This window comes from Lontra canadensis, unplaced genomic scaffold, assembly GCF_010015895.1.
Source record: "Lontra canadensis isolate GAN:19392208 unplaced genomic scaffold, GSC_riverotter_1.0 scaffold7, whole genome shotgun sequence".
Lineage (NCBI taxonomy): Eukaryota > Metazoa > Chordata > Mammalia > Carnivora > Mustelidae > Lontra > Lontra canadensis.
The window spans coordinates 33,669,880-33,814,058 of NW_022631001.1; the positions used below are offsets into that span (position 1 = coordinate 33,669,880).

At 43.1% G+C, this 144,179-nt stretch overlaps 1 protein-coding gene and 1 pseudogene across 1 annotated transcript; one reads left to right on the forward strand and one right to left on the reverse strand.

The window, feature by feature from the left end:
• Positions 1-336: 336 nt before the first annotated feature.
• On the reverse strand, positions 337-119,858 carry IRAG1 (inositol 1,4,5-triphosphate receptor associated 1). Its single transcript, XM_032853472.1, has 22 exons — positions 119,652-119,858; positions 76,960-77,116; positions 63,596-63,731; positions 59,406-59,506; positions 58,244-58,314; positions 55,699-55,872; positions 55,066-55,143; positions 54,234-54,286; positions 53,996-54,043; positions 52,215-52,832; positions 50,328-50,406; positions 37,883-38,006; positions 31,365-31,395; positions 28,643-28,783; positions 28,035-28,166; positions 26,611-26,752; positions 20,055-20,104; positions 19,410-19,517; positions 17,145-17,209; positions 8,320-8,439; positions 6,823-6,957; positions 337-1,766 (listed from the first exon to the last, which is right to left on the reverse strand). The coding sequence occupies exons 1-22, from the start codon at positions 119,716-119,718 to the stop codon at positions 1,523-1,525; spliced, it is 2,874 nt and encodes a 957-aa protein (XP_032709363.1). The 5' UTR covers positions 119,719-119,858; the 3' UTR covers positions 337-1,522.
• On the forward strand, positions 86,202-86,363 carry LOC116865454 (annotated as a pseudogene).
• Positions 119,859-144,179: the final 24,321 nt, after the last annotated feature.

A 144,179-nucleotide genomic window follows, 5' to 3' on the forward strand; every position in this document is an offset into this window, starting at 1 on the left:
TAAGTGGGACTGAAATGTAAGGCATGCAGTTAGGAGACCACTGGAAAAGGCAATTTTGTGCAAGCGCCAGTCTGCTTAGATTTGAATTCCAGGTCCATAATTTACTAACTGAATGTACTTGGCAAGTTGTGTTTTTGTGCTTCAATTTCCTTATCTGAAAATGGGAGATTAGTACCCACCTTATACTTTTTTCCTTTTTTTTTTTTTTGAGGATTAAATGAATTAACACCTATATAATACCTAGAACAGTGCTTGACTCACAGTAAGTTCTATGTGAGTGTTAGCAACAAAACAACAACAACAAAAAAACAAGATCAGAACAACCACAATAAAAACCCACAAGAAACCAACACCACCCCCCTACACACACAACAGATGAGGGATGAATGAAAAAAATGGCTGTAAAGGTGGAGCAAGAAGTCAAATTGGAGATGGGATGTGCTCCTTCAGTTTTATGCTAAACAGTTGGGAATGCTCTGAAATATACTTGGGTTGGAAATCCCGTTTAAACTAAAGCACTTAGGTGAGACTGCACATTTGCATGTGGGCACACAGGAGCTGAAAGCATACCATGTCTCCTCCTTCACTTGAGAGGGTGGGTTAACTGCTCTCAATAGGAGAGGACAAATAGGGAATAGACTGTGTTATACAACAATTTAGAATTAGCACTTGAAATGGAGACCAGCAAGTTCACTGTTGAAATCATGAGTTTTCAGTGTTTTTCAAACATCTTAAATCCATGTGGAGAGCTCATTGAACAGGTGCCTAGTGACTGCCCCACACCTAGTGAAAATTCTGTGGGTTGGCTTTATACAGAACACACACTGAGAGCACATATTTGGAGGGTTGTTGACTTCATGCACATGCATGCTGTGTGTATGTATGTATGTGTTGTGTGTGTATACAGATGTATATATATTAACTCATATCTTCCCATTTCATTTTAAGCACTGGTCTAAATTCAGCCTAACTATTTTTCTGAGAAACCTTTCCTACTTCTGTAAAGAGAAACTCTGGTTCCAAAGGGGAGAAGGGGAGGCTGGAGGAGAGTCAGTGAGGATGAGATAGGAAATGGGATGATATTCATGTTGTGACTCCAAATTCTAGGGCTGATCATCAGGGTGAGTGTTAGCCTGTGGGCATAATTAATTCTTCTTGATTTCTGACTGCAGAGAGGAAAAAAGGGGAGGGAGAGGGAGCTTCTTACTATCCTCTGCAGTGAAGGTGTTTTATTTTCCCTAGCCATCTGAGCTAGGGGCACATGACTTTCCCTTCTGTTTGAGTTCCTTGGTAAAGGTGACTTAATCCACAAGATGCTTTACGAGGGCAGTTTGGTTGATCTTCTGAGAACATCAGTTTTTGTGTATGCATAGCTCCCACATGGGTGCTGAGTGTGAAAGAACCCTGCTCATTTCCTGATGGGTTAGTGGCAGCATACCCACACCCGACCTGAAACTCTATGCTTGGGGAAAGGGTAGTCAGCTGTGTGCTGGAGCAGGGCACCGACTGGGTGTCAGGTTTCCTACTGCTCTGCAGGTTGCTCATGCTGGAGTCCTGAGCTCCACCATGAGTCCCTCTGGGCTGCTGAGCAAGTGGATCTCCCAAGAGGCCCATCAGCCTGTTCCACACAAGAGTTATAGGAACTGTAGAGTCCCAGTACAACAGTCAAGACCAGCATCACTGTGGCCATCATCCAGATGACTTGCCAGTGCTGACACAGTTTGGGATACATGACTTGTAAGAAATGAACCAATTCTTCAAGTTTGCTGTCAAATGAAAAAATAGGAGAAGGGTTTAGTATATTAGGAACATTAAAATTTTTCCCCAGGTGATTTTAATGCCACTAGTCCATAGCCTTGATATTGGGAGCTACTGTGCTAGAACCCTCCTTTTTCTTGTTTGATCATTCATTCAGTCATTCATACATGCCCTCATGCATTCATGAGATGTTCATTGATATCTGAACTCTCTCTCAATCCCCAGGATACAAGGTTGGCTGACCCACACTCCCACGCATGCAGATGGGACCAACATCTTTTCTGTACTTAGTGGTATTTAGTGATCAGTTCCAAGTTATAATCTGTCCTCTGCTTTCATGTTCTGATGCATATTTTATTGTCTTCAGTTCCATATCTGACTGCGTTCAGAGTAGAAGAACTGTGCTAAACCCCCAGAAGACTCTCCATGTTCAGTGGTAAATGACAAGGAGCCAGATCAACCTCAGGAGCTCACCTCAAACCATCCTAGGGGCAACCAGAGAACTAGTAGCCTCCAGGAACCTCTCAGTGGCTTAGTCTGATGTTTTCTCAACCCCAGTAATCTTCACTCCCTATTTTCCCTTCTTCCTTTTTCTTCCCTTTTCACTCTCCCTTTTTTCTCTTTTTCCCTTTCCTCCGTCACCATTTTTCGGCTGCTTCATTCCCCTTTTCCCTCTTCCTCTCTTCCTAACTGCCTTTCAACTTTCCCCTCTCTCTTTGTGGCCTAGTGAAAAGACATTTGGTCATATGACCTTCTTTGCAGAGTCCATTCTTCTAGCTTTCTAGTGAAATCCTGGACACATTCACTAGGCTGGAATTTTTTCCTATTTCTAATCCCTGATCTATTTTTTAAAATAATATAAGAAGTAAGGATACTGAGGATCACCAAATCGAGGAGGTGAGAAAAATAACAGGAGGGCTTTATGAAGATCTGGAGGCACACATAAACACTGTAATATGCAGGACATTTGCTGAGAAGTAGACAGCTCTAATTTAGTTAGTAGAAAAAAGATTCCTTATGACTGATGGAAAGACTCAACAATACCTTCCTTGGAAAGGGACCAGAGGCTAAGAGTGCCTGCCTCAGATGCTAAGGTTCGGATTGGTTTCTCGTTCTCATGGGAACCATTTGATGGTTGTTTCAGGAACAGTTAGGCAAAGCAAAAAAGTGAGCACATTAGCTGAGGTGCAAATCTAATTATTTTCACAACAGTTGGGAAGGGACATCTTGGAAATGGAAGCTTATCTTCTTTCAGCCTTGTTTAGATTCGTTAGTTCTATTTAGATATAATTGGATGCTAAAATGCAGTCTTTCTTTGGGGCTGTATCTCCATGCTCCAAAATAAGCTTCTAGAGTGGGGAGAATCCCACTGTCATCCCACTCTGAAGTGGGACTTAAGAGGAGGAGGTCAACATCTGGCTCTGTGACTCTTAGCTGGTCCCCCATTTATAGCCTATGAAGGAGTTAGAAATAGAATTAGATTAGAAATAGAATCTCTGTATGTTGCATCTCCAAAAAAAAAAAAAAAAAAAAAGAACTAGAATCTCTGTAGAAATCAGCTTTTGATTTTTGACCTTCCATAGGGGAGAATGAGGTGGCTTCCCTCTCACCTGGGCCTAGGGAAGAGGGGCTTCAGAGATGCTGCTTGGAGAGTTTGATATGTTGAGGCTTGGGGGACATAGTAGACTGGTGTGTGCCTCACACATGAGCAGTTAGAAGAGCAAGAATCTTGCTGACATGTTTGATAGCATCAGAGTAGTGGGCCATGATATGGAAAGCTGTCCTTCTACCAATAGTGAGCCAAAGGTACACATTTCACCTCAATTGGATATAGTCAGGAGAAGGAGAGCTGACATGGGGTGTCACAGATCCTGCCCAGAAATGCTACTTAGAAGCTGAACAGTTAGGGTATACTTCCAGCTGCCCAAGGACTGAGAGGGATTTTGAGCGACTAGTTATGAGACATGCATTTGACCTCATAAAGGTTCCAGCAGCTGAGAGGACCTGGGCAATGGTGTGTATGGTGGGAGATGGGAGGAGTGGTTTTCTCTAGAGGTCCCATAAAGCAACACACTAACCAAAGTCAGCAAGTCAACTTCAACCCCCTGCCAAGCCCTGCAGATTGCTCATAATCCTGTTCAAGTAATACCTTCCCAACCCCTTCATCTCAATTCCCTTTCTTACTGTTGATCCTAGAGATCACTGGCAAAACTGGAGATGCTACACTGGCAAAACTGGAGAGGTAGAAGTGCAAGTAGGATAGAGGGAAAGAAGCCATGCTCCCCACACCTACTATAGGCTTCTTTCCTGAAGCAGATGACCTGCAGGATAAAAGAAGGGTAAATTTTAAAAGTTCAGGTTTTTTACTATTTTAGAGAACTGGCCATTTTAATTAATGAAATGAGATTATTCTTGGGACTTAAACATGACCAGAGGACTTCTGCTTTCTGAGAATTACTAGAAAAGTAAAGGAATCTGCCTAATATTGTCTAAACTCCATAGAGCAGATTTGAACAGGCAGAAAGGGCTAAAGTTTTCTGTTGCATTTTGTGAGTCTCTCTTGTTTAATGTATTACTTAATGTATTACTTAAAACATGTTGGGTTGATTCACCCAAAATTCATTTTAAAAAATAAGCTGATCCTCCAGAAAGTAATATTTACAAGGGATTACATTTTTATAAAATTGACCCTTGAACAGCACGAGTTTGAACGTGCAGATCCACTTTAATGCAATTTTTTTCAGGAAATATAATATAGTAGTGTAAATGTATTTTCCTTATAATTTTCTTAATAACATTTTCTTTTCTCTAGCTTACTGTATTGTAAAAATACAGTATGCAATTATATATAACATACAAAATATGTGTAACTGTTTATGTTATTGGTAAGGTTTCAGGTTACCAGTATACAATTAGTAGGTAAGTTTTTGAGGAGTCAAAAGTTATACTTAGATTTCTGACTGTGGTGGGTGGGTGCCCCTAATCCCCACATTGTTCAAGGGTCGACTGTACATTATTATAACAGAGGAGAGATTCAGACAAAAAGACTGGTGTTTGATGTGGAATCTCTTAAATAAGGAGTCAGCTGCAGCAATGCCAAAATTTAATGGGGGAAAATCATGTTTGAGTGCAGGTGCCTGTAGGCAACTGTGTGTCTATAGAACTCAGGAATGGATGAGGGGATTGCCTGAAATTAAAGACAATAGGCTCTTAGGACCAGCCTGGCTTTGGTGACAGAGGAGGGGACCCTGTAACTGTGAGCGAGCAGTTCATATGTTAGCAGTGTCACTTGTTATTGAGAAGATGATGCCTCACTACTGGGCCTGAGAAGGGAGAGTTACACCCCTATAATAAAGGACAAGCACCCTTCTAAGGGCTGTGCTGATGTCTGGTATTCACTACCTGAGGTACAGGCATGTTCTCAAAATCAAAAAGTAAATCTGAGAGGATGCAAAGTTTAGGAGAGAGAATGAGGCTTCTCAGGATCCACAGGACCAGGAGGATACTTTTGGACAATGGGTGTGAAAGGCAGCCATTGCTATGTGCTGCTGACCAGGAGCTGGACAGGGCGCGACCCAGGCATAGCCTTACTTTCCCTGCGGTTTCACAAAATAGGAGGGAGCTGTGGTTAGCAGATCAAATTTGAGATCCAATTAGCTGGATAAGGATTCCTGTCTTGTGCTTTGTAAACCAGACTGTTTATATTCCATGTACTCTGTTTAGTTCTCTTTTGTTCTTTCTCAGTATGTGGAAGTTTTAGAAGTTCTAGCCTGTTTGGCTATATGAAAAGAAGCCAAAGAAAAAGCTGTTGTCCAGGTCTGGGCTTGACTGCATTAAAGGGGAGGAAGACAGTATAGTGACCTCTAAAATATAAGAGCAGAGGACCCCCAAGAGGGAGAGAAGATGTAAGAATAGGATTCAGCTGCTTGGAGTAGGGACTGTACTTTCATTGTTAAAACTTGGGGATTCTTTCATTAAAGGAGGCAGTACATCCTAGCATAGGTTTGCTTTCAACAGTGAAGCATTTTCTCCAGCTCTCCTAGACCCTTCTTCCCTTGAACACTAGGGTTGACCCACGCAGGTTCAGACCTCTCTGGCTGAATCTTCCTCCAGCTGGACTCTACTGGCTGTTCCTATGTGCTTTGAAGCATATCCATCTCATTTCTAATCTTCATTTTATTACTTTATTCACTGCATGCATGTGATTTTGAGTCTGCTAGCAATGAAGGACGGACACATACCCTGTTTCAAGTTTAACAGCTGATTAGAAAATTGTTTTGGCTGGGGTCACACTGGACTCCAAGATAGCCTAGGGTCTGAAAACAAAGACTTTGGTGGTGTTCCAAGTTTTTTATAACCACATTTTAAAAAATCAAAATTAAAAACGAATAAGAGACAATAAGGCAGAATGTATGGAATTGAGGGTATGGTTAAAATCCGAGACACTCATGAGGGCACAGATACAACAAAATTCAGAACGTATACTACCTTTATCTACATGTTATATATTTCCTTCTATTGAGGGAAAAATACACTTGAAATATAAAGTACATTAAAAAAGAAAAGCCCAGATATTTCTAATCCAAACTTATCTGGTCAGCATGGAACCTGGTGGAGATTCTCCTTTGCCAACAAGTTGAGTTCTCCCCTACTTTCATATGTTCTTTCTGCCCCTGTTCTTGTAATAAACCCCCTCTAGGGCTTTAGGCCAGCTCCCTTGACCTTGGCTCTTGGCTCATGGGGATAGCTGGGAAATGAGCTAACTGTGGCTGGGCTGGGGGTACTCCAGTAAGGGTCCTTATAGTTTCTCAGTTCCTATGAGCTCTTGATTGCTGTTGGCCTCACTCTTGACCCACCTCTGACCTCCCAGATCTTGCAAACATCCCCTCGTTAACTATTTTGGCTTCTTCCTCTGCCTCCTCCCTCAACATGAGTGCCCTCCTTAGTTGCTGTTAGATGTTCACTTGGGCCCCAGACCCACTGCTGCCCTGGAGTGGGCACCTCTAGGGATGTTGTGCAATTAAATGAATTGTGACCCATTTCAGCAATGGCAAGGGCTCCAACCTGCTTCTTTGGTCCTTTTCCTCTTCCTCAGTTTCTTCTGCCTCTTCAGCTTCTTCAGGGCTTTCACCCTTCTGTTCTTCCCCCTCCTCCTTCAGGTCTTGAAGCTCTTGGGTCTTCTTTAGACCTTCCTGGTATCTGCAGGGCAAAAAGGAACAATTGAGTCTAGAAAGGCCAGGCACAGAGCATCCTTTCCTGAGTTCCTAGAGGTGGGGACTTGAGCACCTCCAATAATTATACACTTCCTGTGGTTCTACACAACAGGAAAAAGCTGGGAGGCTCTACTGAATCCCAAGGTAGCTCATGTCAGTGCAATTTCCCCTCACTCCTCAGTCATCCTTCCTGTTTATATGTGAATGTGTGACAAAACTGACAGGGAAAAAATGTGGGTACAGAGTCCTGACTGGGTTCTTATCCTACAAAATGTTCAGCAGAGAGAAAAATCTGCTTTCTGTGTAACCTGGGTGCTTCAGCTTCTCACCTATAAAGTGGAAAGGGTGGCATTTTGAAATACCCTATTTCACAGGGTATGTGAATGTTCTGAGGAAGCGTCAGGCATGTAGCTTGACCTAGGAAGGGTGACACCCATCACATTGGCTTGTTGGGAAGTTTTATGGAAGTGGCTGTCACATACTAGGCTTAGTAAAGTACTCAGTAAATGTTTACAAAGCCAATGGAGGTGTTTACTTCTGTGCATGTTTAGTATCAAAGATAATTGTGAAAGAAAAGATAGGTGTCCCAAGAGATAACCTTCTGATGTCCTTTGCCCAGGATCAGTACTCTTTTTGCTTGTCCTATAGCTGAATGTTTAAGACAAGCACAGTTTGGCTAGGACAACCTCACCGTAGTATATACGGCTGCTACACAGAAGCCCACAGGTTCTATAATGGGAAGCTGTGTCTCTCTTAGGAGCTGTGGAGAAAGGAGAAGCTCAGGATGCTATGCCTGGTCAGAAATACTTTTCTACCAGTCTAGGCTTGGGCCCTGCTCAGTACTCTGTCCCCTTAGTGACTGACAATGAGCCAAAGGTGTTATTGAATCTCAATCAGAAAAGGGGACAGTTGGAAGTTGAGGGGGCTCCAGTTTACATAAGGAAGGGATGGCAGGGGCAGTTCTAAGAAACAGGGTTACAGCTACTCCTGGGCATTGTTGATAGCAACATCACTCCTCTGAGCATGTGTCAGCAAGCCTTAGGTACCACCAAGAGGAACCCACCCAGGGGCTTTATTTCCAGACCATTCTGGGCAGTGGCAATCTGGTGGCTTTCTGCTTAAAAAGAGGGCAGTCTAATTATTGCCTAACCACACCCTCTCACCCTGCTTCCTCTTGTCCTTCCTGTGGAACAGTACTGTTCTTTCTTATGTAGTTCTTTACTGAGGTGAGGCGGTCCTAGGGCCACTGGTTGCTTCCTTAAATCCTCTTAAGAAACAGGAAAGGCCCGTGGGAAGGTATCTTCTGAGATTTACCAGGTGACCTCAGGGTGGACGAAGTCTGACTCACCCCTTGTTGTATGCTTCTTCCTCCATCCTGGCCTTGGTCTCCTGGCTAATCTCTTCCAGGCAACTCAAAGTCGGCATGGGAGCAGAGGCTTCACAATCTGGGTCCCCATTTGTCTTTCCACTAGTGAGAAGAGGGAAGTACAGGGTGTCCTTTCAGCCAGATTGGGTGTCTGAAAACCGAACCATGTCTTTGGCCTGATTCCTTTTCGGAAGTGAGGAAACTCATTCTAGGCTGTGTTCATTTCAATCCTTCTACCCTGAGACAAGATTTTTCAAAGGCCCTGGTCCAAGAATCCTCCTCAGACCTCTAAACATCAAATAATATGCTAGCTCTCTTTTTCTTCATGTACCTAAATCCATATTTATTCTTATTCCAGGAGATCTATGAGTGGACAGGCAGCTGTTGGGAGCTCCATAGCACTAAGATGAGGAAGATGGAGGTGGGCCAAATGTTCAGTCAAAGTCATTCCATTCCAGTAGTCCATATTTTGCTTCATTCATTTAAGTATCTACTGAGTACTGACTAAGTCACAGGCACCTTATAACGTACTGGGAATACATTAGATGATGAAAGAAACAGTCTTTGCCAACATGGAGCTTAGCAGGAGAGAATGCCCAAAAAGAGGAAAGAAAATAATATGTATTTAATTATAAATTGTGATAACTTTATTGAAAGAGATAAACTCTGTGCAGTGCAGAAAGTAACAAAGGGAGAATCTACTTTGATTGAGTGGTTAGAAAAGACCTCTCTGAGGTGGTTTAACTGGAGCAAAGATCTGAAAGATGAAAAGTCAGCCATATCTGTTGCAGAGGGAAGATCATCCTACGGGGAGGATGTGGATGTGTGAAGACCCTGAGACACAAAAGATGCAGATATATTTGAGGAACTGAAAGAGGCAATGAAGCAGGAGTTAACTTTTGGAAAAAATAAATTTTCAATGCCAGTGAAATATCCAGATGGAGATGTCAAGTAGGTAGTTGGATACACCAAAGTGAGTTGGAGAAAAGCTCTAGAGGCTAGAGATAACATTTGGCATCATCAGAATATATATGACATTTAAAGCCAGGGGGATGGCTAAGATTGTCTAGGGAGACAGTATGAGGAAATAGGAAAAGAAGACCCAAGACCAAGCCCTGGACATCTCTGCCCTTAGCTCAGGTGGAGAAGAAACCTACAGAGGAGTAGAAGCCAGAAAGGTAGGAGGAAAACCAGGAGAATATGGACTCCTGGAACCCAAGAGAGGAGAGCATGTCAAGGAGGAGTTAATTGTGTCACAGTTTCACTTCTGAGAGTCCAAGTCAGATGAGTACAGAGATCTATAGATTATTAGATTTGATAATACGGAGGTCAAGAGGAGCTTTGATGAAATGGTGGGAGCCAAAGACAGATTAGAATGGATTTAGTAGAGAATGAGAGGCAAGAAAAAGAAGATCTAGACACAGTAATCTGACTGGAAAGGGAAGTAGAATAGTGTGTTCTGGGATACATAGCTGAAGTGGAGGGATGAAAGCACATTTGAATATGGATAGAAATGATCCAGTAGAGGGGATGAGAGAAAGGGGTGACCAAAGAAACAAATTCTTTGAAAAGAGAAGTAAGGATAAACCTTAGAAAGGTGGAGAAACTTCTCAGTGAGAACAAAGGGGGATGGAGGTGATCTGGTGAAGGAAGAGGAGGGCTCCTATCTAATAGTGTAAATTTTCTCTTTAAAACGGAAGACAAGATCATATGCTGAGAGTGAGAGGTAGATAAACCTAGGAAGGTTTGAGAAGAGAGGAGAAGGTGTGCATGAGTCAGGTGAGAAGTGGGGAAACAAAAATGCTAGAAAATCATAGTAGGATAGCTAGGCATTTCTGGGAATCCATTTGAAGCATGCAAGCATGAGTTTAAAGGAAGGATCCTGATGGCCATGCCTTCCCTGTAAATCCTGCAGCCCACCTAAGATGTCTGAAATCCCACTGGGAGTCATGCCATGGAGGAGCCCTTGAACAAGGCAAAACAGTGAGAGAAGCTTTTCACCCAGGACTCTGAAAGACTGCAGCTGCTACCCTCTACAACCTCTCAGATAGGCTCTATCAGTGAGCCCTATATTTTCTCTTTCTTGGCATCAGCTTCTCATCCCTTAGTTTTCCTCAGACCTTGTAAAATTTACATTTCATCAGGCTGGAAACCAAAACCCATTGTGAACAAGAAAGATAACACTCTAAAAATATCAGCTATTCATAACATTTCTCCTTTTGCAAATTATATTATCCACTCCCTTCCATGTGACCTTTGCCTAATGTGCAGTTTCCTATTTGTCCAAATGATTGGAACAGAGCAGAAAAACATAGCTACAGCCAAGGGTAGGGAAGCAATTCTTTTATGAAATACATTTATATGTTAGAAATGAAATATTGGTATCAGGCTTTTAGTTTCTTTTATCTATAGCTGATAACCTAAGAGGTTAGTGACAAATAGTATGGAGGATGACAGTAGAGTATAGAGGAAATGAACCTGCCTGAGGCAAACTAGGTTTCAAATTCCAGCTGCAGTACATGCAAATTCTTAACCCTTCCTGAACTTTAGATTCCTCAACTGTAAAATGAGGGTAATAATATGTACCTGATGATGGTAGTGTAGGAATTAATGAAAAATATAAGTAAATGTTTTGGAAGATAATACACAACAAATGATGTTTATCACTATTAGTTATGTTGGGGAACAATCTGAAGTTCTTTCAAACCTGATCCATAAAAAAAAATCCAAGCTAATAAATTACCAGGTGATTATTTATATCTTTAAAGGAGAACTTGATTTATATTATTCTGACACTTCAGAATCAGAAGAATCCAAACTTTCACTATCCTCAAGGTCACCGCTCTCTAGAGACTAAAACATTTCCCTTGTAGAGCTATTTCAGTGGCCCTTTAACATAAGGATCTTCTGTCCAGGGTCCAACTGTCCCAGGTTGTGCTGATCACCTTGTCCAACCGACTCACCAATGGGGCTTCAGTTCTTAAAGTGCTTTTACATACATTGCCTCACTTGATCCTCCCAATGATAAGAAGAGCTAATATTTATCTTATGTATCAGACTCTGTGGTAAGATTTCACTTAACACTCATGAATGACCCATGAGATAGGCAATACTATTGTGGTCAAGTTAACAGGTGAGGAAACCAAGACCCAGAGAGGTTAAATAACCAGCCCAAGATTACACAATCTATGTGTGATAGAGTTTGGATTTGACCCTGTGCGGTCTGACACTTGCCCATGCTCTTGACTGCACTAATTGCCACCCAGGCAAGGTGTTACCCCATCTGTGAGACGAGAAACCCAAGCTCAGATTGATTAGGTGACTTGTCTAAGTTCACATTATTGATGCGTAGTGGGCCTGGCTGGGATTCTCACCTTGGTCTTCTAAATTCATGTCAAGATGCATTTTTCACATTTCCTTGAGCCCTCTCTTTCAATAGAAGTCTTTTTCTGGGGCTCTGAGTGGTATGGGGCTCCAGGGTATTTGCTGAGTGAAGCCATTCTGGCTGCTAGGCTGGGCCATGGCTTATGATGCTGCCTTCTTTTAAAGGGTACTTGTTTAGAATGTACGGTAGGCTGGGACAGCCTTTGGTTTAATACTAGAAGTAGGGTGGGGAAGTAGGGGAAACACAATCTGTAAAATATTTGCTGTTATCTCCTGATCCCTAGACTGAGCTAATAGTTCCTTATATATCATCTCTAACTACCTGGAAGCTTCTTGTTGTGTATCTTTAAGACTCAGCTCAAATACCTTCTCCTCTGTGGAATATTTGCTAGTGTTCTTCCCATTCCCTCATCTTCTGGTTAAAGTTGATCACTCCTTCCCATCATGTCCTCATTGCACTCCTCATTTCAGCATAACTCAGAGAGAGGGCATTTTTATGTTTTATATACCTATCCGTCCTTCCATGACTGCGATCATAGAGAGAGACTGCTTAAGTTATGATGATGCTTAGCATACAGTAAGTGCTTTAAGTGTTTGCTGAGTTACACTGACTTCACTATGGCTTATCCAGTCTGCTTATTAATTTTGTGAAGTGGGCAGGTCCTTTCTGTAAATGGCTATTTCCTGAGGACCCAGTGTTTGGGTTGAGCTGCAGGAATCTCTATTCATGGATATAAACATGGAGCTGAGCACAGCCTGTGCCCACCCTAGAAACTTCTGGGCCAAACACAGATGGATCTTGGCATCTATTCCCAGCCTGAAATCTTGCATGCTTTCTTTCTGGGATGATTCATGAAAATGAAGTTCATTGTTTTCTCATGTCCACCAGGTCAAAATTGTTTGTCATTGTGATTAGTTCTAACTAATGTGAGGGGTCCTTCAGTCAAAATGTATTGTTTAATTGGGAGTTATGTTAGAGTCTATTTTTCCATGTGGTAAACAATATTTGAAAGTGACTGCAATTCTTTCTAGTGGACAGATCTTACCTTTTTGGGTTCAGTGATGTCTCTAAATCACTCCCATTGCCTTGAACCCCTCAGAGAAGTCCAGTCCAGGGGAACTGAGCTAGAAGACCTTCCTTACTCGTGTTACTCAGTCTCAGATGCCTGGGATACACTACTAGTTGATGGAGGGCTAATTAATTCTAGAATATCAGCAAAGAGGAGTTATTTGCTATAAATATTTGAAGTCATACAAAGCCTTTAAGTAGTTTACCCTGGCTGCTTCAAAAATGTAGGAAAATCGTGGATGGAACTAGAGGGTATTATGCTTAGCAAAATAAGTCAATCGGAGAAATATGATCTCCCTGATATGAGGAAGTGGAGATGCAACATGGGGGGTTTGGAGGGTAGGAAAAGAATTAATGAAACAAGATGGGATTCGGAGGGGGACAAACCATAAGTGACTCTTAATCTCACAAAACAAACTGAGGGTTGCTGGGGGGGAGGGTGTTAGGAGAGGGGGGGTGGGGTTATGTACATTGGGGAGGGTATGTGCTATGGTGAGTGCTGTGAAGTGTGTAAACCAGGCGATTCACAGACCTGTACCCCTAGGGATAAAAATACATTATATGTTTATAAAAAAAATTTTAAAAAGTAGGAAAATGGTTATTTTAGAGATTATAGTGAAAATTTCTCAGTGATATATCATTAAATTGCCCCTTTTATGAAACCAATACTGTGCATCATTCACATCCATGGCTTTGCTAATTCCTCAGTGCACTGCTCTGTGTACACACGCTGCTTCCATCCCACACTCTGCTTCATGGCGAGCCATGAAGGTCAACAGGTCATTCAAAATAGTTCATAAAACTTCATATAAAAATAGTGCTTAAATGCATCCTCTTGTTTTCAGTCATACTGCACTTTCCTTTCTTCTAGTTGGAGTGTCTATTAAGAGGTTAAGAGCATAAGTTCTGTTACCCACTACTGTGTAACCTCAGGCAAGTCATTTCTCTGAGTTGCAGTTTCTACATCTATAAAATAGCGATGTTAATAGTTAATATTGATATTAATACCTACCTCATGGGTATGTTGTAAGGATTAAATGAGATTGTTAATGTAAAGCAATTAGAACAGGACTTGGTATGAAGCAAACATACTGTAAATAATAATAGTAAGTATCACTATCATCTTATTATTATTTCTTGACCACTCCATACTTTCTTGCTTCAGAGCCTGGAATGTTGTTAACCTCCAGTTCACCTGGTTAAACTATATAACTTTCAGGTTTCATTTTATTTTTATTTATTTATTTTTAAATATTTTATTTATTTATTTGTCAGAGAGAGAGAGAGAAAGAAAGAGAGCACAAGCAGGGGGAGGAACAGGCAGAGGGAGAAGCAGGCTCCTCACTGAGCAAGGAACCAAATGCAAGACTCGATCCCAGAACCCTGGGATCATGACCTAAGCCAAAATCAGATGCTTAACTGACTGAGCCACCCAGGTGTCTCTCAGGTTTCACTTTAAAAGTAAATTCCTAGAGGAAACATTTTCTGAGACTTCCCTCCCTCACATACACCCAGTCTGGGTTAAGGTACTCATTTTCTTCTCTCCTATTGCTTTAGCAACCTATACTTCGTTATGCTATCATCCATCACATTGTATTATAATGGGCTGTTTCCCATCTCTCTTTTCCATTACACTGTGAACTCCTGAGTATATTCTAGATACCTTGGTGATTCTAGATACCTTGGTGATTAATTGTTGAAGGAACGAATGAATAAGTCTATAAATAGTTTTTCCTACTTATGGAACTCATCATGAGCTTTATTCTTTTTTAATCCTTAAGATAAACTTCAAATATTACTCTGCATATTTTTCTATAATTCTAAATATCCCTAGACCTAGATCTAAATATTCCTTGAGTGAAGAACAATTTACTCTGAAGTGACCTACAACAGCAACACTCAGAATTCTCTTAAATCACATTGGGCAATCAGCTCTCAGGTATTTGCTTGAGAACTAGCCATAGGTAATTTGATCTTCTGATAATCTTTCACATGCTTAGCCAGTTCCCTTCCTGCCTAGTCATCATATGTTTAGGGAAATGTGAAATCACTTTAAATCTAGCTAAATATAACAATCTAGAAAGCAATGTATACTAACTTATAATGCATTTTTTTCTCCTTAATAGTATGGAGAAGGTAGCTAGAATTTATTGTACTTGCATTAAAACAAGATATGAATTTATTTTAATTCACAGATTGTCTCATTGTTGCCCTCTTGGCAATCTATTAATATTTCCAGTTTCATGAATTCAGATGAAAGTCACTTAGCGCCTTTCATAAATCCAGGAGGGGGAAGCTACTGTTAGTGTTAGAATCCTCCTCTTTTGAATATGTCCTCCCCTTTTTGCAGCCATTTTTATAGGCTGGGTGCATTCCCAATAGGCAAGTCAGCCACAGCATGGGTAATATATCATGGTGGTCCCTCCAGGTAGAAAAAAATGAGCTACAGATACCTTCCTTGAGCTTATTCCTTGACTTGTCTCAATCCTTGCTCTGTCCCTGTCTCTCCTGGTTCTAAACTCTTGGAATGGTGACGCCATTATTGATCCTCATTCATTGTCACTTCTGATTTGGGGCCAATGCTTGCTGTCCTTAATTTTGTAGCTCACTCTCTCCTACCAGGGATAACTCGGGTTCTTGATAATCTCCACTGCCTCGGAGGAAAGCTCTCAGCTGGCATGAGCAATAGTTCTATAGAGTCCAGGCCTGGCTCCACCATGATTAGTCTTTTTCAAAGAGTGAGGACATAGATCTTTGTCCTTGATTTGTTCTGTAGGCCAAGAATAGAGGAAGGGGCCTTGTTGGGGGCCTTTTTGAAGAAGGGGTTTGAGCATCCAAAGGCAGAATTAGAAGGGAGAATTTTAGCATGATTTTCACTCAGGGCATCAAGCAATCATCACTGGAGAGATTCAGAGATCATGGAGTAGACATTATGGCTCTAAGGACTTGATTTATATGTCTTTGTAATCTTGGTTACTTCCACATGGTTTTTAGTTTGTACCCTTTACAATTTCTTTGTAATGCTTGAAAAAAATAAGGAAACAAAGATAGAAACAAAAATGCCTTACACAACATGAAGGACCTTTAAGCTTACACAGAGTGAGATGTCAAAGTAAGGAGTTCTGGACAAACTTCAAGACTAAAGTGGGTGAGTCAGTGAGCGATAGGTGGGTGGTTGGATATACTAACAGGTGAGTTAAACAGGCTGAATCGGGGGGGGGGGGCAGGGTGGTGGGGATGGAGAGCTTGGGAGATTGTCTCTACTGAAAAGGGACCCACATAGAGTTTCCTGGTCAGGTCAAGCAAAACTATTCTAACAACAATGAAAAATGGAGGGCTAAAGCTGTCTTAAGGCAAAGAAGAAGGAAGAATAAAGGTGTATGTTTTACCAAGTGAGAAAAGACACAAGGTGAAAGTTCTGAGAGGTGACAGCTGTGATCCAGATGTTTCCCAGCAAGCAAATGAAAGAATTTGAAAAGCAAGTTATAAACTCTTCTGAGTATAAAAACAGCCTGCCTTGCTCTGGCTGAGGATGAAAAGACCTACAAATTGCACAGATGCCTAGAAAAATTAGGCATGGCAGACACTATTTATTGCCACTCCAGTATTTAATCTCCTGCCTGTTTCTTTACAGGATTGTAATTTTGCTCAGGAATTTTCTCTTCTTCAGTGTATCACTTTGCTTCATGGGAAGCTGACTGCCTGTCCCCATCTCCAGGGCACAGTTTAAGCCCATGATGACAATCCCATTTCCAAAGTCTGTGTTTGATTTAGAAAAGAATTATGTTCCAAATTTACTAACAAGATAAGGAAGTAAAAAAACAAAAGTTTCTGGGTTTGTTCATAAAAAAAGAAGCATGGGAAGAGATAGTCCTCTTCTAAATACTTCATGTCTGGATAGAATACTTGAAAATAGTAGCCATTTTCCACAAGCTGCTGATAAAGTCAACACACAAAGTGAGCAGAAGCAAGCAAGGAAATCGTGGAGGCCAAGCTGGGGCCTTGATATACTATACCTGGGAAAGCCCTACCTCTGGACTTACTATTTAAGACCCTTCGAGTTGGGGCTTTCTTGTATCTGTAGCCCAAAGAATCCTAACCAACAGAGAAGGTGTCTGTCTCCTCTGGGCTCTTCTGAGATTGAGGTATACTTGGACTTAGCCACAGCATCTTCCTGGTCCAGACAGCAAACTGACTCTGAAATCTTTGTGGGTCTCAGAGTCCCTCTTATTTCCTTACCTTAGAACTTAATTTGCTTTCCATCACATTTTGGGAGTGAGGATGGGAGGAAAAGTGACCTAGGAAAAATTTTCTCAGAGATCCCCAAAGTTAAGAGGAAGATAAACCAACTTACTTTTCCAAAAGTACAGGCAGTGCTGAGGTGACCGGTAGGTTGCCTTTCCCATTGGGTGATTCTGACTAGATGAAAAACAGGAGACAGACAATTGAAGATTAGCTAGGAAGGAAGAAGCCAGAGCTGCTATGTCTCTGATGATACGGGGGGCGGGGGGGGCTCTGCTATCTCAGCTCTTCCCCCACCACCATGGTTTCTGACCTGCTTCTGAACCCAGGCGTGGGGCCTTCCCTGTCCTCCATTCCTTAGTGCCCCTTGAGGCCCATACAACCTGCACCTTTTCCTTCCCCTCTTAAGTTTTCTTGAGTGAAGAATTTATATTTTGATGCCCTATTCTCAAGCAGAGCCTCAGTTTTTCCTCAGTCCCAGGTTTACTGACTTGGAGTAAATGCCCCAGGCCTCCTAGCAAACATAGGCCCATCAGTGCCTTCGAGCTGTAGCTCCAAGCATAATCCTCAGGAGAAGCCTGTCATTACTAAAACCCTAAGCCATAAGAAATGTCTTTATAATAAATTATATAAATATAACATATAATATTATATTTATAAATATAATATGTAAATATAAAAAATAAACAATGAGGTACTTTTTTTACAACAGATTTGGTTTAAAAAATGGATCTCAATTCTGGCTGTACCTTAGAATCACTGTGGTGGGGGATTTTAAGTACTGATCCAATTCAGAATCTTGAGGTGAAGCCTGAGCAATGTTTTAGAAGTATCTTGTGTGATTTTAATGTATATTCCTGGTTGCCAACTTTTAGTCTAAAAGAATATACAGTTGACCCTTGAGCAACACAGGTTTGAACTATGTAGGTCTACTTATATATGGATTTTAAATATAGTACAATATTATAAATATATTTTCTCTTCCTTATGATTTTCTTAACATTTTCTTTTCTCTAGCTTGCTTTATCATAAGAATACAGTATATAATACATATAACATGCAAAATATGTATTAATTGACATGTTATTGGTACATTTTCCGATCATCAGAAGTTTTGGGGGAGTCAAAAGTTATATGCAGATTTTCAACTGCCTGGGGGTGGGTGCCCCCAACCCTTGCATTGTTCAAGGGCAACTGCATATTTGAAAATAATATTCTTATATGTAGCATAATATTGGAGATAGGTCTATCAAACATACTAGCTAGCCCTTCCTAAGCTCCTTTAAAAAAATTTTTTTTAAGCTGGTTTGTTTTAGTGAGTGATTTGGGAATTTAGGATAATTTCATAGATGATTGAAAAAGAGGTGAAAGAAGCTATTGCTACCTACTGGAACAATAGAGCTTGAATCTACTTTACCTATTGTTTACACAATCAGATTGGCTTATAGAGTAGTGCTGCTCATGGACACAGAATAGAGAAGTAACTGAAGAAAGAATTAGAAAAGTTTTAAATAATATTAACCAGATCCACAAAAGCCTGAGATGTAGAAAATATTCTGCTATATAGGAACTGTGTATGTTTAAAATAATTGAAATGAATTTTTTTTTATTATTGGCAATAGATTCTTATTATAGAAATATAAAAAGGCATCAGGAAGAAAATAAAAATCACCCGTGGCTTTACCATTGCCCAGAGATAACTATTAATAGTTTTACATATATTCTTCCAGAATTTTCTATGTCTACACATAGAAAAAAATACTCTTTAAGAAAACCCTACAAAACAATTCTACTGTATATGCTGTTTTTAATTCCTTTTTATTAATAATAAATTATGGACATTTTTCATGTTATTTTTAACAATGCACAGAAAGCCCTTTTTAGGGCTGTCTATATTTAACCAAGCTCTTATTAATGGGCAGTCTAGTAGTTTCATTTCTAAATGCTGCAATGAATTGATGCAGGGTAACAGTGGGTTTAAGAACTTAGGCCCTGGGATCAGAAACCCTAAGGTTAAAAGCTCAGCCCTATCACTTATTATATACAATGCAACCTTCAGATATTTAAATCCATTTCAGAGTGGGAAAAAAAACCACTAAACCCACCTTGGAGGATTTTGGTTTACGCGTGGAAGGAGATAACATTTTCAAAGAACAGTCTTTGAGATGTCAGCACCTTTCTCAAGGATATTGAGTCTTCTCAGGGCAATGGAAGACATGGGGCCTCGTCTATATTGAGCTTTTTTGAGCCCATATTCCAAAATCTGTGCTGGGATTTTCATCTCCTTGTTGACCCTGCCCCCACCTGGGTCACCCCATAGTAGTGAGCCTGAGGGAGAGGTTGATAAGGGCTGGGAGGTAGGCATCATCATACTCACCATGGCTGGTAAAGAGTGGATGGGTGATGAGCTGGGAGTTTGGCTGGCAATGTTCAGGGCATTGAACTTGGGAACCACTGCAACACTGACCCTCCGGCGGGGCATGTTCTGTGGGAAGAGAAGTGACCAGGCTCACTGTCAGGGAGGGAGCAGCAGCCACAGTTCAGAAAGGTCTGGAAAATGCCTACTAGTTTCTGATGCTATAATTACATTCACTGGATATTTTGGTTTTGGGTTAGTGATGGTGTTGAGGGTTTTTGTGAAAAAATTGGCCAGAGTTGACCCAAGTTTTCTGTTAGTAGTGAGTGATTTCTCAAAATGTTCTTATTTTAGCTTATATCTGAAAGAAATGGAACAGAAATGACCCCCAGTCTCTGGGTAACACCCTAGAAAGTATATGAAAAGAATAGGACTACACCAAGATTTATGCATCATTCCATGTTCATTTTGGGGATGGTATGATCAGGGAAACCATGAATGAGGGAAGGCTGAAGGACGAACTAGCAAGTGTGGTAAGCTAAATTAGAGAATCTGTCTACAAGTTCTCTTGACACCTGTGGATTCAAGGATGAATGACTTTCTGGTGACCATGGAAACTTCTGTTGGAATCCCAGGGGAGCCATGGTATTCCTTGAATATGCATACCTTTCCCAGTGTGAGGGACATGGATCGTGCTGTTCGAGGCACCCCGTCTTCTGCAGCAAGAAGGAACAGAGAAGAGAACTCAGGTTAAGTTTTCAGAGTAGGCTCCAACAGAAAACAGATATCCCAAAACTAAGCTGAGATAGTAATTCATCAGAACTGGCCCTCAAGTGTTAGTCCAAGAGCCTAGGTGTTGGGAACACTAAATTTCCCACTATCCCCTGAGACAATTATCTGCAAAGTGGGCTTTCTGTACAGAACTTTTATCTTAAATCTTCTATGCACTATGAGAAGCCCATCTTGGACCTCATATCCACCTGACACCACTGCACAGTCTCTGGTAATACCCTGGAGAGTGTGCAAAAAACTACTTGTAGCAATACCAAGGCTTATTGGGTCATTTCTTGCTCATTTAAGAGATGTACAGTCAAGGAAATTATGAGCAGGGAAGGTACAGTATAAGTAGAGAATGGAAACTTGTTGACAGAGTGGTTTCAATAAGTCATCTATAAGACAATTTGGAACAAAGGAAACCAGCACCCTGGGATTTTAATCTCCTTTATGCATACATTAAGTGATACAATTTATATAAAATGTTTTGCAACAAAGAATACATTATATATTAATAAAGAAATTTTGCACCACACCTGGAGAATACTGCCACCAGAAAACACCAATATGTACAAAGAAAGGTTTTTAAAAGCTCACTTTCAGTTTGACGAATATCATTTGGCTTATATATCTATTTATCCTTCTTATCCATGTATATTAGATGTGTCTCTTAAGAAACCCATAGCTAGGGGTGTCTGGGTGGCTCAGTTGTTAAGCATCTGCCTTCGGCTCACGTCATGATCCCAGGGTCCTGGGATAGAGCCTCGCATCGGGCTCTCTGTCCAACGGGAGGCCTGCTTCTCCCTCTCATACTCCTCCTGCTTGTGTTCCCTCTCTTGCTGTGTCTTCTATCAAATAAATAAATAAAATCTTTAAAAAGAAAGGAAGAAAGATACACATAGCTAATTTTTCCCTTTTTATTTACTTCACTTCATTGATTTTTTTTCCTTCACACCCTGCACATTGGTTTAGAAGTTGCACATTTTAGTTCTAATCTTCAATTTTTTACACTAAACTACAAATTTTGTATTTGCTTTGCTTAAAACCATACAGTAATCACCAATATTTTATTTACTTTTTAAAATTTATTTAATTTTATTTATTTTTTATTATGTTCAGCTAGCCACTGTATAGTGTATAATTAGTTTTTGATGCAGTGTTCAGTGATTCATTAATTAAGTATAACACTCAGTGCTCATCACAGCATGTGCCCTCCTTAATACCCAACACCCTGTTACCCCCTTCCCCCATCCGCCTCCCCTCTGAAACCCCCAGATTGTTTCTCAGGGTTCATAGTCTCTCATGGTTCATCTCCTTCTCTGATTTCCCCCCCTTTGGATTTCCTTCCCTTCCCCTATGGTTCTCCATGCTCTTGCTTATGTTCCACATATGAGTGAAACCATATGATAATTGTCTTTCTCTGCTTAACTTATTTCACTTAACATAATCCCCTCCAGTTCCATCCATGTCAGTACAAATGGTGGGTATTTGTCCTTTCTGATGGCTGAGTAGTATTTCATTGTTATTATTTAGTTCTAATCTTTAATGTGTCCACTTAAATTTGTACTATGTTATGTGACTTTAAATTTTAAATTAATCAATAACTCCCTTGAATCTCAAATTATATTGCTTTTCAGTATTTTTGTTTCACTTTGTTTTGGTAATCCCATGTTATTATGACTGTTGTTTTATATAGTAAGTGCTTGTTTAGATTTACCCACATTTACAAATGTCTGATCATTCCTTCTTGCATCCTACTCTTTTTTTTTTTTAATCTTAATTTTTACCCCCCTAAGTCCATCCTTACTTGTTCTTTTGGTAAGGATTTTTGAGAGGTAAATTTTCTCAGTTGTTCTCAAAATATCTTTACCTAGATTTCAAGCTTGTGTCATAGTTTAGCTGGTTATATTTTCTCTAGGTTGACAGTTATTTTTTTCACAGCTGCTTGAAGACTTTAACTTCATTCTTTTTTTAATTCAGTTAATTAACATATAGTGTATTGTTAGTTTCAGAAGTAAGCAGAGTTCAGTGGTTTATCAGTCTTATTATAATACCTGGTGCTTATTACATCATGTGTCCCCCTTAATGTCCATCATCCAGTTATCCCATTCCCCTACCCCACTTCATTGTCTTTTGGTACTACTATTACTGTTGAGAATTATCAGTCCTTTGTAAATCCTCTCTCCTCTCTCTCTGGTTACTTTTAAAGTTTTCACTTTGCTTCGATGTGTTTTTATTTCTTCTTGGAATTCACTGTTCTTTCTGAATCCAATGATTCATGTCTGTCTTTAGTTTTGGGAAATTCTCAGATTTTGGAAAATCTTTTTGAGTATTTTCTCTCTCCCTCCTCTTGTAGATCTGCTAATAGATGCATTTGGAACTTTCTCATTTTATATTCTGTATCCCATATCTTATAATACAATATTTTCTTTCATATTTTTAATCAGTTTATCCCTCTGAACTGCATTTTAGGCAACTTCTGAAAATCTATCTTCAATTAAATAAATTTTCCCCTCAATTGTGCCCAATCCGATTTAAATGTTATACCAATAAGCTAGGTTATGCTTATTAATAAACAACCCCATAAAAAACAACCCCAAAGTTTTAGTCACTTATAACAATAAAGATTTAGTTCTTCCTTATGTTACATGTCCATTCTGGAGCAGTGATGATTGTCATCTGAAGAGGAAGAAACATGCGGTAATTCACATACTAGTTCCTTCCTTCCTTCCTTCCTTCCTTCCTTCCTTCCTTCCTTCCTTCCTGAGATTTTATTTATTTGAGAGAGAGAGAAAGAGAGAGGGCACAAGCAGGGGGGCAGCAGAGGGAGAGGGAGAAGCAGACTCACTGCTGAGCAGGGAGCCCAAAGATGGGGTTGATCCCAGGACCCTGGGATCATGACCTGAGCTGAAGCAGAGTCTTAACCAACTGAACCACCCAGGTGTCACTGCACACTAGTTTTTTAAAGGCCTCAACTCAAAGGTGACACATGTCCTTCTGCTCACATTTTATTTGCCAAATCACATGGCATCACCTAACTTCAAGGGAATAGAGAACTGTGCCTGAAAGGAGAAATTTGGAATCTCCACTAGAGTAATTACCACCACTATAGTACCTACCACACCTAAACTACTGAGTTTTATTTTCCATGATTTTGTTCCTCATTTCTAGTTCTATTTTATTCTTTTTCGATAACTGTATTTTATTCTCATGTTTTGACTCATTGTTTGATGTCTTTAATAATTTTTAAACATACCTTTAAAAAATGATCAGATTGTTTTATTTTCTGCAGTCCTTAGGATATAACCCTATTGTTTAGTGTGTCTGATGATTCTTGTTCAAGGTGGATTGTTTTCTTGTGTATTTTTTAATTCTATACTGTAAAATCACCTTTAGTGTGGTTTCAGTTAGAGGAATCTTGTGGGCCCCAGGTGAGGGGTGTGCCTCCTCAGAGTGACTTTATGTTTGTTTCTGACAGTGTTCCTACAGACATCATTGTGATGTTCTTTATAGAGTCTCTGCATATTGCACCACAACTTCTGTCATGGCACACATTTTTCCTACGAGAAAGCAGAAAGTATTTTTCCTACGACAGGGTGAAACGGACTTCCTTGATTTGTGTCTCTGCTGTTTGGCAACTGTTTTTTTCTTGTTTAAGTTCTGTCTAAAGATGCAGTCCTTGGAAAATCTTAACTTTCTGTGGGAGTCTCAAGTCAACTCTCTGTCATAGGTGTCCGAGATATCTCAGACTGCATGCAAGTGCAGAAGCTCAGCGCCCAGATAACTGAAGCTGACTCGTGTCCCCAAGGAAGCTGCAGGTTTCAGTTCTCTTTTCTTTTCTTGTATCTGAGTATTTCAATTTCTTTTCCTGTAGATTCAGCTATTCTTTTAGACTAAAGTTTGCTTTATTTTATCCAGCAGAAATGTCTAAGTACTTGTGGTCAAGGAGTTTCAAGTTTTCCAGTCAGCCAAAATAGCAGAACCAGAAAATGTTGTTTATATATTGTAGCATTCATACAAATGAATAAAATGCCAATTTTATAAGTGGGCAAAAGATATAACTAGAGAATTTATAAAAGTGGAACTACAAATGTCCAGGAAATAATTGAAAAGGTAAAAAAAATACAAATTAAAATGATGAGATAGAATCTTGGCCCATCAAAGTAAAAAATATTTTTAAAGGAAAGGACAAGAATCTCAATGGCACAATGAACTGAGTGCTACTGTTACCCATTAAATGGAAGTATCAATGAGTTATTTGAAAATGTTTGCTTTAAGAGCCTTATAAAAATTTCTTTCCCCTAGGCCAGTATTTACACGTCTAGAAATCCATCTTAAGGAAATAATTCAAAGTGTAAACAATCAGTGTTTCATATTCAGGGAAAAAAATGGATATTTTTAAATGTGTATAACCTTTCTTTAAATCAGAGGTATTTTTATTTCACTGTAGTCTTCAGAGTCTCAGGCATAGACAAAGGTTACTAGACGTCATGTAAAGGTTTAAAAACTAACATTGTTTGGGAATGGTCACAGGATATCCAATGGACACACCTGTTAGGTTGGTGCTGGCCCCTTTCCACCAGACCAGGCTGAGAAAGAGTGGTATGGGAACAAATGTCTGAAAAACATTTAGTCACCATTTAAGACTCAGCTACCATCTCCCTATGTATTGTAAGCACTTTCTCATGTCCCCAGACTGAATGTGGGACTCTGTGGTATGCTCCCTATAAAAATCTGCTTACTTTTGTCACTGGGCTGGTTATACTCCTCTGCCTTCTGCACCGGCTGGGAGTTCCTTTGGATCTCAGTGACCATGTGCCCTTTACTTCTATATTTAGTATCATGTGGGGGACAGCAAAGGAGTTCAATAAATGTCTTTAGAATGAATGAATGAAACTCATGGGTAACTGTTCCTTTCATAAATCTTGGATAGGGCAGTTCACAGCAGACCTTGTACCTTCCAGAACAATAAAGCAAGAGCCCACATATTAGGATTTCTTTGGTGGCAACTTCCCCAACTCCCAGCACTGACAGAATCTAGTTTGCTGTAGGCCCAGATGCATGTGGGTCAGGAGTCTTGCTGCCAAGATCAAAAGCAGACAGTTGGGAGCATATGTACACTGCCTTTGGACTCTGGAAACTGTCACTGATATTCCCCAGGAAACTTGTGAAACCTCCTGTTTATAAAGGTTCCTCCATCTGTTATACTTTCCCTCCTCCTGCTCTTGGTAACACGGATGTTTGCATTCCACAGGGATTCCTGTCACTAAAAGGTCTGTTTTCTCCTGCTAACACCATCCTCATCAGCCAGAGCCTAGACCCTGGCTCTCAAGGAGAGATCCTAGTCCAAGGCACCATCCTCCTCATGCTGGACTGCAGCAAGTGCCTCCTGACCTGTCTCTCCAGACCTCAGTGTCTACGCTCTCCCAATGTATTGTCTCTCTGAAGTCAGACAAATCTTCTGAAAATAGAATCTGACCATGTTAGATGGTATAAACTCACCAGTGCTTCCTCATAACCTCGAGGACAAAGGCCCAAATTATTAGAATGACCTGGCATGTGGCCCTGGCTTACCAAGGCTTACCTTCAAACTGTCATCTTCACACTCCCAACACTGTAACCACATCAAATTCTTTGTTCCATACCCTTTCCATTCCAACCCTACTTCCTTGTACACACTGTTTCCTCTGCTTAGGGTCTATTTCCCCCCTTGCCTGGAGAATGCCTTTTTTTACTTTGAAAAACTGCCCAGATGCTATCCCTCTGTAAAACCTTCCTTGACTCCTTCAGGCAGAATCACCTCTGTGCTCCTATAGCAATTGTATAGAACACTTTTTTAAAGAGTATTTCTTTAAAACATTTGTCTTGCCCAAGAGTCTGCTATTTATTTCAGGAATATCTCTTTTAGCCAGGATCTCATGCCATCCCCACTGCCCAGGTTCATCTCTCACCTGGACTATTGTAATAGCAGCTTTGTGGGTTTCCCTGTCTCTGGCTCTATCCCACTAATGTAACTGCCACACTGTAATGAGGGAACATTCTAAACTCCATATGTGAACTTAAATCTTTGGTTGGATCCCTAATACTTTCTAGGATAAGGCCTAAATTCCTTAGTATGTATCCCAAAGCACAAAGACTCTAAGGTCTGGTGCCTGTCCTTCTCATAAAGTAGAGAGAGCTCTTGTAGCCTATGGCTTCATATCAATGGTCAGCTGTTGTGGTTTATTGTGTCAGGAGTTGCTTTGGGACTATTCTTGTTTCCTGGTTCTTGGTCCCTAGTCTCACCTGAACAGCTGCTGTGAGGCCCCTATGGGCAGCACTGGACAAGGACAATGAGCCTTGCTCAACTAGAACTCCTCAGGTTGCATTGATGGATGTGATCCTGGCCTAGAGCCATCAGGGACCCACACTGTGGGGCCAAGATGGGGGCGGGAGCCCAGTTCCTTACCAGAGGAGCCACAGCTGCGGCTTGGGTTCTGATTTGCAAGTTTTTTAAACTCCATGAGCTCTGCATGGTCTTTCTCATACGTTCTCTTCAGATTCTCCACATACTGCATCATTACCTCTGTTGCCTTTGACATGCGCTTTTCCTGCAGGAAAGGAGAGCATGAGCACACAGGGCAATTGGAGGAAAGGCTTGTTGGCACTTGTTTGCTCTGAGCTAACCTGTGGGCTGGAAGAATTAAAAGGACACAATTAAAAGATGCAGCTCTGCCCTCTAAGGGTTTGCTGTCTGTGATGTGAGCTGAGAGGGGCATTCAGGCACTTGCACTCACGGAAGACAAGAATAAGCACAGCCACAATGCCTCAGGAGATGAGAGGCAGAAAAGTCCTCTATGCTGAAAGAATGGGTCAAGGAAGCTTCCTGGAGGTAGCCACTTCCCTTGAGCTCTCCCTTTGTTGCTTCTCCCGGCCAGAGTGACTTCCTGGGTGTGCTGCTGAGTCAGGTGCCCTTTCCCCAGAAGAACACAGGGGTGGGACCGCCCAGTGGCTTGTTCTTCCTTCATTCTACAAGAACTGCTCTAGGCTCTGACCCAGGAACACCCTGCTGATGTAACCAGTGCAGTATAACAGGTGAGTACCGTCCTAGCAGCAGTGATAATAACATCTAGGCGCTTTGCAAATATTATGGTAAGCCAATTTGACAGACGCTATCATCATCCGCATTGGCTGGAGAAGTTGGAACACAGAGAGCTCAATAAATGGCCTGAGGTCACACAGTGAATCCTGATGGAGCCAAGATTGGGCTTAGGCAGTCTGATCTCATGACACCATTCTGGATCAGGGTGGTGCCCTGTGTGTTTTAGGACATCAAAATGGCTAAGAGGGAGCCAAACCTGGGTCTGCATCCCAGCTGTGCCACACACTAGTGCTATTACCTTTCTGAAGCTTTGTGTCTTTATGGGGAAAAGATATTTATAGAGTTGTTGGGAGGACTAAATGAAACAAAGCAGTTTTTCCTAAAAGCATATTTTCCAAATACTAGTTCCATGGGAGTTGAATAGGTATTTTGTGGTTCTTCAGTCAGATACATTTAGGAAACATACAGGTAGTTTTAAATAGGCTTCTTCACTATAGGTGTTCTCAAAGCCTTGATGGTGCCAATATGTGTCAGAAATCTCCAAGAAAAGAAGGTAGTACACAGCAGTTCACAAACTTACATGTTCACAGAAAGCTTTTCTCAAGGAACACCTCAAGGGTTTAGAGGTCCACCAGAAATACCTTAATAAAACACAATAATGTACACAGGATGTCTGGCACAGAGGAAGCTGTCAGTAAGTGGGATCTGTAGTTGTCATTGCTTACATTCATGCTCTAGTTACTGTGGGCAGAGCTGAGCTAGTCAGATGGCTGGGAGCTGAAGAGGCTCACCTGGCGGACAGCCCCCACCATCTCAGCTCGGCTGGAGAGGCGTGCAGCCAAGCGGTGCAAGACAGCAATATCCTCCAGCAGCTTCTGGTAGGTCTCTCGGTGCTCACAGTGGTGCCATAGTGAAGCTGAGGACTGGGAAGTGAGAAGGAACATCAGCTGGGGTCCATACCAAGACTTGACTTGAGCTGTCACAAGACAAGCCCTGGTCCTCATCCTGGCTGAAAAGAGTAGCCTATACAGGGTCTGGGCTATACCTTCTGGGGATTGAAAAGCCCAGTGTGGATACTCTATACCTGAATGACATGAAAGAAGGGAATCACATCCAGGTCTCTAGTTCCTAAGGAGCTCCTTTTGCCATCCCAGGTCACCCAGCTTACTCTTGAGAAGCTTCCAAGGAATCAGAGGCCTTATTCACAGCCCCCAAGGTAACCAGGCCTTCAGGTCTGTGCCTTAGTTCCTCCAAGCTCTCTGAGGAAGACTCTCTCTGTCTCAGAGCCTTGGCCTGATTTCTCATGTCAGGATACTCCACTTGTTGACTGAGAAAATCAGGACACCTGGCATAGCCCTGGGAGACAGTCAAGGATTCCCCCATCAGGATCCACAATTACCGTAATGGAAGCTTTGAAGTTTTCCAGTTCCTTCTCTGTGTTCTCCTCTGTTAGGTTGCGTTCCCTTTCAGCCTGGTTAATTCTAGATTCCAGAGTGTAGCTGTCATTTCTAAAGGCCAAGGAGAGTTGTACAAACACATTCTGTTGGGAACAAGAATGTAGGAGAGATGCTAGGAGGAGTTATTATAGGGAACAAGGTCACAGGTGTGTTTCTTGCATGAGCGTTTTACATCAGCTCCTGGAGCCAGTCACCGAAACAGCTGCATACAAGTGAAATTCTCCTTTCACAGTAAACTGCACAAAAGATGATGAAATAGTAACCTGAGGTCCATGCTAGGTCCTTTCCAGAACCAGAAGACCAAATGCATTTTACTGAAAAACAATAAAAGAATAACACTTTGCTTTTTCCTGAATTTCAAGAAAACAACATCCTGTATTTAGGTTTAGGTAAACTCAGCCCAACATAGCTGATTGTGAAGCAGTTTCGATTCATGCTAGGATTTATTACACATGCGTTTTGAAGGTTTTGCATGGAACTTGTTGACTTAAAGCAAATTTCAACCAGCATCTTGTCTGAGTATTATAAATCCTGCACAGAAAGCAGCTTTAAGAAGCTGCCAGGAGATTAAATACCTCCAGGTATGATTCTGTTAGAAGTTTTCTGGAACAAATATTCCATGCCAAAAATACGGGATGCGGGGCGCCTGGGTGGCTCAATGGGTTAAAGCCTCTGCCTTCAGCTAGGGTCATGATCCCAGGTTGTGGGATGGAGCCCCACATCGGGCTCTCTGCTCAGCAGGGAGCCTGCTTCCTCCTCTCTCTCTCTGCCTGCCTCTCTGCCTACTTGTGATCTCTGTCTGTCAAATAAATAAATAAAATCTTTTTAAAAAAGTTAAAAAAATACGCGATGCATGAATGAAACTTTGCAAAGTGGACTGAGCAAACATGAAACTCCTGGCATGATAGGAAACCACTAGGGAGGAGAAATAGACAGATGGACTCTACACAGGAAGAAGCAATGGCTTTCATTTTTACACCATTCGTTTGCCCTGAGTCAAGTGGTAGCAGATTTACACCCTTGGGGTGAGCTAACACCGTCTGATCTTCTGAGTTCCTGTGATATGGCCCACAGTGGGTAGACATCTTCAGACAGAACTAAAGGCCTTGAACTGACCCAATAACAACAATGATGGCAACCCTGGAAGCTACTCCTCATTAAGCATGTACGATATGCTAGCACTACTGTGAGTTCTGTGCACCTTGACTCATTTACCCCCACAAAAAGCATCTGCAGTAGGAACTGTTGTGGCCACTTTGTGGGTAAAGAGACTGAGACCAGAGAGGTCATTAACTTGTTCAAGGTGACATGAAGTAATAGAACCAGGATTCCACCTTACACTATTTGATTTCAAAGCCTGTGCTATTGTCACCATGCTGAACACTGATTGTGTCAGTATACTTCTGCAGATAGAAGGTGGCCATTAAACAAACCGCCCATAGCCCATCTTCACCAGTGTCGGTGGGTGGGGATTTTCTGTCCTACCCAAGCCTCAGTCCAGTCAAGTTTATCAATAATGTTCAATGTTTATTTTTCTATACCTGAGTTGTCCCCTTCATGGCAGTGTGATATAGAGAGTCCTGTATTTAGTTAGAATATTTGGGTCTAAACATTGGTTCTACTAAGCACTGGGTCTGGGACCTTGGGTAAATTAGTTCATCACTTGGTTTCCTCCTTTGTTCTAATTCCTGCTCTACCAACTTCACTGAGCTGATTGGAGGATCCGTTGAAAGGATGGATGTGAGTGTGTGATGAACTAAGTGCAATATCTGTGTACAAGGTAATTGTTACTGTCTCTGGGAGACATTTCACATTGTGTGTCTTCCTCTGCTTGTCCAGTCCACTGGGTCTCAGGAAGGGAATATTCATCTTCTTATTGTCAGTGGCAAACCATGCTACAAAGACTTTTAAAACCTTTTAACCTCCCAACCTGGAGTAAAAGATTCTGGACTCATCCAGGTTCTTACCCTCTTCCTTCTATCAACTCCAACCTAATTGTCTTAGAAACAAACTAGGTGCTGGCATCAGAGGTCATCACTACCTTACCACCTCACCTGGGATGCACTGTCTTTGTCCATCTACCCTACCCCTTCACCAGAATGAAATGCAGACAAGTTCCTCTCAGCTCACCCACCAACCCCATTGGGATAGCATCTCTACAGAGACAATGAGGCCCCAAGGGGAGTAAAGGAGGAATCAGGGAAGGCTGATGAGCTGACAGCACAGCTTCCCACCTTGGCTGAGCTACCTTCCTTATGTCTGGAACCCTCAGAAGGGAAGTATCTTCTTCCTCTGGACCAAAGTTTAAAACTTGAAATCTGACCATCTGTTATTAATTTTGAAATAAATTTGGTTCAATTCTGCAGCCTCTCAGTAACTTTGCATTTCTAAGTCATACTTTTAAAGAGCATAAACCATTCTTGAAGAAATGTAGAATTTCCAGCTACCTTCTCATCTCTGACCAAATTTGCCAGAATCTTCCATCACCTGGGGTGGGAGTCTCAGCATTTCAGTAGGGCTGATCGCAATATCCATATTATCCCACAATCACACATTCTCATTTTTGTACAAAATTGTCAGGGGCAGAGGCTAGAAAATGGAATGTTTTCAATAAACCCAGTCGAGCTCAGGCACTAAATTTCATAAAGCACTGGAATCACTTACCTCAACTTCCTTTTCGGTGAGTGGAGGGGCACTGTGAAAAAGAAAAGACATGCAAATGAACTATATCCAACCTATGAAATAAACCAAAAAGTGACTTTGAACAATCAGCAGACCATGTCTTTCCAGGAATGTAGTAAGAAGAATTGGTGAGTTGGAAAAGATGCAGGGTACCCTTTGTGTGAGCTCTGTAATCATAAGACATTTGCCCAGATATTGACTCCTACAGAGGAAGGGTGGTAGAAAATATTAGATCTTGGCATCAGTCCTCCATCAGCACCCACTACTATCTGTGACTTCAGATAAGTTATTTAAATTTGCTCTTCTGTAAAATGGGAATAATATCTACCTTGCAGGAGCATTATAAATATGCATACATATGTATATATAGATATATATGTGTATATTCACACATATATGACACACACATGTGTTTATGTATGCATACATGTGTAAATGTGTGTGTGTATACATGACATCCACACTGAATAGGCATTCAGGAGATGCTAGCTGCTGTTATGACTAACTCACAGGCTTATTGTGAGGACTTAGTAAGAGAATGCATGTGCTACATACTTTATAAACTGTACACATCTGAGTAGTCTTTATAATTTTTTCAGGCCTTGCCCTGGTCTGTAAAGCCTGACCCTTCTCCTGTCTCTGAGAGTTATGACAAGAGTGCATGTGGGCCAGAGAATACAAGGTAGGAAAGGGTGCCCAGAGTTCTTCTCTACAGTGAGAACCTCCTCTGATGGTTGGAATTAGAGACCAGCCAAGAAAGTCCCAGCCCCTACACAGGTATCATTCTGAGAGGTTCCTCTTCATGTGCGATGCGCACATTTAGCAGTCCTCTTTTCTGCATGCTCACTCTGCCTCTGCTGCTCTTGCTGTTGACTAAAGCTAGTCCTGTTCTGAAACCCAGACAATGTAAATAATGCGCAGGCCCTTTCCTGTGCTGGGGTGGGAGGACTGGGAGGGGTCCTACCAGCGTCATAGGACTTGGCAACAGAGCACGCCATCGATAAGATTCTCAGGAAACACAGCTTCCTCCTTTTGACGGGTGTGAAGGGACCCCAAGAGCAAAGGTAGGGGTCAGTTATCTCTGCAAGGGGCTGGTTCTCACCCCTGACAAAGGACTGTGAGAGCCTTCCTGTGAGGATGAGGCAACAAGACCCCATGGTCATCAAGTCAGCAGAGTACAGAGCGTGGAACAAACAACTGCAAAGATGTTTGATGCTGTATTACAATGCTTGTCACAACCCCACCCATCAGGCCCTTTCCTCTGTGGGCCAGCCAACATAATCTTGATTGTCATATAGAGCACATACTGCTTAAACGAATTTATCAGACGTTGCTCAGCTTGCCTTTGACTCCTGGCTTTATTTGGATAGTACATGAAATATACATATTTTCATTATTAACCAAACTTACTATTTTGATAATTCAGTTTCTGCCTTTCTTCTATAGAACACATTTTTTTTTTTTTCAAAATGTGCAAAGACAGCCCTAGGACTCAAGGAGGTGTGATTTAAGTTAAAAAAAAAAAAAGCCACATAACATGGTCAGCTCCTGATACAGAGAGCTCTATCTTATGAACTGGTATAGACAGCTAGGGGTGGGTAGCTGTAGTAGCATATATCAATACTTCATTTTTATGGCTGAATAATATTCCATTATATGGATATATCACAATTTACTTATCTAGTCATTGGACATTTGGGCCATGGGCCTTCAAAAAAGATGGAAGCCCAGCAGGTTATGTAAAATGAGATTATTTGGGATGGCAATGCCTGCCTCAGAATTTAAACTCCCTTAAGTAGACCTTAGAATAAAATCAGGATCTTTTGTGAACCAGCCTCTACCAGACTCTCCTTTTCCTATTCTCCATTGACCATTCTGCTTCTCACACTCACTTCAATGTGGTCCCAGAGGCTTTGCATTTACTGTTCTTTCCTTTTTTTTAATCCCCACTTTCTTTCATAATAGCTTTATTTGAAATATAATCCACATACCACAAAATTTACCCTTTTATAATTTATAATTCAATAACTTTTAATATATTCACAGAATTATACAACCATCAATCACTATGGTTAATTTTGGAACTTTTCATCATCCTCAAAAGAAACCCTGTACCCATTAGTGATCCATCTCCCCCAGCCCCATTCCCAGCCAAGGCAATCACTAATCTCCTTTCTCACTCCATGGATGTCCCTATTCTGGAAATTTCATAAAAATGGAATCATACAACATGTTGCTTTTTGTGGCTGGCTTCTTTCACTTAGCATAATATTTTCAAGATTCATCCATGTAGTAGCATATATCAATACTTCATTTTTATGGCTGAATAATATTCCATTATATGGATATATCACAATTTACTTATCTAGTCATTGGACATTTGGGCTATTTCCACTTTCTGACCAATATGAAAAACACTGTGACTGAACATTTGTGTATAAGTTTTTGTGTAGACACATATTTTCATTTCTCTTTGTTATACACCAAGGAGTAGAATTGCTGGGCCATATGGTAACTCCATATTCAACTTTTTGAAGAATTGCCACACTGTTATTCCAAAGTGGCTGCACCATTTTACCAAGAACTCTGGTTTCTTCACATCCTCACCAATACTTAGTTATTATCCACCTTTTTTATTATAGCCATTCTAGAAGATGTGAAATGGTATCTTGTTAACATTTTGATTTGTATTTCCCTAAAGATTGATGTTGCACATCCTTTCAATGCTTACTGACCCCTCATATATATCCTTTGAAGAAGTGTCTACTTAAATCCTTTATCCTTAAAAAATTAGTTATCTTTTCATTGAATTAGAGAGTTCCAGATATATTCTGGAAATAAATCCCTTATCAAATGCATGATTTGCAAATATTTTCTCACATTCTGTGGGTTTTCTTTTAACTTTCTTAGTGGTATTGTTTGCATCATAAAACTTTTGTTTTGATGAAATACTATTCATCTATTTTTTTTTGTCTAATTGCTTGTGCTTTTAGTGTCATATCTAAGAAACTATGGACTAACCCAAAGTTTTGAAGATTTGTTTTTATGTTGTCTTCTAAGAGTTTGATAGCACTAGCTCTACATTTTGCTCTATGGTCAATTTTGAGTTAATTTTTATGTATTGTGTGAGGTTAAAGTTATTCCAACTTTACTCTTTTGCATCAAGTCATCCGCACCATTTGTTGAAATTACTGTGCTTTTTGTCTGGAAATGTCTTCACCAAAATCTTTGCATGAATGACTTCATTTTGTCATTTGCATGTCTCATATTAATTACTACTTTATCATAGAGGCCTTCTTTGACCCTCTACCCAATGTTCTATCCCTATGTTATTCTCTGTATTTGACTATCTCATGGTCTTCTTCGCAGTTTTGCTGTCTGCAATCGTACATTTAGTTACTTGAATATTATTGGTCTCTCTGCCTAGAATGTAAGTGCCCTAATAACAGGGACTGTGTCCATTTGTCCTCCATTCTAATGTCTGGCACATAATAGGCACTCCAATGACTACTTATTGATTAAGTGCCTATTTATTGCTCCTATTGGTTTTTGATCCAGTGATATGTCCTTTTTGCACTCTTGTTAATCAACCACTGACCATATCCCTAATTTGGGCTCCAGACCTTACCTTTCTCTCTTTCTTTCTTCCTTCCTTCCTTCCTTCCTTCCTTCCTTCCTTTCTAGATTTTGTTTATTGATTTGTCAGAGAGAGAAAGAGCGTGAGTGAGTGAGCACAAGCAGGGGAGGGGCAGAGGGAGAGGAAGAAGCAGGCTCCTCGCTGAGCAAGGAACCCAGTGTGGGACTTGATCCCAGGGCCCTGGGATCATGATCTGAGTTGAAGGCAGATACCTAACTGACTGAGCCACCCAGGCATCACCAGACTTGATTTTTCTACTGAATTCATTCAATTTGCTGACTCTCTGAGCTCCTTCTTGGTATGGTCCAGTCCCAATTCACATAGCCCACATAGATCATGAAACCAACTCCTTCATATTAAAACTCAAGTATAATTTCCCCATATTTTTTCTAAGTGAAGGATTCTTAAAATTCTGGCTTCCCCTTTTGCTGGGCAACTCTTTGCCCATCTATCCCAAGCCCCAAAACATGGGTAGAGAGTTCTGGGCCCAGCCACGAGCCTAAGCTGCAAATAGCCTTTACTGAGGCCAGGAGGAGGGAGCCTGGTTTAGTGGTTGGAGCAGGGAGTTTGGGGATGGGCAATGTAGCTATTGACACAATGCATGAGAGCCACTGACTATAATCTGAGAGCCTGGACCACAGGTTCAGAAGCTGATCTTAATTCATTGACCATGCAGGCCCATGCAGGCCCATGCAGGTCCAGTGTGGCCTCAAGGTTTGTAGCTAGTAGCTATTAACTTATAGAAGATAGAACCACTCAGTTTCCCTCACCCGGGTAAGCTGGGGGAATTTAATTAGCTGGAGATGAGCTCTAATGACACTAATTATCTTCAGCTTTACTGAGGAAAAAGAAGTCAATAACACTATTCACCAGCCTTGTTCCTTACAGACAAGAGTACCAGTGCTGGCTTGGGTACTTGTAACAGGCCCCTAGTATAATGGAAAAGCACTGAGTCTGCAACCAGCCCACCCTGAGTTCAATTCCTGACTCTGTCACTTACTAGCATATTGTTTTGCCTCTTTTCTCTCACTGAAGATAACAAAATCTTCCTTGTCTGCCTCACTAGGTTGTTACAAACACCAAAAGGCACAGCATGTAAACATGCTCTGTAACCTGCAGTGCGCTGCCATGTTTCTCCTTTGGTTTCCTGCCTCTGGACAGCCTCTCTCTGCCTTCCCTGAGATGAACTGGCCCCACCCATGCCCTCCTTCAGCTGTGGATGCAACCTGTTTCTTTTTTTTTAATTTGCCTATAATGTATTATAGGGGTACAGGACTGTGATTCATCAGTCTTACAGAATTCACAGCACTCAACATAGCACATACCTTCCCCAATGTCTATTACCCAGATACCCCATCCCTACCATCTCCTCCCCTCCAGCAACCCTCAGTTTGTTTCCTGAGATTAAGAATCTCCTATGTTTTGTCTCCCTCTCTGATTTTATCTTGTTTGATTTTCCCTCCTTTCCCCTATGATCCTGTCTTGTTTCTCAAATTCCTCATATCCATGAGCTCAAATGGTATTGTCTTTCTCTGATTGACTTACTTTGCTCAGCATAATACCCTGGAGTTCCATCCATGTCATTGCAAATGACAAGATTTCATTTTTTGATGGCTGCATAGTATTCCATTGTGTGTGTGTGTATGTATGTATAAATATCTATATATATATATATATAGATATATAGATATATATATACACATCACATCTTCTTTATCCATTCATCTGTTGATGGACATCTATGTTTTTTCCATAGTTTGGCTATTGTGGACGTTGCTGCTATAAACATTCGGGTGCACGTGCCCCTTTGGGTCACTACATTTGTACCTTTAGGGTGAATATCCAGTAGTGCAATTTCTGGGTCATAGGGTAGCTCTGTTTTCAACTTTTTGAGGAACCTCCATACTGTTTTCCAGAGTGGCTGCACCAGCTTGCATTCCCAGCAACAATGTAGGAGGGATCCCCTTTCTCCAGAATGCAACCTGCTTCTGACCTGTTCCTGGCACTTTTCCTGATGCTGGCTTAGTTTCTAGGCCCCTCTGAGCATTGCCCTGATGACTGTTTTAGGTGATGATAGTGTGCAGTTTGAACATCGCCATCGCCTGGACAAAATTTGTTTTCCTTTCCCCCAAATCAGGGAGTTCTGTTACATCTGATTTCTCCTCCTAATGGCCTTTCTCAGGCCCCCAACAATTTAGTCTCCAGGTTACTTGAGCCTGGCAGGATGCCTCAATTGCAGGCACCCACTCAATTCCTAGTCCTTAGTGATATCCTCTCTTATCTCCTCCACTCATTTTTCAATCCAGTTATCAAAGGTGTACCATGTGCTGACATGCCTGCTTACACACTGTCTCTTTTAGCTAGTGCAGCATCCTACCAATGACAGCTCAGTATGACCTTTGTTGTATAGGTGAGGAGGCTGATACTTGGCAAGTGAAGTCACTTTCTCCGTGTGTGGAAGAGCCTGGTAGATTTTCCAAGCAATCCTTCTTCATGTGGTTCCAAATGTTCTACATCTCTGTTAATGCATAAATCAGACCTAGAATCTCTCAATTATGGGTAAATGATAGATCTCAGACTGAAACCATTTCTCCTGGGCCAAAGTCCACCACACTCTGCTGCCATGAGCCTCTGGTGATACCTCATGCCCACCTGTGAAACCCATCTGCTGTTTGAGTTAGAACCACCTTATGTGGCTCTTTATTATTCTTTTTATTTTTTGCTGCATTAGCCCTGTCTGGACCATTAGACTTTGAACTTTCTGGGGTCAAAAATCAAGGCCCATGCTGTCCTATGTCCCATCTAGAATCTGACACAGGGCTACCCAATACAGTGTCTTATGCAACCCATGCCTTCATTTTACCTTCCAGGAAGAGACCTGTGGACCCGCAGTTTGCGCAGCAGCATGTCAGAAATATTAGGCATGACATCCAAGCCAGACTTTGGTTCTTCTTCCTCAATAGCTGAGGAGAGTTCAGAAGGGAGCCCTGAAAAAAACCAAAGTGCTTAACTTATAAAATGTCTGAAACCACAGTAGCACTGTTGGTACCTTGCTTTAGTTTATAAGAACCTAATTATATGCTAGGGGCTTTATAATTTTTATTTTATCTTCACAATGATCCAATGAGCTAGAACTTAATCATCCTATTTTACAGGTAGGTAAGTCAAGACTCTGCAAGGTTAATAACTTAAAGTCACAAAACTAGTAACTCATAGTCAGATTTCAAACCAATTTCGTCCGCTTTAAATTCTAGTTCTTCCCATTGCTCCCCACAGTACCAAGCAGGCTCCTGTGTCTGGGGTTCAGGGTTGGTTTCTGGCAACTGAAAGCTGGTTGCTCTTTAGCTGTAATATTTGGAAAAGTCCCCTCTCTTTGGCAGGCTTCTCAGGAGGCCTGTTGCCCAATTATTCTTTCTCAAATGAACTCAGTGATTCAATCACTGATGTCCTACCTAGAAATCTGGTTCCACATCCCCATAGATAGAGATAGAAACAGTGTTTTTCCAGGGTAAAGTTAGGGTCATTAGATCTTTTACAGATCCCAGAAATAGATGCCTCTTAGCCAAAAGAACCAATGAACAGCCTTTTGTTATCTCATAAAACTATCCTGGGTGTGTGCTCTGAGAGCAGAAAGAACCAACCAAGTATTCTCCTTCACATAAATCTTTCTCCTGTTTGAAGACAGCTCTTGTAGCTCTCTAAAGCTTCCCTTCTCCAGGCTTTACCCTTGTTTTTCCATCTGTTAATTATCACCCACTATGGCCTATGCCCTCTAGATATCATTCCCTTCCTGCACACGTTCTGACTATTGCTGTCCCAGATATGCTCTAACAAGCGCTGAACTCAGGAAGACATGGGCAAATGTCCCTGGCATTGACATTTGTTATTCATGCAACATAGACTCACTGCACCTTACTATGGGCTTACGGTACCTTTAGGATTAAAAGCCTCAAATCTCTTTTACTTGGGTCAAATCAGGTATCTTCATCCCATACAATGGTTACTTTCCATTCTCATGCAGGACTTCTAGTCATCCATGTTCTACCATCTCTCATGGGCAGGTTTCCAGCCAGCTCTTTTTCCAGAATTGTACACCAGGCCAGAGATTGGGACTAGAGGTATACTTGTGGTAGCCATCTAAGTGCAGCTAAGATTGGGAGTCATGTGAATTAGAAGTTTCTCCAAAGGAGAACATGCAGAGAGAAGAGGAGTTATATAGTTTGGTTCAAGATAAAGATTATTTAAATATTTTGAGCTTTCCAATAACAGAACAGTGTTCAGGAGTTTGCTGGTACTTAAGGTATCCCAGCAAAGTCTGGAGAGCCATCTGCCAGAAATGGGGGTAGTCAGTGACCATTCTTTGAATATAAGATTGAACTAGATGTTCTCTTATCTACCAGTCATCTCTTGGGTTCTGTCCTGGCACTTACTGCTCTCTGACTTTTCAGTGTGATAGATGATAAACCTTGTGTTCCCTCTGGTTTTGCTATACTTTTATGTATCCACACTGCACCCAGCACAGAGATAATTAAGCAGTGGACTCCTGAGAAATCTATATGATTAATTGAACCATAGAAGAACTAATAATCAAATGAAAGCCATACCAGGGGCTTTTGCCAAGACAAGTTGCCTAGGTTGAACCTCCCCTGCCCCACCAAAAAAATAACTAGTGAGGCTGTCTAGCTTGATAAGATGGCTGTCTGAAGGGTGATCCTAGAACTTGTAGATCCTAGAACCAGTTATCCTCCTCATGAAGTCAACAATTACAAAAATTTTTAAACCATAAATATACCAGCAATTCTCAAATATAAGAAAAAGCAATCATCTTTAAAAATAATGGCTAGACAACGATGTGGATAGAACTAGAGGGTATTATGCTAAGCAAAATAAGTCAATCAGAGAAAAACAATTATCATATGATCTCTTTGATATGAGGAATTTGAGAGGTGGGGCAGGGCGTCGTGGTGGGTAGGGAGGGAAAAAAAATGAAACAAGATGGGACCAGGGAGGGAGACAAACCATAAGAGACTCTTAATCTCAAGAAACAAACCGAGGGTTGCTGGGGGGGTAGGGGGGAGGGATAGGGTGTCTGGGTTATGGACATTGGAGAGGGTATGTGCTATGGTGAGAGCTGTGAATTGGGTAAGACAGATGATTCACAGATCTGTATCCCCAAAGCAAATAATACATTATATGATATGTTAATTTTTAATAAAAATTTATATGCAGAAAAAAATAATGGCTAGAGAAAGACAGAACTTGCTAGGAATAAATGTAGAGCTCCCACCCTTGATAGCCCTTTTTTCTTCCCTCAAAGAATCATTACTGAGGGGAAGATGTTAAGAGGAAGAATTCTGGCAAGAGTGTAATACCACAGAATGAGAAGGGAAGTAGACTGAGGGGGTGAACAGGCAGCCTCCACAGGAGATTCAGAAAGTTTCTTCAGAAAGGAAGGATCTCCATGCCACTACAACAATACTCCCAACAAGAGAAAAAACTTCCTGTGCTGCTATTTGCTTTTCTTACTGAGTAAGAGGGGAGAGGAAAAGCAGAATGATTGCACAGCATTCTACCAGAGCTGATTATCTCAGACAATATGGAGGGATTTACCAGAATGTAAGACAAAAGAAAAAAAAATAAAACAAGCCCATCCAATAAAGTGTGGGCAGGAGACACATGGAAAGCCCCAGTTGAAGCTGCTCCCTACCCCTGACCACCACTTTTTGTAAAATAGCATAGTGGCCAAACTCCTTGGATTTTGTCTATTTTTCCTTTCCTCTATCTGACAGGGGAGTGAGAATGGCTGCTGGGAATAGTTGAGCCAAGTCTGGAAAATAAACACCTGGGCTGATTGTCTCTACAATTCTACCCTAAATTGGGGAAATAATCTATAATCCACTACTACTCACCTAAAAGCACAAGATATGCCCATACTGCAGTGTAATAAATTCATATGTTGGACTATGAACAAAGTTATAGAAAAAGAGCAGAAACCAATCCTACAAACACCACTGCACACAGCTCCATCTGAACTTCCCCTTTTCCCTACCACCAAAGCAGTAATAAAACAAACATAAAATATCCAGTCTTCAGCTAAGCACTGCAGGGAGGACAGGGATCTCAGATAAGGTTGGAAAGAGTCAATGAAAATTGACCTTCATAATATATTTAGGTAAAGAGAAAATCCAGGTGAAAATGTCCATATCAAAAAGAAATAAAATGAGAACAATGGCATGGCAACTACATGGCAACTAAGAAAGAAAGACTGAAGTATTTAGAGATTAAATAATGGACCTGTAGTTGAGATACTGGTGAGAAATTTACCGATTGTGGTGTCTTTGAACTTTGAACTAGTGAACAAAAGGAACAATTCATATATACATTTATACATATATACACATACACACGCACACACACACACACACACACACACACACATATATGTATAAAGAAGTGCTTCTCCAACTGCCCTTGTGGAAAGAGTAAGCCGTCTACAGGGAGAGGTGGAGGTTGAGGGGAGCTGGAAATCAGCTGATCTCAGACTTCTCTACAACATTAAATACACTGTAGCATCTACCAAGTTCTGAGGAAAAGAATCACCCAAAATTTAAAACTATGCAAGCTGTCCTTCAAGAATAAAGATAACATTTTTAAACATACTAAAATTCAGGAAACACACCTTTGAGCCCTTCTAGAAAAACTATTGGATAATAAAATCTAGCTAAACAAAACAAATCAAAATCACAAACTAGGTAATAGTGAGCCATCGTAAAGGGAATGATGGTCAACGTTAAATCCTTTTACATATAAGTTTAGGGCTAACTAACTATAGAAACTATATTTACAGAATGGAACGTAGATGGTAAAGCCTTGACAGCATAAAAAGTATAATTTATCATTTGTATTTGTGGAGATGGAAGGATAGGAAGAAATATGAAGGTGGGAAGAAATGTGGTCACTTTCATCTTTTTCAATAGGAAGTCAATAATCCAAATTTAAAACATGGAATGTAAAAAAAGTACCTCAATGACTCCAAACTCTTAATGCATTTCATAATGTGTATTTTAAACTTTAAAAAACTAATCTCTGTTTTCTAGAGGAAGAAAATGCCAAAATTCAGCAATTCCTACAGTTTCACTCTACTTTAATTCAAGTTCAATTAAATTTTCATACTTTTTATCTAAAATAAGTACATCTAGCAATCTAGCATAATCTTCCTCCTTCTTCCTTTCCTCTTCCTGTATTTGTGGGTAGAGGGCATTTGTTAGAAGCTATATTTACTTTCTTTGCATTTTTCACTATTATTTAAATATTTTGATAATATGCAAGAGGCATTTTAACAGTAGAATTATTTTAAACATATCTGCCTGTATTAGCTCATTCCAATGAAAGCATTTATTTCTGGCAATCTCCAAGACTTAGAAAAATAACTTCTGGGGCTCCTGATTTAAGATGCTCTGAGACTCAGTATGACCCCCAAAAGGCCAAAGCTATTGGTTGGGGATAAACTTTTCTCAGATTGATCTTCTCAAGGAGGACTTTTCCCTATCTGAAATCTGAGGGCTCTGAGCTCAGACTGGGGGTAGCTAGAGGGACTCCCCATATCTCTCTCAACCTCCATGTCCAGATATCCAACTACTTCCTAGATGTTGTCACTTGGATCAAGATGATGAAAACAATTTCAGCAGCCACTATTATCAAACATCAACTTGTGTTAGGTGTAGTTTCTGATTCATTCCTTACAATAGCCTTGCAAGATAAATATTGCTAAGCTAATTTTCTGCATTCTAGGAAACTTAGGCTCAGCTAAGTTAAGTAGATTTCCCAGTGTTCCAGCTAATTTGTAGTAGAACTGGGATGCAAAACTAGGTCTGTCAGACTGTGGCATCCAAGCTGCTCTCGGTGAGCATTCAGCATATCCAAATCCAAACTTGATGTCTTTCTCCTCAGGTGAGCTCTTCCTCCTGTTCTCCCCATCCTCATTTATGATGCCATCCCTGTTTCCTCACCAAGTCCTGGCAAGCTGACCTTCAGAGAGCTCTCAAACCTGTCCTTCACATGTCCCCTCCTGTCCATCTCAATCTACAGTCTTATCACCTCTCACCATGCTGTTTCCATACCCTTTTTACCAGTCTCCCTGCCTCCAGCCTCTCCCATTCCAGGCCAGCTTTCATAATTTGTCAAGAAGAATTATTCTCAAATTCAGCTCTGATCCTGATGCTTCCTTATCTGCAGGTTTCTCTGGCTTTCCCAGGGGTCCTGAATGAGTTCAAACTCATTAATTGTCCCTCAAAGCCTTCACTCTCCCTACTCCCTACTCATACTATACCCTTCGTATCCATCTCTCTAGAACACATGATACACTCTTGGTTCACGTAGGATTACTTCTGTTCCTGAAGCATGCCGAGAACTGGAAGATGCATGTGTGTCTTTCCTCCTGCTGTTGCTTCTGCCTCTAGTGCCTTTCTTTTCCTCAGCTCAAAGCAGCTGCTCCTGGAATCCTGCCCTCACTCACCCCTACAGAGCTGGCTGCTGCTTTCCCTGTGTTCCTAGGTACTTTGTATTGTAAGGTCTTGACACAATATATTATAGTGACGTTTTCTATCCTTGTGTTTCCTCTCCTAGAAGGTGAAGGTGAACTCACTCATTTATCCAGTATTTATTGAGTGCTTACTATGATTCAGACAATGGGCTTAGAACTAGGGATATAATGCTGAGCAAAATAGACAAGTTGCTGTCCTCTGGGAGCTTGTTACCTCATGGGACAGAGATTAATTACATTACATTTAGATCAAACATTTCATTTCATACAGTGATAGATTTTATAAGACAGAAGGATCTGGAGGTACTGGAAAAGTGTTCCCTAGAAAAGTGACATTTGAGCAGAAAAGACTGAATGAGAGTTCATTAGACAAAGAGGATGAGAGGAAGAACATTCCAGGTTCTACACCTGTGCCGAGCCAAGGAGGAGGAGGGAGTTGCCGAAGGAAGGCCAAGATATTGAGAGTGAGGAGAGTGGCCCTTGAAAATGTGGGAAAGGGGAGGAGGGTTAATTACACAGGGCCTTGTACATCCTACTAAGGATTCTAGTGCTCATCTTAAGAGCTGAATAAAGGGCCCTGAAGATGCTGAACCAGATTTGTATTTCAGAGATTTCCTCTGGCTGAGTATAGGCAGTGAATTGAGCTGGGTGAAGAGGTTAGGAGTGCTGAGAGATGGGATGGACGTTGTTGAGGTAACTGAAGGAACCAATAATGACAGCCAAGACAAGGCCCTCTTCTTGAAGGCAGAGCCTGAGTCTTTTTCACCTCTGCATTCCCAGCATGCAGTCTGGGAACTAGCCCACAATCAGCCTCACATCTTTGACATGAAATGACATGCAAATGATTAGGACTCAAACATCCTACAAATGGTCTGTGAAGAGAACTTGTTGGATTGTTGGAAAGACCAGATGCAGCAGGAAAGAGCCTCCCAATCCTCAGAAACTGAAGGAGAGCCAAAGTTCTTAAGATTCCAGAATGTTCTGATAAGGATCTTTCCCATTTCCCAAAGGGACAGCCAACAGTTATCATAAGAGACTCGAGTTTTTCCTATGAACTCATATACATTGTTGTATTTAGAGCTCCCAAAAAGAGCTGGCCTCTTTAACTTTCACGGAGACTCCCAGAGTCTTTCATGCTAGATATGAGAGGGGAAGAAGCTCTTTGATTCAGAATGTTCAGAATGTAAGAAAAAGAAGTCCCAAATCTGCAGATATCAATCAAACACATGTGGCTGCTTACCACATCTCCAGCACCATCCTACATATACTGTGGAGCACACAGGACAACATCCCACATATGATAGAGTTCCACAACCTTGATTATAGGAATTAAAAATGTATGCCAGGGGGCACCTGGGTGGCTCAGTGGGTTAAGCCTCTGCCTTCGGCTCAGGTCATGATCTCAGGGTCCTGGGATCGAGCCCCGCATCGGGCTCTGTGCTCAGCATGGAACCTGCTTCCTCCTCTCTCTCTGCCTGCCTCTCTGCCTACTTGTGATCTCTGTCTGTCAAATAAATAAATAAATAAAAATTAAAAAAAAATGTATGCCAGTTTTCTGCTGGAATAAAGACCAGTATCACATAAAAACATTACATCAGTCCAACGAAATAGGTACTATAGAACTATTATTATACCTATAATATAGATGAGCAAACTGAGCCATCTAGAGACTAAGAAACTTGCCCAAGGCTATGCAGCTAATCAGTGTTGAAGCTTAAACTCTTAACCACCCAGATCCCAGAAATGACAGAAAAATGGGAGGGAGGGCACGTAGTGGATATCTAAATTGGCATATATTTTTTAAAGATTTTATTTATTTAATTGACAGAGAGACAGACAGTGAGAGAGAAACACAAATGAGGGGAGTGGGAGAGGGAGAAGCAGGCTTCCTGCTGAGCAGGGAGCCCGATGGGGAGCTCAATCCCTGGAATCATGACCTGAGCCAAAGGCAGATGCTTAATGACTGAGCCACCCAAGAGCCCCCAAATTGGTATACATTTTATAAGTTAATTTGGCAGTATGTATATGTATTTAAATATAAATGCCTTTTGATCAAGCAGTTCCACTTCTAAGATACTATCCCATGGCAAAACTTATGTATTTCTATAAAGATACATCTAGGAGAATGTAGAGAAATGCAGAGAAGAAACTAAGGTCCCTGAATGATTATGTGAAGCAGAGCCACCTGCTAACCTGCCAGCTTGCCTTAGAATCATTACTCGAGGCTGACACATTCTTCTCTACCCTGCAGGTTAGCATACTTCTGGGCCTCTATGTTAAAGCAACGTAGATTTTATCTTAACTAATGCCGAATGTTACAGAATACTTTAAAAGAAATACTTATGGAGAAAATTTGGTAGTACACATAAAAGAAAATACAACATGACCAAATGAATTTTATTCCAGGACCACAAGGGTTTATTTCTAAATTTGGAAAATTATTACTATATTAAATGACTGAATTTATGTAATTCTTCAATAGATAACCAAAGCAAATTGATAAAATTCAACATAAATCTTGAAGCTTTAAAGACCAGAATATTTCCTTAAAATAATAAGAATGTAAAATAATACACTATATATAAAACTATATATAAAAATATATAAACATATAATATATATAAAATAACATAAAATATGTAAAATGGTATACTATATGATGAAATAATGTATTTTTATATTTTACATATTTTATTACATATCTTTTTCTATTTAGGAATATAAAATATTTAATAATTAAAATAATATGGTAAATTAAAATAGTACATCTATTTAAGAATCAGACACAACATGATCCTTCAAAGAAAAACACAAAAACAATTCAATTAAAAACAGAAACAAGGCAAGTATTCTCCTTATCACCATTATTGTATTAGAGAATGTAGCCAAAGTAGAAAACACGGACAGATACACAAGTACACACACACATATGCACAAATACACAACCAAGACAAACAGTGAATTCAATAAAATAAAAATAACAGATTGTGAATGTGAAAAAAGCATTGTGCAAAGTGGTCAAGAGCCTTTGGATTTGGTCACATCTGGATTCTGATCCTGGCTTCCGCAATTAATAACCATGTGAACTTAACCTCCCCAGGCTTCAATTTCCTCATCTGTAAAAGGGATATAGTAAGGCCTGCCTCCTAGGTTTGCTATGAGCATTAAGTGAAATATTATCAGATGCTTAATCCAGTACCTGGCATGCAGTAATCACTCTAGTTATAGTAATTGTGCTAGTTAGTCACTGTAGTAATCCATGTATCATTTCTTCATATAAAAGAAACACATATAATACCAAGCAGTATTCATCTATGCCACTGATTGTCAACTAGGAAAATCTAATGAAAAAAAGAGTCTTCTTCATTAATGGGTAAGAATGTACAGAATGTACCCTAATAAGAGATAAGGAGACCTGTACAAAGAACTTCAAATCTTTTAGAGGAAAAAGAAAGGAAAATCCAGATTTATAGAGGGACACACCATGTGGAATGAGAACTAAATTTTTTCAAAGTAAGTAATTTTAAAAAGTCTATAAACTATAAAACAAACAACACTAGGACAGTTCTTCTGAATCCAGTGTGTAGCTTTAGAGCAATCACAATTAAAATGTTGTATAGAATGGTATAAATCTCACTTAAAGAAATAGGTAGTTAAGAGGCAAAACCAAAAAAGAACTATAATCCTTGAATCTTACTTTAGAGCTAAGAGCCTTCTGAGGTCAGCTAGTATAAGAGGGAACAGAGGTTGAAGAACGCATTTAAAGACTCAGTCAGGGGCACCTGGGTGGCTCAGTGGGTTAAAGCCTCTGCCTTCAGCTCAGGTCATGATTCCAGGGTCCTGGGATCAAGCCCCCCATTGGGCTCTCTGCTCAGCGGGGAGCCTGCTTCCTCCTCTCTCTCTCTCTCTGCCTGCCTCCCTGCCTACTTGTGATCTCTGTCAAATAAATGAAATCTTTAAAAAAAAAAAAAGACTCAGTCAGTTGGTTCCTGGGCTGAGACAGGAACTCAGATCTCCTGACTTTTTGTGCAGTTGTTCTTTCCATTATTTTGCACTGAATCTTTATATCTAGAACATAATGAATATTCTGAAAAAGATGAATAGTGAAAGAGAAGTAGTCTTACATAATACAATATATTTTAAGGCAGCAGTAATTAAAATGGGTCAGTATTGATTAGAATAAAAGAAAATCAGGCACTCAGAACTAGTGTTTGGTATATATAAAAAAGAATGTAGTATATGATTGTCTAAGCCACAAAATAATAAGAATATACATACTAATAAAAAAATTATTGAGGTAACAGGATCTTAAATTTCCAAATACCTATGTCTTAAAATAAATTTCACAGGTATTAGCAAAATAAATATAAATAGATCAAACTATTAGAAAATAGATTTGCTATCCCAATTAGGGAGAAGTAATGTTTTTATAACAATTTAAATAATGGAAGACTTCTCAAAAGAAAAGATAGGCAAAGATTATTATAAAAACTTTACAATTTCTCGGGGCACCTGGGTGGCTCAGTGGGTTAAAGTCTCTGCCTTCAGCTCAGGTCATGATCCAGGGTCCTGGGATGGAGCCCTGCATCGGGCTCTCTGCTCAGCAGGCAGCCTGCTTCCTTCTCTTTCTGCCTGCCTCTCTGCCTACTTGTGATCTTTGTCTGTCAAATAAATAAATAAAATCTTTAAAAAAAATTCACAATTTCTCTAAAGTAAAACTTGTTAAAAAGCAAAAAATGATGGGATGAAAAAGTACTAAGAAAAATACAAACCCAACAAGAGGATGTAACATTTGCAAATATTTATGCACCCAATATAGGAGTACCTAAATATAAAACAAATATTAACAAACTGAAAGGGAGAAATTTTCAGCAATGCAATAATTGTAAGGGACTTTAATAACCCCACTATCATCAATGAAGAGATTATCCAGACAGAAAATCAATGAGGAAGCATTGGCCTTACATGACGTATCAGACCAGATGGACCTAATAAACATATATAGAACATTCCACCCAAAAGTGAAAGAATACATATTTTTCTCAAGTGCACATGAAACATTCTCTAGAATAGATAATATGTTAGGAACAAAACAAGTCTCAATAAATTTAAGACTGAAATTACATCAAGCATCTTTTCCAAGCATAATGGTATGAAACTAGAAATAAATTTCAAGAGAAGAATACAGTAAAAGGTTAATGTCTGTAGAGTTTACATGTATTACCAACAAAAAATAAACCAACAAAAAAACCCTAAGACCCATATGGACACTTGGGTAGAGCAATGCAGAGCTAATCTGCCCACTAAGAAAAAACAGAGTAAATAAACATTTAAAATATTTAAATTTGAACTTGCTTGCTAGCAAATTAGTTGAAGTAATAACAAAGTGGCATTTATTGATTATCTGATTCTTACTATATTCTGGCCCGTAAGGAGTGAAAGCAAAGCAAAGTCCAGTGCTGGCAGTTCTTAGGAGGAAGACTCCTCAGTCTTTGCCGGTAGCAGTCTACACTGGAGGCAACTTGGTATGCAAGTGTTTCTACACTTTGACCCAGTGAATCTCAAGCCTGAGAATTTGTTCAAGGGAATAACTTGAAGGAAGAAAGAAAAAAACTATGAGTACAGAGTTGTTTAGAGCAGGGTGGTTAATCATAGCTAAGAGAACTATAAACATTTGGAATACCCAGCAGTCAATGCATCAGTGGAAATGTACACCCATTCAATGATAAACAACAGGACAGGTCAAAATATATGGAATCAGTTATGAAATAAGTTTAAAAAGTAGAAACAAGAAGATATAGCTATACAAATCAATTGTGAAAAAAATTATAAATGCAGGTAAATAGTGGAAAGAATAAAAATTGTGGGGTTTTTTTTCAGAATTTAGGGGATTGTGGGGCAAATTTTAAGATGAATCTTTTCCTAGTGTTTTGAAGCTGCTTTAATAAGCACATTAAAAATTAAAAGTGGAAAAGTATATCATATTTTTCCCTGAAGTTTTTCTCTAAAGATAGTTAATTTTCTTTAATTAGTACTTTAAAAAGTTGTTGGAAATTTTACTTCTGGGAATCTTGTTAATGTTGAATAGGTAGCTGTTAGTTAACTATATTTCAGATCAGGGCTTCCAACAAAGTTGGTGGCACCCCGGTCCTGCCCATACAACAATCTTTAAGCAGAAGGCTTCTGTGCTATGACTGACCACAGGTAACATGACCCAGAGAAGAGGTGAGCCAGGAGATGGGGGGCAGGAGGGAGGCAGGAGATCCAAAGTCTTATTTTCCAGATGAGTCTGGCAGGGTGGGTGGGTGGGGACTTGCAGGGCCAGGGAGGAAAGGGCTGGTGTCTGGACTTTGTGGTGACAGCAGATTAGAAAGCAAGAGATGACTCTGATGTCTTGAAAAGAGGAACTGTTCTATTTGAGTGACTTCCTGGGTGTGAGAGGAAAAGGAAGTGTCAAAAGTTGAGGCTTGGGTCACCCTTCCAAGCCTTCTAGGTGCTAACAAGGCTCAGGGAGGGCTGGCAGGGTCCGGAAGGGGGTGCTGGTTGGGAGGAGACAAGTTTAGAGGTTCTCTGGGCAGGAAACATGATCTGATTCATTCATTTATCTGCAAATATTTACTGAGTGCCTCCTCTGTGTTTGGCACACACTCGCCACTGAGACCAAAGCCCTGACAGAATTCTCCAGTTTACACATTCACCTTCTTTTATCTGGTAAAAATGAATCCAGCCCTGGCCTGAGGAGAGCATCTGCCCGGACCCCACCTACCTTTTTCCTGCTCAGCTGCTTCACTAAGTTCTGGAAGCTTGAGCCCCACTAAGTTCTGATTTCTTATCAGGATGTGCTCCTTTTTAGGGGAAGAAGAAAACAACATTTCAGACAATAACATCAGGCGGAGCTCTTCTCTTTGTTCTGTTTATGCCTCTGTGACCACCCAGCCTTATGTGGGAGGTACTAGGGACAGCCTCAAAGGTGGGTGGACAGTCATGACATGGTGCCATATGAAGGGCACCTGGAAGACTGTTCCTCTCCCGGCCCATAAAAGTGTCCCAAACCCCACCATTAGCACCACATTTCTTGGGTTAAGAATTGTCCTTGGCATGGTCTGTCTTTTAAGTAAGCCTGGGGGCCTCAGGGCAAATGAGCTCCAGCCACACTGTGGCTGAGAGTTATACGACAAACAGAAGCAGAGCCCAGGGCTCTGGGGACAGGATGGTCACCTGGATGTGTATGGAGCTTCTGCTGGAAATTTTGTTGAGCCCATGACTGTGCTTCAAGCTGGCTAGAGCTTCCTGCCCTGTTGTTCAAGGCAGTGAATGCCCATTTCTAGGTGTTGTGACCTCTCCTACCCCCAGTTTCCTCATGGGCTGGTTATGGCACCCCTAGAGTTGTTAAACTCTCCAGACAAACGAGGCCAGAGAATTGCTGCCCAACTATGCTGCTTGGGGCCTTGGCAGTCAAAGCCCAGGAGAGATGGGGTTGCTGACCACAAGTCAGTCAGCACCAGACCAGCACTTCCAACATTTGAGAGATCTCCTCACGCCTTGTGACTTGAGCTTATGAGGGGATTTTCAGTCTCCCGTGTAGCAGGGGCCACTTGAATGGTTTGTCCCCTGGGTAAAGAAGAAAAAGGGAGGGACCAGCAGAGGGTGCTCCTGGACCAAATGGAAGCAATTGGCCATGGCCCTTTACCTGTTTCCTTAGCAGGTCCCTGGAGCCTCCAATTCAGAGCATCGCGGAAAGTTTCTGAATAGGAATGAAGGTTTCTGAATATGACACATTGCAATGTGTCCCTGCTAGCACAGAAACCTCCTCACTTGTGCTTGACTGCTATCAGATGCCTCTTTTCCTTCCCCAGCTCACACACCTTCTGTAGGGGAGCCTGGGGAACCTTGTCCAGTTCTAGCCGTGAGGGTGCCAGGTCCCACCCCATGAAGTCCCAGTTGCCTTGGCCTGTGGCCTGGGTTGGTCCTCCGGGGAAACGGGACTGGATAACAATTCCTTGTCCTGTTCATCTCTTTTCACCCTCACATCCTATCTCGGTCCCCTACATTGCTGGATATTCCCAATCACCCCTTGCGTAGGGTGGCCGCCCCATGAGAGACTACCGTGCCTGGTTTGATGGCCAGTGAAAGATGGGGCCATCATGGACAGCGGAAGAAATTCACCACAGGGGGAGCAGCCCCTCATGGCATCATTGTACTTGAAGATGGACTTGAGGCCCTTGGTTAACAGGCATCAGGAAGGAAAGTTCAGGGGCCTCACAGAGGGAAAAGCTATTCCATCCTTGGCATGACAAGGCACTCTATCAAGGGCTTCCTGTTTATGAGCTGCCAGCTCTGGCTGGAGGGGAAAACACAGCCTGGTACTGAGGGCCCACGTGCCCATCCATCCACCTGCCTTCCCCTTAAAATGTGACTTTGTGTGGCAACTACATCCCACTGATCTCACCCTAGGAAGTGAGGTAAAATCACCTGAAACATATATGAAGAAGATGCTGCACAGCGGGCCTGATTTATCAGGTGGAGAAGTTTTGGGACCCATAAGGCCCAAGTCCAGGCCACAGCTACACTGCCTAGCAGATCAGCCCAGAGGTCTCCAGCCCAGGGGGTACCTGGAGTGCACACCCTGCCCAGCTGGCCCCCAGGAACTTACCTCACGGAGCTTAGACAGTTTTTGCATCCGTACTGGCTGCACTTGTATCTGGAAGTCTTTGAGTCCGGGTGCCTTGGCCAACTTGCTGCCAGCTTTGCCTGAAAAACGCTTCTCTTCCTCTGCCAAAGGCAGCTTGGCAAGCACTTTCTGCAGCCGGGGGCCAGGTTCTTCAGGACCGCTGTCCCAGGAGACCCCCCGCTGTAGGGGTGGCCGGGAAGCAGGGGGCCGCAACTCTGCTTTGGAGCCAAATTTTGACCCTGTCGGCTCTCCAGCTGTACCTTTTCCCTGGGGGCTCAGAGGAGCCACGCCTCCAGAGCCCTGGGCTGGACCTCTAGGCAGAGGGTTGCCTTCCTTGGCTGTCTTCAGAAGTGCCTTTCCCAGCTCATTTTCACCAGGGCCAGGCTGAGGGCTATTCAGGGCCATTTTCCCACCACTGCCTATGCCAGAAGCTGGGCCTTTGGGTGTGGCCTCAGGGCATTGGAGGGGATCGCAGTTTTCCTTCTGGTCAATTGCAGTCTCTTTGGATTTCTCAACTGTGGGAGAACGAGGAGTCAGCCTGCCCTGAGACACTTTCCTCTGGTCATTCTGCTTCCGGTCAGCTAACCCTTTGGAGACATTCTGAAAGAGACAAGGTAGAGCTGGGACTCTGGAGGCAGGCTGGAGAGGAAAGAGGTGGGCCACTTCCACTGTGGGGCCTCTGTCTCCACAGACCCTGCTAAGGTGGCTGTGTGTATGCGTGTGCACTGAGTGGAAGGGGAGGGCTTCTCAGTCAAATATAAACCAGTAAAGGGGGATGCACAGACAAGCCTGAGGTCTATAAAACAGATAGGACAAGGCCACCTGTCATTCACAATCTTCCAAGGACTTCCCAAGGGCTAGGGGCTGTGGAAGACCGTGGAATAGTAGACTGGTTGGGGGCAGTCACAAATTTCAGCCTTGACTCACTTGCCCCAGTTTCTAGTCTTGACTCTTCCTGGCAAGGCCCTTAACTCTTTAGGGACTCAGATTTCTCATCAGATTTGTGAACCCTCTGAAACTATTGCAAATGTATATGTGTGTTTATGTGTGCATGTTGTATGTATTTTTCTGGGAAGAGAAACCATGGCTTTCAGCAATATCGCAGAGAATTCCATGATCCAAAAATGGTTACGGATCTCTGAATCAGGTGATTCTTGCAAAGGTGATTATCTTACCGCTCAGAAGTTCTAAGATTCTGCACTCTTATTTCATTTCTCAAGGGAAACCTGCTTTGTGAGGAGGATTTGTATGGCTATCTTGTGTGAGTGGCGAAACTCTGCCAGAGGACTCTATCCTAGCCCCAGTTCTAGATGAGACTGTATTTCATGCTGCCCTCAACATCACCTTGAGCACTTTGCTCTGAGCAGAGGTGGGAGCCGTCTAGTGCTCATCAGCAAAGATGAGATTTTCCAGACTGCCCCCAAGAGGAATCCCAATCAGGAACTGGAACTTTACTGTAATTTTTACTAGAGTGACAAAAGCAGCTGTCTTGTCTGACTGTTCCTGGGCCCAGCAGTCCCCCTAGTCTATGGCCAGTGGCCCTAGTGAAGGTGCCAGGTTATAGGGTTAAAGTGAAGGTGAATCCTGCCTCCTTACCCCCCCATACTTTAGACTTCCAGTCATCATAGAACAGAGGAAACTTCTAGTCTCCCCAGCCATGACACTCCACTCACACTCACTTGCAGGCTGCCCAGGGCTAGCCTAGACTTTTGGAACAGTGTCTCCCACCCAAATCACCCAAATTGGACAGAGTTCACACTCACAGGTTCGCCAAAGTGAGGTGAAGAGACTTCGGCCTCATCCCCCTTCTGCTGGAGAAAGTGAACACAAGTCAGACAGCAATGCAAAGAGACCATATCTCCTCTTAAATACCCTCGAAGTGGTATAGATGCTTTCCCCTCGCAGCACCACCATCTCAGTGGGTCATGAGGGCCTCTCAGGGGTTAAGGGATAAGGGGAGAGACCAGTTGGCATAGAAACCCCGATCAGGACCCCTGTTACCTGTGGTGGTGCTCCAGGCAAAGGGGACTGTGGGTCACTGCATGCATCCAAACCTGGAATAGCCCAGACACTGGTGAGTGATGTCTAGTCCCTCAGACCATCAGCTAGCTGTTCCTTTAGCAAAAACATATCTACCTCCCCAGAATGCCCTCCCTTTGTTCCCCAGGTCTGGTTGCCAGTAATGCCTGACATGTTAAGTACATTTCACATGTCACGTTCTATGGAGAGCGCTCATTTAATCAGCACAGAAACCACATGAGGAAACTGAGGCAGAGGGAAATCAAGGCCATACAGCCAGGAAGTCTCAGCACTGGGAATTGAACCCAGGATGCCTAGTTAGAGCCTGAGTTTGCCCAACATCTCTGACAAGGGCAGGCTGTTCTCCCTGGCACCATGCCCCTTTCCGAGCTGGTTTAAGGGTGTGGCCCTGTACACAGTCTAATGAAAGGGAAGAAACCAAAAAGAAAAGAGTGGCTCAAATAGAGACCTTTTAAAATATGCTCTGGGGTAGCCCCTCTCTGAGTCCTCTCTTAGCAAGAAAGCACCAGTTGTAGCCCCTTTCCCACAACCTTGCCTCTGTCCTCACCTACCTAGACTCATCCGGGGCAAGGCCTATCTCCCCACACTAGCTCAAAACCCCAACAGAAAGTACATCTACCTCCTCAGACGCAGCCCGACCAGGCCTAGCTGGGAGTCCTCTGGGGAGGAGGCCAAACAGGGGTCCTGACTAGAAACCCTGCAAGATGGGATGCATCCTGGTCGGACCAGGGGTTGGACTCAGATGTCACCCAAAGGGAGAAGCCAGGACAGGAAACCTGGTACTGAACCTCACCAGGTGGCGTGGAGACAGTAAGCGAGTTGCTTTGAGAGGAGTTCAGAGAAGCTCCGGGGCTGACGTTCGGGGAAACAGCTGTGGAGACAGACACAAACTGGCCAGCATTCATGAAGGTTTACGACTTCAGCCTAACAAAGATATCCTTTCAGGTATTTCTGACCCCTGGGAACTGGGACTGCTTTGTCAGGTTAGGGGCTGATTCTGGACTGCCATGTGACTACCACAGGAGGACTCCATCCATGCAGGGAGGTCCAAGAGCCTGTGCACGTGGGCCTCACGCAGAGATTTCTCTCTATGTAGGATTAAGGGATGGGGAATCCATGTTAAATTCATGGGTATCATAAGGGTAGACATTTCTTGGTGAAACAGAAAGCCACAATAGGTCCCAAAAATTAAAAGCGGAGTTTTCTGGGCTAGAGTTGGATCAGTATTTTAGAGCTTCTAAAATAGAGTAAGATGTCCTCTCTTAACAAGATCTTCACAAGGATCAGTCCTCCTGGCACCTAGCCCGGGGGCAGGCAAATCAAAGGCCACCCTTGGAAGCAGGCCTCCCACTACAACTGGATCCTGGCCCTCCCTATCCCCTACCCCACCTCGGAGGGGCTCAGGGCAGCCACCTGTATATCCTACCTGACAGGGAGTCTCCGGGGCCGCTCCTGGACTTCCTCCCACGGCGGGTCAGGAATCGTTCACTCACCAACTTGGCTTCTTCCAGCAGCGCCAGGTTTTTCTTCTTGTCCTCTTCTGAGATGCTGATATCTGGCAGCTGGTCATTGACCAGGTCAATAACGTGCCCTGTGGGGTCTGCAGCGGGAGGGTGAACTCAGGGCAAGAACCACAGAATCCTTGGACCCTCACACCTTAGCCCAGGGAAACTGCCCAGAGCGAACTCAGCTCACTGAGGGCTGCCTCAGCAGGTCTGTCATCTGTGGCTGTGGCAGGTCCTCTGTAACAAAGGTCATGAAGCCACCTAGGTTCCCAGTACTGTCCTAAACTCTGCCATCAGGAAGGCCATCAGGAGCTCCTCCTCCATGCGATCTTTCCCTAGAGTGTTGTTCTTTCTGGTCTCTATTTCAACAAGCTAGAGAGCTTAAGGTGTGTGGATAAAGAGCACTCAAAAGATCACGGCCACCTTCCCTCCCTTCTTTCCTCTACTCACACTATCTACCCACACCTTTCTCCAGAACTGACTCTTCTCCAGCAGCGCTTCTCTGGGTGAATGACACCACTTTCCCCAGCTGCTCAGAACCATGGGAATCACTCCACACTCCTTCCTCGGTCTCTTCACATCCCACCAACTGATCAAGTCCTGATCATGATTTGCCTCAGAAATATCTCTGGAACTTGTGCCTCCTCTCCACTCTTGTTCCTTAGATCTTACCCGCACAATTACAACAGCTTCTTCATAGGTCCTCTACCTTCACACTATCCCCTTCCTCCCACCTCCCACTGCCACAGAGTGACCTTCTTAAGAGCCATATCTGACCTTAACACTTCTCTGCCTCACATCATCAGGATTCCTCATGGTCCCTAGTCATGTGCCAATGCCAGACTGGGCCCAGCATCTTTACCTATTCCACATACTTCTCCAAAGGCCCTTCCCCTCCCCCCTGATGGTGAACAACTTTCATTGTGCCTCTCTAGCCCCCTTTCCCCCTTCTTCCAGTCGTTTGCATTGGGTGAGGTCTCAGTTTGCATTGGGTGAAACCCCGCTGAGTCTCAATTATGTTAGTTAAGAAGGATCTAAACCCTATCCCCCAACCTCACCCAAGCCTTGGCCAATAGATGAGTTCAATCCCCCTGTCCACAGTGATTGATTCAGGGATCACCATGGAAGGCCAAGGAGAGGCAAGTCTGGGAATTGTGTTGAGTACACAGAAGAAGCACTCTCTTTCCACTGATGGGATATAAGCCTGGAGTTGCTGGTAGCCATTTGCCAAAAAGAAAGCTAACATATGGGTGGAAATTTGAGAGATGGGATGAGCCGATTGCTAATGACCCAACTAGAGCACCTGGATTCAGCACTCTTTGAAAACACAAACTCTGGCTTTATTTGTATGTATGTATGTGTGTATGTATTTTTTCTTTTTTAAAATTAACATACAATTTATCTTTTGGTCTGTAATTCATCAGTCTTACACAATTCACAGCGCTCCCCATAGCACATACCCTCCCCAATGTCCATCACTCAGCCACCCCATCCCTCTCACCCCTCTCCACTCCAGCAACCCTCAGTTTGTTTCCTGAGATTAGTCTCTTATGGTTTGTCTCCCTCTCTGGCTTCATCCTGTTTCATTTTCCCCTCTCTTCCCCCATGATCCTCTGCCTTGTTTCTCAAATTCTGTATGTATGTACTTTTAGTGTAAGATAGTTTGAGTTAGGTTTCTATCATTTGAAAGACTCCTGACTAATTCACGGAGCAGAGCATTCAATTACTCTGTTATGGTTCCTGCTCCCCTACCATGTTGTTTCTTCCACCCAGAATGATTTTTCTTTCTCTTTCTATCTGTCCAACTTCCTAAGGCACAACTCAAATATGCTGTCTTCTGGACAGCCTCCCCCCTCCCCAGACAGAATTGATCCCCTTCTTGCCTCAGTTTCCCTAACACTTCTTTAAAGGGCCTTATAATATGGTGTCCTGATTATATCTGTTTACTTCTCAGTCTTTTCATAGACTATGAGCAACATGAAGGCAGAGACCAAATCCATTATATATATATATATATATATGTTCCAATGGTCCAGAACAGACCCAGAACATTACCCAATCATTTGGGTAATGAGCTGGTGATTGGGGTAGTGACCTGTGCATTCAAACACATGCCTACCTGGATTTGGGCCTTTCTAGCAGGAGGTAGACGACTCTGCACCCTATGGCCCAGAATTGAGCTTCACCCTGCTGTTTTGTCTCTTTGACTTCCTCATCTTTCTCTTTACCCTCTTGCCTTGTCTTTTTTACCAAAATAAATTAAAATTAGATATCATACTTCTTCTGGGCCCAAACACAGAGGGGCAGACTGACTTTGCTTTCTTGGGCTTGTAGGTATAGACCTGACTGAGAATTAGGAGAGGGGAAGGGGCTGAGCTGCCAGATCTCGGTCTTCCTGCTCAAACATACATTCATCTGGACCCCTATGTCTGGTTGCAGAAATAAGATAATTAGGCTAGCCCTTACCCACAGAAGTCAGTGAAGCAGTGGAAACCTTCAGGTGTCGGTGAGAAAGCCTCCTGTGGGGACTGTGAGCTCTGAAAGACAGAACAGAGTCATCTTGTTAAGAAAATTTGTCCATAGCTTGTAAATAGGTAAATAGATACCTGTATATCCTTTCAAAGTCATTCTAGAGCATCATCTTATAAGCCTAAGCTTGAGAACTTGTTAGAAATGCAAATTCTCAGTTTCCACCCCAGACCAAATGGATCAGAAACTCTGGGACATGGGGCCCAGCCATCTGTGATTGAACATGCCCCCCCCCCCCGCTTGCTAAAGTTTTTGAAAAACTGCTCTAAGGAAATGTAACTTTGGTTATTTACTTTTCATTAGGGCCCCCACTTTGAATGAACATCTAACTGTAGAAAACTCATAAAATATGAATAATTGTCTGGTAGAGATGTAGATGATTTATTTCTGTTGGGGAAGAAAGATAAAAAACAAGTTTTCATTGTCTTACGGAACATTAACCTATTTTATATCAAACTTAGTCGTCTTATTCCAGCATTCTTTTCCTCCCCACAGATTATATCTGTATTTCCATTTCTTATATCCTCTTTTGAACTGACTTTGTCATCCTGATGGTTTCCTCTCAATGAATTAAATAAATATTTGACACATTCTCACTATATTTTTGTGTAAGAATGATCTTTGTAGCTTTTTGAAAATGACACTCAGTCTTACTCCAGCCAGACCAATGCATATGTTAGTGCTGGGTCAAACTGAGGCAGGGACATCACTGTGTACATGAGCCAGTGTCCTTCCCAAGGGATCATCTTCCTCCCAGGACCCACTTTGCCCAGAGGCAGGATTCTTTGGTCAAAGACTCTTCTCTCTCAGGTCTGTTTGCAACTATCTGGGCAGTTATTATGGGAAACTACCCTGCTAGGATTTGTGGTTAAGGCTAGCAATGTACAAGAACCAAATTCAGGAAAAGAAAAATAATTTGGGGGCGGGAAGGGAAAGATAATGGACAAATCTCACCCTCTTGCTCTCATTTGGAAAAACTGCTTGATTCTGTTTCATCAATAAAATGATCAAGAAAGAAGATTTATAAAAAGCCAACTAATCCTCACATGCTAGGAAATATTATTCTTCACAATGCAAAGATTAGGCACATGAGATTTACCTGTTGACCAAGTTTTTGTCAGTTTCTCCTTCCGGTGAACTGGCATCCCCAGTCAGGATGATGGGAGGTGGACTGCAAGATATTCCTGCAGTGTGAGGGCCCTGGTGGTTCAGAACAAAACACAGATTGAGTTAGGCTTAGGATGGTGGAAGCTTCCAGGAGCTAGAGTTGGAGCATTTACTCCAGTATTATGACACTCAAAACCATATTTATAAGGGTTGAATACAGTTTATTTGGATTATTCAGGGGAAAAGAAAGAAAGAAAGAAAGAAAGAAAGAAAGAAAGAAAGAGAGAGAAGGAGAAAGAAAGAGAAAGAGAAAGAAAGATGGCAGTTTCTCCTTCATTCCCCACCAGACACTCACTGAGCTTAATGTGGTCTACTTTTTATGAACGAAGATTCGGGAACCTCTAACCCATCCCTGGTTAGTCCTCACTAATTATCTAGAAAAAGAATGGTGCAGAGGCCACAGGCTGCAGCCAGCCAGGTTGGGGAAGGAGGAAGACCAGGAGAACAGGTGGTAGCACCCACACACTGGGTAGGTATACAGTGAGATCCCACACTTGGGTAATCGTGACATTTGGATAAAGGTGATGTGTTCAATGGGTCGTGGAATATGCAGTTTGATTGTATAACCTTGAAAAATGTTTATCTGAAGAAATACACATTTCTGAAATTAGAACAAATATTATTAGCCAGTCCTTAGATTTTTGAGGTATTTCAAAACCACTAAACAAAACAAAACTACTAATAGCTAACATGAGTCATTCCATTCTAGGTTAGTAAGGTTGTAGTGAAATTGGTGTACTATTACACTGTGATGGCTGTGTGAATGGTAAAACCATATCTGGACTGTAATAAATATTGATTGAATGAGTGAGTGAAAGAATAAAATGAAAACAATATAGGATATACAGCAAGGTCCATAAAGATGTACATCAGCCTGCATTTCCCCACAACTCTGTACGGAGGATAAAAATAGGACTAGGTAACAGTAATACAGTCTCTCTGGTTCTTTTGCCACCTACTGTTATAGTATGTACATTTAAAAATCGTTCCCAGTGTTATGGACGTTGGGGAGGGTATGTGATATGGTGAGTGCAGTGAAATGTGTAAGCCTGATGATTCAGAGACCTGTACCCCTGGAGCAAATAATACATTATATGTTAATTTAAAAAATCGTTCCCAGTTATGCCTGGAGTCTCTCTAGGGGTTTACTTATATGTCCTCTCATCATTTTCCTTCTGTTCTTCCTTGACCTCCTTACTGGTGTGTGTTGTCAGGGATCTCTGTGAACACCCTAACATCCCTGCCAGGGCCTATCTCCCAGCACTCTCAAGCATGTCACACCAACTCCCACAGTTGGAGTGGCTTCCTGGAGCTTCAGGGCAGTAGGTCCTCATTGCCACTTTCTCTGGTGGTGGACTATGTCTTCCTGGAGCCTCTGGGGAAAGTGTTTTCAATTCTACTGGCCCTGCTAAAGCTGTCACCTGGGAGCTGCCCTTGCCCAGGGTTGAGCTGTGTTCTTGAGCATTTACTGTGCAAGGTGGGAAAGAGGTCCTCTCTCCTTTTCACATTATTACTTGTTGTTAAGTGGGTCCCATACAGTGATATCTGGGCTTCTTAAATCCCACAATTTTTAGTGAAACCAACCCTTCCTGTTTTCATTTGTATCTCCTCCCTTGCTTGGCCTCAAACATAAGGCTGGGTAAGCCAGAGAATTGTCTCTGAGTCCCACCAGGGAATGCCAGATCCCTGTGGTCTAGGACCTCTTCAGCTGGAGGGAGGTACAGGGATTGGAGGAGGAGGAAGCATTCAGAATCCCTGGACACATGGAAAGAAAGTTGAAACAGGGACTTTGGCTGGTTAGGAAGCAATAGGAAGCAGCATTGCCTCTTATAAGAATATACAGAACTGTTCTCAGATTTCTGCTCATCATCCACTAGCTGTGTGTTCTTGAGCAAGTTATTTAACCTCTCTGGGCCCCATGATCATAAAATTCAATGCACAAGATTGATGTGAGGATTAAAAATAGTATTGAGAAAGCACCTAGCACATGACTTGCAGTTTTCAATAGTTATATTACTGTGAGATTACTTTTCCCTCTAATTCAACAGAGACACTTTAGTTATTCATCATGTGTCCGGCGCAGCTTGAAAAACGAAGACCCTCAAGACCTCACAGCCAAGCAAGGGATATAGAGAAGTAATGAAGTATAACAAATTTAAGGTGATAAGCTATGGACCACATTCTGTGAAAGCTCAAAGGAAAGGGAAAAAACTTCCTCAGGGGAATTGGGAAAGACACTCCAGGAAGACATCTCAGCTAGGTTTTGAGGGATGAATGGGAGCTTGTAAGACAAAGATATTCCGGGAGAGGTTTTGGGCAAAAGGAACAGTATTAGCAAAAGGCATAACTGGGCATTGGGGATTTATCAGTGTAATTGGAGCATGGACTCTGGGGTATGTAAGATAGGAAAGTTCAAGGATGGGTGCTGCAGTATTGTGGGTTATAAGAAAATATATGTATTTGGTCATTCAGATGACCAAAATGTGTTTTTCATAGACATTTGGTCTTCATCCACAGTTCCTGGCTCATAGCTTCCAAGAGCCTTGGAATTTCCTGAATGATAAAAGCAATGGGAAGATTTTTTTGTTATAACACTTGGTCTCTTGTCCTTAGTTCTTAAACTCCCTTCAGAGCCATAAAGGTGAAATGGGTGACTTGTTATCTATAACAAACCCTTTCCACCACAACTGGGTTTACGCTAATGAAGGTGATTTTTGCAAAGCACCTAAGTATGGAAGCTGGTTGCCAGGGGTAACAGCCATGAATAGACGGTTGGAACTTTCATTCCCACCCCTTGATTTCCCAGGAGGTGAGAGGGGCTAGAGGTTGAATCAATCACCAATGGCCAATGAGTTAATTAATCATACCTAAATAATGAAGCCTCTATAAAAACCCAAGAGGAGGAGGTTCAGAGTGCTTCCATGTTGGGGAACCAAGACACTTCCACATGCCACTGTGCCACATCCCAAGCTCCACAAGGACAGAAGCTCCTTTATTCAGGACCTCATCCTACATATCTCTTCATCTGACTGTTGATGCATATTTTTTAATATCCTTTGTAATAAATCATTAATCTAGTGAATAAATGGGTTTTCCTGAGTTCTATGAGTCACTCTAGCAAATTATCACACCTGACGAGGAGATTATGGGAACCTCTAAATTATAGCCAATCCATCAGAAGCACAGGTGATAACCTGGGCTTGTGACTGGTGCCTGAAGTGGGGGCAGTAGGACGGAACCCTTTACCTACGGATCCATCTCCAGGTAGATAGTGTCAGAATTGAATGAGTTCTTGGACACCCTGCTGGTATCAAATAATTGTTTGTTGATGGGGGAAGCCTACAACACATACAAACACACCTATGTTGGACTTAGGTCCGGGAAGCTAATTTAGGGGCAAATAATGGAAGTAGAATAAAAGGTTGAGCCAGCTTCTGTTAACATTGGGCATTACTCCAGTGAGTTTGATTTTTGTGGTTTTGGAGATGGAGAACACTGAAGGTCGGGTTTGGGATTAATCTGACCAACAAAAGAGAGAACATAGAAATGTTGACAGATGTTCCATTCATGGATCATCATGGCACACAATGGTTGAGATGAGGAAAATTTCCAGTTATTACAGCATCCATCATCCTTCTGGGAATTTTGAGGAACTTTCAATAAATTGGAGCTGTATTAGTCTCCATCTGGACACCCACAGTTGGCCAGGGTAGAGTGACAGAGAGTCAGCATGATGCTTATGGTTGGAACCAGAACTGGCCAGACTGTCCTTTATAACTCCAGAGCTCCAGTCCCTCCAAGGACACAGATATCCATCCTTCTGTTAAGGACTCCTCTTGTAAGAGATCCTCAGAAAGTTTCCCAAAGAAGCAGCAGCTCCTTCGATGGATAGTAGTGATGATCATTCTTGATGGTCACTTGCTTTGTCCTTCTGTTACCTTATCTCTTAGTCCCCATAACTATAAAATGGTCAAAAGGCCTGCTCTGTCTCAGAAGAAGTTTGTGTGAATAAAATGAAATGATGAATGTGTATACGCTTTGATAAGTCTCATATAATATACAAATACCCATTAATCACAATTATCATTAAAATGAACAATGGCTCTACTCAGTTCTCCCCACCTTTTGTCCCCTGGTAGGAGGCCAGCAAGCAGCAGAGAGGCTGGGGCCTTCCAAGGGGCCAGGAGGGAAGCAGGAGAATCTTGGGTCATGATGTGGGTCTTGATGACACACAGTGGAACAGTATCCAGAAGAGCTGCTGGGGTCAAAAAGGGGAATCAGGGTGTCAAAACGGCAGGTCATGGGCTGGAGCTGGGGCAGGCAGGGCCAGGGGCAGGTGCCTCCTTACTGGGAAAACTGATAAAGAGGGAGGAATGGGGAGGTTTTCTACTGTGTGGATTCTCCAGTGAGCAGAAAGAAGGGCTGAAGTTTATCCAGAGGCTTCTCTTCATGTCACTACAAGGGCTGGTTATTGATGTGGTTTTTCAGATCTCAACTAGGGAGTAAGCCTTTTCTCTGAGCTACAAATTCTCTGTGGTACAAATCAGAGACCTAGAGGGCTGTTTGATGTGAGTAGTGTTTATAAGTTTCTATATTAGTTGCTAACATTCTATAATTGGAATTCCCTAAGTTCTGGATTTCCTGCTTTTCCTGAAAAAACCAAGAGACCAAGAAATCTTGGGTCTACATTTCTGCAGAGTAAATTTTGGTCTGCTTCTGCTGGCTTGCTTCAATCATTTGTGCTCCCTTCCTGGCCCTGAAGGCATCCAAGTTACTGTCCCTGTGTGCACAGTTCTTAACCTATCTTGGTTTTTATGCTTAAAGCCTCCTCCACTCATGACACCTTTTCTTTTCTAAACCACTTAATTAAGGCATGATTGACATATGAAAAGCTATACATATTTTATGTATACCACTTGACGGGTTTAGAGCTAAGTATACACTTGTGAAACCCTCATCATAATTTATGCCATAAACCTATCCATCACTTCCCAAAGTTTCTTCCTGCCTTCTTATTTATGTACTACTATTATTATTGTTGCTGTTGTTGTGATAAGAACACTTAAAAGATCGGCCCTCTTAGCAAACTTTTAGGTATACAATACAATATTGTTAACTTTAGGCACTAAGCTGTACAATAGATCTCTAGGACTTAATCATCTTGTATAATTCCGACATCATCTTGATGAGGTTTCTTTCCATACAGCCTCATGGGGGAATTCCATTTGAAACACTGACTGTGATTACAGTATGTTTGAAGTTCCTTCCCTGGGTGGAGTTTATTTTGACCATGACTGTTTGATCTCTAGAAATTACCTTATTTGTGGCTTTCATATTTAGAGAATTTCTATCTTGTATGAATCCACGAGCAAACAGGAAAAAATGTACTTTGGCTAACATATCATTTTCATTTTATTATATCATATGGTTTTTGCCATCCCTTGGGGTAGGCTTTTTTTAATTCCCAGCAGGCATTAATGCAGATGGGGTAGGTCTGCATAAAAGGGGCAGGAGAAACAAACATCAGTTTCTTCATGTTGCATTCTGAAAGAAAATTTGTGCTAGTGCTGAGGGGATTATAATATATACCTCCAAGAATTTTATATATTCAGGCTGCTAAGTAAGTAGAATATAATTAATTTATTGATTAAATTTTCTTGACACACTGCCTATTTCCCAAAGCAATTTGAAGTAACCAGCAATGAGATCAAAGATTTTTAAAAAGGAGGCTTTTTGGGGAGAAAATTTGATAATTATAAACATCCCTAGGGGATAAAGAGAAATGCATGCTTCTAACTATCCATGGTTTGACTCTGAAGTTAAACTGTTTGACCTGAAACCTAATGAATCTGTGATCCATGTGGTCCAGGTTCTGAGAAAAATTGCTTTAAAGAATTATTCAGCAAATACAAAAAGGCAATAGAAGAAGAACTCCATTCTTCACTCACGCCTGCCCTTTGACTTTTCACTTCCTTACCCTCCCCACCTGAAGCCTTTCTTCTTCTCCCTCCCTCCTCAACTTAAACCCTTCCAGCTCCATCCATCTACTTATTGTACAGATTGTCTAAACTTTCTCCTTATGATTGACTTAGTTTTCAAAAGTCTTAGGGTCTAAGAGAGGTCATTGTGTACGCTTTCGCACATTATTACGCTTTGTTCTCCCCGTTCATCCAGCAAACTTCTGAATGTTTATTATGTGCTATGATCTATGCTAGGGCCTGGGAAGAGAAAAGTGAATTAGGGAGGTCTCTGAAATGCTTCTCAGTTAGCACAGTGGGATGGGGAATGAGGAAAGTACCCCCCACACCCATCCCAGGTAGCGCCCAGGGCCTGGTGCCATTAGTTTTGACTGTGACATAAATGGTCTGCAATACACTGGAGGAGCAGCTTTCTGGTGGAAGTTTTCTCTGCCTCCTGACTAAAGGCCACTTTGAGCAAAGCTCTCCTGAGGTGGCTGTCATGTATGGGGCTGTAGGCACCCTCACTCAGAAAAGGGCAGAGGTGCTCACACAGAAAGGCTGAAACAAGCCACGGGAGGCAAGTGCCAAGCATGTAACCAGAAACACACACAATTCAAAGCTGCTTAAAAACCAGGAGGCATAAAGCAATCAGGGAGAAATCCTCTAATCCCCTGACGGAATGTCCTGGAATGCTCCTTACTCTCTCCTTCCAATGTGTGCAGAATATGCAATAATAAAATCAAAGTGTTCTTTCCCTAATCGGTACAAAGAATGAACAAGCTCTGGGCAAAACTTTTTGTGGGGAACACTCAGTCTTCTGTGGGCTGTTTCAGTTCAGCAGGCTCTAGGGAGACAGGAATCCAGGAGAGTGTGGGAGATTCCAGGGACCCTCTGGAGTGAATTCTGCCAGAGTTTAGTGTGTGTGATGCATGTAAATACTCCTCCCTGCTCCCACTCTGAGCTGACGAACAGAAGATAGGGCCTCAAGGAAGCTTGCCGTGCAGCATGTCCAAACACAGTCTTCCAGTGAAGTTACGCACTTTAAGACTTCAAGGGCCTTGGGCTTGAGAGCCACAGTAATTCACGCATGATACAGCTACTCACTTACTAGCTGTGTGACCTTGGGCAAGTTACCTTACCTCTTTGTGCCTTGGTTACCTCTTCTGTAAAAAAAACTATCTCACAGGGTAGTTACAGTAATTAAATGAATTAATACAGAAATAAGATTGCTAGTTAAAATACAAGATGTCCAGTTATATTTGCATTTTAAATAAACAACAAATAATTTTTTAGTGTTGTGTGTGTCTCAAATATTGCATGGACATAACTGTATTTTCATTTCATTAAATCTATAGCTCGAAGTAGAAAGCTCATAGAAGCACTAGGCACTTAGTAAATTGCTCATTAAGTGTCAGATGTTATATTCTGTTATTGTTACCTTTGTGGCTGAATTAATTACTTTGGAGTTTGGTTCTGAGAAGATTGTTGTTTTTAGTTTTGAGTCTGATCAACCACTTGGAGTTAAGTTAGGAGGGCCTTACTCTCTGGTCATGAAGCCACAGAGCATCTCCCAGGGCATCTGACCACACAAGCTCCAGTGGTCTTGTAATCAATGACTCCCAGAGTGGTCTTGTAATCATTGACTCTCAGAGAAGCCCTTCTCCAAGACCACCTTCACCTGGCTCCACTTCTTCTCTTACCATCTGCCCCTCAGATGAAATAGAGCTTCCCTGTGTGGGTTAAAGACACAAGAAGCAAAGGAACAAATGTGGGTAGAGGGCAGTGACACTTTCTTAGACCTACTGTGTGTGGGGCCCTGTCCCAGACACTTCTGATATGCTTCCTTATTTCATCCTCTCCAGCAATTCTGCAAATGAACAAGATACCCATCCACAAATTGGGGGTGATAATGCCTCCTGATGTCATCAAATCATGAAGAGGAAAGTGAAGTCCCTAAGCATGGAATAGGCTATGGATACATTTCTTTTCTCTCCCCCTTTTCTCTCCTTCAATCCCCACTTTATCAATGAAAAAACAGACTTGCCCAAGGTTGTACAGCTGGTAAATAGTGGGAAAGAAGGACTACAGACCAGGCCTGTTGGCCTTCCCCCTCCACCATGCTACTCTTACAGTTGTTCCCCTGGTCTTTGGTCTTACCTCCCCTGTTTCCTGGTATGGGCAGGATACTCTGACACTCTTCTGTTATTCTTCCAAGCTGCTCCCTCCCTTACAAACCCCTTCCTCTAGGAAGCCCTCCAGCCAGCATAAGTTTGAACACACAGCTGGAAGAGAGATGGCAGGGTCATCCTCTTACCTTTCCATGGGCCCAGTCTCCCCAGGGATCCATTTCCCTTCCCTGGAGTCAGCCAAGCACTAGGCGCCTAGGCCATCTCCCACAAGTTCACCCTATAATAAGCCAGCAGGTCACATTTTGTTCTCCTTAAATAAACCTTATAGAAACATTTAAATGTTTATTTCACTCATAAATTCCCAGGAATGTGCAACAGTTTCCTAACCGCCTGGGTGCAGGGATAAATATAGGCCAGTGTCATAGACGGGAATATTATCTTCCTTTCCCCAATGTCACATGACTAGGCCTGGACTAAGAAGCTCTAAGCAACAGCTCCAGCCCCAGCCCTGGCAGGACTGGGGAGTTTAATTCCTATACTTGGGCCCTGGCAGACAGCCTGAGAGAGAAGGACCCTACTAGAAGCCAGTATGGGGAAATGAAGTTGGAGAAACCTAGCCAGAATCCCACTTAGATGACCTTGGGCACTTCACTTAACTTTTCTGAGTTACATATTCTTAAACATTATGTGGAGCTAATAATTCCTATTTTCCAGACTTATTTTAAGGATTAGCCAAGATAAAGCAATAATAGTGATGATGATGATGGTGATGATGATGATGATGAAGATAGTGAGGGTGGTGGTAGAGGTTGGGCCTTGTGGTGGTTTATATCCCCAGGTCCCTCTCTTATAGCCTGGAAGGCAAATAGGGACTGCCTCTGTAGAAAGGGCCCTGGCCACAGAGAGAAGTTGATCCTCTTGTGATAGGATAAAAGGACTCTGGGGACTCTTGAGAAAATGATTATTCCAGCAGCAAGTCCTAAGACCATGGGAGAGAGCAGAAATTCCTCTGCTGAAGTCTGCTGGACATGGGGCTCTTCCCTGCCAAGCACTGAGAACTAGTTCCTAGCTTCCCTAAGTTCCTTAGTGCCCACCCTGTGGATCCCCCTGTGCACCCAAGGCCTGCCTTGCCTCTGGTGAACGCTCTTTTCTGCCATTGTCCACTCTATCCCTAGAAGCCTGGGATCAACAACCACTGGATTATCTTGCCTTCTTCATCACTGTTTTCACTCTCATGCCAACAGACACGAGGAGTGTGGAAATACATGCATTGTCTATTAGTCCTACTTAGTGGAGAATGTATCACCCAATAAGCCATTCATTCATCACCATCTTCTATCCTCTCCTCCTCCCTTCTTTTCCTTTTGTTCCTCAATTTTTTCCTCTCTCCAATCCAGGCATTTAATCATGCCAGTTACCCACTCAACCTACCCACCCAGCCTACCACACATCCATCCATCCACCCAATTATTATCCTCCCAACCTATCACACATCCATCCATCCATCCATCCATCCATCTGTCCATCCATCCATCCTTCCTTGAGCTCCCACCACTTACTAGAGCCTATGCGGAGAACTGGAGATATACACATAAAAGACACAGCCCTGACCTAAGTAGCTTATGTGCAGCATAAGATAGGAGACAGGAGAATCAGAAAAACAAAAAACAGTAAGCTACTTCTTTGATCACTATAGGAACTAAAGACAAGTAGTTTTAATATACATTCCTGACCTTCTGTAACAATCAAAATTCCCCAAACACTTTCTCTGCTTTTTCTTTGGTGCTTCCACAGCTACAGTCTCACATTGTTACTCTGTGACCAGAACCACTAGAAGCCATCCTGGTGGAACTGTCCTCTTGGCCCTTTCCAAGCTTCTTTTCCATAAAGGATGGGATATCAAGCAACTGCCCCCCATGTGTGGGGCCTTTGATATTTAGGACACTGGCTTTATTGTCGGGTGGGGACAAGAAAGGAGATAAAGCCAACAGAAACACTTTAGCAGGAAACTCGGGTTTTAATCTCTACACAACCACGACACAACTATGTGGCCTTTGACAATTACTTACCTTCACAGAGACACAGTTTCTTCTTCTATAAAATAAAGATAATAATATCTACCTTAAGGAAATGAGACCACATGGCAGGTGCCCAATAGATGGTTTCAATATCTCATACATTAGCTCCTAATGTTTTACTGATAATTCATTTGAAGATATTTCATTGAAGATTGTAATTGAGGCTGTTCTTGCAAAAGGTAATGATAAATGAAGATAAGCTCAGAGAGGATGAATTCAAAACCCTCAATTGGACATTCAAGGTACTGGCCAGTTTCTAGTGTTTGGAGTGTACTTCCTTACCTGCCTCAGTTTTCTCATCTGTAAAATGGAATAATGATCATACCTACTTCCTAGAATTGTTGTGAGGTTACTGCTCATAAAGTGCTTAGAGCAGTGCCTATCAAAAAGGAAGCCTGGCATGAGGGTTCTCATCAAGTGAGGTGAGGGCATGTCCCCACTCCACACAGCTGTCACCAAGTTCCCAGGGTTTTATGTGCACTGTCTATTTTGTCTTAATCCCATTTCTTACAGACCATTGATTCTTTGGGTCCCAAACCTTTTTCTCACACATTTCCCAAGGGGTCTATGGGGAGGTGTAGACAGAACCCCAGTCTCCTGGCCAGTGAACACGGGGCCTGGACAGCCAAGGGGATAAAATGAAGGGAAAAGCTGGCAATCTACCTTATATGGTAAAGCATGTTGGTAAGCTCTAGATATTTCTGGGGATAGCAAGATCAAGGATCTTCATACTCCTCATCAGAGAAGAGAATGCAAAGCAAATTAGATCAGAAAGTAGTTGTCATTAGACTGTAAATCCACAGGGAGGTAAACTCTTTGAGAGTGGGGCCTTAGGTAGTGCTTAATAAACATTTGTTGAATGAATTCAATAAATGTTTATAATTAACTCTGAATGTGGGTTAGAAATTATATGTGGGGTTTTTTAAGAGTATGGTACTCTAAACATATTCTCTCTTCTTTATAATTTTCTTAATAACATTTTCCTTTCTCTAGCTAACTTATTATAAGAATGTAGTGTATAATATGTATAATACAACAAAATATGTGTTCATGATTGTTTATGTTATCAGAAAGTCTTCCAATCAACAGTTTTCTATTAGTAGTTAAGTTTTTCAAGAGTCAAAAGTTATACATGGATTTTCAACTATGCAGTAGAGTTAGCGTCCCTAACTCCCATGTTGTTCAAGGGCCAACTGTATTAAGTAAATTCAACTCAATTCCATATTTATTGGGTGCCCATCATGTATGAGTGAATAGTTGTCCCTTTCCTGTGTGCTTAAATTCTTTTATGCTCTAATGGGGTGTTTTCTGGACTAGAAAGAAAAATATAATAATTCTAGCCCTGTTTCCTCAGCATACAGCCACGAAGCAATAGAATCCAGGCATTGCCACTTCCTTGCTATGTCCTTTGGACAACTGACTTAACCTCCCAAGCCTGTTTTCCTAATCCATAAACTAGGTATAGCCATAGCTAACTTATAGGACATCATGAAGGTTATCTGAGATAATGAATATAAAGAGTTTAGTTTAGAACATGGTAGGTGCCCTGTGTTTAGCTTCTTTCCCTGCATCTGGATATGATACCTAACTGCTCCAAACTTCCAGTTCCCTGGGGGTGATAATTGCTGTTCTCACAGTGGGGTTAGGGCATTGATTACAGTAATATATATAAAATCTTTTTAAAAACTGTTTTGTGCTGTATTAGGGACTGAGAGCCTATTATGAGATGAGAACCTTGCTTGGCACTTTATATATATTATTCTGGTAATTAAAGTCAAGCTGCCTGGGATTTGACTCTAGGCTCAGTGACTTAGCTGTATTAGCTAGTACACATTACTTTGCTTTACTGGGCTTCAAATCTTCATCCCTAAATGGGGATAACAACAGTACATATCCCACAGAGATTTTCTGAAAATCAAATGAGATAAAGTGTCCCACAAACCTAGCACAGTGTCTGGAACATAGGAAAGTTTCCTTAAAGGTTCACTGTTGTTAGCAGCTATTACTGTAAGTCTCAGGTTACAGATGAGGAAACAGGCAAAATGCGTAACTTACTCCAGGTCCCACTCAGGGATGGGAAGCCCAGCTCTTTCCACACTACCATAATACCTATACCTTGCATTCCTATGAAATGGAAACATTTCCTGTCCCTTCTAGAACTCCCTGGCTGCTTGGGGAAGCCTACTTGGTATTTTTCTCTTCTAAAAGGACAGCTGAGCATGCTCAGCTCTGGGTCTGTCCCACTGACAAATGTTGGTAAGTGAGGATGGGTCTCTTACTACACTGACACAAACAGGGAGAGAATTCCAGATTCATCCTGGCAGCAGCTACCATGATCCCCAATTCTGAGCCAAAAGAGGAGGCCCAGCAGCTTTGTGGTCAGAGGTTCTAGGAGCTCCACAACCAATCCCTTGCTGTTAGGGCCACACACAGAGGGCTGATTCTCCAGAGCACATGCCAACCTAATTTTCAGTTAATTAAAAATTGGAGGTGGGGATAGCGGTGGGAGCAGGGATGCTACTGGTTAGTTGAGTGCTGCAGTAATCTTAAGTCAAAAAGATGCTGCCGTATAACATGGGTAAGCATCAAGTTGTCTAGAGGATCAGAAAATGCAGTACAAAGTAGGCATATAGGGAGATGTACAGAGGGAGTAACTCGTGTGTGGCCAGAACCAGGAATTGCATAGTGATCTGTGTTTTTAGGAGTCAGTGTGCATCAAGTTGGGCTGTTTTATTGTCTGATGGCTGAGAAAGAATGATGAAGGCATAGGCAGCACAGTTTCTCAGCAGGATGTGTGACACTGAGCTGTATTTTCTGGCCCCATGGGCTCAGGCATTGGAGAGGATGGCAAGCAGAAGTAAGACCCTATAGTGCTTTGGAGTGTGCATGGCAGTGCATTTGAAGGGCCCAGGTTGGCTATCTCAGACAAGGACTTCAAAAGAACAGGACAGTGCCTGTCCTCAGGCACCCAGGGCTCCCATAGAGGGCCCCAGAGGCAGAGCCCCAGCTGCCAGGCTGTCTGGTTTCAAATCCTGGGCCTGCTGCTTATGAGCTATACAACCTTGAAGGAAGCTACTTAACTTCTCTGTGCTTCAGCTTCCTCAGCTACGAAATGGGGATGATGATACTTACCTCATAAGGTTGATTGAAAGTTTAAAAAGTTAATACAGTAGAATAGTGCCTGACATTATTATTAAGTGTTGTGGACAATGGAGATGGGGGTGGGAGTTCGTCAGGGGATGGTGGAAGGGGAGCTACTGAAACAGACATGAAAGGTGGAGGTCTGCTTATGAGTTCACATTGACGTGCACCTGGGGACTTCCAGAAAGCCCTGAAAGAGGATGGGGATTGTCTGGGTGGAAACTAGAGCCAGCTGTTAGAGCTAACCTGAAAGTCTTTGCACATTCAGGTTTACAAGGCACTTCTGAGGAAGCCATGCTGTTCCAACAAGTCAGCTTTCTGACATGGCTGCTGGTCACAGGCCAGGAAATGGTTGATGTCCTGGTCTTGTTGCTTCTCAGGCCCAGGGCCAGGTCTAGTGCCCCATGATTAGGGGAGACAGGTAGGTATGTGCCCAAAGGAGAGATCTGGGAGCAATGCCTGGAGGAAGAGAGGAAAAGGGACTCTGGAAGGATGCATAAACTGCCTTCCTCCATCGGTAGGTTTTCACCCCACTATAGGCAGTTGTGGAGGGCAGAACTGAGGGGCAGTCATAGGGAGGAAGTACCAGCTTGACCAGCAAGCCAAACTGGCCAACCACAGCACAGATTTCCTTGAGAGGTGGGGAGTTCCTCTGTACAGAGCTACTTCTACAAACTCCCAAGATCCAACCCAGAAGACACTGATTTTATAGGCCTAGGTTGGCGGAGGAATCCAGGTTTAACAAGCTTCTAGGTAACTTTCTGGGGGGGTCACACTATGCAGAACTCTGCCTTCCTGGGAGGGAAGGGTCTCAGATGAGATCTAGTATTCCTTCTAGCTCTTAGCTCTGATGATCTGTCATTCTGTGGTCCCTTAAGGTCCCAGGCTTGTATCCTGACAGCTTTTATTGCTGCCAAAACCTCTTGGCTATAAGCTTATTCATTTGAGCCCCTCCCTGTTCTAGGGCCAACCCAGAAAACACACTCAGGACATAACCTCACTGAGTGCATTGTCCAGAAGCTTTATTTCTTTGTGGGTCTTGATTACAGCTTCTGATTAGGGACCTCAAGGATGTGTGTGTGTGTGTGTGTGTGTGTGTGTGTACGCATGCATGTAGAGAGAAAAACAGGATCTAGGTCTGCAGCTTTTGTGTTTTTGTGTGAGAAGTTCTCAGCTAGTGTTCATGTCAGTGATGGGAAATGGGGTCTGGGGTTTGAGGAGCTAGAAGTAGGACTGGACCCGGGGGAGCTGTAAACTCAGAAGGATGTTCTGGTTCTTTGCCTGCTTCACAGAGAAGGAGTTCACACGGTGCTAGGAATTTCAGCCAAATCCTCCTTGCCAACCCGGCTTTCCTGGCTGCCTGATTTCCGCTGCTCCCAGGAACTTGCACTCCAGCCCCTGGAGACTCCAGCCCTATTCACAAGGCCTGACCTTCCCCTGAGGCTGTGGCTGCCTGAGAAGCCCAATGTAGATGTCTGATGGGTCAAAGAGGGAAGTGTTCTTCACTGACAATGCCCATGGACTTCTGGAGCACTCAGGGAGGCCTAGTGCCTATCAGTAAGGGCAGAGAATATAAAGATACTACATCTGATGTCATCTTCAGTCTAGGGTTTAATCTGCCCCAGCCCCATGGTCCTGCAAGTCAAAAAGGTGCTACAGGGCTGGGCTGATCAGAGTCTAGGAGGCAGCCACTGACACTTGCCCAGAGGAAGAGATGAGGAAGCAGAGGCACAAAAAAGTTAACAGGCTCACAGGAGGTCTTTTGACCAGGATGTCAGGGAGCCCAGCTTGGTCTGACTCTAGAGTCCACATTCTTAAATCCTGTGTTAATGGTCCTCCCTTAAGGACCTGGGCATTAGCTCACCTGAAGTCCTCATGGGTCCTTCTCCTGCTGGGCTCCAGCAATGTAGAGGCTACGGGTATCACAAACACTTCCTTTATTGTCTTGACTTCCCAAAGGCACAGAGATAGAATCATGGCATTTGAAGGCCCTTCAGAAATCATGGGAGTCCATGCCCTCATGTTACAGAAGTCTGGTTCTGGTTCAAGGTCACAAGGAGAATGAGCCTGTGGAAAGCTGGAATCTGGAGCTCCTGCTATTCAGTTAGGGCTCTCTGACCCTCAAGTGTGTGATTAGCTCATGGGTTCCCTTCCCTGGCTTGGCTGTGCCTGGAAATTCATGCTCACCTCTGACCCATTGGAGCTGCACCTAGGTGTGATTTGAAGTCGTAATGGTCAAGAGGGCTATCAGGCTTTTGTGCTATCTTGTCTTAGTCTCCTGAGAAGGCTTAAACGTTATTTAGAGAGATGAGATGATGAACTAAAGGTAAACTAAACTCAGTGTAAAAAGATCTCTTCACTAACAGTGGAGTTGCAGCTTTGCCAATTAATTATGCTTTCTTTCTTTCTTTCTTTCTTTCTTTCTTTCAGAGCACTTGTATTCTTGGGGAGCATGGCATGACAGCTGTTTGGGGGAGCTGGCTAGTGATTTTACATCAGAATCTGGCTTCAGCACACTGTTGTTTTTAGTGAGGTGGAAGGGGTCAGGAAGGGCCATGGTAAGAAGGAACCCAGGGCTAGGGAGTAAGGATGCTAAGGCGACAGAACCTGGGAAAGTCATGACTGAGAAGGGGGAGCAGTCACATTTGAATCCAGACGCGATCTCTTGCTTTATGCTGTCATAACCTTCTTTCATCTTCAAACTTTCAGTGTATTAAATTTTTTGTTGGCTAATACTTATAGCCCACTATTACTAGTGTTTTAAGGGAATTGTCCATGCTTGGTTAGGAGCAATGGTAGAAAAGTGGCAGCAACAGAGTACCCAGTTTGGGGAAGACCAGACATCACCCATAGGAGAGCAAACTGCCACTGAGACCAACTGACATGCAGCATCCACCAGCCCCATGACATTCCTGGAAGAGGTTCAATGAAACACTGAGCTGACTCTGGTGGCCAAATGCATGGGGGCTTGGCTTACCGCCATTTAGAAATTCAAGGGCGCCCCAAGTGTACCAAGTTCTGCAACATCTCAATCCAAGTTTGGGAGAGGGAGATACAAGAAGCCATTCTTTTCTAAGTATTTACTATCTGAGTTCCCACAATTATGACATGCAAGAAAAGAAATGTCATCCGAACATGAAAATGTTCACTGAGAGTCTGCCCGCTTACCAAATTAATGCTCACTCATACATCCTTCCCTCCCTTAACAAGTCCCTTCAGGCTGAGGTCAGTTCGGACATCTGTCAGATATGATGGGGTAGTACAAGTGCAAACCAACAGCAAAGTTCATAAAATCAAAGAAAACAGAGTTGGAAAACTTCACATGCAATGTCTTGGACCAGTAAAGAGCAAATGGAGCTGGAGTAGATAACAAAGAAAAAATTACAAGGATGATGAGACAAGATAGGTTCTTTATGAGAAAATGATTTGCATATTGAAGGATCCATAGAGGTCCTTGGGAAAATGAATGAAGCCCTTAAATATTAAACACATAGTCTCTTAACTGAGGTGCTGTAAAGTAAAATTGTGAGGGATGTGGTTCATGTGAACAAATTACCATGTTGGCATAAAGAATACACCAATGGCAAAATCAACACAATTCTTTTTTCCTTCTAAAAAAAGTAGCACATAATCAATTTTTTGTTTTATGTACAGCTAAAATAATTTGTTTTCATAATTTCATTTGTACAATGCAATCACAATGAGACCCTTTAAGTTTATTTCTTTTCATCTTTTTTTTGCAATACAATTTTACTGAAAATCTTTTCCACTATCTACTATAAAATTTTGATCTTCATTTTAAGTAGACTCAGTTTAAATGGCCTTTTGCTGGTGACCATAATCCTGACATGACAAGGCCCTCTGTGCTGACAGTTCTCCTCCAAGTCTTTCTCCATTCTAGGAGGGTGCCTTCAGGGTTAGGGTGGTTGGACCTCCCAGGAAACTTCAGTCAGACATGGAGGTTCCACTCTCAGGATATACAGGGGGGCTTGGCCAATTCAAATGGACTCTGGGTATTTATTCCTCAGCGTGGCAGCCACATACCTTCCCCAGGTGCCCACTGCAGCTTGCACAGGCTGTCAGAAAACTCTCTAGCCAGGCTGAGTGATGTGGCACCAGCCCAGGGTACTTGGCTTGGCCCCTGCCAGACTAACTGCAGGCAAGGAGGGGGCACTTACTTGGCCGGTGGGGCTCTGGGGTGCCTGTGGCTCTCCAGGGGGCTCCTCGTCCTCGGGAATGTGGGGCATGGCAGCCTCCTGGCGGGAGTGGCCACGTGTGCCCGGAACCTCCACGGCGTCAGCCCCAAGATGCTCCAAGAGGCCTGGGCTCCGCAGGCTGAGGAGACGCCAAAAGGACAAGTCAAATCCACTCCCATCCCTGACCCAGGCTGGATTCCATTTCCAGGAGCCATGAGCTGCAGAAAAAGCCTGCTTGAGTTTGCATCAACACCAGAGGTTGGACTAGGCTAGGAGAGGGCATTTGGAATTGCATTTCCTCCTGTTCATTTGCTCTGTTTACAAAGTCAGAGATGACCTTAGAGATTTTCCATCTAATTTGGTCCTTAGAGTAAACACAGCTATCCCAGAAGGGAGAAAATTGCTTCAAACTCCTCAAAGCCATAGCTAATGGAGGACATTCCATTGGGATCAGATTTGTACTTATGTATCATTTATTAAGCACCTACTACATACCAGGCACTATCCTAAGAGCATTTCCAACATCACCTAATTTAATCCTCATAATGATCTCTGATGTAGGTATTAGTATTCACATTTTATAGAAGAGAGAATGGCTTCAGAGAGTGGTAGCCATTTGCCAAAATAATATAAAGAACCAAGCATTTGAATTCCAATCTTCCAATTTTGCGGCCAAGGCTCTTTTCACTCTACCACATAGCCTTCCTTCCCTGGGTTGAGTAAGAGGAGGTTGTTTCTTGACTTTGTACCCCATGGCTGGCCTCATGTCCATCAGCATCTTTTCTGACCCTCGGTATGGGGCTCTCTCACTTGAGGGCAACCTCAATTCTGGAGGCTCCGCCAGGGTGGATCTTGTGTACCTTCTGCAGTGTCCACCTGGAGCAGCCTTTCTTTGCTTCCCCAGAAACCAGGCTTATCCTGTCTCATGGTGTAGCAAACTTGAGGCCCAGCTGGTATTGACCCAGTCAGCATAATCTCACTTATCTCACCATAGTGATTGGCTCAGGGATAGAAAATAGGTCCACTGTAAACCAGTGAGCACACTGCAGTGTTCTGGGACCCAGGTGCTTTATCTTGCTTTGGGTGGTAGAACACACAAATGTAAAACCTGATGTTACTGATGCCATTTTGTTTCCATTTGGAAGTCCAGACTAAGGATAAAACTGACACACATAGAGAAGGCAGTAGGGCCAAGACACTTGCAGAAAAAAAGAAGGTTCATCTCTGACCAAAGTTCACCTGAAGCCTGAATTCTTTCTGTACTCACCAGTTATACAAACAATTAAATGTCTTAGTGTTTAAGTAAATTTGGGTTGGTTTTACTTATACCTAGTAATTTATAACTACTTGTCCTAACTTGTAACTACTAACTACTGTTACTTATAACTACTAACTATTTTTTCATGTTTCTCACCAATCAAGAGGTCTAGGATCATGATCTCTCCAACAGACCTGAAACAGTGGGCCTGGCTCCTCTGCTTCTTCTTAGAAAAGGCCAGTAATGTGAGGTTTCAGTCTGGAGACAAAGGATAGCAAGGTATAAAGAACACAGGCCTTGGAACCTTATACCTGGATTTGAGTTCCCACTCTGCCACTCATAGGCTGTGTGGCTTTGAACATTGGCTTTACCTCTGAGCCTCACTTTCCTTGTCAGAGGAACAGAGATAAGAATGTCTCCCATGCAGGAATGTTCTAAGGATGAAATGATATAGAGCACTGAGCACAGAGTAGGTGCTCACAGAGGCCACCTGATTGGAGATCTTCAGCCCAGAAGCTCAGCCAGAGTCCATAGGCCTTTACCTAGCCTCTTCCCCTACTAAACACCTCCAGGTCCTCTTTCCCTAATGGGGTGGGAAAAGCCTTCAGGGACCTGCAGAACAAGCAACCAGGCTAGTTCTATAACTTCAGAGATTTCCTGAAGTCGCTGATCTGCTAGTCAGCAGATGAAAGCCACCAGATGCAGACCCTGCCCTCAGACACAGTCAGGGGCTACTGGGACGCACACAGGAAAAATAAAGAACACTGTCATTTACTGAGTACCTACTATGTCCTAGGTCCTATGTAAGGGTGCTGGCTGCAGGAAACTATAGGTGGAAGTCAGAAAGCCCTACCACCTCCCATGATACTAGATATTCTTCTGGTCCCACAGGGAAGGCCCAAGGGCCTAGAGCCAGAGGGTTGTGGGCAGGCTCAGATCTGACATCAGCCACAACTCTGACAGATGCCCCTATCCAACATACACAACGTTGACTGAGCTTCCTGAGGAAGGCAGGGATTTGATTCATCATTGATAACTAGAAGAGAAATTGCTTGTTGACTGGTATTTAAAGAACTAGAGAACTTTAGCCATGGGGTTGGTCAATGTGACCACCATCTTGACTTCTATCAGTCTCGGCAGTGGAATGGTAGCCCCATTCAGCTCTCAAACAATTGGGGTGACCTCTGCTGGTCAACTCAAGAAGTCTCATCTCAAGTAGGAAATCCATGAACTAAATCATTTGTTCATTCACCACACTGACTTTACACAGGCCCTACCAGGCCCTGTGCCAGGTGCTGGTGACTAAAAGATGATGAAGATGTGGTACTCCTTGGGGAGCAGAGTCCAGTGGTTGCAGGCAGTATGAAACAATGGAACTGTTAAGACTTTGAAAGTAAGATAAGTGGCAGGATCTCAGAAAAGGATCCCCAACTCTGAAAATTGGGACAGGTGAGATAAAGTTTTAGACTAGATCCATGTTAGAAATGGTGTTTGAACTGAACCTTGAATACTGAAATGCCGAGTGAAATTTCTCTGAACAGAATAGCTAGAGGAGAAGGTGAGACAGGAAGGGAGAAGCCCTACTGAACAGATTCAACCTGTCTCTTGGGAATGAGACTGTAAGACCAGGGCATACTATGTGACTTATCCCAACCAGCCACTGTATGGATGAAATAAGCAACAGATCTACCCAAAGGTTGGCTCTGTGATTAATTTCTATTACCTTTACTTGGATTTCAGCAGCAGTGATATCAGTGGTGCTGGACAAAGTATATGGTCACAGGGGTTGACATTAGCAAAAGACTATTCACAAACCCCAATTATTCTGGGAAAGTTGGTGCACTTCCCTAGAAACCTCTTAAGCAATGATGGGTTTATGTGAAGGTTCAGCCTGTCTTAATAGTAATATGGTTCCCAAAACATGGGAGGTGACAGTTCTACTTTCTTTTCCACCTTAATCTATACGAAGTATATTGCACTCTGAGTGGTAAGAAGGATTCAGACAAATTGGAGTATGTTCCAAAAAGGGGAAGTAATATGCAGGAAGCAAGAATTTGTCTTTAAAGAACTAAAGATCTTTAGCCTGGAAAATAGATGGTGCAGGGAAAAAATAAAAGTGCTTCTCAGACACTTGAAGTTCATTCCTGTAATTCTGTTGTCCCCAAAGGATAAGTGCATGACCATTGAATGAAAGGTCAGATCAAGGCAAGGGAATCCTCTCTAGTGGTTGGAACTATTTGAGATGAAACAGGCTACTTTTTAAGGTAATAAATTCCCCACTCCTGGGAGAGTTCCAACAAAGTCCAGGGTAATGGTCATAGGATTCCTAACACACTCCAGGGGCCATTTTCAACCCTAGATATCACTGAATTCTTTGACTCTTCCTAGGGACAAGAAACCACGAATGTAATGGTCCCATTTCATACGATTCTCGGATCATGGTATCCTAAAGTCACATAAAAAAATATCTCATTTTCTGTCCCTCCTCCCCTCCTGCTCTTCAAGAAAGACCTTAATTTAAGTCAGTCCCTCAGTCAGAAAGCAAAGCAAAACAGAAACGAATTAAGTGAGACAAGCACTAAGAGATGTAAGTTGCTGCAGGACAAAGCAGAGTGGAGGCTGGCTGTGGCCCCACGTTTGACAAACCAGAACCCCGAACCCCTCAGGGGGAGCCCCAGCAGCCCTGCCTGCCAAGACCATTCCCACGCTGTTCCTGCCCTGTTTGCTTGCTCTCCCGTCCATTATTATAAACTCTCTGCTTAAAATAGCAAGGTAGCAGCAGAGTCCTTCCCCCAGGGTGACATCTGGATTCTGCTGGAGCTTGTGGGCACATGGACCTTGCATCCATCACAGCAAAGTTAGGAATATAATCTGCAGGAAGTGGTGATCTAGAGCACTGACCCATAAAAGGAAAAAATATTTAGTAATGTTTGGTCTCTGAGCTGCTCCTTCTTTAACCCATTTTCGGGGCCCTTCTAACTACCTCTTTAGCCTGGTGGGTAAAGGGTTAGACAGGTCATTGTCAAGAGCCAGTCAGCTTTTTGGATTCTACTCATTCTGTCCCCAGCCAGTGCTTAATAATATAGTTTGGTCCATTTTACAGGAAGGAAAACTGAGGTGCAAAGGAGGGAAACAACTTAACTGGGTCCAGTAACCTTTGTACCTAGTGCAAATTACCTAAGCCTCTGCTGGGATAACACTCCAGTCATTTGTGTAACTGATAAAGCCAAACGTCTCTAATCCATCTTTAAATATTTTATCTGCCCCCAACCATGCTCATGAAAGAAAGCAAACTACTAGACTTTTCTTCATTCTCTCATTCATTAGATATTTCTAGTTTGCCTACTGAGTGTCACATACCATGCTAGGTGCTTTCAAGTGCTATCTTGCTTAACCCCTGTGAGATGGGTTTTATTATTTCCATTTTACATATGAAAGAAGTAAGGATCAGAGAGGTTCAGTAACTTGCTTGAGCTCCCACAGCAAATAAGCGCCAGGCCAAGGATTATAATGCAGGCTAGTCTGACCCCAAACCCATCATCTCCCCCTCCTCTCCTCTATCTCCTCCACCTGGAGTTCTGCTAAAGTACAGTAGAACCCAACAGAGGAACCTGCCACACAGAGAACTGGAATGTACATTCCCAGTGGAGCCATGGGTGGTGGTGGGGAGGCAGGGCAGAGGAAGCAGCAGCTTGTCAGGCAGGGGTCTTATGAGGGCAAAAGTGTGGGCCTACAGTTTGAGGTTGCAGGACTCCCACTGTAGGGTAACAAATGCACCCATTTACTTATCCATCTATCTGTCAGGCTACCCATTCACCCACATGCCTTCTGACTTCTCCATTCATACAACTGTCCATTTGTTTGCCTTTGAAACTTTCACCCCAGAAAGTCCCACACATGTTAGATCAGCTGCACAGGCTCTGCCCCCTGGAAAAGCCACTGTAGGGCCCTGTGGGCTGTGGGGAGAATGCAGGAGGGCAGGAGAGGACTGCTCTGATGGAGTAGCCATTCAAACACAGGCATGCCCATCCACAGCTGGCACCTGCACCCTGCACCTCCATCCTGCACCCCTAAGCCTGTGGGAGGAACACTGGCTTCCTGTGGTGGTTGCCCGTGTCCCTGCAAGCACGATCACAGCTCATGATTTAGCAAGGGCCTTTACAGAAACCTCATAAGTACTATTTTTTATAAAGATTGTATTTATTTATTTCAGAGGGAGAGAGAAGGAGAGCACTAGCAAGGGAGAGGAGCAGAGAGAAAAGCAGTCTCCTGGTTGAGCAGGGAACCCAACACCGGTCTCTATCCCAGGACCCTGGGATCATGACCCAAGCCGAAGGCAGATGCTTAACTTACTGAGCCACCCAGGTGCCCCATTACTATTATTATGAACATTATTAATCCCATTTTACAAGTGAGGAAACAGAGCCCTGAAGACTTTCTCAAAGTCACAAAACCCATGAGGTCTGTCTGACTCCCCAGTCCCCAACTGGTCAAGCGCACTAGCTCATGGGTAGTGGTCTTGGCAAGCAGTGGCCTTTATAATGGCCTCAAGAATGCCTCTCCCAGAGCCTTGCCATCAGCCCAGGGGAAACCAAACCGCTCTCTGAATCACAGTGACCCAAGAGCACAGTCTACAAGCTGAGTGGCTCTCACATTTTCTTTGTTAATCTTTGGGTGTCCGGGGAAGAACCAAAGGCCCTTCTGGAGAAAAAAACGGGTTAACCCAGACTCCACTGACCTTTCTGGAGTGACTCAGAATTCTCAGAAGGGAGGTTTTTTGTTCTTCCAGCTTTGAAATTTTGCTTTCATTTTAGCAACACAAAGAATTTGAAAGAGATTAGGTTGCTATTAATACCACTGGTCTATCTCTAGATGAAGAATTTGATGAAGGAAATTGTTTGGGGTGAGTGCACACACATCTCTCTCAGTCCCTCTGCAAATTCAGAGGATGACGGAGAGGGCCACTGGAGACCAGCCAGTCCTGCCTCCTGCTCCCATCTTACAGGTTCAGACAAGGGCAAAGACTTAATCAAAACCATACTTGTGAGCGAGGGGCCATCAGAGAAGGTCCCAGAACCCCTATTCCCCAGGACTTGCTACAGACATCAGCTTTCTGCCTCTGATTTTGAAGGGCTTGCTTTTGGTATATGATAAACAAATGTGTCCATGCTGTGAAAGCAGGCGTCTTCAGGCAGTGCCTCCCAATCTTCCTCCTCCTGTGGTTACTCTCATGGGAGAGAGAGGGTGCTCCCTGGTTCCCGATCTCACCCCAGGGCAGTCCCCCCACACACTTGGAAAATCTGGGGCATCAGAGATCAAGTCAAAGTGCTGAGAGAGGGTCCTGTGGGTCCTGGGCCTGGCTAACTGCAGAACTGGGTCCTAGATCCCACAAGCAAGCCTGAGCAGGGTTCAGCTCAGGAAAACACCATCCTGCTTCCTAACCTTGGGATGCTGCAAGAGGGCTTTGGAACCTGGAAGATTGGATTCTAATTCTCTTCTGCCTCTTCCCTGCTGGATTAGTCTCCCCTGGCCTCTGTTTCTTCATCTGTAAAATGGAGACTCTATTAGGGTTATTATAAGAATTAACTTAGAGAATACAGGCAAGATGCTGGTGCATCGTATGTACTCAACGAGTTCCTTTCCCACTCTCTGAATAGGGAAGTTGAATTCTCTGAGTCATGGCATCAAAATCGAAGCAGATCCAGAGAGTCTGCCATTAATCCTGAATAGCAGAGTTCAAGCTTCGTCTCTTGTAGGTAAAAGAGATGTATTCTTGACCTTGCCAGGACTTCTCTGTACAAACTTGTAGATAAAAGGCAGTTAGATGTGATTGGAATTAAACCCATCAGGGGCTTTACACACTGGCATTTACTCTTGTTGACAAACATACTCTGCTGTTGGGCAACCAGTGGGGTTAGAGAGAGAGAGGGTAAGTACTGTGGTAATCCCAGGGCTATGCTGTAGTCAGTTGCAGGTCTGCATTGTGGTCAGCCATTGATCTGTGCTGCGGTCATCTCAAACCTGTTCTGTGGTCATCTCAGGTCTATGCTGTGGTCAGCTCTAGATCTGTGCTGTGGTCAGTCCCAGGGAAGCAAGGGTAGAGTATAGAAGGGCAGAAGAAAGATGCAACAGAGAGGGAAAGATGAGGGGCTGGAAGGGACTTCCCAATGACTTCTTGCCCTCAACACAATCTCTCTGGTCCACGGAGGCAGGGGGGACGACAGGGGCTGCAGTCTGTCAGTGCTTCAGGGAGGCTGGTCCCGAGCACTTCCCAACACACCATGGTGTCTCCACCCTCTAGCCATGCTCTCCAGGCCTGAGGATCTCTTATAGGTTCTGTTGGCTGGGGGTACCTTCCTCCCCCAATTCAGACCCATTCTAGCCCTGGAGTGAACCAGCTTCTGCTCAGACCAGTGTCATGACTATGTCCAGGAGGAGATGCTGAGCCAGCCCCAATAGGAAGAGTGCAAAATTTGGCAGCCACTGTGCTCAGCAGGGGGTTGGAGTAGGGGACACCTGAGATCCCAAAAATAGTAACTGACCCCTCCCTTCCCCTCACATTGCCTTTCCCCTCACACAAACATGGAGGCCATTCTGTGCTCATTGCCTTGGGGAGAGGTGTAGCAGCAAGGGGTATGGAAAAGGGAGTCTGTCTCTGCCTCATATGTAGTGAGGGGCTAGCCCTTAGGGAAATGAAGAGGGCTCAGGGTGCAGAAAAGAGATTTGGGAAAAGCACCCTAAGTAAGCATAATTCTCCCCTCACCCCCAGGACTAGTAAGATTATGGGGCAAGGGGCAGACAGGAGAGGCCATGTAAAAGCAATGAGAGTATGGACTCTGGTGAGGTACTGGAAAAGAGCCAATGCCCTGCTTCCCTGGAGAGATGGGGGAAAGTCCCGAACCCTAAGAGCAGAGAGATCTTGGGTCCCGTTTCCCAGACGGAACCCTGAGGAAAAGACCCCAAAGAGAAGTAATGGTTGTTTGGAATGACTTGATAGACAAGGCCTTCGGACAGCCTCACAAGACTCCTCTCATCCCAGGGGATGGGTGGGTGAGGGCAGAGGGCACACGACACAATCATTTCTATGTAGCCAGGAGCAAAGTTGCCAGACTTGAAGGTGCCTTGAGAAGGCTGATTCAGGGGTCATCTACTGACCAACGACTCACAGAAAGCATGGTGGATACCTTGTCAAGTAGGCCAGGACAGATGATGTCGGGTAAAAGCGCGCTCTTCTCACCCTAACTCCCTGGCACTCAGGAAGCTCCTTGGACCTTGGGTACCATTTTGGAGGAAGTGGGTTGGTGAAACCCTCAAACTCCTGGGATCGGGTTCTAGGTAACCTGAAAAATGGTCAAGCCAGGGCCAGATCTCTCTCCAGCCGAGCCCAACCCCCAGCCATGACAGGAAGTCAGCCAAAACATTTCCCCAGGTTTCCTCCCCAGCTTGTTCACTTCAGCAATTCTTTTTTAAAAATAAGTCCACTTGAAAAAATTTTCTCTTCTTGGAAATATGTGCAATTGCTCAATCGGAGGCAGTTCAAAGGCACTGGAAACAGCAAAAAAGTATCTGAGCCTCCCATTTAGCTCCCAGCAGAAATAAATCTTGCCCAGTTCTCTTTGTTCCAGGCCGCCCAGCAGCCTCTTCCCTGAGTCACTCACTCCAGGGTGACATGAATCATCACCCTAGGGTCAAGGACCACACGGTTTTCCCTGGATCTGTGTGATTGACCAGGGCACTGAGGGGCCATCAGGAAGCATGGAGGACCAAGAGCCTCCTCCTAGGTCCTGGGCCTGAATCTGCCCTCCCAGATGTGTGACCCGGGGGAGTCCCTCAGCCTGTGTGACAAGGAGGTAGATTTATAGCTCTTCCAGCTTGTCCTTTCTTGGAGCTTCTCCAGTGGTGTACTAATTGTCAAGAATTTTGTGAGCTGGTTGTTAAACACAGACATCATTAAAAATTGAATTATAGCTTTGTGCTGTGGAAGTATTGTAGCCAATGAGGTTTATCCAAGGCGTGATTATTGCTAATTAAGAATTAAGTTACAATAAATGACACTAAAAACAAAATAAACACCCACAATGATCCTAATTATTTTGCTACATCTTATTGTTAAATCATCTCTTGAGAAGATTTAGTTTTATTTTATCTGTGGGGGGAAACACTATATAATGATGTGCTACTGTGCATTGCTTTCCAACTTCACATTCAGTGAATGTGGAGTTAGTAGCTGAAACTGGTGATGGTGTCACAGAAATCAGCAAATCAGCAAATGCTCCATGTCAAGGCTTTTTGTCTTAAACATTTACCAGCTCACCAATGAGCCTCTCTGCCCTGGGCTCAGCTCCTTGTCCCTGCCAGGGTGTAGAAGGAATGCAGATGACTTTAATATCACCCCATGATAGCAAAATTACAGAGATCTGATGGCCAGTTACCTTTGCACAATGCTGCTTATGTGTACCATGTCCCGAATAAGATGCATCATTTCTTCCCCTCCCCAACCCCGCCTTCTCCCAAGCCCACTCTTCCTGTACCCTAGTGAATGGTACTCAGACTAAAAACCCAGAAGTCATCATAACTCCCCCCTCTCCATCACCCTACAATCAGTTGGACTCCGAGTCCTGTCAGTCTTAGTTAAGACATGTCTTTGATTGCTTCCCTGCCATGGATCTGGGTGAACCGTGTCACCGCAAAAACCTTCTTTTTCTCTTTCCCTCTGGTCTGGCCCTTTCCAACCACACTCTACATGATGCCGGAGAAGTCCCTCCAACATATAAGTTGGACTGTCCTGCCCCTTCTTAAGGAAGACAGAGTGTGGTAGGCCAGGGAATACTGGTGCCATCTAATGAGAGCAGTTACTATTCAGTTCTGAGGTCATGAAAAATTATGTGGGAGGCCAAGCCCTCTCCACACAGAAGCATCCCGCCAGTCCAGTGGCCATGCCTCTGACAATGTCATCAATTCAAACTCAGCACAACATTTGGTAGCAAGGAAGAGATATGGTACAGTGAAAATAACAGGGTTTTGGAAGTGAAATAGACCAGGTTCCAAGATAGCTCTGGCCCTTACAGCTCCGTGATCCTTGACAAAGCAATGAATGTTCTCTGGGATCAGGCTATCATTTGGAAGATGGAGCTAAGATACTTCTCTAAAAGGATTGTTAGGAGACTTAAACAAAATAAAGCATGTGTCCAGCACATAGTAGATACCTAGGAAATGTTCTTTTACTCGCCTCTGAGAAAGAGAATATTGATTAACAAAAGTCACTTTGCTTCATGCCACACAGGGCTTACAATGTAGGTATACTCCTTCCCATGCACTCGAAAGCTCAGTTTTCTGCTTTGCCAGCCCTTAAAAGCAGTGAGAAGGGACTGCAGGAAGGAAGCAGCTACATTCTGAAGAGAAGATATAAGCTCTCAGCTTGGCACACACTCTCTGACGCCTTCCTTGTCAGCTGAGTTCAGCCCCAGTTTATAGCCCAGCCGGAAGCTGGCAGGCATGAATGAAGCCAAGCTCTGATGTTGGCTCCCTGGAAAAGACAGGAGAGCAAGTTCCATTTCAGAACAGTTCTATCCAAGATGGTTAAAATGCATAGTTTGACACTTTAGACATAATCATTTTTGTTCACAATATATTGACTGAGGGGAAAAATAGGTAGTATGATTGTACTTTCATTTTAAATATTCAATATTTTAAATATTTTTATGTGAAATAGATATAGATAGATTATGGCTACATATTAGGGAGAGAAGTCTGGAAAGTTAAAACCCAATTGTTAAAAATGGTCATCTTCAAATGGAATTATGACTAAAATCAATTTAACACCTTTTAAATATTAGTATCTGTATTTTTTTTCATTTTTTTCCCACAATGAGTATGACTTACTTGCATAATAAATGAAGGATTGTTGAAGGTGTTCTGAAAAATTACTTAGGACAGTTTGTGCCTGATCATGGACTACTTAGGCATTAATAGTCCTTGTTTCAGTATGTGCTAGTTGAGGCTCTGAACCTTCTTGTGGACTCTCCCATCTGGGAATTCCCTGGCCAACTCTTGTTCATCCTTTAATACTCTGTTCAAATGTCACTTCTGCCACAAAGCCTCCTAGACTCCGTCTTCTGATGCCACTCTCCTGGCACATGTTCTCCCTTGCCTCATGGCTCTTTTTCTTGTCTTATTTATTTACTGCACAGGTGGTTCTCAACCTTCCTGCTACCCAGTCCCCCTAAAGCACACGGCAAGTATCTATTAACTATTAACTGAACTTCAGGGTACAGAAGCATGAATTGTCCTCCAGTGAACTCTAATGAGGGCCCCCCACCGCCTGCATTGGGCACACTATCCCCTCCACCCCCTACCTATCTTCCCCCTTCTCAGCCACACTTCATTAAGAATCACGTTCTAAAGAGTGGGCAGCATATAATTCATCTGCCAGGATTTCTTGAATAGATGAATAAATGAATGAGTAGGTGAGACAGTAGAAGGAAATATGTTACAGACTGATACCGAGTTGTTAAGAGTCCAAACCCTGGTTTTTGAGGAACCCTTGGGAAGTCAAATGACCCCTCCAGGGCTGATTTCGCTTGTGGCCCCATCATGGCCTTGGAGTTCCTCATGTGAGAAGTGGGGAAAACAAGGCCCCGTTTTCCTCTTATTTAAGTGATATGAGCGTACCTCACCTAGGCGGCTACATCTGCAGGTAGACGGCCTTACGTGCACCGTTCCTACTGAGCTTGCCCAGGTTAACAGCTCAGTTTTCTGTCTTGATGATGTAAGTGGGTTTCCTGTCTTCTCTGACACACAGGTGTGCAAATTTTCCCCTTAGGATTCTACCAACTGAAACATCACAGAGAGCAGGGCCTCTTCCTCTGCCACCTACATGCCTCTGTTTGACCACCTGGGAGTACATTGCAAAGCCACTTTTAGGATTTACTTATCAACAGGACTTGCAGCTTTCGCTTAAATCCTGCAGGAAGCCACAGAGCAGCCCCGCTGGCTCTTCCAGCTCCACTTCGAAAAATGGCTAATGCGGTCCCCAAAGTGCTGCCAGTGGCATGTGCTCAAATATGCCATTACCCCGTGTCTGCTGCCCTGCTGTTCCTGAAACTAGCTCCCCCTGCAAAAGAGTTGAGCCATGAGGGTTGGCAAAATGGTCATAGCCTTGAAGCCAAACCTGCACACGTGGCCCAACTCCTGCTCTGATGAGGGGACAGACGCTGATGTTGGGGGTTCTGGGAATCCAGAACCCGAATCTCCCACTTCTGTGTGCCAGGCCTCTGGGAACTGTGGTCTCATTTCAGGGAGAAGGCCAGAGGAATTGGGCCAGTTTGATGGGACCGTCGCAACAGCTAGTCCTGCCCACACTGCACATGTGGACTCTCAGAAGCCAAAAGTGGGGCCAGATCTCAGCTGACAACCTTTTCCTTGGAGCTTCTGGCTTCTGTGTCTGAAGACATGCATTCCTCAGGATGAGGACAAGGATGGAGAGAGACAAGTGGTGTTTTGTCTAAGACATGAGATGTGTCAAGGGCCACCCAGGAGCAGCCTGTCTGAAAAAGCCAGGATCAGAACCCTATTACCTTGGAAACTGTTCCAAATAAAAATAAAACTTCTTTCTTAATTCAGCAAGACCCTTAACCCCAACATAAATGAATGAATTTACCTATTTATTTAGTAAATAGATACTAAATAAATAGATAGATAAATAGATAAATAAATATCTATATAAATAAATAAATAGATAAATAATAATAGATAAATAAATTTATTTATTTATAAATAATAGATATATATAAATAAATAGATAAATAAATAGATAATAGATAAATAAATAGATAGATAAATAAATAAATAAATAGATAGATAAATAACTATCCCAGTATGCCAGTCCTCTCTTTGTCAGTCCCTCCTTCCCTCTCTCCGTCTTCTCCCCATCCCTTCCTAGCTTTGTTCTGGAAGTGACCATAGAAGTCTGAATGTGGGAACTGGTTTCAGAAAGTCCAAAGAATAAGATGGCCTACATAGTGCCTGCCTAACTCATTCATTCATTCCACAAATGCTTAGTGGGTACCTCCTTAGTGTCAGGTATTAGGCTAGGTCCTGGGCTCTGAGGACCTGAGTCCTTCAGGCTGCCTTTCCAGGAAGCCTTCCCTGACCTCTCCAGGATACTGTGTGCTCTCTGGTCTATGATAGCATGATGCAGCTGCCCCCTATCTGCCACACGGTGGTCTCTGTTTCCTGCACATTAATTGCCTCTGCCAAGCCTGATGGCACAAAGCTTTCTTTTGTGCCCCAAGCTCTGGAAACATAACATAGGTCCAGAGCAATTGCTCAGTGTCTGGTGAATCTCTCCTTTGAAAGCAAAGACTCTAGAAATCAAACCTCACTTTTCATATGGCCTACTACACTCCAAGCACATTAAACCCTCTCCATTCTGTGAGGAAGGTATATCTCCATTTTACAGATGAGGTGAACCAAACCTCAGAGGGGTAAAATGACTTGCTCTAGATCACACAGTCAGGAAACAGGGTCAGTACTAAAACCCAAGTTTCCTATGCCCAAAATGTCCTTGACCCTGCTTGAGTGAGAAACCATTCTTGTTCTTCTCCAACCTCAGCAGAGACAGAATGAGAATATTGGGAGAGCTCTCCTTATGGAGGTTCTTGATTGTTCAGATCACAGCCCTACCTCAGGGGAAGCAAGGACTGTGGCTGAGGCACAGAACTGAAAGTCTTTCTCACAGCATCCCCTGGAGTCCATAGGAAGCAGCTGCATCCTCTAAGACAAACAGAAGAGATAGCTCTTCCCTGCTGGGATGGAGTGCCCCAACTCAATTCTTTGGCCCCTATTTACTTTCTGAATCCCAGCTCTCAGAAGCTATAGAAAGAGGCCCAAACCCTGGTGCTGGGCATCAGGGCACAGCATGGCCTAATATGTGCTTCAGGAGGCCAGAGGAAGGATTACAGAGGCTCAGTGACAGGGGCCTTCTGGGGGAGGGAAGAGCAAACTGTGAATCCATCCACCCGTGTCACAATGTGTTCCTTTACCACTTAGGCCTCAGTCTTCCCATATCCACAGTAGTGGGTTGGGCTAATTTTCCAGCCTGAGCCCTACTTTCTACCCTATGAGTTTGGGGCCCATGTTGCCTATGGAGAGCAATCATCAATCAGAGTGAGGGGGTCTAACTGGCAACCCCCAGGGCTGGAGGCTGCCTTTGAACATCTTTGCATCACATTCCCCCAGTTACAGTGATTGGTGAGCATTTGACCTACCCAGAGCCAATGAGACACAATGTGATTTTGCTGGGAAAGAGAGTCTTAACTGAGATCTTAAACGTAAGATGGTGAAAACAGAATCCTTATTGTCTAAGAATGAAATCAATGTGAAAGAGAAGATAGCAAGGAGCTAGAAACTAGGCCCTGAGGCTGTCATCTGATGCCTTGATCAAGCTATGCCTGATATCCCTAGCCTTTTATGTTTCAAGAACCAACAAATATCCCTTTTTGCTTAAACTGGTTTGTGTTGGCTTTTTTGACACTTGCAGTAAAGAATTCCTACAGCTACAAAGCTTAGCCTTTGTAAAATAGGCTGTACAGGGTCTTTCTGGACACCAGAGCCTTCTCTCACCTTGCTACTCTGCTGCCAACATAAGAGTCTGAGCTGGAATACTCAGATCTAGAGAAAATGAGCTTGCCCTAAGTTATTCCCTAACTAAATGTATCACCCTGTGCCTTTCTCAGAACCTGCTTCTCCTTCTGCATTCCCAGCCCATATTGATGGAATCATTGTCCTCCCTGAAACCCCAACCCAAACCTCTGAATCTCCCACCCCTCCAATGCCTGCCCCCCACCCTACCTTCCACTATACATATATACTTTTAAACATCTACTCAGGCTCCAAATGAGGAACTAGCTTTGACCATCCTCCTTGTTCCTGCCTAAAAGATACCTGGTGAATATAAAGACATGTTAATTGAGTTCAATTCCAACCTTCAAATGATTTTCCAACATTGGTGCTTCCTTCCAGATAACTACCAGGAGCTCACTCCACCTATTCCTCAGCTCAGCATTGGATGGGATGGGATCTGACTGCTAACTGTTCCCTGGGAAATCAGGCCCCAGACCAATGGGGGACTTTGTGAACAGGTTTGCTGCCTGGAACCCCAGCGCCACACTTCGGAGTGAGGATTCCAGTTTGCAGGACCAGGAAGAAGATTACACCTTGCACACTGAGACCAGTGGAGGGAATGGGAACAGTTGTGGATCTTGGCCAGGGTCATCAAGGGAATCTGAACTGAAATGCATTTGCAGTTTGGTCAACTCAGAACTTGGACAGAGGCTGTGGCCACAAGAAGCCGCATGCCAACGTAAAGTGGACCAGTTCCCTTGGCAACCAAATCTATGCAGATAGCCTCAGGATTTGGGTCTTCAGACACCACTTGAGAGCAGGCTATGATAAACAGTGTTGCCAAATGGTGGTGAGGAAGAGGAAGGCAGGAGCTTGGGAATGGCTCTCAACAGCAAACTCTGGTGGCCTGAGGCACATGAATTTCAGTGTGTTCTTCATAAACAGGCTTGTGTAACAGTGGCTACTTGATAATATGAGACAGGAAATAACCACAGAGGATTTCTCTCCAGGGAGTTGTCATCTTTCCACTATGGAAAGATGAGAAATGCATCAATTTTGAGTATTAGTAACAATTTTGAGGCATCAGCAGAAGAGAACCAATATTTATTATGCCAGGTTCTCTATCTGACTTTTTATATCCTTCATCTTATTAAGTCCTGACAATACCCTGCATGGAATTATTATTCCCATTATACAGGTGAGAAAACTGAAGTTCAGAAAGGATAATTTGCTACAGGCATCATAATTACTAAGCACTTTCAACAGGATTTGAGTTCAGGGTAGTCTGACTCTAAGCCAAGGTTCTGTTCATCACACCATGCTGAGGCTTTGAGGGCAACACAGAACCCTGCAGCACTGTTGTCAACCACCACCACCACCACAGAAGAAACATTGACACAGGACCAAAGGACCAGAAGACATTTTTCTGGCTAAGGATTCACCAACTGATTCATCATGGAGAAGGTATTTTCGTTAACATCAGATTCACATATGTTCTACTAAATTGCAGTTTGTTGTTTATATACTATTTCTCCTTAAAGTAACTGTTTGGTCAACAGCATAGAGTTCAACCCAGGGTTTAAGCTGAGTCATTCTTTAAAAACCTGTGGAAATGCAGAAACTTCTGGAAATTTCTCATCTGCACTTTCAGATGAGAGAAGCTGATAACTAACCAGAAATGGACCTCCAAGAGTGATCATTCTCCTAACAAATAATCTTTCAAGTAGAAATGGCCTTTTTAAAGCAACTTTGGTTATATTTCTCCCTTGATTAAAACATTTTACTGGCTCTTCATGCACTGATTCCTAAATCCAAGAATGCTTACTAGAATCATTTGACGTGTTTGATAAAATGCATTCTCCTGGTTCCATCCCAGATCTACTGGATCAAAATATCTGGGGACAGGGCCCAGGATCTGTATGGCTAACAGTCCCTCATGGAAGTGTGATGCAGCCTGTCTAGAAGACTAGAGCTGGAAAATCCCTGGTCCCTAGGTAAAGTCCAGGTTCTCTGGCACATATGCCAGATTTCCTGCTCTGAGCTACCAACTTCTCCTGTTTCTTCTCTAGCCACAATCACCAAGGTATCCCACACCCCAACATCACCTAATGATCCTGTTTCCAAATGTTCCATGTACTTTCAAACCTCCATACCACTCTCTGCCTCAAAGACCTTTCTCTCCCACCTGCCTCCGAGGAAGACTGTCCTCACCTGTAGGATGAGGGATCCTCCTGTAGGATCCTCAGGCTCCTCCCCAGATGAACTCCTTCTGCCCATTTCTTTTCAGAGTTGTAAGTAGTTTATTTGAACATAGACTGTAGAGCCAAACAAGATCGGGTTTTACCTTGTGATTGTCACTTCCTAACTCTGTGATTTGGCTGTTGAATCTCAGTGTCCTCACAAGTTGTTATGAAAAATAAGCAGGCAAATATATGTGAATTGTAGAGACATTGCCTGGTGTAGGGTCTCTAGCAGAGTTAGCTATCAAAATGGTAGCTTTTATTATTATCACTGTTGTTATTATTATTTGTTTTGGATATTGTCGTGACATTTCTCTAACACAGGGTTCAGCAAACTACGGTCTGTGAACCAAATCTGACCAAATGACTGTTTTTATATAAAGAAAGTTTTACTGGAACATAGCCACAATCGTTCATTTATGTATTGCCTATAGCCGTTTTTGCATTACAAGGGCTGAGTTGAGTAGCTGAGACAGACTCTATCTGACTCATAAAGCCTAAAATACTTACTGTTTGGCTTTTTACAGGAAAAAGTTTGTCAACCCTGCTGTAACGTAATAGCAATTATTTGTTTGCAAGTTGGTCTTTCCCACTTGACTGATAGCAAATCAGTAGTTTTCATGGGTGACTCTTACTTATCCTTTAAAACCCAATCTTTCTCATCTTTGTATCCCTGGAACTTGAAACATAGTGTTTGACAAATGGAACCAAATAATTCCTTAACCCAGCTGAAAGGCACACATCTCTAGAAAAGCCCCTGAAGGGAAAGGGGGCAAGACTTCCTACAGGACCAGGACTGAGTTAATAGAGATATACAACTTGGAGAAACCAGGTACACCTTGGAAGTAAAATCAGGCCTTCAGGGGATGTGAGATTTTCACTGCAGCCCTTGTTCTGAGTTCCTGGTTCAAGGAGGCCCTGCACTCAGCGTACTATGAACAGTCTCACTGGCGCATACCACCTGACCCCAGCACCCTGGGCCTTGCTGTTGGAATATTTTCACTGATGGAGAGGAGAGGAAACCCCCTTTTAGGAAATTCTCTTCTGAAGGTTTTAGTATAGTCCCATTTTCCAAGAGGGCATAATTGGGTTGGTCCAAATGGTCTGATAACCCTCATGGTCCTTACAGTGGGCAATTTGATGTACTAATTTTTAATAAATGAACTGATGGATATCTTTTCTATGTAGATTTACTTTTTTTTTTTTTTGGTTTTGACTCCCCATGAATTTTCATTTTCTGAGCACAGCTCCTATTGGAGGAGAACTAGGATTTCAAAGCAGTGGAGCTATTTCTTTGTAAGCTGGTTATGAAACCACTCTGTGACCTTGGGCCAGTCATGCCTGTCTCTGGACCTAGCTTTCAGCTTCTGTACAATGACTTTCAGACTTTTGACTCCCTGGAGTTCTGGCTGGAGGGGTGGCCTCCCCAACTCGTAGTGATGAAAAGCAGTGGGCTGACAACAGACAGCTTGATGGAGCTTTTTTCTTCCTCCATGCCTCTGTGTTACTAGTAACACACTCTCCCAACTTCCCCCATCCCCTGAAAATACAACAATTCATTCCTACTGCCTTTCTTGAGGCTCGAAGAAGATACTTTAGCTCTGAAGCAGATCCTCAGGAGATAAGAAAATGTCACTGATGTGGTTGGAAAAATCTGAGCTGGATGAAATGGAAACACAGAGCTTTCCCCTGAGGCTGGATGAGAAGTGCATGGATAGAAGCCAAGTCCATCCCTTCCTTGAGCCTCTGGGAGCTGGCAGCTCATTGCCTCTCTCAGAATATATGCCCCCTTATCCTTCACCCTACCCCCATGAGTATAACTGCTGAGCCTGCAGTATCTTGGTTATCTGGGGGCAAATCAGTATTACTGTGGATTGAACTGGTTTTTATTGATTTCTCTGTAGGTGATTTATAACTGCCTGCTTCCTAAAAGGGTTTGTGGCCAGATGTCAATAAAAACACTCAAAGGGCAAGAGTGTTAAAAATAAGACTGAAAAAGGGAGCATAAACTGTGCAAAGGAAAGAGGGAGATAAGCTCACCAGCCAAGATGGGATGATGCCTTAACTCAGATGATCTGGAGGGTAATCTTGATTTTCAGTTTCTACTGATATAATTGAGATCAGTAGCATCTTGCTTTCGGCTACTATAAGAAGTACAGAGCAAAGAATACTTACATCTTGAGCTTCCAAAATGGACCCTTCACTCAAAAGAGAATAAATTTAGAGTGAACATTTTAAGAGGTTTAAAGTTCACTTCACAGGAGTCTTTCCATTTAAGAACTTCAAATTTTACTTCACAGAAGGACTCCTCACGCAAGTCCATCACCATACTGTTCATTCACACAGCACAACTTGGAATTAGTTTTGCTTTTTTTTTTTTTTAAAGATTTTAAGTATTTATTTGAGAGAGATAGAAAAGGAGAGCACAAATGGGGGAGGGGCAGCAGGAGAGGGACAAGCAGACTCCCAAGCCTGACTTGGGGCTCAATCCCAGGACTCTGGAATCATGGCCTGAAGTGAAGGCAGATGCTTAACTGACTGAACCACCCAGGTGCCCTTGTTGTTGTTGTTATTTTTTTTTCAGTAGTCAGTATAAATGGAGGTGCTGTGTGTTCTGTGTCTGATGGCTGGTTACTGACCTTCCTTGATGTGGCTGTAGAGAAGATTGACTAACTGAGCTCAAGGAACATGCAAAACTACACATGAAGATCCTTTATCTTAGGGACTATAGGCAATGCCTTTTAATTCTGGCTGCAAGCTAATGTCATTTAGTGGTCATGTGAATGGGTTATTTAAACAAATGCTGGCTTCCCTAGTTGCAGCTAACCAGAGATCAGATCTCTCAGGGGAACACTCATAAGGCTATTTTTTGGGGGTGAACTGTGTCCCAAAGCTCATATATTGAAGCCCTACTCCCTAGTACCTCAGAATGTGACTATATCTAGAGATAGGTCCTAAAAGAGGTGGCTGATTTAAAATGAAGCTGATCGCTTCTCAGCCTTTTGGCTAAGATCAAGTGAAGTTAAAATGATGCTCTTAGGGTGAGCCCTGATCCAATCTGACTGGCATTCTTATAAGAAGAGAAAATTTGGACACACAGAGAGACACCAGGAATGTGCCCGTACAGAGGAAAGACCATGTACTGACACAGAAAGAAGTTGGACATCTGCAACCCAAGGAGAGAGACCACAGGAGAAATCAAATCTGCCAACACCTTGATCTTGGACATCTCCCGAATTGTGAGAAAAATTATTTGTGTTGGTTAAGGCACCCAGTCTATGGTATTTTGTTATGGGATCTCTAGCAAACTAATGCAGCTATTAATAGAATTTCTTAGCTCTATCAGGTTTGAATTCAAATCTCTTTCAAACACTTAATCTTGGGAATTGGGATCAATGAATTTGCAGGAATAATTGCTTTAGCATTTTTTAAGACAACCACAAAGCTCCTTGCAGGACTCTCTAAAGAAATAAAGATGCTAAATTGATGCCCAAATTAAGATGCCCAAATTGATTTACTGATTCAACACAATCCCTATTAAAATCCTAGCTGCCTTTTTTTTTTTCTTGCAAAAGCTGGCAAATAGATCCTCAATTTCATATGGAAATGCAAGGGACCAAGAATAACCAAAACAATCTTGAAAAGGGAAGGGGAAAAATAGATAATTTACATCTCTCAATTTAAAAACTTAATATATAAAATTACAGTAAGACAGTGTGACACTAGATATTATACAAGGATACACATACATATTAATGGAAGAGAATCAAGAGTCCATAAATAAATCCTTCCATTTTTATAGTCATTGATTTCAGTAAGGGTGCCAAGATAATTCAATGGGGGAAGAATAGTCTTCAACAAATAGTTCTGGAACAACTGGATATCCACATCAAAAGAGTAAAATTGGATCCCTTCCTTATACCATATATAAAAATTAACTCAAAATGGAGCAAATGCCTAAATGGAAAAGGTAAAACTGTAAAGCTCTTAGATGAAAACATAGCAGTAAATCTTTGTGTCCTTGTGTTAGGCAATACTTTCTTAGACATAATACCAAAAATACAGGCAACAAAAGAAAAAATAAATTGGATTTCACCAAAATTAAAAACTTTTGCACCATAAATAATACCACTGAGAAGTGAAAATACAACCCGTATACTATAATAAAATATTTGCGAATGATATAGCTAATCAGAGACTTGTATTCAGAATATATAAAGAATGCTTACAAATCAATAATAAAAGGACAAATACTTTTAAAATGGCCAAAAGAATCAAATAGACATTTCTCCGAAGAAGATATACAAATGCCCAATAAACATACAAAAAGATCCTCAATATCATTAGCCTTCAGAGAAGTACAAATCAAAACAAGATGCCATTTCACATCCATTAAAATGCAAAAAACAGAGAAGAACAAATATTGGTAAGGATGTGGAAAATTTGAGGCCCTTATGCATTGCTGATGGAAATGTAAAATCATACAGCTACTTTGGGAAACACACTAGCAATTCCTCAACATGTTAAACATAGATTTGCAATATGACCCACAAGTTCCACTTCTATGTATTTACCCAAGAGAAATTAAAACGTTTGTTCGCACAAAAACACGCACACAATGTTCAGCAGCATTATTCACAATAGCCAAAAAGTGAGAACAAATGAAATGTCCAGGTAATTAACAGATGAATAAAATGTGGTGGAATAATATGGTGGAATATTACTCAGCCACAAAAAGGAATGAAGTACTGATACATGCTAAAATACGGATAAACCTTGAAAACTTTATGATAAGTGAAAAGTCAGTCACAAAAGATCATATGTTCTATGATTTCATGATTGTCTTTATATGAAATGTCAAGAATAGAGAAATCTGTAGAGACAGAAAGTAGATTAGTGGTTGCTTAGGGCTGGAAGAATGGGGGAAATGGGAAGGGACTAACCATAAGTGTAGGGTTTCTTTTTGGGTAATGAGAATTTTCTGGAATGAAATAGTGGTGATGGCTGCACAATTCTCTGAATGTGCTAAAAAACATTGAATCGTACATTTAAAATGGGTGAATTTTAGGACATGTGAACCATAGCTTAATAATCTGTTAAAAATAAAACTTCTTCAACAACAACATAGAAACTACCTTTGGTTCTTACAACATGGTGATCTGTCTGGACTTAGTTTCGTCAAACAGAAAATGTGAAAATTCAGCTACCTGATTTCTAAGTTTCCTTCCATCTCTAAAATTCCTGAGTGTATATAATTTAAGAAAACAGGTTGGGAAAAAAAGATGGAGTCTGGGTATATGTTTCTAGGATGGGGTTATGTGGAGAGAAATGAAGGAGGGCAAACAAAAAGACTAAAAGGGATAGAGATGAATGTACAAGGGACGTGAACTCAGAGAGACAGACACATAAAGACAAAGAGGCAAGACTATGCTCAAAGAGAAAAAAACTCACCAAAATGCATGGGCAGATCAGTCATCCATTCTTCCATTTAGCAAAAATTTCCTGAGGACCTACAAAGCCAAGCTCTGTATTCAAGAGTAAACCAGGTAGACCGAGGCACTGAGCTCAGCAACTAGAAGCACAGCAGCAATCAGGCAATGAATAATGAGAGCCAAGATGCTGTAGTTCAAGATGCTCTGGAAGTACACAGGTTGCATGCAGGCACACGTGCACACACAAGTACATGCACTCACATCACACCACACTCAACACATGCAACACTCCCAAAGTCAGATCCATTTTGCAAGGTGTGCCATTTCTCACCTGAGGCATTTCAAATTCTGCTAGTAAAGACATTCATAAAAATATGTTGTGTTTTACAATGATGGGCACAAATGGGAATGGCATATTTTATTCTCACTCTGAAGTCTCTATAAAATGAGGCTCAAGGAAAGGATTCATCCCTCAGTTTTGGAGATTCCTCCTACTCTTTCCCCTTCATCAGAAGGACTGGCTTTGGAAATAGAGAAGAATGTGATCTATTACAAGCACACCAGCCCTACTCCTCTGGGCTTTCAGCTGGAAAGTTCCCAAAACACATTCTGTTCTACTCTGCTTCCATCTCATCCAGATCTGGCCCAATAAAGGCATCATGTGTTGCCCATTTTCCCTGTCTTGTTGCTCCTCTACTGCTGTAAGTATGACATGCTGACAGCATGGGAAGAAATCTCAGCTCAACAGGAAAAGTGATTCTGTTTTGTGCACAATGTCTGCAATAAGTGCTTCCGTATGACCACCAGGTTATACTCCATGTCTGGAGAGCCGCACACAAACACACACACCAGCCTCCCACCCCGATCAACCCTGATTCCCAGATCCTTGCCCATAGGACAAGAGAGATGCAGGGCATGAACATCTCCCTCACTTCATAGAGACTGACCTCCAATCTCCAAACAATTAAAAGGTCAGGATCTATCACCACTGCACTTTCAGACCAAAATGCAGTTTGAGTGTCTCTCAGCTTATAGATCATGTTCTCATTTTCTTAGCTGTGACCCTTGTGCTGACTTTTGGCCTCTCTAGGAGATTCCCATGCAGCACAGAGCAGAAAATTGTTCATAGGGTGAGAAGGGAGGACAAGATAGTCTATGTCTCATTTTCCTCCCTGTAAAATGGAGACAATTGTTTCTACCTCAGGATGGTTGATGGGAGAAATGAGATGTGTAAATGACTTGGCACAGAGTTAGTGCTTTGGGGGAACACCTACAGTTTTTGCCTGCTTTGTACCCTGGTCCCCCTTCTTCTGGTAACAGCAGCATCTTCATCTTCTCTGTGCTTGGGGTGGGGGTGATGGACCCCACTGTGGGAGTGGGACTGTAGCACAGGGCTGTCCCCTCCGAATCCCCTGTGGCCCTGGTGATCGAGGAATGGGCATATGACCCAGACTGAGCGATAAGTTCATCTCAGTAACTTGCCGGAATGACTAGGGGAGTTCTTGTTGCCAGGGTTTCTGAGAGGATAGGATGTAAGTTGGGGACTGTGAGTTTCAGGTTTTCACCATGAGGCACAGGCCACCTGAGAAGAGATCCAATACCAAGGATAGTTGGGAGGTAGAGGGGATGAGCCCCACGCATCCAGCTACATCTGAACCTGCACTAGACTTGTCAGTTATGTAACCCAGAAAATTCTGGTTATTGTCTAATCTAATTTGAATAAATTTCTGTTCCATGCAGACAAGAATCTTGGCTAATGAAAAGCTCACCGGATTTGGTTCACCCTTCCCCCTTTGCACTGCCATTGGTCTGGAGGGGCCCTTCTTGAGCCTTGCAGAGATTTTGCCACTGCTCCTCTCCCCATCCTCAGTCTCTTTTCCTTCAGTCTGTCTTCGCTACACTGATCATTCTCAGCACAGGCTTCATCATATTACTGCTCTTCTTAGAGGACTCCTTGACTCACCACCACCTGGAGAGCAAGTCCTGGCTTCCTCAACTCTACCTTCAAAGCCCTCCACAGTCTGACCCCAAATCCTTTTCTGTTTTCTCTTTTTTAACTGAGGTATAATTGACATATAGCATTACATTAGATTCAGGTGTGCAACATAACGATTCAGTATTTGTACATATTGCAAAAAGATCTTCACTCTAGGTCTAGTTAATATCCGTGAACATACATAGTTACAAAAAATTTTTTCTTGCAATGAGAACTTTTAAGATCTACTTTTTTAGCAACCTTAATTCCTCTTGAGCTTATCTCTCATGACCATCTCCCATGGCTCTGCACGTACTATGCCTGATTGACATCAACCCAGTCCCCTGCACCTCAGGGCTTCCGTACTCTCTCACTCTGTGCCTTTCCCCAGAAGATCTTCCACTTCTTACCTACCTACCAAAATCCCACCTACTCAACCATCTTCTCTTCCAAGAAGACTTCACAGATGGCCAAGGCAGAATAAAGGTCTCACTCAGCTAAATGTATTCCCTTGTTATATATAGTACCTGTCAGTCTGTCCTTACATAAGAATAATGTATAAACACTATGAGAGCAGGGAGCATGTTGTATTTGATTCTGGATCCTCCTGGAGCCCTTACACATGGGACTGCCATAGGACTGACACAAGACCCTAGCTCCCCGCTCACAAATTCTGAATCCCCCACCCTCCCTTCAACTCCACTCTAGGAGAGAGGATCCTAACATTTGAACCGTGTTTCCTCTTTAACAGGAAACCTTTTTTTAAATTGTGGTAAAATACAAGTAACAAAATTTACAATTTTATCCATTTTAAAGTGTACAATTCAGTGGCATTAAGTACATTCACAATGTTTTACACCTATTACCATTATCTAGATCCAGAACTTTTTCTTCACCCCAAAAGGAAACTTCATATCCATCAAGCAGTTATTTCCCATTCCTCTTTCCCCCTAAGCCCTGAAAATCATTAGTTTGCCTTTTGTCTCCATGGATTTGCTTGCTCTGGACATTTCATATAAATGGAAGCATGCAATATGTGGTCTTCTGTAACTGACTCCTTTCACATAGCATAAAGTTTTTGAGATTCATTCATGTATCTGTATCAGTCCTTCATTCCTTCTTATGACTGAATAATATTCCATTGCAAGAATAGATCTCATTTGATTCATGTATTCATCAGTTGATGGACATTTGGGTTGTTTCTTCCTTTTGACCATTGTGAACGGTGCTGCTATGAACATTCACGTACAAGTTTTTGTGTGAACGTCTGTTTTCAGTTTTCTTGTATATACCTAGAAGTGGAATGGCTGGGTCATATGGGAACTCTGTGCTTACTAGGAAGCCTCCTACATATGCCACCTCCAGCTCTCATCAACATCCTGGATCTGCTTGGCTGACTTCATCTTGGAAGTGTCCATCGGCTTTTTAGAAGGGAGCTATTTCATCTTGATTGTTGTCTTCTGATGGCAATCCTTAAAGGGCATTTCTAGTTTTTAATATTAACCTCTTACTTCTTGGAGTTTTTTTTTTAAAGATTTTTATTTATTTATTTGACAAACAGAGATCACAAGTAGGCAGAGAGGCAGGCAGAGAGAGAGAGAGGAGGAAGCAGGCTCCCCACAGAGCAGAGAGCCCGATGTGGGGCTCGATCCCAGGACCCTGGGATCATGACCTGAGCCGAAGGCAGAGGCCTTAACCCACTGAGCCACCCAGGTGCCCCACTTCTTGGAGTTTTCTATTGTCTAACTATTTCAGATCCACTATTTAGTTTGTTCCTCACAACACTGCTACCTAGGAGATTCTATTATGTCTGCTTTTCAGTGGAGGAGGCTGACAAGGCTGAGACTGACTCCCAGCCCAGTGCCCTTTCCATACAACCACAGAGGCCCTCTCTCAATTAGCTTCTCTGTCCAAGGTCTTTGTAAGAAATAACCACCTTCTGAAATTTATTCTCAGATCCACCATCATTCAGAAATGCTAGGTGGCCAGTCAAAGCTGGCACAGACTTCTGCCACACTCCGCCAGCTGGCACTTCATGTCTAAGCAAAACAGTTTTTTCATTATATTTAAATATTTGCCTGTACCCAGAAGATCAACTTTTGCCTTTTCTAGGTCTTCAGGAACCTTTTGGAATCCTGAGTTAATGCTCCCTTTTGATGTTGATATGAAGCTAAATCTGAGCATGTCCCATAAGCTTAACCTCAGTTCTCAAAATTTCCTCCCCTAATTTTTGTTCAACCCGAGAGCATTTCCTTTTCCTTCTCAGGAGAAGGCCATCTCTTGGACTGGAGAGTTCCTGACCTTTTGGGAAAAGAAAAAAGAAGCACAATGACCCCAACTGTTCCTTGAAGCCTCCCATCCTTGTGTCTTATGTCCAAGTGGGACTGGAAACCAGAAGAGTCCATGCTGTACCCATTCTGTCCACTGTCTGACCCCCACACCCTCAGGGAGAAGTTTTTGGGGCTGACCTGGCTCACTTAGAACCTTCACTGGCAGTTCTACAAGCAGTGAGGACTTTATAGATGCCACATGACCAACCTCATGTGCACTCAAGCAAGGATGCCCCAAGCTAGCTTTTTCCAAAGTGTGTTCTCTGCAACCCTTGTTCTGGGTGATTTTGTTAGTAGCTGTGAGAATAAAGGTTTCTGAGTTTCAGTGCATTTGGGGACAGAGAGGTTTCTGTACCATGGGCTTCTCAGCCTGTAGGAAGCAAATATGCAGGACAAACCTGCAAAAGGAGGAGATAGTATAGAATGTTTCCCAAACTTGGGAAATGAATATTTGACCATGAACGTTTTATCAAGGAGCAGCTCGAAGTGTTTTCATCAAAGCGCTAGTCAAAGATGCCCCCAGACCCTCTAGGACCCGTGGGACCCAGAGGTAAGAAACAGAACACTTGTGCACATGGGCTCTGGAGCCGTGCTGCCTGGGATCATATCCCAGCCCTGCCACATAGTAACTGGGTGACCTTGGGGAAATTACTTCAGCTGTCCATGCCTCAGTTCCCCAACTGTAAAATACAGATGGTGATAATCATGTACATTATATAATACATGTAAACTTCTTAGAGTAGGGTTTGACCCATAGTCAGTGCTCACTAAATGTTAGCTGGCATTTTGAATCCTTCACAAGCCTCGCAGAAAGGGATTCCTCACATTCCCTCAGGAGCAGCAGTCTGTGCCTGATACTCCCCACATCCAGCCAACACCAGCCTCTCAGTTTATAAAACCTCTTAGCCAAGATGGCATGAAGCCCCATAAAAGCCAACTGTAGTTCCCTAGGAATAACCTTTCCTGAACTTGATGGCTACAAAGACCTCCTTCTACTTCATTTTTAATCCCTTATAGACAGGCACATAAGATTCAGAAGACCCAGATTCTATACACAACTTACTCATTTTCCAGTGGGATCTCAAGTTTTCTTCCCTATAACATATAACACAGTTTCCTTCCCTATAGCAAGGCTCTAGTCCAAGGACACGGCACAGAAAAGGGTGTGGCTAGAACACTAAGGCAGGCAGAGGGGCTGGAGAGCAAAGTAGCAGGGAGAAGATAGTACCAGTGACAGGGGGTAAGAGTATTCCCCTTTTGAGGAAATGGGAGAGAGTGCCTATGACAAGGATGCTTGGGTAGTGAATTAGGATAATTAATAGTAGGGATGTCTGGGTGACTCAGTAAGTTAAGTGCCTGCCTCCAGCTCAGGTCATGATCCCAGGGTTTTATTGATCCTGGCACTGGGCTCCCTGCTCAGCAGGGAGTCTGCTTCTCCCTCTCCTACTGTGTCCTCCCTCTCTCAAGTAAATAAATAAAAACTTTAAAAAAAAAGGTTAATTAACATTAGCTGCTGCAACAGACCCCAAATCTCAGTGTCTTTGAATGTCCATCCTCCTGAGTTAAGTCTAATGCAAGTTGAGATGCCCACCTCCATCTTGTAGCAAGAAATTCTATAACAGAGGCGCCTGGGTGGCTCAATGGGTTAAGCCTCTGCCTTCAACTCAGGTCATGATCTCAGGGTCCTGGGATCGAGTCCCGCATCAGGTTCTCTGCTCAGCAGGGAGCCTGCTTCCCTGCCCCCTCTCTGCCTACTTGTGATCTCTGTCTGTCAAATAAATAAATAAAATCTTTTTTAAAAAACCTATAACAGGAAATCCCATGTGGAATATATAGGTGGGTGTGTGGTTGCCAAGAATCTCTGGATTACCCTGGCTGCCAAAGCTGTACTCTGTTGCCCAACCGTGCGCCCTTCTCCTTTTGGAGAAGTAAAACCTGTTTGCCTCTGGGTTGATTCTCCCAGCTTTTCTAGGATTCTGCAACCTCAGAGTCTGTGGTTGCCCACATTGTAGTATTTTAATTTCTCACCTCTGGGAGGATTCAGGCTCTGCTGTTAGCTGCCTCACTAATCCTCATCCTCTGGCAGAGATGGTTAGCAGTCTCTGAGTGTTCCTGTGTTCCTCTGCACTGCCAGCCTCTCTTGCAGTTGACTGGGGTTCCTACCACTACCTCTGGCCAAGAGACTATGTGTCACCTCTGGGTTGAGACATGGAGAGTGGTTCCTCCTGCATTCTTCTCTTCCCCCTATTGAGATGTCTCTGGAGGTCACGGGTTTCATAGGAGAGCTAAAAGAACCAACTCAGAAACAAATGTTCCCCCTCCCTAAGTGTCATTTCTCCAATTTGGGGGGGGAAGGAAAGTGGGAACCATCAGGTGGGTAAGAGGAAGGGGCCTTTGGCAGACAGGACTGTCCAGGAATTCTTGGCATTTATATAGCCATTTAATGATTTAATGTCAGGTATGTCTTCCAGATGGGATTTTCTGTCATGAAACTTCTTGCTGTAATTTGAAGTAACAATGTGATCTGTGATTCAGATACTCCCAGTAGTACCACAGATAGTGCAGCAGGTGGCATGTTTCAGACTGTGATGTGCACATGAATCACCTAGGGGTCTTGTTAAGCTGCAGATTCTGTCTCAGTAAGTCTGAGGCAACACTCAGGAGTCTGCATTGCTAATAAGCTCCCAGGTGATGATGATACTGTTGGTCCCTAGACTGTGCTCTGAAAAGTAAGGTGATAGGGGCAGGGCGATATACAATGCATAAAATTATGAAATCCCGATAATCCATGTGAGGTTACACAGATAACGTGGCTGTGTGGTCCTCTGGGAGGATCTCCTGAGATACAGTCTGAGAACATGCTCTGCAGAGGGTAGCTAGCTGCTCAAATCATTTTAGGGGGTCTCCTCAAGTTCCCAAGATCTCCTCCACGTAGGGAGCTCTGAAGGGGTACCCAGTGCTTCCTGGAGGTCCTCAAATTCTGGTGACCCACATCTCTTCCAAGGGACTTCCAGTCTTTTTGCCTCCAACTCCATTCCATAGTACACACCCAACTGTTCCCAGAGCCGAAGGGATTAGAGCAGCTGACCCTACAGTGTGAGGGAAGAGGAACCAGGCTCCAGAGGCTGCTTTTGTTAGCAGCAAACACAACACATCTCTGATCTGAACAGCAAATGTCCAAAGCATGAGTCAAGTGCCTTGTTAATAAGAAAGAGAATGAATAAGCATTCCCTTCAGCAGTAAATGTTTTCTTATATATACAGCCTTCCATTTTACTCTGGACTGACGCCAGTTCTGACTACCCACAAAGGCCCTGCATGGACTTTTAGAAAACAGACAATAATAGCTGACTCTTCTAACAAACCTGCAGTCCTCCTTGTCACAGATGTAGCAACTAACATAATCAATGCTCCAATACAGCCTCAGTCATACAACTATGGAGGTAAATCACTGGGGCTTGGAGAATGAATGGCTCACAGATGAGGAAACCAAGGGCTCAGAAGGGAGAAGTGATTTGCTCAAGGGCACAAAATGAGTTGGAAGCAGAGTCAAGCCTAGAACCTAGCACCCCTTCATTATGTGTTGTCTTCATTTCAGCGCCAGGGATGGATATTGGAAGACATTCACTGTCTTCAAACCTAGGAGTGTTTGTTCATTCATTCACTCGCTCAGTATCCATCAAGAACCTGCTATAAACTTGCAAGGTTCTAGCTTCCCTTAATACTGCTCTATAAATCCCTGATGACCTAACCTTTTAATTTTTTAAATTTTTAAAAAAGATTTTATTTATTTATTTGACAGACAGAGATCATAAGTGGGTAGAGAGGCAGGCAGGGGGTGGGGGAAGTAGGCTCCCTGCAGAGCCAAGAGCCCGATGCAGGGCTCGATCTGGGATCGTGACCTGAGCTGAAGGCAGAGGCTTAGCCACTGAGGCACCCAGGCGCCCCCTAACTTTTTTAAAGGTCTTACTGGTATAGCCTCTACCTCCTCCTGGCCTGAGAGCTCCGAGGGTGAGATTCCATCTGTTGTTGCGCTGCATGCACTTTGCACCAAGGCAATTGAGCCTTGACCTTGCCACTTTCTACTGAAATCCCGAGTTAACTTATGAACCTCAGAAAGCTCTAGTTTTGTCATCAAAATGGAGATAATATTATTACGTTCTCACAGGGTGCTATAAAAATATAAGAGAATATACATAAAGCACTTAACACAGTATATAGCTGGTGCTCAACATATGATAGCTGTTACAGTAACTGATAAGTACATTATTATCACTCTTGTTACTGTCAAGCAAAACAAGCCCCCTAGAAATATCAGCACGTGGGGTCTTCCCCTTTAGGACTCTAAAAAGGCAAGCTTGCTTTCTTTGTGTGTTGGAAAGCAACTTCTATGTCTTACAGACTGTCGGAGTCATGGGACAGGAACACCTTGCCAAGTGTTTCTGGGTCTAATTTGCCATATCCCTGAGGTCCATTCCCATACCCCATTTTCTCTGCTGGGCCCAGCTGACCAGAAAACTGTCTGCCTCTATCAGTGTACAGCTCTGTGAACCCCAGACCTGTCAGAATTGTCTGTACATGGGAAAATAAGGCTGCCTTCCAATACAACCATGTGAAAAACCACATGCAAGGGATATGGTTAGTTATAAACGGATGTAACCCAAGAAATTGTCTGTAAGTATGGCTGAAGGGTTTAAAGCCTTGACTGGGGGCTGCCTGGGTGGCTTAGTCAGTTAAAAGTCTGCCTTGGGCTCAGGTCATGATCTTAGGTCCTGTGATCAAGGCCCTGTTTCTTTCTTTCTTTTTTTTTTTTTTTAAGATTTTACTTATTTATTTGACAGAGATCACAAATAGGCAGAGAGGCAGGCAGAGAGAGAGAGAGAGGAGGAAGCAGGCTCCCCACTGAGCAGAGAGCCTGATGCGGAGCTTGATCCCAGGACCCTGGGATCATGACCTGAGCTGAAGGCAGAGGCCCCAACCCACTGAGCCACCCAGGCACCCCCAAGGCCCTGTTTCTACTTCTCCCCCTCCCTCTGCCTCCTCCCCCCGTTCATGCTGTCTCTCTCTCCAATAAATAAATAATTTTTAAAAGATTTTATTTATTTATTTGTTTGTTTGTTTAAGAGAGAGGAGGCATGCATAAGCAGTGGGAGGGGAAGAGGGAGAGAAAATCTCTTATGCAATCTCATTTTGTTCACACCTTAGAAATTTTCTGTTTTATATGTTTTACAAAATAACTGGCATACTAATGTAGCTCATGAATATGATTTAAAATAAAACAATGCACACAAATCAGAGGTACATGCTAAAATAATTTTTTTAAATTAATGATATGAACCATCAAAAAACCTTTGTTCTAGAGAAAACCTTTGCTCTAGAGAAACAGTTGGCAAGTTCCTGCTATTAGGTCCCCCAGCACTGCCCTGGAGATTATCTTCCTGAGGCCTAGCTGTCTACTTTTTCCTTTGATTCTCTGAACTACCCTCCAGCAAACCCCATCTTTCTACAAAATAAAAGGGGACTCCAGAGAGAAATGCTTATCTAAGGCTTCCAGGACCCTGTGCTCTGGGGAAGTCTCTTCTGTTGTAGGCATAGATGGTTAGCAGACCAGACTATAATTTTCTACCTTCTGAGCATAATCTTCATCTTCCAGGGTTGGTTTGTTTTTTGTTTTTTGTTTTTTTGCCACTGGAAAGGGTTGTCTCTCACCATACATTAGTACACACACATTCAGAATTATATACTTCAGTCTCTTATGAGTTTGATGATCATATCCATGTGAACAATCAACTCCAGGCCACTGACCAGGCTTAGGACCTTGGAACATCTCCAAGATGATGCTCCTTAGGGGGTCCCCTTGGCATCCAGACACAGGTTCTTCCTGACCGTACTTAGCCTCATCACCAAAACCTCTCAACCTACATTAGGGACCACTTTGACTTCAGCTGGGGAACAAGAAAGATGTCTTAGGTAAGAAGCCCAGGAAGACATTATATTCTTTCTACCAAGGACCCAAGCCCCAAACAGATTGAAAATATCGTGACAGGACAGCCCTTTGAAAAACCCAACCATCTGGGGCCACAAAATAGAGGAGTTTCATGAGCTTGATATTAACCTGGACTTGAATAACAGTTATTATTCATTAAGTACAGGCCTTATTTAAATACACCAATCCATTTCATCTTCATAACAAGTCTTTGAGCAAGATATATTGTAGTTATTGTTAGCCCTATTTTGTACATCAGGAAAGAAAGGAGGAAAGGCTAGATCATTTGCCCGAGGTCAGGCAGTAAGTGACAAGGCTGAGACCTGAATTCAGGTCATTTGACTTGAGAAGCTGAGGTCCCAACCACTACCTCACACTGCCTCTGATGCAGACAGGGTGACCATGGCAGGATCTGTGATCTTTTAGGGCACAAGTCTTGGTGAATTGGAGAGTGTAGTACATGGCATTTCTTGCAATAGAGATTCTAGACTTGTATTTTCCTACTAGAAGAAGGGGTCTGCCCATAGACAAGGTTATGAGACCTGATCAGGATTGTCACATACTGAAAGAAGACAAAAGAGAGATACAAAGCAGAGAAGCCCAGATAGAGTAGGTTGACAGACTCTTGCCCCAAAGCTCAAAGCCTCTGCTTCAAGCATCAATGCCAGGACCACCTGGGCTCCAACTATAGGAGCAGGGACAGGAGCTGAACATTCTCACTCTGCCCTATGGCCTGGGTGCATGAGCCAAACAGATGGAAGTTGCTGTGGATTAGGGGTTGATGTTTTTTTAATTTGACTCCTCGTTCTTTAATTACTAGTTACTCTTAGTTGTCTTGAATAGTGGCCTGAATTGGTTGCTCACAAACATCTTCCTTAGATGGCTATGGTCTGAGTTTAACAAGGTAGTATATATAAAATTCCTGGCATGAATAGCATGATCAAACAATGGTAGTTCTGAACCCCTCCTTTCATTGTCTATCTATATAAAGTATCCCAGAGGAAGGGGTGATTAGAAGGTCATTTGCTGTCTGACTGGAGCTGCCTAAATGGAACTTGCATGAAACCAAATTCACACCACACAATTCTGGTTGGATGCTTTTCTTGTCCCCAGAAAGACTGTTCTTCAAACAGGTGCCCACTGGGAGACTGTGAAGAGAAAGGATGGGGTTCCATTCTTTCCATCCCTCGGGGAAAAAGGAGGAGCTGGGGTGCCCACCCTCTTGGGACTACATGGCAGCCCCTGTAACCTGAAAGCTCCCTACCTGTTATGAGGGTGTGATACATCTGCCAAATGTACATCACTTGAGAGACCAGCTTTGCAACAGAGCTTGGGCTAGGCCCTGACTGTGGTCCCATTAGGGGCATAATGCTTCTCCTACATGATTGTTTCATTCACATGGAAAGACCCGCAAGAGTGTAAGACTCCTGGCTTCCCCCCGACCTCCACCTGTCAGGAAAATGGATATCTGATAGTGAGTTCTGACAAGAGTCATCCTGACTAGCTCAGCACTTTCCTCTTCCCTTTCTCTTGGGAATGTGCCGCTTGCAGGGGAAACACATTCTACTTGCTCCTCCTTGCTCTATGATTTAAGCGGGACCTGCCCCCACTAGAGGGCACTCCGTAGGGATGGGTAAATTGGCTTAACCTCAATTTTGTCAATTAATCTTTGACAAAGAAAGTAAAAATATGCAATAGGAAAAAGAAGGTCTCTTCAACAAATGGTGTTGAGAAAACTGGACAGCCACATCCAAATGGAGTATTATTCAGCCAACTAAAAGAATGAAATCTTGCAATTTGCAACAACATGGGTGGAATTAGAGGGTATTATGCTAAACTAAATAAGCCAGTCAGAGAAAGACAAATACCATATAATTTCACTCATATGTGGAAATTCAGAAACAAAACAGATGAACATAGAGGAAGGGAAGAAAAAAAATAAGATAAAAACAGAGAGGGAAACAAACCATAAGAGACTCTTAACTCTAGGAAACAAACAGGGTTGTTGGAGGGGAGATGGGTAGGGGAATGAGGTAACTGTGATGGGCATTAAGGAGGGCACTTGATGTAATGAGCACTGGGTATTATATGCAACTAACAAATCACTAAATTCTATCCCTGAAGTTAATAATACAGTATATGTTAACAAAATCGAATTTAAAAAAAGAATGAAATTGAACCACTTTCTAACACCATACATGAAAATAAATTCAAAATGGATTAAAGACCTAAGTGTGAAACCCAAAACCATAAAAATCCTAGAAGAGAGAACAGGCAGTAATTTTTCTGACATTGGCCATAGCAAGATTTTTTCTAGATATGTCTCCTGAGGCAAGGGAAACAAAAGCAAAAAGAAACTATTGGGACTTCATCAAAATAAAAATTCTCTGCACAGTGAAGAGTACAATTGATAAAACTGGAAAGCAACCTACTGAATGGAAGAAAATATTTGCAAATGACATACTCAATGAAGGGTTAGTATCTAAAATATATAAAGAACTTACACAACCCAACACCAGAAAACCCCAAATAATCCAATTTAAAAATGAGCAGAAGACATGAACAAACATTTCTCCAAAGAAGACATAGAGATGGCTCACAGACATGTGAAAAGATGTTCAACTTCAAGGAAATGCAAATCAAACCCACAATGAAACATCACCTCACACCTGTCAGAATGCCTAAAATAAAAAACTCAAGAAGAAAGTGTTGGTGAGGATGTGGAGCAAAAGGAAGCCTCATGCACTGTTGGTGGGAGTGCATGAGGGAGAACAAAGAATTAAAAACAATTGCCATATGATCCACAACTGGGTATTTACCCAAAGAACACAAAAACACTAATTTGAAGAGATATATGCACCCCTGTTTATATCAACATTATTTATAATAGCCAAATTATAGAAGCAGTCCAAGTGTCCATCAACTGATAAATAAGATGTGATATATATATGTATAAAGAAATATTACTCAGCCATAAAAGAGAATGAAATCTTACCATTTACAACAACATGGATGGATCTAGAGAGAATAATGCTAAGTGAAATAAGTCATTCAGAGAAAGACAAATATCATAGGATTTTACTCATATATGGAATTTAAGAAACAAAACAACCAAAAGAGGAAAAAAAGGACAAACCAAGAAACAGATTCTTAACTATAGAGGACAAACTGGTGGTTACAAGAGGTGAGGAAGGTAGAAGGATGGGTGGGGTGTACACCTGAAATTAAAACAACACTATATGTTAAACTGGAATTGAGTTTTTAAAAAAATAATAATAACAAAAAAGAAAGCCTACTTGCCTGCCAGTATAAGTCCCATTCTCCAATACCAGCCTTATCCATCATAAGGGAGATGTTAGATTGACTTCTCCATGAAACTTACAGCTTAAGTGAAGGAATAAGGTGCTTTCATTGGGCCTCCTTAGAGAACCCACCAGATGCCAATGACAGTCATCTAGAGAATAAGTCCGCTACTGTCCTTGGGGCATTAATGGAGGTGAGGATAGGACCCAGAATTACGGGCAAAGCCTCACCCCATACAGAAATCTCACTGATGGAATCTCTGAAAGAGGACAGACAGAGGCTAGCTACAATAATAGCTAATGTTTATTGGGTGCTAAGAACAGACTCTGGCTAAGGAATTTGACCCTGTAAATCACCATCATTATCTCCATCTCACAGGAGAAGAAACTGAAGCTCTGCGAGATTAGGTACAGCCAAGATGGACAGATGGCCCATGGTGGAGCCACACGGTTACTCCAGGAGCCACATGTCCCACCAGAACACAGTGCTGCCTCTAGCTCAAGATGACATCTCCCACGATGATAATGAGGGTAGATGTGGTTGATACCTCCTGACTGGGGGCCAGCACTCTTGACTACACGTGTATAAGCAACAATAAGGGTGTCTTCAGGCTTTCTCTCCTTCTGATGCCTTGGGCTTCTGGAAATATCCTCCCAGTTAGCCTGTCAGTGGCAGCACCCCGTGTGGTCCTGTGTGTCTCTTTCCAGGGCCGCCGCCATGCCCTCTGCCCTGCATGCTAGCCTCTGTGAGCAGTGTATGATCTCGTGCCCCACATCCTGCATTCACTGGTGCCGCTGCTCATAGAATCCCGATTTCCTCCACGCCAGTGTTTCCTAAACTTGGGTCACCTGCATAGCACTGTCACATTTTTTGCCATGTCCATGTGCCACCTAAACATTGATTGGTTTAACATTTTTTAATTTGCCTTAGCAATGAGCTAGAAAACCAGGATTAAGTCCCAACTCTGCTGTTTCCCAGCTTTGTGTTACCCGACAAGTGCCTTGCGCTCTCTATGCCTCAGTTTCCTAATCTGTATAACAGGGATGATCAGAGCAACTACTTCAGCGGGTTGCCATGTGGACGAAATGAGGTACTGCCAGTAAGGCCTGATCACAGCACCTAGCACAAAGTAAGTGCTCAGAAAGTGTCAGCTACCCTTGTCTTTACATTTATCCAAAAAGGAAACTCTCTATCTCTACCATAAATGGACAACTCTGTCCCACTTATATCACAGAGAGAGGAGTTATAAAAGTAAAGTGAAAACACTTACTAAATACTGGTTATTGCCTGACAAAGTTTCCAGGCCCAAGGCTTGCTCTCACTTTGTCAGGAAGGGAGACAAGCCTGGGTCTGAAAGATGTTGAAGGCACACTCGGTTCAAGCCAGGGTGAACATCTTGTCTTGAGTGACCTCAGACTTCTGGTTTTAGTCCTGAGAGTCCTGTAAGCCCCCTCATTCCCAGGCTACCTCAGATTTAGGCTTTCTTCTTCATACAAAGACTAAAAATAACTGACAAGGGAATAACATTCTTGTGATGTGAGTACGTGTGTTTAGGGCTGAGTCAGTACCCCACTTACTTGATCTTGCGGATTAAGCCCCACCGTGGGCCCCACCGCACAAGCCCACCTCTGAGGGCTGAATTTCCAAACTACATACATGTACAGAAAAGCCATCATATGTGTACAACTGGGACTGTCCCCAAAGGAAAACCATATTAGTACATGCCCAACAAGAGGAACCATGATCCGTGGCACAGCTAAAATTACTCTGTGTTATACAACCATCAAAATATCATGTTTTGAAGTATCTTTAATGAGAGAGAAAAGTGATCATGATAAAATTTCTGGTTTAAAAAAAAAAAGTCAGACCAAGATATCCTCAGTAAGTGGGTAGATAAATAAACTGTAGTACATCAACACAGCATGGTATTATCCGCTGCTGAAAAGAAATGAGTTATCAAGCCATGAAAAGACATGGAGGAGACTCAAATCATGTTGCTAAGTGAAAGACGCCCGTCTGAAAAGGCCACATACTGTGTGATTCCAACTATCTGACATTCTGGAAAAGGCCACACTATGAAGAAAGTAAAAAGATCGGTGGTTGCTAGGAGTTAGGGTTGGAAGGAAGGGTGCATAGCTGGAGCACAGGGGATCTTTAGGGCAGTGAAACTACGCTGCATGATACTATAATGGTGGATACATGTCCTAATACATTTGCCTAAACTCAGAGAATGAACAAGAGTGAAACCCATGGTAAACTGTAGACTTGGGGTCATAATGATGTGTCAGTGTAGGTTTCCCATTGTAACAAATGAACCACTCTAGTAGGGGGTGTTGCTAATGGAGAAGGCTGTGCATGTGTGAAGCAGGGGGTATGTGGGAAATCTCTGTACCTTCCTTCCTGCTGTGAACCTAAAACTCCCCTGGAAGAACAAAGTCTTAAAAAAAAAATTTTTTTAAGATTTTTATTTATTTATTTGACAGAGATCACAAGTAGGCCAAGAGGCAGGCAGAGAGAGGAGGGTGGAGCCCCTGACTCGGGGCTCGATCCCAGGACCCTGAGATCATGACCCAAGCCAAAGGCAGAGGCTTTGACCCACTGAGCCACCCAGTCGCCCCAAGTCTTAAAAATTTTTAAAGCAGGGACACCTGGGTGGCTCAGTCAGTTAAGTATCTGCCTTTACCTCAGGTCATGAGGGCCCTGGGATTGAGCCCCACGTTGTCAGGCTCCCTGCTCAGTGGGGAGTCTGCTTCTCCTTTTCCCTCTGCCCCTCCCCGCGCCCAACCCCTGCTTGTGTGCATGTGCTCTCTCTCTCTCTCAAGTAAATAAATAAAATCTTTTTAAAAACTTTTAAAGCAGACTACAAAACCACACATAGTAAGACCTTCGTTTTTTAAAATACAGAGAAAGATAAAGAAAGAAATACACTGTAATATTAACAATTTTGGGGCGCCTGGGTGGCTCAGTCGGTTGAGCATCTGCCTTCAGCTCTGGTCATGATCCTGAGGTCCAGAGATCAAGTCCTGCATCAGGCTCCCTGCTCAGTGGGGAGCCTGCTTCTCCTTCTCCCACTCCCCTGCTCGTGCTCTCTCTCTGTCAAATAAATGGGTAAAATCTTTAAAAAGCAAAAAACAAAACCCAATATTTATCTCTGAGTGGCAGGATTCTGGAGGGATTTTTTATTTCTTCATATTTACTTCTGTATTTCTTATTTGTATCTATTTCTATATTTTCTAAGAAATTTTAGCACAGAACATATATTACTTTCATTACCAGGAAAAGAAGTTGAATAAAAATTATACATCTAAAAAGTACTAGGAAGAAAATAACCAGAACTGATTAACCCCAGCCTTTGAAAATTGTTTTTTACAGCTGTGGCGCACTGGGAGGGAGGTTTTCTGGCTGACTGGCTGTCACCTCCTTTCCTTCTCCTCTGGAGAAGGCCCTTGCAGAGAAGGCGGGGCTTGTCCAAGGTCACAGGTTTCTGCTGCCTCTGCATCCCATCCGGTGAGGCTGCCTCTGAGCTGTCCCCTGAACCTCAGGCTCTGACCTCCAGGGTCTATAAGGCAAACACAATATCCCTTTCCCCCTTTTCTTGATTTTTTCCATCATTTGGACTGTGGCACCCAATAACTTCCCCAAGACACATGTTACGAACTAGAGGCAGGGTGCCATCTAACACAGTAAGTCCCAGCTTTGGACCCAAACAGCCTGAGCTGGAATCCCTGCTCGCCACCTTCTAGCTACACGGCCTTGGGCACACCTCTATACCTCTTTCCACAACAGCGGCCTCCTCACTATCATAAGGATTAAGTGAAATAACATTCTAGCAGGACATCAAATGGGACTCAATTTCTATCAATTTTTGCATTTACTACACAAGAACTCTTTCTCTATCTCCCTTCCACTAATTCAAAGAACTCCCCAAGTGGCAGGGGCAAAATCTCTCCTCTACCACCCATCTAGGTCTCTGCTCCTCCTTGGTCAAGACCCCTCAGATGACAGCTGAGTCATAGAGAGAACGGCTGAGAGGCAGCCCAGTGGCCCCATGGGGGCTTCCCAGAAGAGGTGGCAAGGTTGGGGGAGGTAGCTAACTTGAGACCCCAGTTGGCCAGGCTAAAAGAATCTGATCATCAGGTATATACACAATAAACCAGGGCCCCATTTAACTGTCGCACACTGTATGAGCATCATGTCCATCCCTTCGTAAGGAAAACGAATTGATCCTGAACACTCAGCACCTCCCACCATCATTCTGGATGTGGGACACACAGTGGAGAATGAGACAAGGTCTCTGCCCTCACAGGGCTCAATCTCCACTCCTGCTGGAGGTGTAAGTGGCATCCATCCACCTTCATTACCAAGACTGGGGGAAGAGGCAGGGCCATTTGAGAAGCTGAGAACCATAAATGTAGTTCAGTCCATCAGGCCAGGAATCCAGCTTCCTCTCACAGAGAGTCAGAATCCCTCAGCCTGAAGCTAGGAGCCCACTGGTTCCCCCCACCCCGGAAATCAGTGCCAATAAAAAGGCATTAATAATCCTCATCCAAGATACTAACTTCCCTGCTCTGTCATTTGGTGGCTGGGTGACCTTGGACAAGTCATGTAACATCCCCTAGTCCTACTGTCTTCCCTGTAAAACTGGGTAAAGATACCACCCTCATGGCATTACTGAGGAGGGCACAAGAAATCCCGCACGGAAAGCCTTAGACAGAGCATCGGAAGACAATCATTGCTTCCCCCTGCCCTCTCAGATGTGGCACCAACTGGAGAAAAACAGAGCATGGTGGTTAGGAACAGAGCTTCCAGAAACAGGTGCCTGGGGTCACCTCTCACCAGCTGTGTGACATCTCTATGCTAAAATGTCCCCATCTACAAGATGAGGACAATAACAATAATTCCTACCCTAGAGGGTGTTGGATGCTGAATTACTATATGGGACGTGCTTGGAACAGGGTTCGATGCACATCAAGAATGGTATGTTTGTTTGTTTGTTTCCTTCTTCCAGAAAACATGTTTATTGGATCATTGATCATGCTGGAGCAATTAGCACCTCTTTATATCTCCCAGATGACCTTTGAGAGTATGCAGGAATGTCCCGCTTACTAGAAACATAAAGAAAGGTGCATTAGATGTGAATATAGTCACCTCCAACACAGACACACAGACACACCCACACCCACACACACCCCACTGTATCAAGGATAACCAAACATGACGATGACAACTGTATTGTCCATTTGGTCAGATATCACAGGAAGTGGGAGTACCCTCTCACTCACAGCTATGTTAACTCGGCCGTTAGAGTCAGACCTGGGTTCCAGTCCTAGAACGGCTCTTCCTTAGTGGTCTGAACTTTGGCAAGTCACTTAACCTGTATTTCTTCTCCAGAAAAGTACCGGGTGAGGTTGCAGGGGAGTTAACCCCACCTGTGTCACCAGCATGTCATTGCCCCTGGTGGGGATGATGGAGCCCTTAGCAGACTCTGACTCCCTAGTGCTTCCAGCCAGAACAGTCCTGGGAAGCTTCCTCCTTTCCCCTGCTGGAGACCCAGCTCAGACAAGCCTGTGGGCTGCTTTACTTCCCCCACCCAGCAGCCCCCAAAGAGCAGTCTGAGAGAGTTAAGAGCACACCAGCTGCCAAGCTCTGGGAGGCAGAAGCACTGGCCAGGGTTCCCAGACCCTACACTCTGTTGACTCGGACTGCAGAGCATCTCCAGGCTTTCACAAATATTTCCTGGGCAGGAGGGAGCAGATATCTAGGCCGTTCTCTGCCTTCTGTCCGCTGGCCTTTCCTTTGGAGAAAGCCAGCCTGAGTGCCGTTTATTGTAGGATAGCTTTGACACTGAGCTCCTGGAGGTGAGCGGGGCTAGGGGCACAGTTTGGGCACAGGTACCCCCTCCATGGAGGAGGGAAGGGGCACAGGGGGCAAAGCTGGATGCAGAAAGAGAGATGGAGACAGAGATGAAAACAGGGGCTACGACCAGAACACAGGACAGGAGGAGCAGGGACAGAAACAGGGGCAGGATCAAGGATAGAGACAGGGCTGGGCCTGCACAGGGTCCTAAGTGGATAGGACTGTGGCACAGGGTTGCGGGGGCGGACAGAGGGAGACAGAAGTAAGCACAGAGCAGAGCTGGAAAAGGGGTAGCAGGCAGTGGGAGGAAAGCCCTGCCCGGGGGGCTTACATAAGCTGGGGACCCTCTATTCCCCAGAGGGGCCTACAGGAAATCTGGGGGTGGGCTCTCCAGTGAGAACCCACATTTTCACCCTAGCCTGTGCATGCTTTCCAACAGAGCAGACAGAGCACGGTTTAATTAAGTTAGGACTGGCAAGATTCACTTCTTATTTAAAAATCATGACAGCAACAATAAAAATACTCAGCTGAAATGGCACCCAACAAAGCCAACTCCCCTGAAAGTTAAAGTCAAGCGCCCCCGTCCCAGCACCCTGTACCTTTAAGGAGGAGAAGGGTTCCCTTGCGTCCCAGCTGAAGAGCAGGTTATTCTTAGATATAGCAATGACTTACCTAAAACTGAGTTATTCCCCTTTCCTCCTCTGGCCAGCCTCTCTTCACTCTGGGGAGCTTTTACCATTTAAGGTCAATGTTACATCTGGCTCTGGAGCTCTGAGCTGAGAAGCCTCTGGCTGCTGAGCCACGGCCACCGCCTCCTCCTAGAGGGGCTGGGACTTGGAGCCTGGAGCTCCTCAGGGAGCCCCCTCTGGCCCCACTCAGGGGGCTGACGGCAGGGGAAGCTAACCAGGCCGGCCCCAGAGCTTAGGGCAGGCTGGGCTTGTGAGTCAGGAGCTTGCCCTGAGTGCCTCTCACGGGCACCCACACAGTGAATGGCAGTGCCCATGGGCAGCCCGTGCTGCTGGGCACTGTCCTGGCCAGACAGGGACCAAACAAACTGCAGATCTGCCTCCCAGCCTGGAATCCCCAGCAAGCATGTGAGGCTGGACAAGATCCTGGCCCCAAGCCAGGAGAAACTGGGAACACTTCCTGTCCCAGGGATTCATGGGCGGGGGCTGCTCCCACCTTAAACCCTTGGGATTACCAGAGTGAAGGGCCTAGGAGGTTCAGCTAATCCCAGACCTGGCAGCAGCCCCAGTGGCTTCAATCTCTGCTCCTGCGCTCAGCAGTCCTGTGGTCTTTGCATTGAGGAGTTCCAGTCTCCTCATCTCCAAGACAGGGATAACAGCGATAACGCCTAACTCAAAGAGTTGCAGGAAGGCTAAAGGAGACCATAGTGAAGCCTTAGCATAGTGCCAGCATCTCATCGAGTTGATTGGCACAAATTCATTTCCTGCCCCTGCCCAGACGCAGGCAAGGACAGGCTGTCTCCCTCCTGGAAGTCCACACGCTGACCCTGCTTGCTCCTCACCCACCTTGGGTGCAGTGCCCACCTTGGTCCAAAGTCACAGAGCTCCAGATTCTGTGCAAGTCACATGGAGGCTCCAGCCATCTTCTGAAGCTGGAGGCAGGTCAGAGAAGCCCTGGGTAGGTTGCCAGATAAAATACAAGACACCACTTAAATATGAATTTCAGATAAACAACACATAACTTTTGGGGCACCTGGGTGGCTCAGATGGTTAGGCATCTGCCTTCGGCTCAGGTCATGATCTCAGGGTCCTGAGATCGAGCCTCATAGTCAGGCCCCCAACTCAGCAGAGAGTCTGTTTCTCCTTCTCCCTCTGCCTCTCCCCCTGCTTACGTGCGCTCTCTCTCTCTCTCTCTCAAATGAATAAAGAAAACCTTTAAAAAATACATAACTTTTGTATTTATACATAACTTTTTAAATATATAACTTTGTGTATTTAAAAAATACATAACTTTTGTAATGTAAGTATGTCCCAAATATTATACAGGACATATTTATTTCATATATATATATATAAATAAATATAAATCCTTTCAGGTAAGATATATATATCTTACCCAAAATGTTAATTGAACTGCACATCATCTATTTTCATTTGCTAAATCTGGCAACTCCAGCCCTAGACCATCATTTGTCACCCCAGAAATCATCTACCAGTTCTGAGAGTTATAGGGATTGGTGCTTCAAAGCCTGTGCCCTCAAGCCTGCCTGGTGACAACTGCCTGGCTGTATACAGTCCTATTCCCAGCTTCTGGCCATGGGTCAGCCACCCCAGCCATGGCAGGCTTTCTCCAACAAACATGACACCCTGGGCCTCAATCCTAACCCAAACCATAGGTATCTAGTCCTGGTCTCCCTGGTTATTATGAGAAATATTCCTGATGAGAATAGAGTTTGTGCTGTTACACCCTTAAAAATAGTATTTTTGTAGATGGAACCAGAAGAGACTGAACCATGTACTAGTTCTGCTTTCCCTCATGTGTCTACACCTATCCATTTGCTGGGTATAGCTCCCACTAACAAAGATACATCGTGGTAACTACTAAAATTTCAGGTATAGGAACTAGAAGGAATTTAGCAAACTGTATAGTACTATTTCTCTAACTTCACTGTGTGTGTGAGAATCCCCAAGCATGAAGTTCCTTGAATCCCTCTTCCAAAAGTTCTAATTCCATGGATCTACAGTGGAAATGCAAGAATCTGCATTTTAATTAAGGCCCTCAGGTGATTCTTATGCAGTTGGTCCAAAGACCCCACTTTGGGGAATGATGCTCCAAGGGTTGATCTTGTGAATCTAGCAGGAGTTAATCCAAAGATGAACTAGAAACTTAGGCTGAAAAGGAATGGAAGACATTGGGTACACATGAGGGTGTGTGTGGGACTGAGGTGTGGGTGTGTATACAAACCATACATTGAGCCCCTGCTATATTCCAACCTCTACATTAGATGCTCTACACAAAAGTATGTATGTATCCTCACAAGTGCCCTATGAAATAGGATTATTGTACCTTTACTTCCAAAAGGAAACTGAGACATGAAGAGGTGAAACCACTTGCATTCCACAGCTGGGAAATGGTAGAGTTAAGGGGTCAACTTAGGTCGGTTGGCCCTAAAACTCTTTCCCCCTCAGCCAGGGTGTCTTAAACTAGGGTTCATGGATAGCCTCCAGAGTTTCTGAACCAACTGAAATTGTATGTGAAACACTGTATGATTTTGTTTCTCTTGGGTCCAGGTCTGTAGCTTTCACCAGTCTCACAAAGGAGACACCAAATAAATTTTAAAATCACTGCATTAATACAAACATTTCATAAAACATATTACTGGCGGGTGTGTAATATGGAACAAGCTCTATAGAAGACAATTTAGCCTTCTCAAGATGATAAGACTCGGGATATTTGACCCAATTCCAACTCTATGAATTTGTTCTACAATCACACTCTCACACTTGGGAAGTGACAAATGAACAAGATTATTCATTACTGCTTTGTTTTTAAAAGCAATAGGATTGGAAACAACATGAATATCCATCAATGTGGGGGACCATAAAAGATGGTGGGGTGCAGGGACACCTGGGTGGCTCAGTTGGTTAAGCATCCGACTCTATTTCAGTTCAGGTCATGATCACAGGGTCACAAAATCAATCCCACGTCTGGCTCCATGCTGGGCATGGAGCTTGCTAAAGATTCTCTCTCTCCCTCTCCCTTTATCTCTCCCCTCCCTATCTCTAAAAAAAGATGATGTGGTACAGCCATAACAGACAATAAGAAAGCTCTTTGTACAGTGATATAAAAAGCCTCCAAGATATGGTTAAGTGGGAAAGTAAATAACAGAACAGTTTATAAATATACACGTGCACAAATAGACTTAAGTTCACACATACATGTTCACAAGTACATGTGTGTATGTATATGTGCATACAATCTCGGGAAAATTAGCACAAGAAACAAGTAAAAATAGTTGGCAATGGGGAGAGAAACGGAGTGCCTGGGCCAGACAGTATCCACTGTAAGCCTCATTTATACATTCAAATTTTTGAATCATATGAATAAATCATATGTTGACATTCAAAAATAATAATGAAATAAAAGCATTGCTATGAACAGGATTTAATCATTGATCTCTCAGCACTACTTCCTCTAAGTGTCAGAGTATTGACAAGAGCCTAACTAAAGGCTATTTTTGTTGCTTTTATTTTTTATTTTGGAATAATTACAGACACACAGGAAGTTGCAAAAATAGTACAAAAAGTCCCATGTAGCCTTTACCCGGCTTCCTCCAGTGGTGACATCTTGGACGGCTGTTGTACAGTATGAAAACCTGGAAGGTGGCACTGGTGTGTTACTATTGACTCAAGTACAAATCTTATTCTAAAGGCTATTTTTAAAATATAGCCTTTTCACAACTCATAAATTCATTTAAAAATGTTTGTTGAGCACCTTTAGTGTGCCAGACCCACACTAGGGACACTTCATACCCATCCCTGGGTAGGGACACCTCAAACCCATCCCTCTCTCATGGGGTGTAGACTAGGGAAGGTGACCCCCTTGCTCAAGTGAGAATAACATCACAGAAACCCAGGAGCGAGCAGTACACAGGGAGTAATGACCAAACCTCTAAAAAAGGAACTGTGTCCCTTGCTGTCCTGGTCATGGAGCTTCACAGCTTGCCTGAAAGCTGACTTTTAATCCTTAAAAGAGCATGAACAATTACTCCGGCTATTTTTATCCTCGTTCCTGGAGCCACACAGGGATTTGGCCTCACTCTACCAAAGTCTTCAGCTCATCACTCATTCCCATCAGGGACAATCATGTGTCCTCAGCATAAAAGCAGTGGCCCAGTAGAGGCACACTGGCACACAGCTGGGGGAAGCTCTCCCAACAGACCATTTGACTCCAGGTCAGGCAAGAGTTTTAAAAGTCCCAGGCCTTTGTCCTGGGACTGAAGGAAGCCAAGCCTGGAAAAGCAGCGTGTTGCCAAAAACACTTCCAGCTCAGGGACTGGCAGCTGGGATGACCACACTGGGAACTGAGACCTCCCTGCCCCTTTTATGCTCGGGGACTCTGGTATGCCCAGCACTTAGTAGGTCCAGGATGAGTATGCAAACAAATAAGTGGCCAATCAGTGGTGTCAACAGATGACAATGACAGGTGTCATTTACTGCCCACAATGCCAGGCACTGTGTCAGCCACTTTACACATAAGGTCTAGATCAGTCCTCCCTAAAACCATGTAATGTGTGGCTTCTCACCCTCACTTCCTGGAGGAGAAATCTGAGACACACAGAGAAGTCAAAGACCATGCCCATGTCTCACAGTTTGTAAAGCTAGATCTTCCCGACTCTAGAGTCCCCTGGAGGTCGGGGACAGCAGAATGGGAGCATAAGGTATCTCTTCTCCTTCCCAGAATCCCACTGAAATGATAGCAAAGGACTTCTTAAAAAGGAATAAATCTTAGTTACAAAGAGAATAGGAGGACATTTCTGGAACTGGCAAGAAGAGGGTGGAGGGGAGCCTAATGAAGGCGGGAGGGGGCAGCCTCAGTCCAGTGGAGAAGACCCATGGAGAAGGGGGTCTACTGTTCTGGTGCCCCTGAAGAGCCAGGTGTGACAAATACAGAAATGAGATATGGGACCAAGCAAATGATTCAAGGTGTGTAGAGGAACTACTGGAAAGGAACTACTTCGGGTAACTTTTGTACACAGCGTTTGGACTAAATGCCTTCAGGCTAAGGGAAAACAAGAACTATAAACAAATATTGAGTAGATTTCTTTTTCTTATGGATTAGCAATTCTGAAAGTACTTCCTGTGCATTTCAGGACTGAGCATATTAGTAAATACGTTGTTAATAATGAGAATCAATCTTAATCTCAGGAAACAAACTGAAAGCTGCTGGAGCGGTGGGGGCCGGGGGAGAATAGGATGGCTGGGTGGTGGACATCGGGGAGGGTAGGGGCTATGATGAGCGCTGTGTAAGCCTGATGATTCACAGACCTGTACCCATGAAACAAATAATACATTATATGTTAATAAAAAAAATAATGAGAATCAAGTTTCTCATTTGCAAGAGGAGGGAGCTATGAATGCAGAAAGGAGGGAAAATAGAATAAACCACATGTGCTGAACTGGAACCATAGGTACTGGCATGGACTGGATTGGCAAGTTGGTATATAGAGTGGGAGAGAGAAAGGAAGGTCTAGATAGATAAGTGGGTGGGCATGTGTATGTAAATATATGTATTTATATACATACAGACCGATGTGTGTGCATAACATACATCTGTTTCCTAGCTCTGTCCACTGAGAGGGCCCAGAAATAACATGCTCTGGTTGCAATGAGCACACTTTGCACACAGATTGGTTTATAAATACCATTCTCCAATAAAAGGATCTAGAACTCCTTAGAGAAATGAGTACTGGTTGGGCTGGTGTAGGGAAAGTACGAGATGAGCCTGGAATATCTGATTGTGCCGAATAGTAAGGACTGCTTCCAGAATGATGGTGACATGTCAAAGGACAGAGGGCCACCCGAAGGGGCTCTCACTGGCCAAATCAAAGACAATATGAGCATCAGGTAACTAAAGATGATAAATGATGAGAACCCATGAATAAAATAAAAACACTCAAGTGGTCCTGGGATGAGCTGGGGAGAGAAATGGTCCTGGCATCCTGACTTTGCTTTGGGCCGGTCCTAGAGGGAAAAACTGCTGGAAAATTGTCATCCACTTTCCTCACTCTGCCTCAAGTGTGACTTATCCATTGGTTTCAAGGAAGTACACTGCACACATACCTTCTGCTCAGCAGTGGTGACAGAAGTAAGCAAAACATGACTCCTGCCCTCGAGAAGCTTATGGTATGAGATTTAAGAGAGCCTCTCATATTTCTACCTGTAATGGAAAGTATGTGAAACTGGTTTGCAAACAACCCTTTGGCGTACTTACATGAGATGTCATTAGTAAAACTGTTCTATAAGGAGGAACGTGGGTGGACCAGGGTGAGGTCACTGCAGGAGTTCCAAGGAAGAAGTGGGGGCTTTAGGAAGGTTTGCTTCCTAGACAAGTTGGCATTTGAAGCAAGGTCAAGGTTTCAAGAGGTCAAAGTTTCAAGAGGTGGAGAGTGGGTTAGAGAGCATGTTCCTAGAAGAAGAAGTGGTATGGGCCTAAGTATGGCAGTGGCAAAGTGCTCAGGAATGCAGGGGCAGGAGTTCTGTCATGGGGCTGGCTGAGTATGTCCGTGAGGAGGACTGTGAAGGAGCCTTAAACCCCACGCTTCAGAGTTTGGCTCTAGCTGCTGGAAGCCCCAGAGGGTTTCTAAACAGGGATCGTGTACTCAAAAGTTTTCATCGCAGGTAGAGTGAATGTTGATGTCACAGAGAAACCAGGAGCCACTTTCAGAAGCCTTTCAGAGAAGCCAGCATTGTTCTTTGGAGAAGCCTAAGTGAGTCTGTCCCCTCCTCTGGGCTCCCCTGCACCCCAAGCTCACATACATCCATCAAAGAAGCAGTTCAGGGGGAGGAGAGTCCTCTGGGGCCTGAGGTTGCTCAGGAAGGGCTTTGTGGGAGAAATAGAAAATTCAGCTGGGCATCAAGCTGAGTAGAACAGGGAAAGGAGGAATTCCAGGCTGGGCCAATGTGTGTGCAGAATTAATGGCAGAACAGATGGGGTAAGTGTAGGTTTTTTCGGTTGCAAAGAACAGAAACCCATTCTGGCTGGCTCAAGTGCATAAGGGCCTTGTGCCAATGGTAACGGAACCCCACAGAACCCAAGGACAAGAAAAGGAAGTACATCCAGAACTTGAGGGAGCAGAGAGCCATCAGAACTTGAGACCCCTATTCTGAGTGTCTGTATCCCACTGTCTCCCACAAACCAAGTGATTCTCTCTCTCCCTCTTTCTCCTCCTCTGCATGTCTGCTTCATCCTCCTTCTCCCCCCTCTCTTTTTTTTTTTTTTTTCACACTCTTCCTGCTATGGCTCATACAGCCTCTCAGCTCCAGCCCTCTCCTCTCCACAATCATCTGACAACTCTCTTGTTTCAGAATCTCAAAAGCTTCTGACTGGCCTAGCTTGTCTGTTTAAGCCAAGTCTCATAAGTCATTAACTACCCCAGAGGCATGTATCCTGGCTGATCTAGTAGTCATAGCTAAGACCATGTGATAAATACAATGTCCATCTTCAGAGACTGTGGGTGGATAGGCAACAAAAGATGTCATGTATAAGAAGTGAGGAAAAGACCACACATGTACCAAGTTCCCACTATGAGCCCAAACCCAGGCTGGGTGACCTGTGTTTTGTCATTCAATGACCTGTGAGACAGCTTTCATCCTATTTTACAAATGAAGAAACTGAGATTAAGAGAAGTTAAGCCACTGGCCCAGGGTCACTAAGGTAGAGGGGAGCTGAGCTAGAATTTAAACCAAGTTCTGTCCAACTCTGAAATCAATACTCTTCCACCAGAGCACAATGTCAAGGAATGGGGAGCTAGTTAGAACCAGTGAACTTAGTCTAAGAATGCCACAGATGTCAACCAGTCTTATAGCCTACCCTGCTTAAAAGTATTTGCTGTGACAGACCTTCTTAACCTTTTTAGGGTCCCATAGCTCTGAGGATCTGATAAAAGCCATGGAACATGTCCATTCCATGTTGCTTGACATGTGCTTTCATGGGATTTGCAGACCTCTTAGCCTCCACCTAAGAGTCTTTTCTCTCTAGCACCCTAGTCAGGTGTTGATTATTCACTCCCTTCTTGAAAGCCTTGAAGAAGAGAGAGCTCAGTACTTTCTGTGGCAGCCCATTTATTTATTTATCCAACAATAGAAAGGTCTATGTAACTTTCCCTCCTTTACTTCTTCTTGTGCCCTAGGGAGAGCTGCAGAGCCAATCTCTGTCATACCCTGGCAGCCCTTCAATATCTGAAGACAGTGATAGCTGAGGCCAGAAGCCTGTCATTTGTTCTGACTTTTGTCCCATGCTGGTCCCTCTTGCCACTAAACAGCACAAACTTTGCCAAAGTCTGGCTCACAGTACAAAACCCAGAACAGTATAGGAGGCTATCCAGCCAATAGTCTCTTTATTTAGGGGATTCTGATTTCATATGGCCAGAACACCAGTTTGTTTCGAATTCAACCTACAATCGTACTGGCTCCTGGAACAACCACGTCATTACGTGATTCATAAAAAACCCATGGTCCACTGAGACTCCCAGAACTATATCATGAAATTGATCTATTCCTACCTTGCCCTTTCCTAAACTATCCCGAGTAACACCGTCGTCTCAATCTGTTCTTCAAACACAGGATTTCTGTGCTGCTGCCATGACACAACAGATTGTTTATCTCACCAAAGGAAGAGTCAAACCTTTCTCAGATTCTCCCTTCTGGCCTTACATAGTTTTTCTTTTGGATGAAAAAGGGGAAGGGATGTGAAGCAGAAAAGGATTTTTGAGGTTTTCAAGTTGACATTCCACCATTAAATTAATGCTAACAAAAGCTTGATTTCACTAATCCTAAGAGGAACTTGATCTCCAGACGCACTGGGCTTGCTGGTTCGATGACTGCACCATGAACAAGGCCTTCTTCCACATCCCAGAGTTGGGTGTTTCTCCTTTTTAAAAGACTTTGAAGTTGCAAAGAGCATATACCACTTTTTGAACAAACCCAAAATAAATTTGGTAAGCAGCTTTGTTCAAGTGAAGGCTAACTGAATTAAATAGAACAGTTCCCTTTCATAACCATAAAAGAAGAAGAAAGATGAGGAGGAGGAAAGCAGGGGGATGCATTTGTTCTCCCTCACCTCCCCGAAAAGTAACGCAGAGCTGCTCCAGGGCTTAGTTCGCAGACCTGGATTCTCTTCTCCCTGCATTCACTCCCAAGGGGATCTTATCCAAGCTCATGACTGTAAATACTATCTATATTCTGAAGACTTGCAAATGTTTATGTCTAGTCTGGACCTCCCAAGCCCCAAAGTCAGCATCCAACTGCCAGCTCAGTAACTCTTCTTCAGTGTGTCACAGACTTCTCCAGCTTACCCTATCCAGCCTGCACTACCTGCTCTCCCCTCAGCCTTTTCCATCTCAGTAAATGGCAAGTCCATCCTTCAAGTTGCTGAAGCTCAAAACAGGAAACATTCATAATTCCCCACTTGCAGCTCCCCAAACGCTCCACAGGGAAGCCATCAGAAAATTATCTTGAGTGGTGCCTGGGTGGCTCAGTGGGTTAAAGCCTCTGCCTTCGGCTCAGGTCATGATCCCAGGGTTTTGGGATCGGGCCCCGCATTGGGCTCTCTGCTCAGCAGGGAACCTGCTTCCCTTCCTCTCTCTCTGCCTGCCTTTCTGCCTGCTTGTGATCTCTGTCTGTCAAATAAATAAATAAATAAATAAATTTTTTAAAAATGAAAAAAAAAAGCTTGAAACTTAGGAAAAGTTCTTACTAAAAAAAAAAAAAAGAAAAGAAAAGAAAATTATCCTGGCTCTACCTTCAAAATATGTCCAGAATCTGAGCAATTCTTACTATTTTTATCACTACCACCCTGGTCCCGGTGGCTGTGACTTCTTGCTGTACCATGAATGCACTGACTCCTAACCACTCTCCTGCTACCCCACAAAGCAGGCAGAGTGATTCTTTTTTTTTTAATTTTTATTTTAATTCAATTCATTAACATATAACATATGTTATATGTTAATTAACATATAATGTGGTGTTGGTTTCAGAGGTACAGGTGAGTGATTCATCAGTCTTATACAATACCCAGTGCTCATTACATTACATGCCCTTCTTAATGTCTATCACCCAGTTACCCCACTCCCCTCCCCTCCTCCCCTCCAGCAATGCTCAATTTGAGTCTTAAACTGATTTTCCTATGATTAAGAGTCTTCTATGGTTTGTCTCCCTCTCTGATTTCATCTTGTTTTATTTTTTTCTCTCTTCCCCTGTGATCCTGTTTTGTTTCTTAAATTCCACCTACCAGTGAGGTCATATGGTAATTGTCTTTCTCTGATTGACTTATTTCACTTATCATATGAAAACCTCTAGTTTCATCCACATTGCTGTGAATGGCAATATTTCATTTTTGATGGCTGCATAATATTCTTGTGTGTGTGTTTGTGTGTGTGTGTGTGTGTGTGTGTGTCACATCTTCTTTATTCATTCATCTGTCGATGGACATCTGGCTCCTTCTATAGTTTGGCTATGGTGGGCATTGCCACTATAAACATTGGGGTGCACATGACCCTTCAGATCACTACATTTGTATCTTTGGGTAAATACCAAGTAGTGCAATTGTTAGGTCATAAGGTAGCTCTTATTTTCAACTTTTTGAGGCACCTCCATTCTGTTTTCCAGAGTGGCTGCACCAACTTGCATTCCCACCAACAGTGTAGGAGGGTTCCCCTTTGTCCACATCCTCATCAACATCTGCCGTTTCCCAACTTGTTAATTTTAGCCATTCTGACTGGTGTAAGTGGTATCTCATTGTGGTTTTGTTTTGTATTTCCCTGATGCTGAGTGATGTTGAGCACTTTTTCATGTGTCTATTGGCCATTTGGATGTCTTTTTTGGAGAATTGTCTGTAGGCAGAGTGATTCTTTTCAATTATCAGTTAGATTGTATCTTTTAAGACTTACTTTGTAATAGGTAACATACACAGAAATTTCTATACATCACTCATTCTCAAAATATACTCTCCAAAAATGTCCAGTCTGCATTTTCCAGTAAAAGAACAAAGCCTAGGATATAGAGTACCTTGTCCCTAATCACACAGCTGCTCTGTGAAAGAGCCAGACCTGGGACACCTGGGTGTCTCAGTCAGTTAAGCATCTACCTTTGGCTCAGGTCATGATCCCTGGGTCCTGGGATCAAGTCCCACATCAGACTCCTTGTTCATCAGGGAGCCTGCTTCTCCCTCTGCCTCCCATTCCCTGTGGTTATGCTTTCTCTCTCTCTGACAAATAAATAGATAAAATATTTTTTAAAAGGAAAAAAAGAAAGAGCTGGACCTGGCATCCCAAGGCCATGCTTTTTCCTTCAATCCAGTTGCTGAAGAAGAATTCCATTCTCAGAGCTCCTGGGTGGCTCAGTCATTTAAGCATCCAACTCTTGATTTTGGTTCAGGTCATGATCCTTGGGTCATCCCATTGAGCCCTGCATCAGGCTCTGCACTCAGCAGGGAGTCTGCTTGAGATCCTCTCCCTCTGCCCCTCCCCCCACTCACTCTCTCTAAAATAAATAAATAAAACAAAATCTTAAAAAAAAAAGGGGGGGGTTGCCTGGTTGGGTCTGTCTGTTAAGCATTTGCCTTCGGCTCAGGTCATGATCCCAGGGTTCTGGGATTGAGCCCCACGTTGGGCTCCCTGCTCAACAACAGAGTCTACTTCTCCCTCTTCCTCTCCCTCTGCCCAGTTTGTGTCCTCTTTCTCTCTCTCTCTCTCAAATAAATAAAAATCTTAAAAAAAAAAAAAGCAGGGGCGGGGGGAGGCAGGACGTCTGGGTGACTCATTGGTTATATGACTGCCTTCGACTCAGGTCATGATCCTAGAGTCCTGGGATCAGAGTCCCACATCAGACTCAGCAGCAGGGAGTCTGCTTCTCCCTTTGAATTCTACCCCCTCTTGCACTCTCTCTCATTCTCTCTCAAATAAATAAATAAAATCTTTAAAAAATAAAATAATAAAAAAAAAGAATTCCATTCTCCCCCACCTCTAGGAAATCCCTTTCTCAAAGCTGCCTGATCAAGTCAATACCATCTAAAGTCAAGTTCATGAAAAGGGACTTTAACAAAAATAAATAGATAAGGATGGGAGAAAAGCAGAAATAACACCTCGTAGAAGATACCAGTCTTCTTGATAGTAGCATACTTGCTCAATTTATTCCATTCAGTCAGTGAATTCATCCAATTTATGAGTTGATATGTCAGAAAAAATTTTTTCAACAAAGTGTCCTGGGACCATAGGAGGATAATACCAACCAGGACCATATTTTCTCTTCTTCCTTTCCTTGGGATTCTGTGCCCTGTACTATCATTTATTTATTTTTCACAGCATTCTGGGTGCAGTGTTCCACAGCCTCAATATCTCTTTTATTTCAACAATAGCAAAAATTGCACAAATATCTGAGCACATCCTCCAAACATGGAGAAATGTCTGTGCTTCAGAATTCACAAATGCTCCATCCAATCCATTTGTTTTTGTAAACTTGAACTTTTACATTTAAAATAAACCATGTACTGGACAAAAGAATTCACTTTGGATCTGAGCCCTTCTTTTGTGTTCTTCCTTCTTTTTTCTGGATTAAAAACCAAAGACAACTTCTTAAAGCATCTAAATCTGTTTTAGATTCTTCAAAAACTAGTTTTGAGCGATGTTAGGGATTTCCTTCATCTTTCTTGGGTAGGAATGTTGCCTGCTTTTTAAAAATACATGTGAGGAAAGGAGGTGGGGGTTTAGGGGGGTTAGGTGAGCCTGGTGGTGGGTATTAAGGAGGGCACATATTGCATGGAGCACTGGGTGTGATGAATAAACGATGAATCTTGGAACACTGAAAAAATAAAATTTAAAAAAAAGTAAATGTGAAAGCATTCTGGGAGTGGAAAACTGCAAGGCAGTCCCCTGGGGGTGGATGTATAGACCCTGCAGGTGGGGAGGTGGGTGATGGCTTACCCAAGATTATCAAGGGCCTCAGTGGAATGGGTAACCCTCTAGAATGCACACAGCTTTTGGCAGCTAAGTTGTCATCCCCTACCCCACAAGTAACCTGCCTGTGCTTTGAATGTGGATATACAATGTTGGAGATTATGGTGAGATTAAAATGTGTTGTGAGCCAGAGTGGCCCTGAGAAAAGACAGTATCTAATATTAAATAAGACAGAGCTTGGACTACCAGAGGTGAAGAAGTGGAAGGCACCAAAGCACAGAATCAGACTCAATGCCAGCTTGTGACCAACCTTTAAAATCCCAAAGATCTCAAGGAAAAATAGATTAGGATCGCAGGGATACAGCTAAAGAGTCCTTCCAAGAAGGGAGAGACTAGGAATCTATAGGGTCAGTGGAGGAGAGTAGGCCGGGAAATGTTTTATTCTTCCAGAAGTCTGAAGACCCACCACAATCCTTAAGGAAGATGGCACATGCCACAGAGCAGGGACCCAAAACCACAGCTTGATATCCACAGCTTAATATTAATTTATTTATTCATTCATTCGATAAACATGTATCTTTTCTACTTCCCTTAACTAGTCCATTTGTCTCTACTCTTGCTTGTATCCCCAATCCTCCCATAGCAGTCAGAGAGATACTTACAAAGTGCTGTTCAGGTTTACACCCTCTGGCAGAGAGAGACAAGATACCAGTGACTGAAAGGATTCTACTACTTGCACCAAGAAACCTCCCTGAGCCCTGAAAGGCAGCCCTCCTCCTTCCTACTTACAAGATCCAGTGCTGACCTTGGACCCTCACATACCTTCTCTAGTTGTACTAATATCAAATCCCATCACAAAAGCCTGAGCAATGCTGCCTTTTATTTTCATTTTATTTTGTATTGGAATAATTTTTCTTTAATTCTTTGGGTTCAATCTTATTCTTTAAGTTTTTAGAAGTGGAAAATAGGAAAAGTAGGGGAAAAAAGCTTCCTATGTACCCCCATCTACCCTTTTCTTCTTCCCCCAGACCTTCTCATTGAGGCCTCCATATAACATCTACATGTAACAGAGGGGCTGCTAATGTAGACTTAAAAAAAAAAATACAATCTCTGCTACAGCTAGAAGTGGGAGTAGCAAATCTCACTGGGATAGATGGCACTTACTATGACAAAAAAATCAACTAGTGACTTCTCCTAACAAAGGTAAGGCAAATAGGCATTTATACACAGAAAAGAGATATAACAGAAACTCCTGAGCCTGACAAAGACTACCTCTCCCAAATGCCTGTAGTATGCCAAATTATCTACTCAGGTAAACCTGCATAGGAGACATGGGTATTGACCCCTGACCAATTCCTTTTGCAGGGACATTATTATTAGAACCTCACTGATGTATTTGGTGAGCCCCTGTTGGAATGTGCAATCAGGAAGAGACAAAATTACCCCAAAAGGGAATATACCATGAGGGTCTGGGCTGGTAATCCAGCTTTTAATAATAGCCTAAGTGTTCATGGAGGAATATACCTTCATGGTAGAGCATGTAGTGAGGCTGGAGGTCCCTCTCAACTAACCTACACTGGCATGGTAATATGCTTTGAATGTAATGCCTGAGTTGAATGAATGAACTAAAACAGCTATAACTATAGAACCTAAATATGAGGCTCTCCTGTGATGCAGGTGTGTATATCAGCCAGGTAAAGAATGTTATGCTATAGTAACAACTCCAAAACCTAGGTGGCTTACAGTAATAAATAGTCTTAGTCATATTACATGCTGGCTATGGTTTGGCCATAGCTCTACTCCATGAACTCTTCACTCCAAGCCTCAAACTGAGGGATCAATTCCTACATGGAACAGTGCCATTTTTGTGACAGAGGAAAAGACAGATTGCAATGGCTTTTAAAGCTTCTGATTAGAGAGCAGAGGCTACTGAGAAGATGGCAGAGTAGGATGACCCTGGGCTCACTTCTTGCCATGTGGCCACCTAGGTAACACCCACATCAGCATAAATAACCCAGAAAGAAACCCGAAGACTGGCAGAATAAACTCTCCACAGCCAGATGTAGACAAGAGGCCAGAGCAAAGCAGATCCACCCACTCTGTTCACTCTTGGAAAGATCTCATCAAAGCAGTGCCACAAGCCAGGCAGTGTGAGTGCAGCTCAGACAAGGGCCAGCCCCACTCCAAAGTGAGTCCTGTTCCAGGGGGAGGGGAAGAGAACTGTGACCCTAACAGTGGGCTGGGAAGAGGCAGCTGTTGGGACTGCAGTGCCCACCCACAATAAAAACTTCTCAGGAGACAACACAGATAAAGTGTACTGCAGTTTGGTGCTACTTCCTCTCTGGAAAAAACCGGGTCTTACTCAACTCAAGCTCAAGGCAGCCTTGATCCAGCCAACTAACACCACAGGGACCAGACTCTGCCCACAACACGCAGCTATATCACAGATTGGACTGAAGGCAAACACAATGGTAGGACACCCCTGTAGCAACACACATAAGAGACACCCCTCAAGCACCATTTTCTGGTGAAAAGGAGACATTGCATTGCAGGGCACTACAGGACTGCTTCTTTATAAAGCCACTATTTTCAAGTGCAGGAAACATAGCTGACTTTCCTAATACATAGAAACAGACACAGCAATAGACAAAATGAGGAGACAGAAGAATATGTCCCAAATCAAAGAGAGAACAAAATCATGGCAAGAGACCTAAACAAAATGGAGATAAGTAATATGTCTGATAGTGAATTTAAAGTAATGCTTATAAAGATATTCACTAGAATTGAGAAAGGAGTGCAGGACCTCCATGACACCCTCCACCAAGAGATAGGAAACCTAAAAAAAGAACCAATTAGAGATATTGAACTCACTAAATGAAAATAAAAATAGACCACCTGGAATAAATAGCAAACAAGAGGAAGTAGAAGAACAGATCAGCAACCTGGAGGAGAGAGTAAAGAAAAGTAATCAAGTTGAGCAGATGAGAGGGGGGAAAATACACAAAATGAGACTAGACCCAGGGAACTCAGTGAAACTGTCAAGCATAACAGTCACATGAAAATACACAAAATGAGACTAGACCCAGGGAACTCAGTGAAACTGTCAAGCATAACAGTCACATGATAGGAGAAGAGTGAGAAAAGGGGGGCAAAAGATTTATTTGAAGAAATAATAGCTGAAAACTTCCTGAATCTGGGTAAGGAAAGAGAAATCCAGATCCAGGAGGCATGGAGAGCCCCCAGTGAAACCAACCCAAAGAGGTCTGCACCAAGACACAAAGAAAATAAGATGGTCAAAAATAGTGATAAAGAGAGAAATTTAAAAGCAGCAAGAGAAAGGAAAGCAGTTACATACAAGGAAAACTCCATAAGGCTTCCAGTGAGTTTTTCAGCAGAAACTTAGCAGGCCAAAAGGGAGTGGCATGATATATTCAAAGTGCTAAATGGAAAAAAATCTGCAGCCAGGAATACTCTATCCAGCAAGGCTTTCACTCAGAATAGAAGGAGAGATAGGGTTTCTCAGAAAAAAGTTAAAAGCAAAACCAGCCACATTCCCATCACACAATGCCATTGGCCTGTGGATCCCAAATTCACTCCAGCCACCCTCCTGCCCATGTCAGCATGCATGGCCTGCCACCTGCTCAATGCCAAGTCAACATGCCTCCACCTTGGTTTGACAAGGGCTCAAACTGATACTCTTTCTCTCAAATTCCAGCCCCTGTGCTCAAGTTTGGGCACAAAAGTAGGCATAATTCTAACAGCAGAATGAAAGAGCCCCAATAGTGACACTAATTCTGTGGAATATATAATGGATAAAGGAGTGTGCTAAGAACAGCTCCAAAAAGCACATCAAAGAGTGATACATATAGCATGATTCAGGTTAGTAAAAGAAACAAACCTGGGAAAAATAAAACAAGATGAAATCAGAGAGGGAGACAAACCATAAGAGACTTTTTTTTTTCTTAAAAGCATCTTTTATTCCTGTTATTTTCATCTGCTCCAAGCCCTAAGTAAATTTCAGACAAATCCATTAGAACAACTTATTTTGTATAGAAGTGTTTCCACATGGAAATAATATGATGGTGTCATACACATAACAAAACATCTCAAATTTGCTAACGTTACACAAAATGAACACTGTTCTGTCTCCAAAGGATTTTCTGTTTTTTGAAAGAGACTGAATTCTTGGGCTTGAAGAAATGGGTTCTTACTAATACATAAAGAGAGTTTTTTTTTTTTAAAGATTCTTAACTATAGAAAACAAAGTGAGGGTTGCTGGAGGAGGGGAGGTGGGTGGGGTAACTGGGTGATGGGCATTAAGGAGGGCACTGGATGGAATGAGCACTGGGTATTATATAAGACTGATGAATCACTGAACTCTAACTCTGAAACTAATAAGATGCACTATATGTTAATTAATTGAATTTAAATTTTAAAAAAGAAACCCTTCCCAGAAGAGCTTCTGATTAGAAGTAGCACAAGTTACTTCTACCTCATTGGCCAAAGCAAGACATTGGCCCCACCTGGACTGCAGTGGAGTGAGAAATACAATCCATTCACAAGAAGGGCCCAGTAGCGACAATCTACTACACAGAATTCTAGACCAATGAGGGCAATATCGTGGCAATGATCCACAACTACATGGGCCCTGTTTTCAACTACGACACCCTAAGATGGCAACAGAAACAGTGACAACACCATCATCATTGGGCCAATGAGATTCTAGAGTTCTTTCTCTAGCTAGCATTTGTCTGTAGGACTGTCCCTTTGGACTGGATGAGCCACTGGAGTTATTAGAAAATTCAAGGGAGTGGATATCTCAAGTGGAAAATATTGGACATCCTGCTGAAAGATATGTGTGTGGGTGTTTGGAAATTTTAAGGGTGGTGATTATAGTTGTACTCCAAGTTGTGGAGGTGGTTCATACCAATGAGAAACTAAATCAAGAAGGTAGTCTATGGTTATAACAGTATACAGTCAATCAATATTGACTATGCCATACAGGCACAGGTAAACTCTTCATATGAGTTACTTTAATCCACACAAGAATTTTTAAGTAGGTAATATTATTACCCCTTTTATTACAGAAACTAAAACTTTGAAAGGTGATCTATCCTTTCTAAGGATACATGGCTAGCAGGTGCCCAAATTCTGACTCAAACCCAAACCTATATAACTCCAGAATTCTCCCCAAATCACATTCACTTGCCTCCCTCTGGGGCTCTTGATCTGATACCTGCCTCCTTAATCTCTTTTCCTCTTCTAATTTGACTCTATTTCCTATTTCATATCTTTGTCCATTTTTCTCTTAGACATTTCCTCTGTTGCTATAGTGCTCAGAGCCTGCCCAGGGAAGGACCCCCATCTTCCATCTCCACATCCCAAAAGTCAAAATGTAAACCTGCCCAGGTCCAGCTCTAGAGGTTGAAGTTGCTCTGGAGTGTCCTGAATTTCATGCCTCTTCTTCATCTGCCAAGAATGGCCACCTCCGTGCCTCAAGTCCATTGCTCACTGGGAACTTCCAGCTCTGTTAGAGGAGGAGTGGGAGACCCTGCAACAAGTGCTCCAAACAAGGCCAACTTGTCCTAATTCACAAGAAGAGGTCTCCATTTCTAGAAGAAGCAAACCTTGTCAATGAAGAACACAACTCAGGAGTTTTTAAACACTGAAAACACTCCAGGAGTCAGGCCCAGACCATCCAAGGCCTTAAGCATCTCCACACTTGGCATCTGGTGCCAGCAATCCCCATTTCATCTGAACAAATGGCATTCTAACATTTAGCCTCAGAAGGGTAACCATATGCTCTGAACCAAAAATTAGAAAGACACTTCGCCAAGGGAAGGTTTCTTTTCTGATTTGTGAATCTACTTAAAGGAAAAGTCTCCCGACAACCTGTAATTCATATTACATTTGGTTTTCATTCAATAAAATCCCTTTTATAAATAAAAATAGAATGACGTGAAATTGGAATTGTGGCCCCCTCCAATTTTCTTGTCAAAGCAGGCTTGTATCTGGATGTCTTCTTTTAAAATAGTGAATCTCAACATGTGGTCACCTACTATGCTTTCTTTAAAAATGGGCTTCTAGATTCTGCTCTTAGATTGGAGGTAGTAGAATGTAGACTTCTGTCATTTCTAATGAGCTTTCTAAGAAATTCCCACCGAAATCTGAGAACCACTGTTCTAACTAGTGAAAGGCAAAAAGAAAACAAAACAAAGAACCCCCCCCACCACACACACACACAAACCCAGCCAATTCTAATAAGCTCATGTGAAATGGAAGGTTTGGAATCCCCCAAATGCCTATAACTTCTCTCAAAAGATAGTCTATTCAAGTACTTGCTGAAGATTGATAATATATCTAAACAAGAAAACAAAGATGAGAATAATTCCTCAAAACATAAGAATATTCTATTGCAAGAAGGAGATGGTTTGTCCTTAGTGCAGAAGTAGGAGAAGAGCTGTAAGGCAGAGATGTTCAGTTTTACCAGGTGCCCTCTCTAGCTGGCAGCTAAAGGAGCAGAATGAAGCTGGGGAAGGAGGCAGCAGCCAGCCAGGATTCTGGACCTGGAAGCAAAGCCACAGTAGTACTCTGTCTGTGCAGGACATACTCCACTTTTGTTTGTGCATCCATGCAGCTTCATGCTAAAGTAGATTCTCACCAAACCCCATCACCAGGGAATGATTCTGCTTCATTTAAGCTGTCACAGATCCCATTCCTCTTTCTAAGTGTGGGTTTAGGCATGTGACCATATCCAGCCAATTAGATGGGAAGGCCACTTTGGCTGAGGGGCTTCTGGGAAAAGTGTCCTCCCTAAAAAGGAAGAGATGTGGGAAGAGAACCACCCCACTCTTGTTCTGCACATTGTGGGTTCTAGCTATGATGCCTGGAACTGCAATAGCCATTTGCTACCAGTCTGAGGCCAAGTTTGGGACAAAACCAAGAGGCAGAACTGGGATCCTGGAGCTTGGAGCCAGAAGCCATCTCTGGCTTCTGATTTTGTGAGATTATAACAGTCTTTAACATTTAGGACACTTTGAATTAAGTTCCCATTAAATTGCACCAACAGTATCCTAATGGCTAGAGGGAACTTTTAAAAAACACCCACTCGGAGTTTGGCACATGTGAAATCAGACAGTAAGAACTGGCATTAGAATTCCTTCAAGGGTGAGAACTGTTTTGTTGGGAAAATCATGTGGAAAACTCAGGGTAGAATGTGGAGTGTCCAGAATATGAGTGTTAGCTGGAAAAGAAATATCAGATGGTGGGTAGTTCTGCACAGTAAAGGAGAAAGGTAGGGCACCTGGATGACTCAGTTGGTTAAGCATCTGCCTTGGGCTCAGATCATGATCTCAGGGTTCTGGGATTGAGCCAAGCCCTGTGTTGGGCTCCCTGCTCAGCAGGAAGTTTGCTTCTCTCTCTCCCTTTGCCCTTCCTTCCCACCCTCTCATCCTCTCTCCTTCACCCTCAACACTCTCTCAAATAAATTTATCTCAAATAAATAAAATCTTTAAAAGAAAGAAAGGCGACTTCTGGATACTTTGGAGGAAGACATGATGGGAATAGGAGAAGGAAGCCAACAAGAAAGTTTTGGGATGTGTGATATGCCCTTTCTGCCTCTGCTAGGTTCACAAATATTCATTGAATGGATCTCTTGTGGACACCAGTGAAGGGCTGAATTGGTCTGCAGCTTGAATCAGGATGGTTTGCACAGTTGCAAGACCCCAGAGGCAGAAGCACCAGAATTCCCAGCAGACTTACTTTGGACTTGCCTGGATTGTGGAATTGAGGATTGGGAGCAAACTTTTCCAGAGTTCAAATACTAAGGAGGCCCCAGCTAACAACTGAGTTACAGAGACCCAGGAAAGCTTGTGTGAGGAGAAGGCCAAATGATTAACCAAGACCTCTCTATATTGCAGCTTGTCAGTAGAGCTACAAAAATTCCAGACAGTGTGAAGAAAAAGGAAAAAAAAAAAAAAAAAGTAAAACCTGATCCAATGTCGAGCATTTGAGGAGTAGGTTATCCCTGCAAAGTGGAGTAGCTAAAGGTACTAAACAAGTATAGGGCCATTCCTGCAGAACCAGCAATCATTTAACTAGTAAACATGGGAGAGTGTGAGCCCAGATACCATGGCCTCTGGGAGAAGGGGTGGTTGTTGTTCTCTTGCTCTGCCCTGGCCTGGGCCATGTGCCTGGACCTTGCATCTAGGATGTAATAAGGGTATGCTGAGGTTGTCCAAACCTGCACCCCACTCCCCATTCCTGCTATCTCATGGAAAGAGCAATGGAAAGTGAGTTAGAAGAGACTGAAGAAGAATCTCTAGGGATATCAAGACCCTAAGGGCACAGTACCAGTACTTTCATATCTTCTTACAAGTGAAGTCTGGGTCTTGAAAACATGAGAGGCTTTGAGGAAGAAGCTCTGGCTACAGGGTTTACGCCAGAGGGTGGAATTTACAATTCTTGGACTCTAGTCCAAGGGCAAACATGGAAGGGCAAACACAGAAAGGTAAACACAGAATAAGGGCAAATAAGCGCAAACATGGAAGACAAGCTTGCCCAGATACTTGCTTATCTGACCGAGTCCTGAGTATGGACAAGAATGGAGAAAGTGCCCAGTCAAAACACACAATGAGGCAGGATCCATAACAGAACTCTTGGCTTTAGGGCATCTGCCAAGAATTTCAGCTATTGTAGACTTAGGCTTTCCTGTCCTTATGCTCACCACCAACTTACTTTAGACCCATCCTGTTGAAGGACATGAGACAATTGCTGCTTACTCCTTGCTTACCACCTATGCCAGTCAGAATCTTCTGTGTCACTTCCTCCAGCACCTGCCCAGCTTGGGATAGGAGGGGCTTTCCTGGTCCCCAGACTCTCCTGCTCAACCCGGTCTAACTAAGCATTCATCCACTCTGACTTCTAACCTGTGAAACCGGCCCACCCATCTCTTTCCTGGACCATTGCAGCAGCCTCAGGTTTGCATTCCCCTCCCCACCCACCCCCGTACCTGCAACCTCTACCACAAGAATTCATAGCTACAGAAAGCTACCTGATCAGTCTTATTAAGATACAATTTGGATCAGGCTGTTGATTTGGTCTGAGCATCTTCACTGTCATCCTCATCACTTATAGAACAAAAGCTAAGTCCCTTAGTAAAACATCTAGAATCCTACACAATCTAGATACAACTTTCTAGCTTCATCTCCTATTCTATTCCCAAATAAACTCTCTACCCCATTCTCAGCCACACTTGTTCTCCCATAATGCTCTACATGTTCTGACCTTCCTACATTTTCTCAATCTGTTCCTTCTACTCTGAAGCCCTCCTCCCTCTCTGCATCCATTGAAATTCTAGCCATTCTTCAAAGCTCAAGACAAATACCACCTCTACCATGAAGCCTTTCTAGTTGGAAGTAAATCCTCATTTCTCTCTGCCTCTTAGCACTTAGCATCTAAATAGCCATCCCTTGTACATATGAATCACATCTTCTTTATCCATTCGTCTGCTGAAGGACATCTTGGCAATGTCCATATTGTGGCCATTACTGCTATGAACATTGGGGTGCAGGTGCCCCTTCACTTCACTACATCTGTGTCTTTGGGGTAAATGCCTAGTAGTGCATTTGCTGGGTCGTAGGGTAGCTCTATTATTAATATCTTGAGGAACTTCCCTACTATTCAGAAAGGATGACTACCTACCATTTGCATTGACATGGATGGAACTGAAGGGGATTATGTTAAGTGAAATAAGTCAAGTGGAGAAAGACAATTATATGGTTTCACTCATATGTGGAACATAAGGAATAGTGTGGAGGACCACAGGAGAAGGGAGAGAAAACTGAATGGGAAGAGATAAGAGAGGGAGGAAAAAACATTAGAAACTCTGGACTCAAAGAAACAAACTGAGGGTTACAGAGGGAGGGGGTGGGGGGATGGGGTAACCAGGTGATGGGTGGCATGTGTTGTGGTGAGCACTGGGTGTTATATGCAACTAATGGATCACTGAACACTACATGAAAAACTAATGATGTACTATATGTTGGCTAACTGAGCATAATTTTTAAAAATAAAATAAAAATAGAAAAAATAGTCATACCTATCTCTATTTATGTTCCAGTGAATTTTTCCTCGTCTTATTTTTTTAAGACTTATTTATTTGAGAGAGAGAGAGTGAGATTGGGGGTAGCAACAGAGGGAAGAATCTTCCAGCAAATTCCCGACTGAGCTCAGAGCCTGACATGAGACTTGATCTCACAACCTATGAGATCATGACCTGAGCTGAAACCAAGAGCTGGACACTTAACCAGCTGAGCGCCCCAGGCACTTCTTTGCTTGTCTTTTTTTTTTTTTTTAACCCTTATTTGAAGTAAACTCCTTGAGGGATGTACCATGTATTAAATTGCTAGCATGGTGTATATATTCAAAATTTGTTGAAACTGAGCTGAGCTAGATGATCAGATTAGAAAGGGAATTCTGGCATAGTTAATAGAAGAGAGAAAAGATAGAGACCTGTCCCTGTGTCCCCCTCAAAGCCAGCCTCCCCTCAAGAATGATACTAAGGAGGAAATTGCAGTATCTCCAGGATTGGCCATACCCCAAGGGCTCACTACTTTCTCCAGCCACACAAATCCTACCACAGTATTCAGAGGCATAGCCCTGACTTTGTAGGAAGCAGACATGACAACTGTCCAAACTACAGGTCCCTGGGGTGCTGAGAAACTGAGATGACAATGCCAGAAGTGGGCATCCCAGACACTCAAACTCCCAGTCTCAGGCCTCACTCTCAGGCCAGAGACTCCCTGAATATGGCTCTCCTTGGGGGAGGGATAGGGAGAATCAGCCATGATACTGGGCTCCAGTGAAGAGCACCAAGATGGATATTTGTGCGGAAGTTATAGAGGTCATGCAAGGTCTTCCATCCCACTCTGCACATGCTTTAACATCCCTCTGCTTTCAGCTTTCCTACTTCCATTGATGTGACATAAAGAAGGCCCAGCTGTGAGCTGCTGGGTACTGCTTATACTCCTGCCTCCATAGGAGTCCAGCTTTTCTACAGAGCAGGGAAGATGGTGAGCCACCCTCCCCTCCACTTCCTGAGGAATGAATTCCCAGTGATTTGGAATTTGCTGTGAGGCAGGGATTTCTTTATATTGACTTGGGTTGGAGGTAGGACAAGAGGAAGTGAATAAAGTCAGGATCTGGCCGTGGACCTCAGCCCTAGAGATCCAATACAGACACCAGTTTCAAGTATACTCTGTCTGACACTTGGGACTTTACCATCACTACCCCATGACCACTGCTACCACTGGTTAGGGAAAAGGAAAAACAAAAGTCTTTTCACAGTTAGCTCCTACGCATGAACTTGGAGGCTTGTGAGGCCACCCATAGACCTACCACTTCCGGTGACTGATACAATGGTATTTTAAGTAAACTCTGGTTCAGTGCATAAGCTTGAATGGTCACCATTTAATTCCACTAGAATCCCATCAATATCAGGGCTTTATAAGAGCTCCTGACAAATAATGATAGCTTGCTATTATGGGTTGAATTGTGTCACC

What these genes read in the sequence shown, in the direction of transcription:
- IRAG1 (XM_032853472.1), bottom strand. Translation starts at nt 119,718, where the DNA reads ATGGTAAAAGCTCCCCAGAGTGAAGAGAGGCTGGCCAGAGGAGGAAAG. An exon ending in TCACCGAAAAGGAAGTTGAG is followed by an intron (nt 28,784 to 31,364) that starts GTAAGTGATTCC and finishes TGTTCCCAACAG; the next exon opens with AATGTGTTTGTACAACTCTC. An exon ending in TGTCCCTCACACTGGGAAAG is followed by an intron (nt 19,518 to 20,054) that starts GTATGCATATTC and finishes CTCTTCCCACAG; the next exon opens with AACATGCCCCGCCGGAGGGT.